This window comes from Triticum aestivum, chromosome 6B (genome assembly GCF_018294505.1).
Source record: "Triticum aestivum cultivar Chinese Spring chromosome 6B, IWGSC CS RefSeq v2.1, whole genome shotgun sequence".
NCBI lineage: Eukaryota > Viridiplantae > Streptophyta > Magnoliopsida > Poales > Poaceae > Triticum > Triticum aestivum.
In genome coordinates this window covers 429330180-429474358 of record NC_057810.1, presented here as the reverse complement: position 1 = coordinate 429474358, position 144179 = coordinate 429330180, and the positions used below count along the sequence as shown (strand labels likewise).

General features: G+C 45.0%; 1 protein-coding gene across 1 annotated transcript; it reads left to right on the top strand.

The window, feature by feature from the left end:
* The first annotated feature begins 38746 nt into the window (after nucleotides 1-38746).
* On the top strand, nucleotides 38747-121202 carry LOC123139244 (uncharacterized). The gene is made up of 10 exons (XM_044559040.1): nucleotides 38747-39122; nucleotides 88837-89051; nucleotides 89388-89513; nucleotides 116272-116307; nucleotides 116362-117133; nucleotides 117560-117803; nucleotides 118223-118371; nucleotides 119024-119088; nucleotides 119598-119702; nucleotides 120660-121202. Exons 1-7 carry the CDS (start codon nucleotides 38747-38749, stop codon nucleotides 118257-118259), a joined length of 1806 nt encoding a protein of 601 aa, XP_044414975.1. The 3' UTR covers nucleotides 118260-118371; nucleotides 119024-119088; nucleotides 119598-119702; nucleotides 120660-121202.
* The last annotated feature ends 22977 nt before the right edge of the window (nucleotides 121203-144179 follow it).

Genomic DNA, 144179 nt, shown 5'->3' with positions numbered 1-144179 from the left:
AGCGTGAGTTTCGCAACTTTGGCCAAGGAGGGCGCACAGTTGGCCAGTATGTGGATGATTTTAGTAAGCTAGCACGTTATGCCCCAGATGACGTTACTACGGATGCTGCTAAGTGAGACGTCTCCAATGTATCTACTTTTCCAAACACTTTTGCCCTTGTTTTGGACTCTAATTTGCATGATTTGAACGAAACTAACCCGGACTGATGTTGTTTTATGTGTAGAAAAGAAAAGTTCTCGGAATGACCTGAAAATCCACGAATTAATAAGAATTTCTGGGCGAAAGAAATACACCAGGGGGGCCAGGGCCTGTCCACAAGACAGGGGGCACGCCCCCCCCCCCCCCCCCATAGGGCGCACCCCCCTATCTCGTGGGCCCCCTGGACCTCCACCGACCTCAACTCAAACTCCATATATTCACGTTCGGGGAGAAAAAAATCAAAGAGAAAGTTTCATCGCGTTTTACTACACAGAGCCGCCGCCAAGCCCTAATCTCTCTCGGGAGGGCTGATCTGGAGTCCGTTCGGGGTTCCGGAGAGGGGGATTCGTCGCCGTCGTCATCATCAACCATCATCCATCACCAATTTCATGATGCTCACCGCCGTGCGTGAGTAATTCCATCGTAGGCTTGCTGGACGGTGATGGGTTGGATGAGATTTACCATGTAATCAAGTTAGTTTTGTTAGGGTTTGATCCCTAGTATCCACTATGTTCTGAGATTGATGTTGCTATGACTTTGCTATGCTTAATGCTTGTCACTAGGGCCCGAGTGCCATGATTTCAGATCTGAACCTATTATGTTTTCAGGAATATATATGTGTTCTTGATCCTATCTTGCAAGTCTATAGTCACCTATTATGTGTTATGATCCGACAACCCCGAAGTGACAATAATCGGGATACTTCTCGGTGATGACCGTAGTTTGAGGAGTTCATGTATTCACTATGTGCTAATGCTTTGTTCCGGTTCTCTATTAAAAGGAGGCCTTAATATCCCTTAGTTTCCACTAGGACCCCGCTTGCATGGGAGGGTAGGACAAAAGATGTCATGCAAGTTCTTTTCCATAAGCACGTATGACTATTTACGGAATACAGGCCTACATTACATTGATGAATTGGAGCTAGTTCTATATCACCCTATGTTATAACTATTACATGAGGAATTGCATCCGGCATAATTATCCATCACTGATCCATTGCCTACGAGCTTTTCACATATTGTTCTTCGCTTAATTACTTTTCCTTTGCTACTGTTACAACTACTACAAAAACCCAAAAACAATTATCTTTATGTTTGCTACCGTTACCTTTATTATCATACCACTTTTGCTACTAAATACTTTGATGTAGATACTAAGTTATCCAGGTGTGGTTGAATTGACAACTCAACTGCTAATACTCAAGAATATTATTTGGCTCCCCTTGTGTCGAATCAATAAATTTGGGTTGAATACTTTACCCTTGAAAGCTGTTGCGATCCCCTACACTTGTGGGTTATCAAGACTAATATCTGGCGCTGTTGCCGGGGAGCATAGCTCTATTCTCTAAGTCACTTGGGATTTATATCTGTTGATCACTATGAAGAACTTGAAAGACAATCGAACTACTATTTTTCCCTCAACTATGAGGGGAGGTAAGGAACTGCCATCTAGCTCTACACTAGATTCTCCTTCTGTTATTAGTAATCTTGCGACACCTAAACCTGCTACTGCTATGAATTCTGATATGTCACATGTTATTGATGATGCCACTTCTGCTATGCATGATGAAACTACTTTTGTGCTTGATACTACTTTGCCATTAGGTGAATTTCTTGATGAACAACTTGCTAGAGTTAGGGGAATGAAAATACTGAAGAACCTATTATTGATGATAGTGATGATGAAGGTTCTCCCAATGATTATGTATTACCTGTTGTTCCTAAGGGTTATGTTATGAATGAAGAAGCTGCTAGGAAAATCTTTGCTTGCAATGATAGATATGATCTTAAGAAATTATTAGCTAAATGGAAGCAGCAGTCTCTTAATGCTAGAATGAAACCTGACCCTGCTTTTGCTACTTCACCTATCTATGTTACTGATAAGGATTATGAATTCTCTGTTGATCCTGAGATTATTACTTTAGTTGAATCTGATCCTTTTTATGGCCTTGAATCTGAAACTGTTGTGGCACATCTTACCAAGTTGAATGATATAGCTACCCTGTTTACTAATGATGAGAAGTCTCGCTATTATTATATCCTTAAGATATTTCCGTTCTCATTAAAGGGTGATGCTAAGACTTGGTATAATTCTCTTACTCCTGGTTGAGTGCATAGTCCCCAGGATATGATTTATTACTTCTCTGCTAAATATTTCCCTGCTCATAAGAAACAAGCTGCCTTGCGGGAAATATATAATTTTGTGCAAATCAAAGAAGAGAGTCTCCCACAAGCTTGGGGGAGGCTTCTCCGGTTACTTAATGCTTTGCCTGATCATCCTCTTAAGAAAAATGAAATACTTGATATCTTTTATAATGGACTAACCGATGCTTCCAAGGACTACTTGGATAGTTGTGCTGGTTGTGTTTTCAGGGAAAGAACAGTCGACGAAGCTGAAATACTATTGAATAATATGTTGACTAATGAAAATAATTGGACTCTTCCCGAGCCAATTCCTGAAGTAATTCCTGAACCAATTGAGCCAACTCCTGAGCCTATTCCTAAACCCACTCCGAAGAAGAGAGGTGTTTTATTTCTCAGTCCTAAAGATATGCAAGAGGCAAAGAAACCAATGAAAGAAAAAGGTATGAAAGCTGAAGATGTTAAGAATTTACCTCCTATTGAAGAAATACATGGTCTTAATATACCGCTTGAAGAACCACATTGTCCTGATAACCCGACACAGGTAGTAAAGGTAAATTCTCTCTATAGATATGATAAAGTTGAAATTCCCTCTACTAAATTTCATAGCCCATGCTTAGATGAATTTGATGACTTTATGGCTAGAAAAGAAAGTTTTAATGCTTATGTTGGTAGAGAGTTAAAGAATAATGCTTTCAAGATAGGACGTGAAAGTGATAATCTGGCTAGAGTTAAAGATGAACTTCACCTTGTTAGCAAATATGCTTCTATGGTTGCTACTCAAGCTGAGCAAGTACTCAAAGCTCAAAATGATTTGCTTGATGAATTAAATAATAAAAATGACTTTGCTGTTAGAGTGGCTACTAGAACTGGTAGAATGACTTAGGAACCTTTGTATCCTGAAGGCCACCCTAAGAGAATCAAGCAGGATTCTCAGAGAAATAATTTAGAGGCACCTAGTTCTTCTAAAAAGAAGAAAAAGAAAGACGATGGGACTTTGCATGCTTCTAGTGAATCTGTTGTAGACACACCTAAGAATCCCAATGATATTTCCATCTCTGATGTTGAAACTCAATCAGGTGATGAACATGAACCTAGTGATAATGTTCATGTTGATGCTCAACCTAACAAAAACAATGAAGTAGAGATTGAACCTGCTGTTGATCTTGATAACCCACAATCAAAGAATCAACGTTATGATAAGAGAGATTTTGTTGCTAGGAAGGACGGTAGAGAAAGAGAACCATGGGTTCAGAAACCCATGCCCTTTCCTCCTAAACCATCCACGTCAAAGGATGATGAGGATTCTGAGCGCTTTGCTGAAATGATTAGACCTATTTTCTTACGTATGCGCTTAACTGATATGCTCAAAGTAAATCCTTATGCTAAGTATATGAAGGATATCACCACAAATAAAGAAAGATACCGGAATCTGAAATTTCCACCATGCTTGCTAATTACACTTTTAAGGGTGGAATACCAAAGAAACTTGGAGATCCGGGTGTGCCAACTATACCATGCTCCATTAACAGAAATTATGTTAGAACTGCTTTATGTGATCTTGGAGCCGGTGTTAGTGTTATACCTCTCTCTTTATATCATAGACTTGAATTGAATAAGTTAACACCTATTGAAATTTCTTTGCAAATGGCTGATAAATCAACTGCTATACCAGTCGGTATTTGTGAGGACGTGCCTGTTGTGGTGGCAAATGTCACTATCTTAACGGACTTTGTTATTCTTGATATTCCCGAGGACGATAGTATGTCTATTATCCTTGGTAGACCTTCTCTTAATACTGCAGGAGATGCTATTGATTGCAACAAAGGCAATATCACTTTTGATGTTAATGGTAATGAGCATACGGTACACTTTCCGAGGAAACAATCTCAAGTTCATAGCATCAATTCTATTGGACAAGTTCCAACTATTATTATTGGAGGTTTTGAATTTCCTCTCCCTACTGTCAAGAAAAAGTATGATATTATTATTGTTGGGGATTTTCATATCCCCGTTGAGGTAACTTAGTGTTATTCGAAATTTCTCCGGTTTCGTGTTATTCGGAATGAGTTTAGTAACAAGACTTGATCAACCTTGTTACTGGATTCATTTTGATGATCACGAGATGGATGAACTAGAAGGCACAACCTTCTGTACCCACTTTTTATTTTCTGTTATTTAGAATAAATAAAGCAAAAATAGTATTATCCGTCTGTTTTCTGAATTATCCGTGCAATAAAAAAATAGTCCGAAAATAAATGTGCTCCAAATGCCCTGCAAATTTAGTATGATTTTTTCTGGAATATTTGAGGATTTTAGGCACTGAAAACAATGCAGGAGGGGCAAGCACCAGGCCACGAGAGTTGAGGGCGCCCCCCCCCCATAGGGCGCGCCCCCCTGTCTCGTGGGCCCCTGGTGCCCCCCCTCCACTTATGCCAGCACCCACACACTTCATCTTCTATCCAAAAAAAGTCCCCATCTAGCTCAAGCACGAGTTCTAGCTCGTTTTGCTGCGATTTTCGATCTCCTTGCTCAAAGCTCCATTCACAAAACTGCTTTGGGAGATTGTTGCTTGGTATGTGACTCCTCCATTGGTCCAATTAGTTTTTGTTCTAGTTCTTTATTCATTGCAAATTTTTGCTGCATAGGTGACCATGTTCTTGAGCTTGCATGTTAAATTTCTGAGGTCCCAAGCAATTCCAATGCATGATATAGGCTCTAGGCACTTGTAGGAGTAGTCGCTACCAATCTTGTTTAGTTTTATTCACTTTTATTTTGAAGTTACTAAAATTCCAGAAGTTTTCAGAAAATGTTGAGGAAACTTTTGAGAGGCTCTTCTAGCCAAAGCTCTCAGGAAAAACAAGCCAAAGAGAAGGAAAAAGCCAAGTATAATCTCCCTCGCTTAGCGGAAGTACGGTCGTGTGAATGGCCGTGCGAGGATTTCTTGAAAGAAGCTGGAATTCATGAAGACTTTTATGCTTTAATCGGGACTGCAGGCCTCACCGTCATCAACGACCGAATCGATCAGTATCTCTTACTTACCAATACTTTCGTGCAAAACTTTTATTATTATCCTAAGAAGTCACCGCCTGCAGTATCATTTCATTTATATGATGAATTCAAAGAAATGTCTTTACGTCATTTTTGCACGGTATGTAGGATACCTTATGAGGGAGAATTAGAGGAACCCCATCGTGAAGATGTGGGTGGCTTCGTTAATACTATTGCTGTAGAGGAGCCAAAGAAGGGCTCTGAGGCAAAAGTCTCTAGCATACACTTTCCTGTTTTACGCTACTTTGCCATATTTGCTAGTAGATGCTTGATTGGTCGTGGAAATAGTGGAAACCTTAGTGTTCCTGATATTATCATTCTTCAACATGCCTTGCTTGGAGACAATACTTTTAGTATGGGTGCCGTTGTTGCTAAGCGGCTAGCCCTGAATCGTACAAAAGGTCCCATATTTGGAGGTATCTATGTTGCACGTCTTGCTAAATATTTTCAGATACCCATTAGGCATCATGAGAAGGAGGAGATAAAATTGCCTCCTCATATTTTAGATTACAAGAGCATGGTAGCTAATAACCCACAAGTATAGGGGATCGCAACAGTTTTCGAGGGTAGAGTATTCAACCCAAATTTATTGATTCGACACAAGGGGAGCCAAAGAATATTCTCAAGTATTAGCAGCTGAGTTGTCAATTCAACCACACCTAGAAACTTAGTATCTGCAGCAAAGTGTTTAGTAGCAAAGTAATATGATAGTGGTGGTAACAGTAACAAAAGTAAAGACAGGAAAAATAATGTTTTTGGTATTTTGTAGTGATTGTAACAGTAGCAACGGAAAAGTAAATAAGCGTAAACCAGTATATGGAAAACTCGTAGGCACCAGATTAGCGATGGATAATTATGTCGAATGTGGTTCATCATGTAACAGTCATAACATAGGGTGACACAGAACTAGCTCCATTTCATCAATGTAATGTAGGCATGTATTCCGTATATAGTCATACATACTTATGGAAAAGAACTTGCATGACATCTTTTGTCCTACCCTCCCGTGGCAGCGAGGTCCTATTGGAAACTAAGGGATATTAAGGCCTCCTTTTAATAGAGAACCGGAACAAAGCATTAGCACATAGTGAATACATGAACTCCTCAAACTATTGTCATCACCGGGAGTGGTCCCGATTATTGTCACTTCGGGGTTGCCGGATCATAACACATAGTAGGTGACTATAGACTTGCAAGATAGGATCTAGAACACACATATATTCATGAAAACATAATAGGTTCAGATCTAAAATCATGGCACTCGGGCCCTAGTGACAAGCATTAAGCATAACAAAGTCATAGCAACATCAATCTTAGAACATAATGGATACTAGGGATCAAACCCTAACAAAACTAACTCGATTACATGATAAATCTCATCCAACCCATCACCGTCCAGCAAGCCTACGTGCAATTACTCATGCACGGCGGTGAGCATCATGAAATTGGTGATGGAGGATGGTTGATGATTACGACGGCGACGAATCCCCCTCTCCAGAGCCCCAAACGGACTCTAGATCAGCCCTCCCGAGAGGGATTAGGGCTTGGCGGCGGCTCCGTATCGTAAAACGCGATGAAACTTTCTCTCTGATTTTTTTATCCCCGAAATCAAATATATGGACTTGGAGTTGGCGTCGGAGGGCCACCAGGGGGCCCACGAGGTAGGGGGCGCGCCCAGGGGGGAGGGGCGCGCCCCCCACCCTCGTGAACAGGGTGTGGGCCCCCTGGCCTTCATCTTTGGCGAGGATTTTTTATTAATTATTCTAAGATATTCCGTGGAGTTTCACGTCATTCCGAGAACTTTTGTTTTCTGCACATAAAACAACACCATGGCAGTTCTGCTGAAAACAGCGTCAGTCCGGGTTAGTTCCATTCAAATCATACAAGTTAGAGTCCAAAACAAGGGCAAAAGTGTTTGGAAAAGTAGATACGACGGAGACGTATCAACTCCCCCAAGCTTAAACCCTTGCTTGTCGTCAAGCAATTCAGTTGACAAACTGAAAGAGAAAAAGAAAAACTTTTACAAACTTTGTTTGCTCTTGTTGTTGTAAACATGAAAAGCCAGCATTAAAGTTTCAGCAATTATTATGAACTAACCATACTCACAATAACAAGTAGGTCTCACAATTACTCATATCAATAGCATAATCAGCTAGCGAGCCATAATAATAAAACTCGGATGACAACACTTTCTCAAAATAATCATAACATGATATAACAAAATGGTATCTCGCTAGCCCTTTCTGAGACCGCAAAACATAAATGCAGAGCACCTTTAAAGATCAAGGACTGACTAAACATTGTAATTCATGGTAAAAGAGATCCAGTCAAGTCATACCCAATATAAACCAATGATAATGAATGCAAACGACAGTGTGCTCTCCAGCGGGTGCATTTTAATAAGAAGGGTGATGACTCAACATAAAAGTAAATAGATAGGCCCTTCGTAGAGGGAAGCAGGGATTTGTAGAGGTGCCAGAGCTCGGTTTTGAAATAGTGATAAATTATATTTTGAGCGGCATACTTTCATTGTCAACATAACAACTAAAAGACGACGATATCTTCCATGCTAAACAGATTATAGGCGGTTCCCAAACAGAATGGTAAAGTTTATACTCCCCCTCCTCCACAAGCATCAATCCATGGCTTGCTCGAAACAACGAGTGCCTCCAACATTCAACTGGTCCCAAGGGGAGTTTTGTTTGCAGTTATTTTGATTTAGTTTGCACGAAGCATGGGACTGGGCATCCCGAATACCAGCCATTTTCTCGTGAATGAGGAGCGGAGTCCACTCCTCTTGAGAATAACCCGCCTAACACGAAAGATAAGGGCAGCTCTAGTTGACATATGAGCTATTCGAGCATGCAAAACAGAATGTTTATTTGAAGGTTTAGAGTTTGGCACATACAAATTTACTTGGAACGGCAGGTAAATACCGCATATAGGAAGGTATAGTGGACTCATATGGAACAACTTTGGGGTTTAAGGAGTTTGGATGCACAAGCAGTATTCCCGCTTAGTACAGGTGAAGGCTAGCAAAAGACTGGGAAGCGACCAACTGAGAGAGCGACAACAGTCGTAAACATGCATTAAAATTAATTTACACCGAATATAATCATGAGTAGGATATAATCCACCATGAACATAAATATCATGAAGGCTATGTTGATTTGATTCAACTACATGCGTGAACATGTGCCAAGTCGAGTCACTCAATTCATTTAAAGGAGGATACCACCCCATTATACCACACCATAATCATTCTAATAGCATGTTGGCACGCAAGGTAAACCATTATAACTCATAGCTAATCAAGCATGGCACAAGCAACTATAATCTCTAAATGTCATTGCAAATATGTTTACTTCATAATAGCTGAATCAGGAACGATGAATCATCATATTTACAAAAACAAGAGAGGTCGAGTTCATACCAGCTTTTCTCTTCCCAATAAGTCCATCATATATCATCATTATTGCCTTTCACTTGCACGACCGAACGGTGTGTATAATAATAAGAGTGCATGTGCATTGGACTAAGCTGGAATCTGCAAGCATTCAACTCAAGAGAGAAGACAAGTAATATGGGCTCTAGGTATAAATAATCAATCATGCATAAAAGAGCCACTAAGCATTTTCAATATGGTCTTCTCAACCCCCAAAGAAAGAAAAAGAAATAAAAACTATTTACACGGGAAAGCTCCCAACAAGCAAAAGAAGAACGGGAAATATTTTTGGGTTTTCTTTTTAATTTCCACTACAAGCAAAGAAATAAACTACTGCTAATTTTTTGGTTTTTCTTAAAGTTTATCAAACACACAAGAAGAAAGCTAGAAAAAGAAATTTAAACTAGCATGGATATTATAGTGAAAAAGTATGAGCACCGACATCTAGCAATGAGTGTGTGTGAACATAAATGTAATGTCGATGGGAATACGTACTCCCCCAAGCTTAGGCTTTTGGCCTAAGTTGGTCTATTGCCAGGGATGACCCGGCGGATATCCTTCGGTGAAGCTGGGGTCGTATCGTGACGCAGCGGCTATCGCCGCTTGAGCTGTAGCGTGGAGTCGAGCAGCCTCCACTCCCCTTTCGTACTCATCTGCCTCCTCTCTGGTAATAATATATCTTCCTCTCACTTGAAAATCAAAGAAGGTAGGAGCAGGAAGAGCAACACGGACCACATGCCGTCTGTTAAAGATTAGTCGATACTGGTAAGGTGGTCCAGTCCTCTCAATGAACTGGTGGGAAAACATAGAATCAAGATCTAAATAAGAAGAGGGTAACTCCATATCACCCTCACGAATGTCTACATCAAGAAAATTAGCTAAGCGGGTTGCATAAATTCCTCCAAAGAAATCTCCGCTATGCCTATTCTGATGCAACCTACGAGCTACAATGGCGCCCATGTGATAAGATTGGTCTCCTAACACAGCACTTCTAAGAATGCTGAGATCATGGGCACACATGTGACATGCTTCATCCTTAGCAGTTATACATCTACCAATGAAGAGAGCAAAATAATGTATAGCAGGAAATTGAATGCTCCCTATAGTGGCATGCGCTATATCTCTAGATTCCCCCACAGTTATTCTAGCAAGAAAGTCTCTATATTCAGATTTAGGGGGATCCCTGATACTACCCCAAGATGGAAGTTTGCATGCAAGAGTAAAATCCTCTAAGTCCATGGTATAAGATTTGTCATAAAGGTCAAACATGACTGAAGGAGAATTACGCGAAGTTGTAAAATCAAACCTCCCCACAAATGAACTTGTGAGGTAACGATACTGTGGGCATTTATCAGCTTTAAAGTCCTCAAGACCGGCATTACACACATATGCGTAGAATTCTTCTTTAATTCCCACTTGATTCATAAAATTTTCTGAGGGCCATTGACAGGGCCTCGCGAGTGCGTCTCTTGGTGGTTCCTCGTCAGCATCACGTATTGCAAGCCTGGGACCTTGCTTCCTTGAAGGACCACCTTGGAACATCCTCCTAAGCATATTCTTTCCTCTGAAAAATTTCTGAAATTTTTAGTAACTTCAAATAAAAGTGAACCAACTTCAATAAAATTGATAGCAACAACTCCCACAAGTGCCTAGGGCATATATCAAGCATTGGAACTACTTGGAACCATATAAATGTGACATGCAAGCTCAAGAACATGGTCACCTATGCAGCACAAATTTGCAATGAATAAAGCACTAGAACAAAAACTAATTGGACCAATGGAGGAGTCACATACCAAGGAACAATCTCCCCAAGCAGTTTTGCGAGAGGTGCTTTGAGCAAGGAGATCGAAAATCACAGCAACGGGGGCTGGAACTCGTGCTTGAGTTGGTTTTTCATGTTTGTGTGAGACAGAGGAAGAAGATGGGTGCAAGAATAAGTGGAGGAGGGCCACCGTGGGCCCACGAGGCAGGGGGCGCGCCCTCCACCCTCGTGGCCAGGTGGCAGCTCCCCCCGTGGTAATTTTTGCACAGTAAATTCTCAAATATTCCCGAAAAAATCATATTAAATTGGCATGGCATTCTGAGGACTTTTATTTTCGGGATATTTTTGTATTGCACGGATAAGTCAGGAAATAGACAGAAAAATATTATTTTACTTTATTTGTACTAAATAACAGAAAATATAAAGAGGGTACAAAAGGTTGTGCTTCTAGTTTCATCCATCTCGTGATCATCAAAATGAACCCACTAACAAGGTTGATCAAGTCTTGTTAACAAACTCATTCCGAATAATCCCGGAACCGGAGAAATTTCGAATGACACTAAGTTACCTCAACGGGGATATGAAAATCCCCAACAACAAGAATTTCATACTTTTTCTTGACAGTAGGGAGAGGAAATTCAAAACCTCCAAATATAATCGATGGAACTTTTCCAATAGAGTTGATACTATAAACTTGAGGTTGTTTCCTCGAAAAATGCACCGTATGCTTATTACCATTAACATGAAAAGTGACATTGCCTTTGTTGCAATCAATAACGGCCCCTGCAGTGTTAAGGAAAGGTCTTCCAAGAATAATAGACATACTATCATCCTCGGGGATATCAAGAATAACAAAGTCCGTTAAAATAGTAACGTTCGCAACCACGACAGGCACATCCTCACAAATACCGACAGGTATAGCAGTTGATTTATCAGCCATTTGCAAAGATATTTCAGTAGGTGTCAACTTATTCAAGTCAAGTCTACGATATAAAGAGAGAGGCATAACACTGACACCGGCTCCAAGATCACATAAAGCAGTTTTAACATAATTTCTTTTAATGGAGCATGGTATAGGTGGTACTCCTGGATCTCCAAGTTTCTTTGGTATTCCACCCTTAAAGGTATAATTAGCAAGCATGGTGGAAATTTCAGCTTCAGGTATCTTTCTTTTATTAGTAATAATATCCTTCATATACTTATCATAAGGATTTGTTTTGAGCACATCAGTCAATCGCATACGCAAAAAGATGGGTCTAGTCATTTCAGCAAAGCGCTCAAAATCCTCATCATCCTTTTTCTTGGATGGTTTGGGAGGAAAAGGCATGGGTTTCTGAACCCATGGTTCTCTTTCTTTACCATGTTTCCTAGCAACAAAGTCTCTTTTATCATAACATTGATCCTTTGATTGTGGGTTATCAAGATCAACAGCAGGTTCAACTTCTACATCATTATCATTACTAGGTTGAGCATCAACATGAACATTATCATTAACATTATCACTAGGTTCATGTTCATCACCTGATTGTGTTTCAGCATCAGACATAGAGATATCATTTGGATTATCAGGTGGTTCAGCAATAGGTTCACTAGAAGTTTGCACAGTCCTATCATTTTTCTTTTTTTCCTCTTAGAAGAACTAGGCATATCAATATTATTTCTCTAAGAATCCTGCTCAATTCTCTTAGGGTGGCCTTCAGGATACAAAGGTTCCTGAGTCATTCTACCAGTTCTAGTAGCCACTCTAACAGCATAATCATTTTTCTTACTATTCATTTCATCAAGCACTTCTTTATGAGCTTTAAGTACTTGTTCTACTTGAGTGGTAACCATAGAAGCATGTTTGCTAATATGTTTAAGTTCACCTCTAATATCAGCCATATAATCACTCAAGCGTTTAATCATAAAGGTATTCTGTTTTAATTGTCTACCAAAATAAGCATTAAAGTCATCTTGCTTAAACATAAAGTCATCAAACTCATCCAAGCATTGACTAGCAATTTTAGTAGGAGGAACTTCAGCTTTATCATATCTATAGAGAGAATTTACCTTTTACTACCTGTGTCGGGATATTGGGAGGTTCTTCAGTAAATAAGTAATTGAGATCATATACTTCTTCAACAGGCGGTAAATTAAGACCATGTATTTCTTCAATAGGAGGTAAATTCTTAACATCTTCAGCTTTAATACCTTTTTCTTTCATAGATTTCTTTGCCTCTTGCATATCTTCGGGACTGAGAAATAGAACACCTCTCTTCTTCGGAGTTGGTTTAGGAATAGGTTCAGTAATAGGCTCAGGAGCTGGCTCAGGAGTTGGCTCACGAGTTGGCTCGGGAGGTGCCCAATTATTTTCATTAGCCAACATATTATTCAATAGAAGTTCAGCGTCATCTAGTGTTCTTTCCCTGAAAAGAGAACCAGCACAACTATCCAGGTAATCTCTAGAAGCATCAGTTAGTCCATTATAAAAGATATCAAATATTTCAGGTTTCTTAAGAGGATGATCAGGCAAAGCATTAAGTAACTTGAGAAGCCTCCCCCAAGCTTGTGGGAGACTCTCTTCTTCAATTTGCACAAAATTGTATATTTCCCTCAAAGCAGCTTGTTTCTTATGAGCAGGAAAATATTTAGCAGAGAAGTAATAAACCATATCTTGAGGACTTTGCACACAAGCAGGATCAAGAGAATTAAACCATTTCTTAGCATCACCCTTTAATGAGAACGGAAATATTTTGAGTATATAAAAGTAGCGCGATCTCAGGTTATTAGTAAACAGGGCAGCTATATCATTTAACTTAGCAAGATGTGCCACAACAGTTTCAGATTCATAGCCATAAAAAGGATCAGATTCGACCAAAGTAATTATATCTGGATCGACAAGAATATCATAATAATCATAATCAGGAACACAGATAGGTGAAGTAGCAAAAGCAGGGTCGGGTCTCATCCTACCTCTAAAAGATTCTTTACTCCACTTAGTTAGCAACCTCTTACGTTCAAGACTATCCTGGAAAGCAACAATAGCTTCAAAAGATTTAGCACTAAAAAGATAACCCTCAGGAATAGAAGGCATAGGCCCATCATCACTAACATCATCATGTTCAGGTTCATTAATTTTTCTTTCTCTAGACCTAGCAATTTGCTCATCAAGAAATTCACCGAGTGGCACAATAGTATCAAGCATAGAAGTAGTTTCATCATAAGTATCATGCATAGCAGAAGTGGCATCATCAATAACTTGCGACAAATCAGAATCAATAGGAGTAGTAGGTTTAGGTGTCGCAAATTATTCATAACAGAAGGAGAATCTAGTGCCGAGCTAGATGGCAGTTCCTTACCTCCCCTCGTAGTTGAGGGATAAATTTTTGTCTTAGCGTCTTTCAAGTTCTTCATAGTGTCCAGCAGATATAAATCCCAAGTGACTCAAAGAATAGAGCTATGCTCCCCAGCAACGGCGCCAGAAAAAGGTCTTGATAACCCACAAGTATAGGGGATCGCAACAGTTTTCGAGGGTAGAGTATTCAACACAAATTTATTGATTCGACACAAGGGGAGCCAAAGAATATTCTCAAGTATTAGCAGCTGAGTTGTCAATTCAACCACACCTGGAAACTTAGTATCTACGGCAAAGTGTTTAGTAGCAAAGTAATATGATAGTGGTGGTAACAGTAACAAAAGTAAAGACAGCAAAAGTAATGTTTTTGGTATTTTGTAGTGATTGTAACAGTAGCAACGGAAAAGTAAATAAGCGTAAACCAGTATATGGAAAACTCGTAGGCACCAGATTAGCGATGGATAATTATGCCGGATGTGGTTCATCATGTAACCGTCATAACATAGGGTGACACAGAACTAGCTCCAGTTCATCAATGTAATGTAGGCATGTATTCCGTATATAGTCATATGTGCTTATGGAAAAGAACTTGCATGACATCTTTTGTCCTACCCTCCCGTGGCAGCGGGGTCCTATTGGAAACTAATGGATATTAAGGCCTCCTTTTAATAGAGAACCGGAACAAAGCATTAGCACATAGTGAATACATGAACTCCTCAAACTATGGTCATCACCGGGAGTGGTCCCGATTATTGTCACTTCGGGGTTGCCGGATCATAACACATAGTAGGTGACTATAGACTTGCAAGATAGGATCTAGAACACACATATATTCATGAAAACATAATAGGTTCAGATCTAAAATCATGGCACTTGGGCCCTAGTGACAAGCATTAAGCATAGCAAAGTCATAGCAACATCAATCTCAAAACATAATGGATACTAGGGATCAAACCCTAACAAAACTAACTCGATTACATGATAAATCTCATCCAACCCATCACCGTCCAGCAAGCCTACGATGCAATTACTCACGCACGGCGGTGAGCATCATGAAATTGGTGGTGGAGGATGGTTGATCATGACGACGGCGACGAATCCCCCTCTCCGGAGCCCCGAACGGACTCCAGATCAGCCCTCCCGGGAGGGATTAGGGCTTGGCGGCGGCTTCGTATCGTAAAACGCGATGAAACTTTCTCTCTGATTTTTTTCTCCCCGAAAGCCAATATATGGAGTTGGAGTTGGCGTCGGAGGGCCACCAGGGGGCCCACGAGGTAGGGGGCATGCCCAGGGGGGAGGGGCGCGCCCCCACCCTCGTGAACAGGGTGTGGGTCCCCTGGCCTTCATCTTTGGTGAGGATTTTTTATTAATTATTCTAAGATATTCTGTGGAGTTTCAGGTCATTCCGAGAACTTTTGTTTTCTGCACATAAAACAACACCATGGCAGTTCTGCTGAAAACAGCGACAGTCCGGGTTAGTTCCATTCAAATCATACAAGTTAGAGTCCAAAACAAGGGCAAAAGTGTTTGGAAAAGTATATACGACGGAGATGTATCAGTAGCACACAAGTTTATTGTTGACAACGAAGAGAAGATGCTTTTGTATAAACTTAGATTTAATAAGAAACACTTTGAGATTATTATTTTGCCTGCGCCTCTGTTGTTTGATTTGCTTGCAGAAAAGTTTCTTGTTACGCCGGAAGCGGCAAACAACCATCGAGCCCAAGCTTTTACTCCAGAACCTGAACCCGAACCGGAACCTGAACTGGACCCTTATCGTGCATCATCTGTCCAGTGGGATCCGGAGATGACCAGCTAGTGGTATCCTCATTACACCTCCCGTTACACCGGGGAGAGTAGCGGTAGTCCTTGGTACTAGACCAACTTAGGCCAAAAGCCTAAGCTTGGGGGAGTACGTATTTCTCACCGACTTTACATTCATGTTCACACACTAGTCGTCGGTTCTCATACTCTTTCATTGTATTATCCATGCTAGTTTAAATTTCTTTTTCTAGTTTTCTTCTTGTGTGCTTGTTAAACCTTAAGAAAAAACCAAAAACAAATTAGTTAATTTAATTTCCATGCTTGTAGTAGAAATTAAAATGAAAACCCAAAAAGATTTCTAGTTCTTCTTCTTACTTGTTGGGAGCTTTCCCGTGTAAATAGTTCTATTTTCTTTTCTTTCCTTTGGGGGTCGAGAAGACTATATTGAAAATGCTTAGTGGCTCTTATATGCATGATTGTTTATTTAACTTAGATCCCATATTACTTGTCTTCTCTTTTGAGTTGAATGGTTGTAGATTCCAGCTTAGTCCAGTGCACGTGCACTCTTATTATTATACACATCATTCGGTCATGCAAGTGAAAGGCAATAATGACAATATATGATGGACTTATTGGGATGAGAAAAGCTAGTATGAACTCGACCTCTCTTGTTTTTGTAAATATGATGAGTTCATCGTTTCTGAGTCAGCTTATTATGAAGTAAACATATTTGCAATGACATTTAGAGATTATAGTTGCTTGTGCCATGCTTGATTAGCTATGAGTTATAATGGTTTACCTTGCGTGCCAACATGCTATTAGAATGATTATGATGTGGTCTAATGGGATGGTATCCTCCTTTAAATGAATTGAGTGACTCGACTTGGCACATGTTCACGCATGTAGTTGAATCAAATCAACATAGCCTTCATGATATTTATGTTCATGGTGGATTATATCCTACTCATGCTTGTATTCGGTGTGAATTAATTTTAATGCATGTTTATGACTGTTGTCACTCTCTCAGTTGGTCGCTTCCCAATCTTTTGCTAGCCTTCACCTGTACTAAGCGGGAATGCTGCTTGTGCATCCAAACTCCTTAAACCCCAAAGTTGTTCCATATGAGTACACTATACCTTCCTATATGCGGTATTTACCTGCCGTTCCAAGTAAATTTGTATGTGCCAAACTCTAAACCTTCAAATGAAATTCTGTTTTGTATGCTCGAGGAGCTCATGTTACAACTAGGGCTGCCTATATCTTCCATGCTAGGTGGGTTATTCTCACGAGGAGTGGACTCCGCTCCTCGTTCACGAGAAAGGGCCCGTAACTGGGATGCCCAGTCCCATGATCCAAAAAGACCAAAGCAAATCAAAATAATTAAACAAAACTCCCCCAGGGCTGTTGTATGTTGGAGGCACTCGTTGTTTCTAACAAGCCATGGATTGATGCTCGTTGTTTCTAACAAGCCATTCTGTTTGGGAACTGCCTATAATGCATGTAGTATGGAAGATACAGCCATCTCATAGTTGTTGCGTTGACAATGAAAGTATGCCGCTCAAAATGTTATTCAATCTCTATTTTAAAATTGAGCTCTGGCACCTCTACAAATCCCTGTGTCGGTGTCAAAACCGGCTGATCTCGGGTAGGGGGTCCGGAACTGTGCGTCTAGGCGGATGGTAACAGGAGACAAGGGACACGATGTTTTTACCCAGGTTTGGGCCCTCTCGATGGAGGTAAAACCCTACTCCTGCTTGATTGATATTGATGATATGGGTAGTACAAGAGTAGATCTACCACGAGATCAAGGAGGCTAAACCCTAGAAGCTAGCCTATGGTATGATTGTTGTTCGTCCTATGGACTAAAAACCCTCCGGTTTATATAGACACCGGAGAGGGCTAGGGTTACACAGAGTCGGTTACAATGGTAGGAGATCCACATATCCGTATTGCCAAGCTTGCCTTCCACGCCAAGGAAAGTCCCATCCGGACACGGGACGAAGTCTTCAATCTTGTATCTTCATAGTCTTGGAGTCCGGCCAACGATGATAGTTCGGCTATCCGGACACTCCCTAGTCCAGGACTCCCTCAGTAGCCCCTGAACCAGGCTTCAATGATGACGAGTCTGGCGCGCATATTGTCTTCGGCATTGCAAGGCGGGTTCCTCCTCCGAATAATTCATAGAAGATTGTGAACACCAGGATAGTGTCCGGCTCTGCAAAATAAATTCCACATTCCACCGCAGAGAGAATAATATTCACACAAGTTTGATCTGCTGACGTATTTCATGATATGATGTCACACCACGGCCAAGCCTTTACTTGAATTGTTTTTATTGTTCCACTTCAGCGCGTTTAGCGAAGCGGTTTCCTTGGCACGTCTTATCAAAGCAGAGATCGTGTCCTCTTATTCCGGGATTCTCATCAATACGGACGTGGGTAACCCAACCGCGCCATTGATTACGGCGCTTGGGAGATAAGCGAGTTTTACTGGGCTGGTGGGGACACATAGTTTCGTCCGCCCATATATAAGGGGATAAGATCCACCTCTTTACCTACGCCTTCTTCCTCCTTTGCTTATCCATCTCTGCGTACTCGAGCTCCAGCGCCCAAGTCCGCACATCTCACCTCAACCTTCTCCAACCATGTCCGGAGTGGGAGGCAAGTGGATGGCCTCCTCCGTCACGGAGGGGCACATCAAGAAGCTGCGCAAGGCCGGATATTTGTCCAACGATATCGCGCACTGGCTCCCCGATGAGGGGCAGCTCATCCCCACCCCCGGGCCCCATGAGAGGGTGGTATTCCTTCCCCATTTCCTCCACGGACTGGGCTTCCCACTCCACCCCTTTGTCCGGGGGCTCATGTTCTACTATGGCCTGGACTTCCATGATCTGGCCTTGAATTTTATCCTCAACATCTCGGCGTTTATCGTCGTGTGTGAGGCCTTCCTCTGCATCCAGCCCCACTTCGGCTTATGGCTAAAGACTTTTAATGTCAAGCCGAAGGTAGTGGGCGGCAGCCAAGCGGAGTGCGGAGGCGCCATGGTGGGCAAGATGCCCAACGTCACCTGGCTCGAGGGCTCCTTCGTGGAAACCATCAAAGGGTGGCAATCGGGGTGGTTCTACATCACCGAGCCGCGTGACCCCGAATGGGCAGCGGCCCCCAAATTCAGATCTGGCATCCCCACGCGGCTCACCTCTTGGAAAGAGAAGGGCCTGTTGTGGGGCGATTCGGAAGACCTGACCGGACTCCAATCCTGTCTCCAAACCCTGGTGAACAAGAAGCTCAAGCTTGTCAACGTAATCCAGGTCATGCTCATCCGCCGGATTCTCCCTGCCAGCAGCGGGACTTCAACTTGTGGGAGTTCGATCCGGCACAGCACCAGACTTTGAGCGGGCTCTTCGACACTACGTACGAAGAGGCCTGGAGGGTGCTGTTCAAGGGCGCCGAGGCTCCCGCATCCACTACCGAAGATCGCGGATTCAGCTCGCAGTGTCCGGCTGGCAAGGTAAGCTATATTATCCTTTATGGGATACTTGCTTTTCATAGTTTGACTCTATGTGGGATCTAAACTCCCCATACCTTTAACAGGCTTGGCAGAAGACGTCCGGACAGGTTAACTGTCCGGCTCCCCTTCCAGAAGACCCAACGGATGCCCGTTTGACAGGGCTACTGGTCCCGGCGCCTTACGTGGTGCCGGAGAAGAAGGCCAAGAAGAAGGCCACGGGAACCCGGAGGAGTTCCCGGCGCCAGGTGTTATCGGATTCATCATCCGATGACTCCGAGGTGGACTCCTCCCACGAAGATGAGGAGGAGAAGAAAGAAGCCTCTCCCCCAGCGGGGGGAGAGACGAAGAGGAAGGCTTCCCCAACAGGGGAGGCCGAAGGATCCAAGAAAGGGAGGACCCTTCCCCCGGACTGTTCCACCAACGCCGACGACGGCGACGAGGAGTGGCCCTCGAGGGCCAAGCCCCTGGCGAGATTGTAAGTGTCCGGACTCCTGAATAACTCATAATTTTTCTTTTTGTCGCATAGTGTCTTCTAACGCCGCATACAACCCTGTAGTACGCCCAAGGACGATCTTCCCGCTTCATCGAGCGGGTCATTGGGTTCGTCGGATGTGAACAGCGCTTCACTTTCGACCGCCTCCTCCCCCCGTGACGCCAATGACGCCGAGGTGGGATCTCAGAAGGGGACCCACCAGGAGGAGGAGGCTCCGAAGCTGCCGCAGGGCGACCTCCCGGACTTTGGACCGGACTCCGCACCGGAACCTTTGGTGGTTCCGGAGTCCAGCGGGCGGCCCCTTCGTAAGAAGGGCAAGACTGTGACGCCAGTGGCCTCCGTCCAACTGGAGGCGCCGGATAACTTGTTGGAGGCGCTCAATAGCGCTTCCATCGACGAGGAACACCGCACTGTCATGAGTGCGGTGATTCAGAAGGTTCAGCTCGCCAAAAGCGGGCTGACCGAAGCCTGCAGCAGCCTTCTAACAGGCTTTGAGGTAAGAATTTTTAAGATATGTAAAATAGTACCGCATAGACAGTAGCCCCTGATGCTCAGTTCGGTGTTCGGAAAGAAAAGCCGGACTGAGGATCTAAAAAGATATACGCAGGAGTCTAACAAAAATATGTCAATGTGGGAACGCAGGCTGCGTTGCTGACCTCTGCCGCACTGACTACGGATGTCAATTCCGTGAAGCAGAGCCTCGAGCGGTCCGAGATCGAGCTCGGCCGTGCCAAGAAGCAGCTCGAGGACAAGGAAGGTGAGTAACCCCTTATTAAAATTGTACCTTATATAAAAGGATTTGGTTGCAAGAAAAAATGATAAGAATAACGTGGGTACTCCAGGGGCTAGGAACGAGGTAGCGACCCTGAAGGAGGCGGTGTCTGCGGCCGAACGCAATGCAGCCACGGAACGCATCGAGCGAGAGAGGCAGGAGGCGCGGGTGGCGGAGGTGCGGCAAGAGCTCCAGGCTCTCGTGGAAAAACACGAGAGTTTGGAGCGTGACTCAAAGACTCGAGAGTCCGAGCTTGCGTCGGCTCTTGAGAGTGCCAAAGCCGCTAAGGCCGAAGCCCAAAAGGCCCTCCAGGAGATCGAGGCAGTAAAGAAGATAGCGGCGGGTAAGGCATTCTTCATGCAAAACAATCCTGTAAAAGTGAATTACCTGTTACTTACCCGAATTTGGAGCTCTCCAGGAGCGTTCGCAGATCTGTCCCGCAGCGTGTCCGATGCTGCTGCTTTCTACAGAGCCGAGGAGGGGAGCTCGACGGAGAAGGTGTTCTGGTCTCAGTATGCTGAGGCCGGACATCCGGTGCCCCTGAGCGACCAGCTGAAGCAGCTGGTCGAGCTCCACAAGGTGGCCGAACAGGCCATGAAGGGCCTCATAGTTCGGTTGTGGCCCAAAGAGGCCATGCCTGGGAGCTACTTCGGTCTGGTGCGGCGGCTGGTGGACGCCTGTCCATGGGTTAACGTCATCAAGCACTCCGCCTGCATTGAAGGTGCCCGTCGGGCCCTTACCCGCGCTAAGGTGCACTGGGGCAGGATGGACACCGAGAAGCTTGTGACGGACGCGCCACTACCGGTGCAAGGAGTATCGCACGCCCGAGATGTATTATAAGGGTGTCCTGAAGGGTGCCCGCATTATTGCGGGTGAATGCTCCAAAGATGTAATTTTTGAGTAGAATCGCATTTTGTTATCTTGTGCGCTAAGCAACGCTTGTTAATTTAAAATATTACCTTCTGTGCGGCCGTTTATCAAATCTGAGAGATGGCAAGTCGTTGGCTTCAGCCCCCATGCCACGAGTGCTGGGGTGTTCGGGATAAACTTGAGCGCTCTTGTTCCCATTTTTGGGTCCTTCTAGGGAGGCGCTCAACACAGCGAACGAGGCAACCGGACTTATAATGCTTGAACACTCTCACTTAGCCATAGAATTCTATAATTTTAAATTTCGGCGAAGCCCCTAGTGTTCGGAAGGCCGAATTCAGGGCGCTATCCATGCCTGGGCCAGACAAAGCCGGTTCTTCGCTCTAAGCGGCATAAGTCTTTAGGGACTCGAAAAAAACCTCTCGAACAGCGACCGACTCTCGCCTTATCATGACGGTCAGTTTTAGCTTTCTCCACTGAGGTGCTCACCCAGCTCAACTGGGGCACAATCGCAGTGGTTCTCCCAGCGCTACCTTAGCCGATATAACGGAACGTAAGGTACCAAAACATGGGAGCCGGGCAAACCCAACTATTGACCCAAGACATGATTTGGAGTCGATGCATATAATGCTATAAGTTTGGGGTGCCGCACTTGTGAAAGTGTTCGGACTTATCACACCATAATATGGGGAACTTAAGCCCCTGGTATATTTAGCCGTACCAAAGTGTACGGATGCAACATGTTATAGGTGAACATATGTGTAAAAAAGGAATGCAATGGTAGGCAAAAAGCGATGCATTGTTTATTCAAAAAATACTGCCATGAATGCAGAACGATAAAAATAGTGCGATAAGCAAGGGGTGGGACTATGTAACATGTCCCCCTTCAGGGGTAGGCTACGGAATGGTGTATAAAACAGGTATAATGCTCGTAATGGAGACCACCTGGATACTCGTCGTAGCTTTTCTGTGTCCCTGGCTGTTGTATCGTGAGTTCGGCGGGTCTACTGCCGGACAGGGCTTCTGGTAAACGGAGTCCTGAGGATAAGAGAGAAAAAAAGAAGAGAAAAGAAAATGATGACCCATTTGGGAGCCCCCGGTGTGGTTGAGCCGCACTCTGGGCCTGCTGTGGTCGTGCCCCTCCCCCTTTGCCCATGGTATTTCCAGAGCGTAGTGATGTACGCGGAGTACTGGTTTTGCAATTTTGCAAGGGCTGGGGTTTGGGCCGCATTGCTACGCATGCTCGGAACATGCCAGGTGGTCTTGTTGTAGGTTACTCCGGGCGCGCTTGACTGTGTCCGGTCGCTTAGCGGCCGGACTCGAGAATTGCCTTAAGAGGCTGCTCTGCACTTCTGCCACGAGAGCCGTTGTATGCTCCTCCATTTGAAGAGAGCGTTCAGTGTTTTCATTGACCGTGATGACTCCTCGAGGGCCTGGCATCTTGAGCTTGAGGTATGCATAGTGCGGCACCGCATTGAACTTTGCAAACGCGGTTCGTCCGAGCAGTGCATGATAGCCGCTATGGAACGGGACTATGTCGAAGATTAACTCCTCCCTTCGGAAGTTATCCGGGGATCCGAATGTAACATCCCCAGCATCACACTACAGTAATCTCTCATTAATGAAGGTCATGTCATCATGATCATCATGCCAAAATGCCCCTTGTCCAAAATCTGCTTCAAATTCAAATTCAAATTGCATGTCGAATATTTGCTTCTTCTTTCATGCAAATAAAATGTTCATCTTTTAGCAAATAATCCAAAACTTTTTACTGTTAAGGAACACAACATCAGCATCAACTCTAAAAGGGCCTAATGCTTTTTAATAGAGCAAAAACAGCCTTTATAATGCCCTTTTCATTATTGAGTAAATTCAAATGAACTCCGGAAATGCCCAAACTTTTTGTGGCAGTGCTGCATATTGCAAAGTAATTATGTGACCAAGTTTCACATTTTTGCAAAATCTTATGGAAGCTCAAAATATTACTAAACCCCCCCTTTCTGTAAAAAGAAAATAGAAAAGGCCACTGTGCACTGGCCCAAGTGCACAGTGCCTAGAGCCCAGCCCACCACGGCCTCCTCCTTCTCCCCCGTTCTCTGTTCAAGCGACCGAGGCGCACCACCGTCGCCGCCGAGCCAGCTCGCCGACAGTGTTACTGGGTGGATAAGGCCTCCACCGAGGCCTCCCCCCCCCCAAGATATTTCCCCCCTCTCTCGCTCCGCCTCTCCCTATCCCCGCCAGATTCTCCCTCATGCGCTCGCCGCTCTTCCCTCTCCTTGCCCGAGCACTTCGCCGTCGCCCTCCGTCGATCTCGCGGTCCCCGGCTCCCCCCTCGATCATGCTGGTGGCTGGAAGGAGCGCCGTCCTCCGCTCCGTCGTCCTCGACCCTCAGCGGGAGCTGGGAGGCCCTGTAGTGGCCGCTCTCCTCCACCCCCTTCCGCCTCTATCGCCGGCAATCTTCGTCGTCTCCGGTGAACCCTGCGCTCCTAAGCTGTCGCAGGCTTTTCGTAGCCGCTCGGTGAGCTCCTCCCTCCCTCCATTCTTCTCCTCGCACCGCGTGTCTCTCCCTAGCTAGCTCATCGCCGTTGCCGTGAGCTCACCGCCGCAGATCACCTCACCGTCGTGGCCACCGTGGCCCGAGCTCACGCCCGAGCTCGTAACCGGGCTCCTGGAGCTCGTAGGAACACAACGCCGCTCCCCGCATCGCCTGACTTGCCCTGCGTCACCGTAGACACCAACGGCCGAACTCTGGCGTCCGCTCCGCCGCTAGCCATCGCCGTCTCCGGCCGTTTTCGGCCAAACCGCCGCGACAGATCGATGCGCGGGCGAGAGCCCGTTTGAAAGAACCTAACCGCGTGCCAAGTGATGCGCTGTAGCGCGATTCCGGCCATCTCCGGCGTTCGGCCGCCGCGGATGGCCTCGCCGGCGTTGCTCCGGCGTGGGCGCTGACCTGGCACCGGCAGGGCCTGCCTCTGGGTCGCTGCCTGTGGGCCTCTGGACCCAGTTGACCACGTTGACCGTGGTCAACTATGCTGACTGGGCGCTCAGTGCCACTGACGTGCGGGTCCCACTTCTTAATCCTCTAATTAAAACATTTTAATAATTAAAACTAATTAGTTTAGTTAACTAGACACTGACAGGTGGGCCCAGTAGTTTTACTAACTAAATTTAGATTAGTTTGAGCTCTGTTTAACCCACTGTCTATGACAGGGGGGTCCCCATGTCAGTTTGACCAGTCAACCGGACAGTTGACTGCTGAAGTCACTCATACGTCATGCTGACATCATATTTCTTTTCTATTATTTTAAATAATTCCAGAAAATGCTTTAATCTTTGAATAATCATAGAAAATAAACCGTAACTCGGATGAAAATGTTTTCTATATGAAAGTTGCTCAGAAAAATCCAACGAATCCGAATATGCGGTCCGTTCATCTGTCACATGCCCCTAGCATGCTGAACATGAAACTTTCCCCCTCCGGTCGTCTGTCTGACACAGGTCCGGAACCGGGAACACCTTCCCGGTTGAATTCCCCCTTCACCTATAACGTCTAGGACCGCGTTAGAGCATGCTTAGCGCTACGTATCGTCATGTCATGCTTAGTGTTACCTCTATTTGCTATGTATTTACTGTTTCTTCCCCCTCTTCTCTCCGGTAGACCCCGAGGCCGCTGATGCCCCGGTGATCGACTATGTCGTCGACAACGACCCCTCCTTGCCAGATCAACCAGGCAAGCCCCCCCCCTTTGATCATCCCGATATCGCCCATTCCTTTCTCTCATGCTTGCATTAGATTTTGCTACTGTTATTGTATGCTCCTATTCTGATGCATAGCCTGCTTTTGTACCTGTTATTGCACCTTACCTGCTTATCCTAAACTGCTTAGTATAGGCTGGTTAGTGATCCATCAGTGACCCCCACCTTGTCCTTGTTGCCCCTGCTTCATCATTGAAGACCCGATCAACGGGATTGAAGACCAGGCCCCGGCACCGCACATCACTTTCCCCTTAGTTGCTCGACACTGCTGGGTTACTATCGAGTGCCGAGGGTGAGACCTCTACAGCACTTCTGATGTTAACCTGTAGTGTAGCTATTCGGTCGTGGTCATCGAGGGTGATTTCCTCCTTAACCACTTCCGATATGGCTCTGTCATGCAACCCCTCAAGTGTGAACCTCGAGGGTGATTCCTCTACGTTCACCTTGATGATTACATTGAGTGGAACCCACCGGGGGTGATTCCTTGGGTTTTCCTCTTGATGTTTGGACACACGGATACTTGGACTTTACAACTGTTACTTGGAAAGTGATGTGGAGACGGGTTGACCTGGAAGGTGCCCGTGAGATAATTACGAGGCGTGGCCGGGCATTCTTAGCCCTTGCCGCAAGCCCTCGAGACGGGGCAACGGGGTCACATCTTTCGTGAGTCTCTGCTTGTTACCGCGCGTTCCTAATCCACTACGATTTGGATATTTGATCCGAGGGGCCTCTGGCCTGATAGCACTAACCATCACATGGGCATAGTATGGGCGTTCTGCGTCGTATACATCAGCCAAAGCTTAATAGACGTCAGCGACTGAGTGGCGCGCGCCGGGTTGGACTGCGCAAGCGCCTGCCTTGTTGAAGGAGGTAGCTAGGTCTGCTCACCGGCCGCGTACACAACGTGCAGGAGTTTCCGGGGAGATGGCCCATGACCCCTGGGGGCATAGGTTTAGTCCGGCGTGCTGGCCTCTCTATTAAGCCTAGGTCGGGTTGCGGCGTATTGTTTGGCCGAGGCCGGGCATGACCCAGGAAAGTGTGTCCGGCCGGAGTTAAGCGAGCGTGGTGGGTAAGTTGGTGCACCCCTGCAGGGAAGAAAACATCTATCGATAGCCTGTCCTACGGTAACGGACACTTGGAGTTGTATCCCGATCGATACAACTAGAACTGGATACTCATGATGAGAAATGGATGGTGATGATAACTGGATAGTATGGCTCTGGGATTTCTTTCTCGCAGGGAGTCAAGAAAGGATCTCTGGCCGAGGTTGATAACACCACTACTACTTTACCTTATGCTACTCTACTCCCTCCTCTTTGCTGCAAGATGGTGGTTTCCAGAAGATGCTAGTCTTCGATAGGACTAGGCCTTCTCTCTATTCTGGCATTTCTGCAGCCCAGTCCACATATACAGCCTGCCTTTGATAATGTTGCATCTGTAGTGTAGATCCTTGCTTGCGAGTACTTTGGATGAGTACTCACGGTTGCTTTGCTCCCTCTTTTTCCCCTTTTCCATTCTTCTCGGATGACGCAACCAGATGACGGAGTCCAGGAGCCAGTTGACACATTTGACGACGACTACTACTACCCCGAGGGTGCCTACTACTACGTGGAGGACGCCGACGACCAGGAGTAGTTAGGAGGCTCCCAGGCAGGAGGCCTTGCCTTTTCGATCGTAGATGCTTTTGTGCTAGCCTTCTTAAGGCAAACTTGTCTAACTTATGTCTGTACTCAGATATTGTTGCTTCCGCTGACTCTTGTGTTTTCGAGCTTATGTATTCGAGCCCTCGAGGCCCCTGGCTTGTAATATAAAGCTTGTATTATTTTAACTTGTGTCTAGAGTTGTGTTGTGATATCTTCCCATGAGTCCTTGATCTTGATCGTACACATTTGCGTGTATGATTAGTGTACGATTGAATCGAGGGCGTCACACCGAAGACCACTTCAAGTGTAACTGAGCCTGTGCAATTGGCCTCTACACCTGGTATGACGCCTTTGAAGGTCATCTTTGTGGGTTTAATCCTTGAGGGGTCTATGCCCATCTTGCGCACTGTATCCTGATAAAGCAGGTTCAGGCTGTTGCCGCCGTCCATCAGGACTCTAGTGAGGTGAAACCCATCGACGATTGGGTCTAAAACCAATGCGGCGAATCCGCCATGGCGGATGCTGGTGGGATGGTCCCTTCGATCAAAAGTGATCGGGCAGGAGGACCATGGATTGAACTTTGGGGCGACTGACTCCATCACGTATACGTCCCTGAGCGCACGCTTCCGCTCCCTTTTGGGTATGTGGGTTGCGTATATCATGTTCACCGTCCGTACTTGTGGGGGGAAACCCTTCTGTCCTCTATTGTTCGGCGGCCGGGTCTCTTCCTTGTCATCGCTATGCAGCCCCTTATCATTGTTTTTGGCAATTAACTTGCCTGCCTGCTTGAATACCCAACAATCCCTGTTGGTGTGATTAGCTGGCTTTTCGGGGGTGCCGTGTATTTGGCACGAGCGATCGAGTATCTGGTCCAAATTGGACGGGCCCGGAGTAGTTCTTTTGAATGGCTTTTTCCGCTGACCGGGTTTAGAGCCTCTGAATCCAGCGTTGACAGCCATATCTTCAGTATTATCGCTGTTAATGTTGCGTTTGTGCTTATTGCGACGCGACCTGCCATTGCTGTCCTTGGTATTCGGACGACCAGAATTTTTGGTGAGCTTGTTACTGCGGGCTAGCCAGCTGTCCTCTCCCGCACAGAAGCGGGTCATGAGTGATGTGAGGGCTACCATGGATTTCGGCTTTTCCTGTCCTAGGTGTCGGGCAAGCCACTCGTCGCGGATGTTATGTTTGAAGGCTGCAAGGGCCTCTGCATCCGGACAGTCGGCGATTTGATTTTTCTTGGTTAAGAATCGAGTCCAGAATTGTCTAGCCGACTCGTCTGGCTGCTGAATTATGTGGCTTAGGTCATCAGCGTCTGGTGGTCGCACATATGTGCCCTGGAAGTTATTAAGGAATGTGGCTTCCAGGTCTTCCCAACACCCATTTGATTCTGCTGGCAAGCTGTTAAGCCAATGCCGAGCTGGGCCTTTAAGCTTGAGTGGGAGGTATTTGATGGCGTGAAGATCATCCCCGCGGGCCATGTGGATATGAAGGAGATAGTCTTTGATCCAAACCACGGGGTCTGTTGTGCCATCGTAGGATTAAATGTTCACGGGTTTGAACCCTTCGGGGATTTGATGATCCATTACTTCATCTGTGAAGCATAGTGGGTGTGCGGCGCCTCTGTATTGGGCTATATCACGACGTAGCTCAAGCGAGCTTTGTCTACTGTGTTCGGCCCGGCCGGAATTGCTGTATCCGGCGCGACAGTTGTCGTCGCGTATCATGGGGCGCCCACGCGATCCTTAGATCGATCTTGATTGTCTTGCCTTATCCTCCAATATGTCTCGCAAGTCCGGCACATTCCCCCGTGGCTTTGTACTTTTTGAGCGACGCCGGGGTACGGCTTTAGTGGAGGGCCTAGAGGCCTCTCTGTCACGGCCACGAGGTGGCCGGTCGGCCATATTGTGCGCTGGTGATGTAGGTTTATATGCTTCCTCCTCTAATCGGGGCAGCGGCTTGCGTTTGGGGTAGCTTTTCGAGGGGCGTTCGAGTTCGTACTCTTCGGCCGCAAGGACTTTGGTCCATCTGTCGGCTAGCAAATCTTAATCAGCTCTAAGCTGTTGCTGCTTTTTCTTGAGGCTGCTTGCCGTGGCCATGAGCCTGCGTTTAAAACGCTCTTGTTCGACGGGATCCTCAGGCACGACGAATTCGTCGTCGTCGAGGCTTGCCTCGTCTCCGGAGGGAGGCATATAATTGTCGTCCTCTACCTCTTTGTCTGCCGCTCTCTCATGAGGGCTGGCTTCTCCATCCTCCTGTGCTGAATCTTGCTGGAGGGGGTTGTCTTCGGCACTGTCCGGGGTGTTATTGTCTCCGGTGCCGGAATCTCCATTCTTGTTGTGCCGGGATTTAGAGCGGCGACGCTGACGCTGGCGCTTAGGCTGTTTCTTGGAGGGGTCTTCCTCCACTGTTCCATCGCCATTCCCATCCTTCGGATGTCCACCATGTATATGTCGTATGACGAGGTGGCTTTCCAGTGCCCCGTAGGCGCTGGTTCTTGGTCGTCTCCGGCATCATCGTCCATACCGTCGATGTCTTCAGAGTTGAAGTCTAGCATGTCGGTTAGGTCGTCGACAGTGGCTACAAAGTGGGTGGTGGGTGGGCTTTGAATTTCTTCGTCATCCGCATCCCAACCGTCCTGACCGTGATCCCGCCAGGGCTCTCCTGATAAAGAGAGATACTTTAGCGAATTCAGGATGTCGCCAAAAGGCGAGTGCTGAAAGATGTCTGCAGCGGTGAACTCCATGATTGCCGCCCAATCAGATTCGGTTGGTAGGGGCGCGGGAGGTTCAGAGTCCGGCGAGGAGTCCGGCACCTCGGAGTCACGAGCTTTGCAAGGGACAGGGTCGGTATTCGGCTCCATCGCCATAGAGGTAGCAGCCCCCGAGGCGGTGTCTAGCCACCCATCCTCGATCGGCGCAGTCGGCTCCGAGTTAAGGGTCGGAGCGGACTCTCGTGCGGCCTCCAGGGCACTGTCCGGCAGTAGAGCTAAATCATGCCCATCGTGACAATGCGGCGCGCTCGGCTGTGGCTCGAATCCGTCGAAGATCAAGTCTCCGCGGATGTCGGCCATATAATTCAAACTTCCAAATCTGACCTGATGGCCAGGGGCGTAGATTTTGATCTGCTCCAGATGGCCAAGCGAATTGGCCCGCAGTGCAAAGCCGCCGAATACGAAGATCTGTACGGGGAGAAAAGTCTCCCCCTGGACTGCGTCGTTGTTGATGATCGAAGAAGCCATCGGGCCTATGAGCGACGACACAGAGGAACTCTCAATGAAAGCACCAATGTCGGTGTCAAAACCGGTGGATCTTGGGTAGGGGGTCCCGAACTGTGCGTCTAGGTGGATGGTAACAGGAGACAAGGGACACGATGTTTTTACCCAGGTTTGGGCCCTCTCAATGGAGGTAAAACCCTACTCCTGCTTGATTGATATTGATGATATGGGTAGTACAAGAGTAGATCTACCACAAGATCAAGGAGGCTAAACCCTAGAAGCTAGCCTATGGTATGATTGTTGTTCGTCCTATGGACTAAAAACCCTGCGGTTTATATAGACATCGGAGAGGGCTAGGGTTACACAGAGTCGGTTACAATGGTAGGAGATCCACATATCCGTATTGCCAAGCTTGCCTTCCACGCCAAGGAAAGTCCCATCCGGACACGGGACGAAGTCTTCAATCTTGTATCTTCATAGTCTTGGAGTCCGGCCAACGATGATAGTTCGGCTATCCGGACACTCCCTAGTCCAGGACTCCCTCACCCTGCTTCCTTCTGCGAAGGGCCTATCTATTTACTTTTATGTTGAGTCATCACCCTTCTTGTTAAAAGCACCCGCTGGAGAGCACACTGTCATTTGCATTCATTACTATTGGTTTATATTGGGTATGACTTGACTAGATCTCTTTTACCATGAATTACAATGTTTAGTCAGTCCTTGATCTTTAAAGGTGCTCTGCATTTATGTTTTGTGGTCTCAGAAAGGGCTAGCGAGATACCATTTTGTTATATCATGTTATGATTATTTTTAGAAAGTGGTGTCATCCGAGTTTTATTATTATGGCTCGCTAGCTGATTATGTTATTGATATGAGTAATTGTGAGACCTAAGTGTTATTGTGAGTATGGTGAGTTCATAATATTTGCTGAAACTTGAATGCTGGCTTTTCATGTTACAACAACAAGAGCAAACAGAGTTTGTAAAAGTTTTTCTTTATCACTTTCAATTTATCAACTGAATTGCTTGAGGAAAAGCAAAGGTTTAAGCTTGGGGGAGTTAATACGTCTCCAACGTATCTACTTTTCCAAACACTTTTGCCCTTGTTTTGGACTCTAATTTGCATGATTTGAATGAAACTAACCCGGACTGACGCTGTTTTCAGCAGAACTACCATGATGTTGTTTTATGTGTAGAAAAGAAAAGTTCTCGGAATGACCAGAAAATCCACGGAGGCAATTTTTGGAATTAATAAGAATTTCTTGGAGAAAGAAATACACCAGGGGGCCCAGGGCCTGTCCACGAGACAGGGGGCGCCCCCCTGTAGGGCGCGCCCCCTATCTTGTGGGCCCCCTAGACCTCCACCGACCTCAACTCCAACTCCATATATTCACGTTCGGGGAGAAAAAATCAGAGAGAAAGTTTCATCGCGTTTTACGACACGGAGCCGCCACCAAGCCCTAATCTCTCTCGGGAGGGCTGATCTGGAGTCCGTTCGGGGCTCCGGAGAGGGGGATTCATCGCCGTCGTCATCATCAACCATCCTCCATCACCAATTTCATGATGCTCACCGACGTGCGTGAGTAATTCCATCATAGGCTTGCTGGACGGTGATGGGTTGGATGAGATTTACCATGTAATCAAGTTAGTTTTGTTAGGTTTGATCCCTAGTATCCACTATGTTCTGAGATTGATGTTGCTATGACTTTGCTATGCTTAATGCTTGTCACTAGGGCCCGAGTGCCATGATTTCAGATCTGAACCTATTATGTTTTCATGAATATATGTGTGCTCTTGATCCTATCTTGCAAGTCTATAGTCACCTATTATGTGTTATGATCCAAGAACCCCGAAGTGACAATAATCAGGATACTTCTCGGTGATGACCGTAGTTTGAGGAGTTCATGTATTCACTATGTGCTAATGCTTTGTTTCGGTTCTCTATTAAAAGGAGGCCTTAATATCCCTTAGTTTCCACTAGGACCCCGCTTCCACGAGAGGGTAGGACAAAAGATTTCATGCAAGTTCTTTTCCTTAAGAACGTATGACTATTTACGGAATACATGCCTACATTACAATTATGAATTGGAGCTAGTTCTATATCACCCTATGTTATAACTATTACATGACGAATCACATCCGGCATAATTATCCATCACTGATCCATTGCCTACGAGCTTTTCACATATTGTTCTTCGCTTATTTACTTTTCCGTTGCTACTGTTACAACTACTACAAAAACCCAAAAACAATTATCTTTACTGTTGCTACCGTTACCTTTATTATCATACCACTTTTGCTACTAAATACTTTGCTGCAGATACTAAGTTATCCGGGTGTGGTTGAATTGACAACTCAACTGCTAATACTCAAGAATATTCTTTGGCTCCCCTTGTGTCGAATCAATAAATTTGGGTTGAATACTTTACCCTCGAAAGTTGTTGCGATCCCCTACACTTGTGGGTTATCACTAAGCAGGAGAAGTTTCTGGAAGGACTGAATGATGAGCTGAGCATGCAGTTGATGGTGGCAACCTTCAACAACTACCAGGAGTTGGTAGACCGAGCTCTCATGATTGAAGGGAAGCAGCAGCAGATTGACAACCGCAAGAGGAAGTATGGACAAGGGAAATACAATTTTGGAGCTTAGTAGAAGCCTCGTTTTACCCCGAACTCAGGAGGACCTTTTCAGCATACCCATGGAGGTCACAACCATAATGGAGGGAGTTCGCATAACCATAGTGGCCCCAAGAATGGTAACGGGAATGGAGGAAGCAACGGACAGAACCGTACCAACCCATCATCACCAGCCAAGAGGGATCTAAGCCACATTACCTGTTTCAAGTGCCAGAAGATTGGACATTATGCCACTGAATGTCCTGAAGCTAAGAATGGAAATGGCAATGGAAGCTCTGGGAAGAAGCCGGATCCTTTCAACAGGGGACAGGTGAACCACATTAGCGTGGAGGAGGTTGAAGCCCAGCCAGATGCAGTAATAGGAAATTTTTGGTTAAGTCATTTACTGCAATCTTTCTTTTTGATACTGGTGCATCGCATTCATACATATCAAGCGGATTTGTTGATAAGTATAAACTTCCAACCCAAGCCCTTAGGTCACCCATGTTAGTAACCTCGCCAGGACCAGAGTATATGGCTAGCCTATGGTGTGATCGGTTACCATTAAGGATTGGTAACTATGTGTTCCCCTCAGACCTAATAGTATTGGAGTCGTAAGGACTGGATGTGATATTAGGCATGGATTGGTTATCGAAGTATGGAGGGAACATTGAATGCGCCAGTAAGTCGATTTTGCTTACCACCTCAGAAGGAAGAAGGATCAAGTATGTATCCCGGCATGTGCCGAAGAGGACTCAAGTGAATTCCTTATCAGGAGTTGTACAGGAGGAAGTACCGGTGGTGAAGGATTTCCCTAACGTATTTCCAGAGGAGTTGCCAGGCATGCCACCGGATAGAGACATTGAGTTTTTGATTGAGCTTTTTCCAGGCACAGGGCCAATATCTAAGAGACCGTACAGGATGCCCGCAAAAGATTTGGAGTAAATTAAGAAGCAGATTAAGGAGTTACTGGATAAAGGCTATATTCGCCCAAGTTCGTCACCTTGGGGATCACCAGTGCTTCTAGTGGAGAAGAAGGATGGATCATTAAGGATGGTTGTTGATTATCAAGGATTGAATGAAGTGACAATCAAGAACAAGTACCCACTGCTGATGATTAATGATCTGTTTGACCAATTGCAAGGAGCTAAGGTATTTTCCAAGATCGATCTGCGATCAGGATACCACCAGTTGAAGATTCGAGAGCAGGATATACCTAAGACAGCTTTTACCACGAGGTACGGGCTATATGAGTACACTGTTATGTCATTTGGTCTGACTAACGCACCTGCCTATTTCATGAACAAGATAAACAAGGTGTTTATGGAGTTTCCGGATAAGTTCGTCATGGTGTTCATTGATGATATTTTGGTCTACTCGAAGAATGAAGAGGAGCATAAAGAGCATTTGCGTTTGGTACTTGGGAAGCTCAGAGAACATCAGTTATATGCCAAGTTCAGCAAGTGTGAGTTTTGGTTGAAGGAAGTAGGATTCCTCGGACATGTTATATCTGGAGAAGGAATAGCAGTAGACCCCACCAAAGTTGTCAGTGTGACAAGTTGGGAAGCACCCACGTTAATTGGAGAGATCCGGAGTTTCCTTGGACTCGCAGGATACTGCCGGAGGTTCATTGAGAATTTCTCGAAGATCGCAAAACCCATGACGGAATTGTTGAAGAAGGACACCAAGTTTAAATGGACTGAGGAATGTGAGGCCAGTTTCCAGGAGTTGAAGAAATGTTTGGTTACATCACCAATGTTGATTCTGCCAGATCAGCGCAAGGATTATGAACTATATTGCGACGCTTCTCATCGAGGACTTGGAGCAGTGCTTATGCATAAGGGAAGAGTTGTTTTGTATGCCTCACGATAGCTTAATCCCCATGAGTTGAATTATGCCACCCATGACTTGGAGTTAGCAGCCGTAGTGCATGCATTGAAGACATGGAGACATTTTCTCATCGGAAACCATTGTGAGGTGTACACAGATCACAAGAGTTTGAAGTACATCTTCACACGGAAGGAGTTAAATCTCAGGCAAATGAGATGGTTGGAGCTCATTAAGGATTATGATATGAGATTGCATTATCACCCCGGAAAGGCTAACGTTGTAGCCGATGCGTTGAGCCACAAGAGCCATGTCAACACACTCATGACCGGAGAGTTACCAAAGGAACTAGCCGAGGATCTTCGCGAGCTATGTTTGGAGATAGTTCTGAGAGGCTATGTAGCAGCATTGGAGATTCGGTCTACTTTGATGGATAAGATCAGAGAAGCTTAGAAGACAGACAAGGAGGTTGCCGAAATAAAGGAAAAGATGAGCAAAGGAAAGGCTAAAGGATTTCGTGAGGATGATGTGACGCCCGGATAATTAAGCTACAGTAAATCTCTATTAATGATGACACGTCACCTCAGTTACAGTTGCTAATCTCACGTTAGTTCGAAATTCGATTCAAATTCAAATTTAAATTATAGTCAAACAGTAAAGGTTTTCAAATATTGAAACTAAAATGTTTGGGTTGTGCCAAATAATGCATAGGTAATTATGGTGGAGAAACCACACTTTTATAAAATGATTAAATACTCTAAAATGAATAAAATAGTAGCAAGAACAATTATTTAAAGGCTTTTAAAAATAAACGATTACAAACTATTTTATTTTAAGTGCCAAGTTAATTCTGGTAGTGGCATTATTACTAATACTATTTTAGGTGCAACTTATGCATTTTATAAAAGCTAAAATTTAATATAAAAGTATTAAAGAAATAAAAGAATACTGAAAAGGGAAGATAAAAATAAAGCAAAACTAACAAAAGGAAACCACCCCCTGGCCGTTCGGCCCAACTGGGTAACCAAGCCACCCGACCGGCCCAACCGACCCCCGCTTAACCCCCCACTCCCACCGAACCCTAACCCATGTTCCCCACTCCCCCCCTCTCAGTCCACTCCCCCTCGATCCGATCTGGACCGGGATCCCGTCGACGCCCTCGAGAACCATCGTGGCATCGTCGTGCCGGACCGCCTCGCCTCCTCCCCGACGTGCTCTACCGACCTCGACACCGCTGGACCATGTCGTCGTCGCCCGGATCGCCAAGGCCTCCTTGTCTCCTCCTCAAGCCGCTCGCCGGACTCCATCGTCGTTGTCGTCTCTGTCAACGCGGCCGTCCTCGTCTTCCTCCCCAAGCACCGCTGCCCCCGAACCCTACAACTACCCCGTGAGCTCCCCCTCGCCTCACCAGGTCACCGCGCTGCCCGTCGCCTGCTCGCCTACACCGCGCACTCGCCATGGCCACCCCCCCCCCTCCCGCTGCTGGCCTACGCACCATGCGCCTCGCCTTGGCACTCCCGTGCAGCCGCAACCGTCGCCGCCGCCGCCGCTCCATCTCTACTGCGCTGCCGCCACCGACTGCTCCACCACGCCGCTGTGGTCTCCCCACGCGACTGCCTCCACTCCCCTTGCCGCCTGCTACCTCCCCCAGCTGCGCCTGGTGCTCCCTGCCTGCCCTGGCCGGTGCTCTCCTCTGCCCTGACCAGTGCCCGGGGCCAACCGGGGGATAACCCGCACCCATTAGCCCGTTACGGGGCGCCCAGCAGTGGCGTGTGTCACTGACCACTGGGGCCCGGCCCTTTTTATTGAACGAAAAAGAAAAGAAGAAAAGGAATAAAAAATAAATAATAATAATAATAATAATAATAATTAATCGGGTAATTAACTTCATTAATCCTGCTTAATTAAACCCTAATTAACATGTTAGTCTATGACAGGTGGGTCCCACTGGACCCACAGGCCAGGTTTGACTCTAGTCAGCTGGGTTTGACCTGCTGATGTCATGGTGATGTCATGCTGACATCACCTTTCACTGTTCTAGATAATGTTTGAGTTAATTAATTAAATAAATTTCAAAAATGCATAAAACTTTGATAAATCATAGAAAATAAACCGTAACTCGGATGCAAATACTTTGTACATGAAAGTCGCACAAAACGACGAGACGAATCTGGATACATAGCCCGTTCATCCGCCGCACGTCTCTAGCATAGTGAACATGCAACAATCCCCCTCTAGTTTATCCGTCCAAGAACGCGAAACATCAGGAATACTTTCCCGGATGTTTCCCCCTTCGCCGGTATCATCTACTAATGTATTAGGTCACCTCTAGCACCACGTATTGCCATGCTACACTTTGTGTTGCTTTGATTGCTCTGTTATTTATTGTGTTCCCCCTCCGTTACTTCTTTCTGGTAGACCCCGAGACTGCCGGCGACCCCCCGGTTCGACTACGGAGTTGACGACCCCTCCTTCTTGCCAGAGCAACCAGGCAAGCCCCCCCCCCCCTTGATCACCAGATATCGCCTATTCTTCTCTCTACTGCTTGCATTAGAGTAGTGTAGCATGTTACTGTTCGATTACTCCTATTCTGTTGCATAGCCTCTCATTGTTGCTACAGTCATTGATACCTCACCCGCAATCCTAAATGCCTAGTATAGGATGCTAGTTTATCATCATTTGCCCTACATTCTTGTCAGTCTGCCTTGCTATACTATCGGGCCGTGATCACTCGGGAGGTGATCACGAGTATATACTATACATATATACATACTATATAGTTGGTGACTAAAGTCGGGTTGGCTCGTTGAGTACCCGCAAGTGATTCGGATATGGGGGCTAAAAGGACAGGTGGCTCCATTCCGGTAGAGGTGGGCCTGGGTTCCCGACGGCCCCTGACTGTTACTTTGTGGCGGAGTGACAGGGTAGGTTGAGACCACCTAGGCGAGAGGTGGTCCTGGCCCTGGTCGGCGTCCGTGGTTACTTCATAATAATGCTCTTAACGAGATCTTGGTATTTGATCTGAGTCTGGCCACTGGCCTATATGCACTAACCAACTACGCGGGAACAGGTATGGGCACTTGACGTCATGGTATCAGTCAAAGCCTTCTTGACGTCAGCGCCTGAGCAGCGCGCGCCGGATTAGACTGGAACGCCTGCTCTTGTATTAGGGAGGCTAGGTCTGCTTCCGAACGTCCTCGCAATGTGCAGGTGTGCAATGGTCGATGGGCCCAGACCCCTGCGCCATAGGAGTTAGATCGGCGTGCTGACCTCTCTGTTGTGCCTAGGTAGGGCTGCAACGTGTTGATCTTCCAAGGCCGGGCATGACCCAGGAAAGTGTGTCCGGCCAGAGGGATCGAGCGTGTTGGGTTATGTGGTGCACCCCTGCAGGGAAGTTGATCTATTCGAATAGTCGTGTCCCTCGGTAAAAGGACGACCCGGAGTTGTACCTTGACCTTATGACAACTAGAACCGGATACTTAATAAAACACACCCAGACAAGTTCCACAGACAACCTGGTGATCCCTTTTCCATAGGGCGACGAGAGGAGGATCGCCGGGTAGGATTATGCTATGCGATGCTACTTGGAGGACTTCATTCTACTTTCTTCTCCCAGCCCTAGATTAGCCTTGTTTGTCTTTGCATCTCATCATGTCCTCATCATAGTTATGTTTATGAAATTTGAATTGAGATTAGTTGAAACCCTCATAAATCATTTCAGAAATAATCAACATTAAAATCTCTTCAAAGAAGACCAAGAAAATGTTCCTCTTAGTCTCTAAAAATATTGGCAAGAGGTAAAATTCAAACCAATATTTTTGGTATCTTGGAAACATTTATTTTGGGCCTTTGAATTAATTCAATAACTATTTGCATTGGGTATATATATATATTATATAATTAATATATGTCCAATAATTCTGGAACATTTTATGTGGTTTGGTATATTTTAGTTCTAGCCACATAATTATTTTCATGATTTTATAAAATGGTTTGGTGTTAAAACTAAACCCAAAACAAATTGCAGAAAAGAAAATAGAAAACAGAGAAGAGAGAGAGATTTACCTGGGCTTACCTGGCCGGCCCAGTGGATAGCCAACCCACGAGGCCCAGGCGCCAGTCACCCCTAACCTCCTACCAGTAGGCAGGAGGGCGTGTGGCCGTGGCACACGCGCACGCGCTCGCCAGCTCCTGCTTGCCGCTGCTGCTGGAGATGGCCCCAAGCGCCACGACACGCCCCCTTACCGCCCCTCTCTCTCTGGACCCCCTCCTCCTCCGCTGCTCTCTCTCCCGTCCTCTGTTTCTCTCGCGCACAGCCACCGAGCGCGACCATCATCGCCGCTCGCCGTTGCCATGACCATCGCCGTCCCTACGACGCCCCGAGCTGCCCAAGAGCTCCGTCTCATTTCCCTCTTCGTCATCTCTGGCCCGTGCAGCGCTGTAAGCCCTCGAACGCCGTCCATGCCGCCTTCTTCAACCTCGGGCCGCCGGAGATCCGCTTCGCCGCCCTGCTCAGCTCCGGCCTTCCCCGAGCTTGCTGACCTGCTCTTCATCTCCGCCGTGAGCTCCTCCCCCGAACCCTCCTCTTTCCCGTCTCGTTTGCACGCCATAGTCGCCGTCTTGCCTGAGACCGAACTGCGCCGCCGCCCGAGCTTCTCGCTGTCGTGCGCACAGCCACCGCAACTCCCAACCGAGCACACCTATGTGCTCACCATGCTGCGCAGGTGCCGTAGGAGCCAAAGCACGCCACCCCACGGCCACCACAGCCTCGTTTCTAAGTGCGCCCGAACTCTGGCCGCCGCCGAAGTCGACACCGCGCTCAACTCCGGCCGCTGGAGCCCCTCCCACTCGCACAGGGAGATGCGGAGCACTCCCAGCAGCACGCAGCGTCCCTCCGCCTTCCTTTTGGTCGCCGGAGGGCGAAACCCGAGCCCCCGTCGCGCCTGCTGTCGCCGGCGACGAGCCACCGGCGTTTTAGGCCCGGTTGACCAGGGGTTTGACCTCCCCTGGGTCTATGACATGCGGGCCCCGCCCCGCTAATTAACTTAGTTTAGGTTTATACTTAATTAGTTTAACCGAGTTCAGCGCTAATTAAACTAGATTAGTTTAGTTAGCCACTGACACGCGGGCCCCCACCAGTCAGTTTGACCTGGGCTGACCCGTTGACTCAATGACGTCATGGTGACGCGATGCTGACGCAATAAAGTATTTTCTGGATTTAATCTTATTCAGGAAATTCAGAAAATGTCCAAAACTTCTAAAAATCATAGAAACTCAACCGTAACTCCAAATGAAATAAATTATATATGAAAATGATCAAAAAAAATCCAAAGAATCTGTTTATGTCATTATCATGCATGTTTGAACAACTTAAAGCTGATGTATACAACAATTTGAACTAATGGCATTTGAAATGTCATATATGGAGTTTGAATTTGAATCTTAGATTCAAACCAACTCCATTTAACTTGCTGATAGTTGCATTAGCTCGAATCACAACATACTGCCATGTCACATTCATGGCTAATTTTTTTTAAATAATACATTTTTTTATTAATTTTCATAAATATACGCTGGGTAAAAAAATTTCAAAAATAATACACCGTCGGCCCGCTGCAGGCCGACTGGGCCTAGTCGGCCCACAGCAGGCCGATTGGATTCCAATCGGCCTACAGCTAGCCGACTGGCCCCTGTCGGCCCACTGTGGGCTGATTGGGTCCTGTCGGCCCACTGTGGGCCGACTGGAGCTAATTGGCTCGCTGTGATCTAATTGTTTTTGCAAAAAAAGTAGGCATAAAAAATATATGTTTAAAAAATGTTAATCATGTAATTAAAAAATGCTAAACATGTAAAAAAAATGTTCCTGATATGTACAAAAAATGTACAATATATATGCAAAAAAGTTGACTAAAAATATGTTTTAAAAAGTGTTAATCATGTATTTAAAAATTGTTAAATGTGTGTATAAAAATGTTCCTTATCTATACAAAAAATATAGAATGTGTATGAAAAAAAGTTGACACCACAAAAATATGTTTGAAAAAAATGTTAATCATGTATTTGAAAAAATGTTCAACGAGTACACAAAAATGTTTCATGTATTGGAATGAAAGGTTAAACGTGTATAAAAAAATGTTCTAGCTCCGGATCTGGTATGGGGGCATCACGGACCTAAGTATGATTGGTAGCTCTTTTTGTATGGAACTAGAACATTTTTTCAAACATATTTTTTTTGGTGTCAACTTTTTTCATACACATTCTATATTTTTTGTATAGATAAGGAACATTTTTAATACATATATTTAACAATTTTTAATCATGTATTTGAAAAAATGTCAACTTTTCAAACATATTTTTTTGGTGTCAACTTTTTTTCATACACATTCTACATATTTTGTATAGATAAGGAACATTTTTATACACACATTTAACAATTTTTAAATACATGCCTAACACTTTTTAAAACATATTTTTATGTCAACCTTTTTGCATATATATTGTACATTTTTTGTATACATCAGGAACATTTTCTTAAACACATTTAACATTTTTTAATTACATGATTAACATGTTTTTAAACATATATTTTTTATGCCTACTTTTTTTGCAAAAACAATTAGCCCACAGCGAGCCAATTAGCTCCAGTCGGCCCACAGTGGGCCGACAGGACGCAATCAGCCCACAGTGGGCCAACACGGGCCAGTTGGCCAGCTGTAGGCTGACTCGAATCCAATCGGCCTGCTGTGGGCCGACTAGGCCCAGTCGGCTTACAGCGGGCCGACGGTGTATTATTTTTGAATTTTTTTTATCTAGTGTAATATTTATGAAAATTAATAAAAAATTTATTATTTTAAAAAAATATCTCATTCATGCATCATATTGTTGCATTGGATTGATTGTGTTTCTTCTTTGTTTGTCGGTGCTTGTTCCCTCTCGTTAGACGTGTTCCGACATGAGTTCGATGACATCGATGAAGAGTTATATCATCTTCAGAAGTGCCAGGCAAACAAAACCCCCTTGTTCATTCCGATACAATCATACTCTCTCGCTCCTGCTCTCTTTTACTGCATTAGGACAACAACGATTCATCTGTTACTTGCTACGGTAGCTGAACCCCCTTATCCTGTGCATGACCTGTCATTGCCACAGTAAATAGATGAAACCCACTAGCATGAGTAGGAGTTGTTTGAGCCCTGTTGTGCCTACTCATTCATGCTTGTTTGTCATGCCTGCTATGCTTAGAGTTGTGTCAGGTCTGATTCATCAGTAATGAATTGCAATAGTGATGAACATGTCCTACTATGTGTGAGCTAAGTGTGTGAACACGATTTGGTAAACGTAGCGGTGAGAGGCCATGTAGGACTACATGGTGGGTTGTCTCATTGAAGCCGTCCTGAGGAACTGAGTTCTGTGTTTGTGATCCATGAAACAACTACTACCATGCATTGGGCCCGAAACCAATGGACCCTCTCGGCTTCTTAATCACCCTTCTCCTCTGGCTAGGAGTTAGAAGTAGTTTCTAGTGTTTGTAGTATGCTGGAGGCCGTGCACAGCGCTGACCCGAGGGATGGGCTGTGATGCGGTAGGCATGTGGCATGGTGTACCGGGCGCCCGTTTGGTGTCTCGGGAACCCTGCACACATCTTTTGGGGCTGTACGTGGAAACTTCGGCCGGACTCCCTGCGGATGGAACCTGAATAGGCGATAAACCTGGACTAGAGACTTGAGTGTTTAGGTAGGTCATGGCCGACACCCTCGCTGGGCTTCCGCTTGAAGGCTGCCGAGTACATGTCATGTAAACGGCGGTAAGTGGTGAGAGCGTGTGTGAAGAAGTACACCCCTGCAGGGTTAACATCATCTATTCGAATAGCCCTGTCCGCAGTAAAGGACTTCTGGGTTGCCTGTACAGTTCATAGACAAGTGAAAGTGGATACTCTAAAATACGCAAGATAAGCGTGAGTGCTATGGATGGCGTTCTCATAGGGAGACGGGAGCGGATCCACAGTGGTGTATTGATATGGTGAATATGTGGACTCGTGTGCACCACCTCAAAAGAGTTACTTGCAGTCGTAGTTCAGGATAGCCACCGAGTCAAAGCTGGCTTGATGTAGTTAAACCCCACCATCCCCTTTGTTGATAATGATGCATATGTAGATAGTTCTGATGTAAGTCTTGCTGGGTACATTTGTACTCATGTTTGCCTATTTTATGTTTTTGCAGAGAGACTTTAGTCTCGCTAGTAGTTCCGCTTGGACTTCGACTTTTGTTTGCTACCTCAGCTACGATCTTGTGCCCTCGGCAGGATCAGGTAGATAGTCAAGCTTCTCAGCCTTTTTCATTTGTAGATGTCTGTACTCAAACATGTTAAGCTTCCGCTTGTGCTTTGACTTGTATGCTCTGGTTGTTGGGTCATGAGACCCATGTTTGTAATATCTCGCTCCTCGGAGCCTATTGAATAAATACTTGAGTTGTAGAGTCATGTTGTGATGCCATGTTGTATTTGCACATATCAAGCATATTGTGTGTATGTTATTGAAATGCTTGGTATGTGTGGGATCTGACTATCTAGTTGTTTATCCTTGGTAGCCTCTCTTACCGGGAAATGTCTCCTAGTGCTTCCACTGAGCCCTGGTAGCTTGCTACTGCTCCAGAACACTTAGGCTGGCCGGCATGTGTCCTTCTTCGTTCATGTGTCTGTCCCTTCGGGGAAATGTCACGCGGTGTCTACCGGAGTCCTGTTAGCCTACTATAGCCCAGTTTACCGGAGTCCTGCTAGCCCATTTGATATAGCCCGGATTCACTCGCTGATGACCGACACGTTCGTTGTTGGGTCATGTATGCCTGTCCCTGCAAGTTAGTGCCACTTTGGGTTTAGGACTAGCCATGTCAGCCCGGGTTCTTTGTCATATGGATGCTAGCAACACTATCATATACGTGAGCCAAAAGGCGCAAACGGTCCTGGGCCTGGTAAGGAGACACCCGTGGGAATACCGTGCGTGAGGCTGCAAAGTGATATGAGGTGTTACATGCTAGATCGGTGTGGCATAGGATCGGGATCCTGACAGCGTTGGTATTAGAGCCTGACTGCCTGTAGGATTACCAAGCCAAACTGGTTAAAGTTGAGTCTAGAAATTCTTTAGTTATATAAGGGAATTGATTGTGGGATGGAACATAAGGCTCTTTTTACCCCTTTATCTTATGCCCTTCTGATCCGAGTCATCATATCTTTCCTACGGGGTTAAGGAACTAGGCTATCTCTTCTTTCTATCAGGATCACGTGTTACTAGACCGTAGACTTATAGGATTGATTGTTCCAAGCTTCAGTTCAGTTCCTACTACTTCCGTGTATTCAAAGCTGGCCACCGAACCTTGATATTGTGATGATTGAGTGGTTATGCCACTAATTTGTAGGATGCCTCAAATCTTTTCGAGCATTTACAGTCGTTATGTTGTCTGAGTCGTCCCAGGTTTCTAAACAGTCTGATGCATTTGCAAATTCCTTCTTATCGTTCTGAAGTTCCTTTGTGCTAGATCAACCACACTAACTAGTGTGTTGAGGTACTTCATTGCCCCAACATTTTTGTTGGAGCTATTATTATGACCCTAGGTGTCTAGAGTATCACCTAGTAATTTAGCCATGATTTGTGTTCCCAGTGTGATGATTCTGGCCATCATTCTCGAAAGCATCCCGTGATGCCACTTAGTATGTAGGTATTCCACTTCTGGGTTTTGAACCCGAAATTCACCCTACTTACTTCATGTTGATAGTAATTGCTAGCTCCCTTAGGTTATTAGTAACCTTTGCGTTAGTCCTCGAGGTCCGTGGTATTCCCTTCTTACAAATACTATGAACCGTTTATGGCGAACCGAAAGATCACAACCAGAGTGCTCTTGACGGGTTCTCGATTCTACGTTGTTTATCTGCCAGTTCCACCCTTCTGCATGGGTTATCCAGAAGAAATGTTGAACTTGGTTCCACATACTAATCTATGCATCCACAACTCAGAAAGTTATATGTTCCTTGAGTTGTTCCTCTTTAGTTGTCTTCTGACCCTCGTCTATCTATTAATAGTCAAGAGTATGCGTGCATTCGTTCATCGATGCCTATTACTCTTGTGGTCCGTCAAGCCATTCTATTCCGGAATGACTAGGAGAAACAAACTCCAGTACCTCATCCATATCCAGGATTGGGTCAAAGTAGTTGTATCTCGCAGATCAAAATGCCAACCAGCTTTTGATTTTGTTCTACCTTGGAGTATTACCATCTTTATATCAAGGATGTCATGGGAATTGCACACCATCCTATGAACTCTTAATACAGTGATACTTCCTGCCCTCATTATTCATTTCTCGGTCTCTGTGTTATCTTAACCAGTACGCCGACAAGTGAATCGTGATGTGTGAAATCTATACTCCTAGCAACTCCGTTGCTTGGTATTTAAATGGACAATAACCTCATCCTTAGTGTGTTGATTATTGAATCATCACCCTAAGGTTGATCGTGCTGCCTAGTCCTTATTTTTGGTGCACTCTCCGATCAATGAGTTAGGATTGTATCAATCCCTCGCTCTATTGATCATATTGTCTTGCCCTAAAAAGCAAGATTGTTCTTGAGCTTAGTAACATATCGATGGTTCGTGATTTTCCGAATATCTTCTCGGAAGTATCACCAGTTCGTCACCTGACCGCTATGTTGAGCTCGTGATCAAGTTGGTTTCTCTATGAACCACCCTTTCTCCAAGAATCCGTGTGGGATACCCTGATCTAGTTGGTTAAGGTAAACAACAACTTGGAGAGTTGGAAGATAAAAGCTTGCCGACTTAGTTCATTTTAAGGGATATCTTTGTATGTGTATGTTGAAGAAAGATGATATCTTCATCGATTGGTTCCTGTGATCAGTTGTTGGATCTATTATCTTAACCAATCTTTGATTTGAGCATGGGCTATCGTCAAGTCAAATCAGAACCAACGATATTCGTAATGTTGTCTTACTCGTGGTTGATCCCTCGAGCATACACCATTATACTCTTTGGGTCTAACCAATGCTATCAGCTTGTTCACATAATTGTGGAACTCCAATTATATGTAAACCTGGATGGATTGTTGTTGAGCCCATCGACAATATCCTTATCTCCTCCATGATTCGTGTCGAACATTAACCTAGTGTTGGAAACTTTATACGCAATGTCTTCATGTTTCGTTCATGAAGCATATGTTTGGATGAAAGAAGTGACTCCCTTAAATTCATGTGCATTTGATGCAAGTTGCCACCGTGAATTCGAGAAAGTCAATGTTGCTTCCTTGGAATCATTCCAAATCAGTCATGCAAACGTGCGAAGTATTCTGTGGTCTGATAGACTGATCATCTTCATTCTATATGTATTCCTAGCACACCAAGCCACTGATTGATTTGTTCAAGGAGAAGAAGTTCCTTCTTAAGAGTATACCTTATGCAAGGACTTCGATATCCTCGATGATGGTTCCCCACCTGAACTCGGTAGTGTTTAATTTTAAGACTACTACGTGGCCATGCTTGTCTGGGACAACGTGTTCACATGTTTGTAGCAGAACGAGCTCATTTTTTGGAGCTTACTACCATAGTTCATTTCCCGAGAATCTCGTAACATCATCTCGTTGATTTGTGTTGCAAACTTTCATTTTTCTTCTAGACTTGACGAGTCTGGAAATTCTAACACCAACCAGATCTGAATCTCAGGCAGTTATGATGGTTAGAACTTTTCTGAAGAACTATAATATTGGCCTCTCTTTAACCTGGTAAAGTGGATGCCATGGCCAACACACCCAGCCGGAAGACCTGTTATTGTAGTATCTTGATTGAGGAAGTTGGCCACCTCCCCATAAGGACCTCGCAAGATTTACTTCTGTAGCTATTCCTTATGGATTCTTGAGCTCCCGAAGTCCGACCTGTTACTTGATGTTCTAGATATCAAACCATTTTATTAAATGGGTTATGCTAGCACATCAAGGAGAACATTAGAAGCGGAGTGCTAAATGTCTCTCGGTCGGTCATCCGGATTTTGATTCCTTGGCCTCACTAAGGTGAAATCTGAGAAGGTGTTATCTTCCTTTGCATCTGCATCATCCATCGCTATTCATCATGGTAGTATGTTGTGTTGCCAGGATCCCTATCACGGATATTGGTAAAACCTTGATGAATATGGTAATGCTCAAGTTCTTGGGAGCACGCTCAAGCACTAGGTGCTATCATAGGCATTATCCGGGATTGCTCTCAGTTTTCTCGGTTATGCTATAAAATTTTCAATAGTGGATTCACTCTCTATTGATGGGGTTCCTCCCTAGTTACCAGAATCATTCCTTGCATTGTCTTCAACAAGGTAATCCACATCATCCATTCTAGTCTGGCATGTCATTCCTTCGCACTCCGCCAAGCGATTGTTGTGATTTGCCTTAGGTTGGTACAAAGAGTTTCAATGATTTCTGAATCAAAAGTAATTCTTTTTGCCGCTTAAGGTAACAATTCTATGAGTCACCTCCTCTAAGATGTCTCGCTACGGTGTCATGGAAACTCAACCCCTCGCTACGTTGACAACCGTTCAACACCTTCTTAAGTGTGGATTTGTTGACTACCTAGCGATCCCTCGTCATCTGTTTCACTCCATCCCTCTGGACGTATGCTTCGTGTCCCAGCTCGAGAGTTGTTTCAGCGTCTCGCTCGATGAGTTGATCCTGAGTTGTTCGATCTTCGATAAGATCGATCCTTCTAGAGTTTTCTCTTTCCTCTCTTTGTCATGTTAGTTGCAGTTCTCGGGGCAAGACATCGAGACAATGATTGCGATCAAATCAACGTTATTATGAAGTGCCACCTGGATCATGAAGTTTGTTTTAGTTTGCGTTCCCCTTCCATCTTACCCTACGCTTGAATCTCGGGACGAGATTCTTGCTTAGTGGGGGTCAGTTGTCACAGCCCTAGATTAGCCTTGTTTGTCTTTGCATCTCATCATGTCCTCATCATAGTTATGTTTATGAAATTTGAATTGAGGTTAGTTGAAACCCTCGTAAATCATTTCAGAAATAATCAACATTAAAATCTCTTCAAAGAAGTCCAAGAAAATGTTCCTCTTAGTCTCTGAAAATATTGGCAAGAGGTAAAATTCAAACCAATATTTCTGGTATCTCGGAAACATTTATTTTGGGTCTTTGAACTAATTCAATAACTATTTGCATTGGACATATATATTTTATATAATTAATATATGTCCAATAATTCTGGAACATTTTATGTGGTTTGGTATATTTTAGTTCTAGCCACATAAATATTTTCAGGATTTTATAAAATGGTTTGGTGTTAAAACTAAACCCAAAACAAATTGCAAAAAAGAAAATAGAAAACAGAGAAGAGAGAGAGATTTACCTGGGCTTACCTAGCCGGCCCAGTGGACAGCAAACCCACGAGGCCCAGGCGCCAGTCACCCCTAACCTTCTGCCAGTAGGCAGGAGGGCGTGTGGCCGCGGCGCGCGCACACGCGCTCGCCAGCTCCTGCTTGTCGCTGCTGCTGGAGACGGCCCCGAGCGCCACAACACCCCCCTGACCGCCCCTCTCTCTCTGGACCCCCTCCTCCTCTGCTGCTCTCTCTCCCTTCTCTGTTTCTCTCACGCACAGCCACCGAGCGCGACCATCACTGCCGCTCGCCGTTGCCGCGACCATCGCCGTCCCTACGACGCCCCGAGCTGCCCAAGAGCTCCGTCTCGTTTCCCTCTTTGTCATCACCGGCCCGTGCAGCGCTGGACGCCCTCGAACACCATCCATGTCGCCTTCTTCAACCTTGGGTCGCCGGAGATCCGCTTCGCCGCCCTACTCAGCTCCGGCCTCCCCCGAGCTGGCTGACCTGCTCTTCATCTCCGCCGTGAGCTCCTCCCGCGAACCCTCCTCTTCCCTGTCTCGTTTGCACGCTGTAGTCGCCATCTTGCGTGAGACCGAACCGTGTCACCGCCGTGCGCACGGCCACCGCAACTCCTAACCGAGCACACCTATGTGCTCACCGCGCCGCGTAGGTGCCGTAGGAGCCAAGCACGCCACCCCACGGCCGCAGCCTCGTTTCTAAGTGCGTCCGAACTCCGGTCACCGCCAAAGTCGACGTCGTGCTCAACTCCGGCCGTCGGAGCCCCTCCCGCTTGCACAGGGAGATGCGGAGCACTCCCAGCAGCATGCAACGTCCCTCCGCCCTCCTTTTGGTCGCCGGAGGGCGAAACCCGAGCCCCCGCCGCGCCTGCTGTCACCGGCGATGAGCCACCGGCGTTTTAAGCCCGGTTGACCAGGGGTTTGATCTCCCCTGGGTCTATGACATGCAGGCCCCGCCCGGCTAATTAACCTAGTTTAGGTTTAAACCTAATTAGTTTAACCTAGATTAGCGCTAATTAAACTAGGTTAGTTTAGTTAGCCACTGAAACGCGGGCCCCCACCGGTCAGTTTGACCTGGGTTGACCCGTTGACTCAATGACGTCACAGTGACGCGATGCTAACACAATAAAGTATTTTCTGGATTTAATCTTATTCAGGAAATTTCAAAAAATGTCCAAAACTTCTAAAAATCATAGAAATTCTACCGTAACTCCAAATGAAATAAATTATATATGAAAAATGATCAGAAAAATCCAAACAATCTGTTTATGTCATTATCATGCATGTTTGAACAACTTAAAGTTTTTGTATACAACCAGTTGAATTAATGGCATTTGAAATGTCATATATGGAGTTTGAATTTGAATCTTAGATTCAAACCAACTCGATTTAACTTGTTGATAGTTGCATTAGCTCGAATCACAGCATATTGCCATGTCACATTCATGCATCATATTGTTGCATTGCATTGATTGTGTTTCTTCATTGTTTGTCGGTGCTTGTTCCCTCTCGTTAGACGTGTTCCGACGATGAGTTCGATGACACCGATGAAGAGTTATATCATCTTCAGAAGTGCCAGGCAAGCAAAACCCCCTTGTTCATTCCGATACAATCCTGCTCTCTTGCTCCTGCTCTCTTTTACTGCATTAGGACAACAACGATTCATCTGTTACTTGCTGCGGTAGCTGAACCCCCTTATCCTCTGCATGACCTGTCATTGCCACAGTAAATAGATGAAACCCACTAGCATGAGTAGGAGTTGTTTGAGCCCTGTTGTGCCTACTCATTCATGCTTGTCTATCATGCCTGCTATGCTTAGAGTTGTGTCAGGTCTGATTCATCGGGAATGAATTGGAATAGTGATGAACATGTCCTACTATGTGTGAGCTAAGTGTGTGAACATGATTTGGTAAACGTAGCGGTGAGAGGCCATGTAGGAGTACATGGTGGGTTGTCTCATTGAAGCCGTCCTGAGGAACTGACTTCTGTGTTTGTGATCCATGAAACAGCTACTACCACGCATTGGGCCCGAAACCAATGGACCCTCTCGGCTTCTTAATCACCCTTCTCCTCTGGCCAGGAGTTCGAAGTAGTTTCTGGTGTTTGTAGTATGCTGGAGGCCGTGCACAGCGCTGACCCGAGGGGTGGGCTGTGATGCGGTAGGCATGTGGCATGGTGTACCGGGCGCCCGTTTGGTGTCTCGGGAACCCTGCACACATCTTTCGGGGCTGTACGTGGAAACTTCGGCCGGACTCCCTGTGGATGGAACCTGAATAGGCGATAAACCTGGACTAGAGACTTGAGTGTTTAGGTAGGTCATGGCCGACACCCTTGCTGGGCTTCCGCTTGAAGGTTGCCGAGTACATGTCATGTAAACGGCGATAAGTGGTGAGAGCGTGTGTGAAGAAGTACACCCCTGCAGGGTTAACATCATCTATTCGAATAGCCCTGTCCGCGGTAAAGGACTTCTGGGTTGCCTGTACAGTTCATAGACAAGTGAAAGTGGATACTCTAAAATACGCAAGATAAGCGTGAGTGCTATGGATGGCATTCTCATAGGGAGACGGGAGCGGATCCACAGTGGTGTATTGATATGGTGAATATGTGGACTCGTGTGCGCCACCTCAAAAGAGTTACTTGCAGTCATAGTTCAGGATAGCCACCGAGTCAAAGCTGGCTTGTTGTAGTTAAACCCCACCATCCCCTTTGTTGATAATGATGCACATGTAGATAGTTCTGATGTTAGTCTTGTTGGGTACATTTGTACTCACGTTTGCCTATTTTATGTTTTTGTAGAGAGACTTTAGTCTCGCTAGTAGTTCTGCTTGGACTTCGACGTTTAGCTTGCTACCTCATCTACGATCTTGTGCCCTCGGCAGGATCGGGTAGATAGTCAGGCTTCTCAGCCTTTTTCATTTGTAGATGTCTGTACTCAAACATGTTATGCTGCCGCTTGTGCTTTGACTTGTATGCTATGATTGTTGGGTCATGAGACCCATGTTTGTAATATCTCGCTCCTCGGAGCCTGTTGAATAAATACTTGAGTTGTAGAGACATGTTGTGATGCCATGTTGTATTTGCACATATCGAGCATATTGTGTGTATGTTACTGAAATGCTTGGTATGTGCGGGATCTGACTATCTAGTTGTTTATCCTTGGTAGTCTCTCTTACCTGGAAATGTCTCCTAGTGCTTCCACTGAGCCCTGGTAGCTTGCTACTGCTCCGGAACACTTAGGCTTGCCAGCATGTGTCCCTCTTCGTTCCTGTGTCTGTCCCTTCGGGGAAATGTCACATGGTGTCTACCGAAGTCCTGTTAGCCTGATATAGCCCGGTTTACCGGAGTCCTGCTAGCCCAGTTGCTACAGCCCGGATTCACTCACTAATGACCGACACGTGCGTTGTTGGGTCATGTATGCCTGTCCCTGTAAGTTAGTGCCACTTTGGGTTTACGACTAGCCATGTCAGCTCAGGTTCTTTGTCATATGGATGCTAGCAACACTATCATATATGTGAGCCAAAAGGCGCAAACGGTCCCGGGCCTGGTAAGGCAACACCCATGGGAATACCATGCGTGAGGCCGCAAAGTGATATGAGGTGTTACATGCTAGATCGGTGTGGCATAGGACCGGGGTCCTGACATCTCTTCTACATGATGCAAGACGGAGGCTGCCAGAAGCGTAATCTTCGATAAGACTAGCTATCCCCCTCTTATTCTGGCATTCTGCAGTTCAGTCCATCGATATTGCCTTTTTTACACATATACCCATGCATATGTAGTGTAGATCCTTGCTTGCGAGTACTTTGGATGAGTACTCACAATTGCTTTTCTCCCTCATTTCCCCCTTTCCATTCTACCTGGTTGTTGCAACCAGATGCTGGAGCCCAGGAGCCAGACGCCACCTTCGATGATGACTCCTACTACACTGGAGGTGCCTACTACTACGTGCAGGCCGCTGACGACGACCAGGAGTAGTTCACGAGGATCCCAGGCAGGAGGCTTGCGCCTCTTTCGATCTGCATCCCAGTTTGTGCTAGCCTTCTTAAGGCAAACTTGTTTAACTTATGTCTATACTCAGATATTGTTGCTTCTGCTGACTCGTTTATGTTCGAGCACTTGTATTCGAGCCCTCGAGGCCCCTGGCTTGTAATATGATGCTTGTATGACTTATTTTATTTTTAGAGTTGTGTTGTGATATCTTCCCGTGAGTCCTTGATCTTCATCGTACACATTTGCATGCATGGTTAGTGTACGATTGAATCGGGGGTGTCACAAGTTGGTATCAGAGTCGACTGCCTGTAGGAATCCCCCTTCCACACTCCTTGGCCGAAGTTGAGTCTAGTCAATGAAAACTGTTTTGCTAACATGGCTGTGCGGCCCATGGGACCACGTCGCCATTGGGTGGTATTAGGATCTTTTATTCCTCGACCTATACTCTGGGAGCTCTGAATCTCTCTTATATTCGAGTTTAAATGAGTTTACTAACTCTGACTGTAGGTTCTCGTAACTACTTCCTCCCGGAGAGCCCCTTATCACAGATGATCGTCTGCTGTGCCAGAAGATTTCGAAAATACTCTACGATGTTCTTCTGAGGCACTTGAGCCCACCGCCTTTGCAAATTCCCTGCCACTTTTATATCCTTATGGATAACTGCATACACCTGCCATTCTTACAAGATGCCCCTAAATTCTCTCTAATGTTCCGAGAATACTTTGTGCCTACTGCCTTGCAGTTCTTTGCCACCTGAATATCCCTACGGATAATTCTCACACTTACCGAGTATCCGCTCATCCCCAGTTGATTCACGTATTTCACACAAGTCTTCAAAATGCCATTCGATCTTCCGAAAACCCTCAGCATCCTATTGCTCTTGAAATTCTTGCCTGCTTGCCTTATGGTTAATCCCATAAGTATAGTAATCTTATTGGCAGCCTTTGTCACTATCATTTTGAGTCTATTGATTCAATATGTTACGAATGCTCGCAATCCTCAATCAGATGCTAGAATTCATCCTTTCGGCTCAGATGTCATTTTAAGCATGAGCTGGATCTCGACTAATCAAATTGTTGTTGATTTTACCCCTAAGGTTACTCAACTTATCCATCCCTAATCAGAGTGTTTGCTTCTGATCCTTTGATTGGGAAATCATAATTCCTTTACATGTGAGCTTTGAATTAGTCAGTTGCTTCTATAACCAATGACTTCGCATTGTTTCTTCCTCTATTTGTGTGCTGATACTCACATCAGCTCCGCTATGGATCGTCAGATCCTTTGTCGAAATATCATTTGACAGTGTCCTTCGTATACAAAAACCTCGAGAAGTTCTTTCCCTGATACATAATGCCTTCGGTAATTGTACCCTCTCCTTTTGTCACCCATGCTCTACTATTGAGCTTGTGTTATTTACTATTGAAGCTTGTGGTATATTTTCCCAAGATACCCCTAAGGGTTGAACCTATGCCTTCCCAGATCTGGGTAAACCTGAGAGCTATCATGATTCATACTCTTCTGGTGTTTTGCTAGATAAAATTTAAACATTACAACTTCTTCAAAAAATGAGAAGTGAATGGAAGGTTATGCGTTGAGGAGGTGGGAGTTGACCTTGAACCATTGTGTTCATGCCCATGGACACGATGTAGATCCTATACTGGAAGCTTCTTGTAATAATAACTATTTCCTTGATATAATATCATCTAGAATCTGTGAATTGATCCTTTGCAATCGTGGTTCCGACCATATTTTCCACTTGATTCCATTTCTCAAGCAAGTGAAAAACACTTGTCTTCTTCAGATCATACATCCCCGCCACCCCTATGTCGATCTTCCTTCGAGTAATACCCTCCAGTATCTCGAGAATATCAAAGAACTGTGTTGCTTCCTATGAGTCTTCATCTAGTATTGCTTCTCACCATTTGAGATTTCCCCCTGGTTCTGAGTTATTTCACTTGAGAACACTGATAAGTGAATCGATTCCGCACTCCGATTCAATAACTCTAAGTAATTTTCATTGCTTAAGAGTTTAATAATTCTTCAAGTCATTCCTAGCATGATCGGCTATATCTTAATTGTGCTAAATTTTGTTGTGCTACCTGGTCCTTCTTTCCGGAGCACAAATTTCGACGATGAACTAACCTTGCGTCGATCTTCCTCGTCATACCACTTCTCCTTGAACAGCAAACTTGATTACGAGTTTGTGTCCTACCCGTGGTTCCAAAGACCTTTCGCTTTCATCATTTCTTTGACTTGATGTCCTCGTCGATCGATTACATCTTCTTGAAACCTCTCGACAAATTTGTCGTGATCATTGTCAACAATTTGACTTCTTCCAAGTTGTTGTCGAATTCAGGATGAGAAATACCATCATTGCCCCTCGATGATTTCTGTTATCATCGACCACATTCTTGCCTTTCCCAACACAAACGTGTTCATGTTTTTTTGTTGTATCTTGATTTCCTTGCTATCTAGCTTATGATATGTTCTACCTTGGAGTATTACCATCTGATTATGTTGAGGATGTTGAGAGAATTGCTCCACCTCATAATATTCTTTGTATTGTGATCCTTCTCATCATCACCATCCTTCTCTTGGTCCCTGTGTTCCAACTGGAATACCAATAAGTGAACTCTATTGTGAGAATTTAATATTCCTAGAAACCCTATTGCTTCTGAGATAATGGACAACTATTCCAATTTAGTGTGCTAGTTGCTAAATCGCCATCCCAACGTTGGTCATGCAACCCAGCCCATATTTCGAGTGCACCGTTCAACCAATGTTTAACTCTGGATGTTTTCCTCGAACATACATCATTATATTGTACTGTTCGATCTGACAAATGTTTTCTCCTTGTTCACATAATTGTGGAAATATGTCTTTTTGGAAACCTTGATGAATTGTCGCTGATTCCATCAGCCACCTCCTCATCCTATTGTTGGTTTACTGATGAACTCTTGTTTTGGAACTTGCTTCCATAGTTCATTTCCCGAGAATCTTATCATGTCATCTCGTCAATTTGCGTTGCACCTTTTCTTCTCAGGAATCTTGAGTATGAGGTATCCTAACGCCAATCAGATCTGAATCTCAGTCAGATATGATGGTTGGAACATATTTCCAAGAGTTATAACATTGGTCTTTACGTGACCCTGTAAGGTGATGTCGTGCCTAGCACACATGGCCGGAGACCCTATTGATATAGATTCCTTCAGCAAGATTATCCATTCTTCCATGAGGAAATCATAGGACTTATTTTATAAGTTGTTCCTGGTGGATCCTTTGTGTATCCAAAGTCCGATCTTTGCCATAAGACCATGTCAATGCTATCTCGAAGCATGTATGTAGTAATCATGTCATCAATAAGAACATTTGAAGAACAATGCTAATTTCCTTATCAATTATTCAAACACTGTTGTTTGGGTAATGTCATGAAATTCCTCTCCCCTTACCTAAATGGTTTTCTACTTCTATCCTGTCATGGATATCATGCTCTGTTTGTCCTTGGGAAGGATATACCCCTGAAATATGTGTTTAAACACATTTTCCTTTCCATTGTTCTATTTAATTTGATAAACACATTATCCTTTAGATTGTTTGGTTTAACCTTTCTTGAGGTCTATATGATCTAAGCAGTAATATTCTCCTGCTTATGTAAACACATAGGTGTACAATCGTGTCAGTAAGACCCTGTTACTATTGTTGATGACATTCTGGTAACCACTGATGGACGAGAACTTTGCATATTGGTCCGCCTCGTTCAACGAGCAGGAGAATGGTTCTCTTCGTCCCTCGCCCTTGGTACCGATGTTGTTGCCGGCATAACTGACCGGCTACCTTCTGACATGCCTTGCATACATGATCATGCAAGATGTCACCGCCCTTCCTACTTTAACACACATGGTGGGCCCATAACCCACAGTTCCATAGGATCAAAACCTGACTCTCCTATACACCCCATGTTCCCAAGGTTGTTCCTCGCGCGTGGCCTCGTATGTAATTCATGAGCCACCTTCCGAGAGATCATCAATTCTGGTATCAGACACAATGCTTATCCCTGTTGCTCTGAACCCCTTTCATGCCCTGTAGCAGGCATCGAACGATTGCCTACCCGCTCGAAACTTCTCATGGAACCTACTTACTTTGCTCTCGATATTGTCTTAAGTTTCCATTCAGGAGTTACTTTCCGCCACCATCCCCGATGTTATCAACCAGATAGTTAGCCTTTCGGAGGTCCGTTTTTCCGAAGTTACCCCTTGTCCTTCATATGTACAATGAAAACTCCGAAGAAAGGATCACGACTTCATCATGATGACCTAAAACAGAGAAATGAAGACATCAACGTAATGGATCGACCTCTTCAAGGAGGACAATGAAGACCGAGAAGACCTGTTAGAATTTCGTAACCAAATCCCGTCCCCTTACTCCCCTCCTAAATCTTGGGACGAGATTTCTCGTAGTGGAGGAGAATTGTGACGCCCGGATAATTAAGCTATAGTAAACCTCTATTAATGATGCCACGTCACCTCGGTTATAGTTGCTAATCTCACGTTAGTTCGAAATTCGATTCAAATTCAAATTTAAATTATAGTCAAACAGTAAAGGTTTTCAAATATTAAAACTAAAATGTTCGGGTTGTGCCAAATAATGCATAGGTAATTATGGTGGAGAAACCACACTTTTATAAAATGTTTAAATACTCTAAAATGAATAAAACAGTAGCAAGAACAATTATTTAAAGGCTTTTAAAAATAAACGATTACAAACTATTTTATTTTAAGTGCCAAGTTAATTCTGGTAGTGGCATTATTACTAATACTATTTTAGGTGCAACCTACACATTTTATAAAAGCTAAAATTTAATATGAAAGTATTAAAGAAATAAAAGAAAACAGAAAAAGGAAGATAAAAATAAAGCAAGACTAACAAAAGGAGACCACCCCCTGGCCGTTCGGCCCAACTGGGCAACCAGGCCACCCGACAGGCCCAACCGACCCCTACTTAACCCCCCACTCCCACCGAACCCTAACCCATGTTCCCCACTCCCCCCCCCCCCTCTCAGTCCACTCCCCCTCGATCTGATCTGGATCGGGATCCCGTTGACGCCCTCGAGAACCGTGTCGCCTCGTCGTGCCGGACTGCCTCGCCTCCTCCCCGACGTGCTCCACCGACCTCGACACCGCTGGACCATGTCGCCCTGATCCCCGAGGCCTCCTCGTCTCCTTCTTAAGCCGCTCGCCGGACTCCATCGTCGTTGTCGTCTCTGTCAACGCGGCCATCCTCGTCTTCCTCCCCAAGCACCGCTACCCCCGAACCCTACAACTACCCCATGAGCTCCCCCTCGCCTCACCCGGTCACCGCGCTGCCCGTCGCCTGCTCGCCTGCACCGCGCACTCGCCATGGCCACCCCCCCCCCCCACTACTGGCCTGCGTGCCATGCGCCTTGCCTTGGTGCTCCCGTGCTGCCGCAACCGTCGCCGCCGCCGCTGTTTCATCTCTGCTGCGCTGCCGTCGCCGACTACTCCATCGCACCGCTCTGGTCTTCCCACACGGCTGCCTCCACTCCTCCTGCCGCCCGCTACCTCCCCCAGCTGCGCCCAGCACTCCCTGGCCACCCTGGACGGCGCTCTCCTCCGCCCCGACCGGTGCCCGGGGCCAACCGGGGGATAACCCGCACCCATTAGCCCGTTACGGGGTGCCCAGCAGTGGCGTGTGTCACTCACCACTGGGGCCCGACCCTTTTTTTGAACGAAAAAGAGAAGAAGAAAAGGAAGGGAAAATAAATAATAATAAGATAATAATAATTAATTACTTAATAATTAACTTAATTAATCTAATTTAATTAATCCTGCTTAATTAAACCCTAATTACATGTTAGTCTATGACAGGTGGGTCCCACTGGACCCACGGGCCATGTTTGACTCTAGTTAGCTGGGTTTGACCTACTGATGTCATGGTGATGTCATGATGACATCACCTTTCACTGTTCTGGATAATGTTTGAGTTAATTAATTAAATAAATTGCAAAAATGCAAAAAACTTTAATAAATCATAGAAAATAAACCGTAACTCGGATGCAAATACTTTGTGCATGAAAGTCGCTCAGAATGACGAGACGAATCCGGATACATAGCCCGTTCGTCCGCCACACGTCTCTAGCATAGTGAACATGCAACAATCCCCCTCTAGTTTATCCGTCCGAGAATGTGAAACATCGAGAATACTTTCCCGGATGTTTCCCCCCTTCGCTGGTATCATCTACTAATGTGTTAGGTCACCTCTAGCATCATGTATTGCCATGCTATGCTTTGTGATGCTTTGATTGCTCTGTTATTTATTGTGTTCCCCTTTCGTTACTTCTTTCTGGTAGACCCCGAGACTGTCGTCGACCCCCCCCCCCGGTTCGGCTACGGAGTTGATGACCCCTCCTTGCCAGAGCAACTAGGCAAGCCCCCCTTTGATCACCAGATATCGTCTATTCTTCTCTCTACTGCTTGCATTAGAGTAGTGTAGCATGTTACTGTTCGATTACTCCTATTCTGTTGCATAGCCTGTCATTGTTGCTATAGTCATTGATACCTTACCCGCAATCCTAAATGCCTAGTATAGGATGCTAGTTTATCATCATTGGCCCTACATTCTTGTAAGTCTGCCTTGCTATACTATCGGGTCGTGATCACTCGGGAGGTGATCACGGGTATATACTATACATATATACATACTATACAGTTGGTGACTAAAGTCGGGTTGGCTCGTTGAGTACCCGCAAGTGATTTAGATATGGGGGCTGAAAGGACAGGTGGCTCCATCCCGGTAGAGGTGGGCCTAGGTTCCCGACGGCCCCTGACTGTTACATTGTGGCGGAGCGACAGGGCAGGTTGAGACCACCTAGGAGAGAGTTGGGCCTGGCCCTGGTCGGCGTCCGTGGTTACTTCATAATAACACGCTTGAGATCTTGGTATATGATCTGAGTCTGGCCATTGGCCTATATGCACTAACCAACTACGCAGGAACAGTTGTGGGCACTTGACGTCGTGGTATCAGCCGAAGCCTTCTTGACGTCAGCGACTGAGCGGCGCGCGCCGGATTGGACTGGAACGCATGCTCTTGTATTAGGGAGGCTAGGTCTGCTTCCGGTCGCCCTCACAACGTGCAGGTGTGTAATGGGCGGTGGGCCCAGACCCCTGCGCCATAGGAGTTAGACCGGCGTGCTGACCTCTTTGTTATGCCTAGGTAGGGCTGTGACGTGTTGATCTTCCGAGGCCGGGCATGACCCAGGAAAGTGTGTCCGGCCAGAGGGATCGAGCATGTTCGGTTATGTGGTGCACCCCTGCAGGGAAGTTGATCTATTCGAATAGCCGTGTCCCTCGGTAAAAGGACGACCCGGGGTTGTACCTTGACCTTATGACAACTAGAACTGGATACTTAATAAAACACACCCAGACAAGTTCCACAGACAACCCGGTGATCGCTTTTCCACAGGGCGACGAGGGGAGGATCGCCGGGTAGGATTATGCTATGCGATGCTACTTGGAGGACTTTATTCTACTCTCTTCTACATGCTGCAAGACGGAGGCTGCCAGAAGCGTAGTCTTCGATAGGACTAGCTATCCCCCTCTTATTCTAGCATTCTGCAGTTTAGTCCACCGATATTTCCTTTTTACACATATACCCATGCATATGTAGTGTAGATCCTTGCTTACGAGTACTTTGGATGAGTACTCACGGTTGCTTTTCTCCCACTTTTCCCCCTTTCCATTCTACCTGGTTGTCGCAACCAGATGCTGGAGCCCAGGAGCCAGACGCCACCATCGACAACGACTCCTACTACACTGGAGGTGCCTACTACTACGTGCAGGCCGCTGACGACGACCAGGAGTAGTTCAGGAGGATCCCAGGCAGGAGGCCTGCGCCTCTTTCGATCTGTATCCCAGCTTGTGCTAGCCTTCTTAAGGCAAACTTGTTTAACTTATGTCCGTACTCAGATATTGTTGCTTCCGCTGACTCGTTTATGTTCAAGCACTTGTATTCGAGCCCTCGAGGCCCCTGGCTTGTAATATGATGCTTGTATGACTTATTTTATTTTTAGAGTTGTGTTGTGATATCTTCCCATGAGTCCCTGATCTTGATCGTACACATTTGCGTGCATGGTTAGTGTACGATTGAATCGGGGGCGTGACAGATGAGCATGATACCTTATGGTTTGAGGACTGCGTTTATGTGCCTAATGTCCCGGAGATTAGGAAGTTGATTTTACAAGAGGCCCATGATTTGCCTTATTCGATTCACCTAGGAAGTACCAAGATGTATTTGGATTTGAAGGACATTTTTTGGTGGACCGGAATGAAGAAGGATATTGTGGAGTATGTAGCAGTTTGTGATGTATGTCAGAGAGTGAAGGCAGAGCATCAGAAGCCAGTAGGGTTGCTACAGCCATTGCCGATACCCTAATGGAAGTGGGATAATCTAGGCATGGATTTTATCACGGGATTCCCCAGGACTCGTTCAGGCTATGACTCAATATGGGTTTTAGTCGATCGTTTGACGAAGGTAGCTCTTTTCATCCCAGTGAACACCACTTATACAAGTGCTAAGTTGGCAAAGATATACATGACCAGGATCGTATGTCTGCATGGAGTTCCGAGGACCATTGTTTCTGATAGAGGAATCCAGTTTACCTCAAAGTTCTGGAATCAGTTGCACGAAACTTTGGGTACCATGCTAGAGTTCAGCACAGCCTTTCATCCACTGACAGATGGACAGACCGAGAGAGTCAATCAGATTCTGGAGGACATGCTGAGAGCTTGTGCGCTAGATTATGGATCTAGTTGGGACGACAACTTGCCATATGCAGAGTTCTCTTATAACAACAGTTATCAATCTAGTCTGAAGATGACCCCTTTCGAAGCTTTGTACGGAAGGAGGTGCAGGATACCATTGTTGTGGGATGAAGTTGGAGACCGTCAGTTGTTTGGACCAGATTTGATTAAAGAGTCGGAAGAGAAGGTTAAGCTAATTCGCGATAGGCTCAAGGTAGCCCAGTCTAGGCAAAACAGCTATGCGGATTCTAAACGCAAGGAGACAGTTTACGAAGTCAGAGATAGGGTTTATCTTCGAGTGTCCCCACTTCGCGGAGTTAAGCGTTTTGGAGTTAAGGGAAAGTTAGCGCCATGTTTTGTGGGACCATACAAAGTTATGGAGTGTATGGGAGAAGTTGCTTACAAGCTAGAATTGCCCGAAGGTTTGTCAGGAGTTCATGATGTGTTCCACGTTTCCCAGTTGAAGAAGTGCCACACAGAGATGGCCGATATACCTCTAAGAGATATAGTGCCACTGGAAGCGATTCAGTTGGATAGTGATTTTACCTATGAGGAGAAACCAAAGATTCTCGAGTTTGCCAGCCGAGCCACGCGCAGCAAGGTTATCAAGTTTTGCAAAGTTCAGTGGAGCCACCATACCGAAGATGAAGCCACCTGGGAACGAGAGGAAGACATATTGAAGGACCACCCTCACCTATTTTCTAGCCAACCCGAATCTCGAGGGCGAGATTCATCTTAAGGGGGGTAGGTTTGTAACATCCCAAATTTTCAATTTGGAATGTTATACATTAGATCATCATTGCATATCATATTTTATTGCATTTTGGCTTGATCCTAGAAATTTCAGGCAACTGAAGGACCCACGGAGAGAGTTGGGGATTTCGTTATTTTCATATTTGAGTTTTCTCAAATTTTGAAAATAGGATCATTTGATTTTAATTATTTTATCTTTGAATATTTCTATAATAAAAATAAGAGAGGGGGAATAAAATGACTTCCCCAAAATAAAGAAATATTGGAGATTTAATAATAATATCAAATAAGATTTTATTTCGGAGTTTTATTGCTATTTTATTTGAATTAGGAATAATATGTGTTTTTCAACATTGCATTTTAGGCCCAAATAAATGTTCATCTTGTCCGGCTTATTTTTATAGGACGGAGAAAATTTATTTCAGGATTTTTGGAGTCCGTTTAGTATTTTTTTTTCTTCTTTATTTTTCTGTAGGTTAGATTTTTTTAAAAAAAAGAGAAACCGACGACGGGCCGTACCCGAGCAGGACTCTGCCCCGAGGGCCTTTATAAGCCGCGCCGCCCCGCCGCCTGAACCCCACATCGCCAGCCCAGCCTACCACCGCCGAAACCCTAGCCGCCGCCGCCGCCGCGCCCCGTGTCGCCGGTTGCCACCGCCGCCGCCTCCTCGCCAGAGACCTTGTCGGACCTGAGGTAGCCGCAACCGTTTTTTTTATAAAACCCGATTGGTTTTTTAAAGAACCCTAGATCCGTTTTTTTAGATCGGTTCGTCGGTTTTCTCGGTTTAGTTATTTAATGGATGTTCGTCCGTACGTTCATTTTAACAAACGGCTTTCGTCGTTTAGCCGAAGACAGCGAACATTCGTTCGTTAGCCTGTTCGTTCGTTTTTGTTTTTCTCGATCGCGATTTCTGATCCGATTTTTTTAGTATAACTTTTCGCTCGTTTATTGGAATCAGGCGATTCAAGCGCTAGAGTTTCGTCTCGAAACCATCTTTCCGTTTAACCAACTCAAACAATTTTTCGCTACTATAAAATTTGACTTAGGTCTAGATTAGTAATCGAAGCTTGTTTCTTTGGTCGTTTGACTTTCGTTGCTTCGTTTGATTTGATTCTTTTTGCAAACCGGAGTTCTTAAGTTGAACTATCTGGTTAGATCTCTTATTTGAGTTTTACCCGTGCATTAGATGAGTGCTTATTGTATGTTTGTTTGTTTGCGATAGAGTACCCGGAGTGCACCGCTTGCTACTACAAGTCTCTAGGTTTCACAAATCATTAGCAAAGCAAGTAACACTTTGATCATACCTCTTTACTATCCATTTTTATTGCATTAGATCTATCCTCAAACAATTGCATGATTAGGATCTGATTTAATATGTGGGTTTTGGGAAGTAGATGAGGTAATACCTATTACCTGTTTATTATCAAACCTTTGGGAGTTACTTCTATGTTTGCTTATATCGCCGTGCTATGCTAGTAGACGTGGATTGGGTGAGTGTATCCATGACAGATGTGAGATTGTTAATTTATGGTTTACTTAAGGTGGCAACTTAAATTCACATCTGGGTGGATTGAGGCACCTGGGGAACCCAGTGTTGCCTGTATTTTTGGAAATCCTGGGGTACCGTGTGATTCTCCTATGGACCGCCACCCAGGCTCAAAGGGATCATGAGATTATTCATGCTAGAAACTTCCGTGTGCAGCCGCAAGCTATTATGGGCTCTAGCATAGTTGATTATGTTGTGTGACCTCTTTCAGTGGTAGACTAGCAGATGTAGGGGATGTAGGTTGGTACTGTCTACCCAGAGTAAAGAGTTAATGCTTCTGAAAGACTGTGTCTCGGTCATCCGTTTCTCAAACACCATGTAGTGCCAGAATTCCAACGGAGGAGATCGAGTCTTGCGGGAAAAAGTGTGCAAACCTCTGCAGAGTGTACAAACTAATCATGGTTAGCCGTGTCCCCGGTTATGGACGTTTTGAGTATCTAGTATCTGGATTATCATGTGAATCTCATCATGTTACTTAATTTGAATTTTATTGCGTTAATGATGATGCTTAATTGGGATTGAGTTGGAGGAACTTTCTCAAGTTTAACAACCACCATGATAGTTAAATAAAATTTATTCCTTTGTTGTAGGGAAAAAAATGGCTTTATGCAAAACTGTAACCATAGAGCTTTCCACCAGCCATATATGCATGTAGTGATAGCATTATTCTGTTCATTATTCTCTATGTGTTACATTGCCAGCATATTCCATGTGCTGACCCGTTTTCGGCTGCAACGTTCATGTTGCAGACTTTTCAGACGACGAGTAAGGTGCCTTAGCTCGTGATCTTATACTCAGTGATGCCGCTGGAGTTGATGGACTCACTTTATCTTCCAAGCCTTCCGTTGTTATCGTGTTTAGATGGCCTTAAGCCATATTTATTGTAGTAAGTTCTCTTTTGAGACATTCGATGTTATAAGTGTGTGATTGCTACTCTGTTATAAATCCTTCAAGTACTGTGCGTGTCAGCATTACCGATCCAGGGATGACACTGATGCACGGAGATCAGACTGTTTGAGGTCTGGTCGCTACATTAGCGGTAATTAATGCTTCTCGTACTTCTCCATGGTATGCTGATTATGCTAATTACATTGTTGCTAAATTTATACCAACTAGTTTCACATACCAGCAAAAGAAAAAGTGCTTTTATGACATTCCTTCTGGGATGACCCACACCTTTATAAAGAAGGAGTAGATGGTGTTATTAGACATTGTGTACCTAAGCATGAACAGGAACAGATCCTACGCAAGTGCCACTCCGAACCATATGGAGGACACCACGCTAGAGATATAACTGCACATAAGGTATTGCAATCCGGTTTTTATTGGCCTACTCTCTTCAAAGATGCTCGTAAGTTTGTTTTGTCTTGTGATGAATGTCAAAGAATAGGTAATATTAGTAGACGTCAAGAAATGCCTATGAATTATTCTCTTGTTATTGAACCATTTGATGTTTGGGGCTTTGATTATATGGGACCTTTTCCTGCCTCTAATGGATATACACATATTTTAGTTGCCGTTGATTATGTTACTAAGTGGGTAGAAGCTATTCCAACTAGTAGTGCTGATCATAACACCTCTATTAAGATGCTTAAAGAAGTTATTTTTTCGAGGTTTGGAGTCCCTAGATACTTAATGACTGATGGTGGTTCACATTTTATTCATGGTGATTTTCTTAAAATGCTTGCTAAGTATGATGTTAATCATAGAATTGCATCTCCTTATCACCCGCAGTCTAGTGGTAAAGTAGAATTGAGCAATAGAGAGCTCAGATTAATTTTGCAAAAGACTGTTAACAGATCTAGAAAGAATTGGCCCAAGAAACTTGATGAGGCATTATGGGCCTATAGAACTGCATATAAAAATCCTATGGGTATGTCTTCGTATAAGATGGTTTATGGAAAAGCATGTCACTTACCTCTCGAACTTGAGCATAAAGCATATTGGGCTATTAAAGAGCTCAACTATGATTTCAAAGTTGCCGGTGAGAAGAGGTTATTTGATATTAGCTCACTTGATGAATGGAGAACCCAGGCCTATGAGAATGCCAAGTTGTTCAAAGAAAAAGTTAAAAGATGGCATGACAAAAGGATACAAAAGCGTGAGTTTAACGTAGGTGATTATGTGTTGCTATTCAACTCTCGTTTAAGATTTTTTGCATGAAAGCTTCTCTCTAAATGGGAAGGCCCTTATGTTATCATGGAGGTCTATCGTTCTGGTGCCATAAAAATCAACAACTTCGAAGGCACAAGTCCGAGGGTGGTGAACGGTCAAAGAATCAAACATTATATCTCAGGTAATCCTATAAACGTTGAAACTAATATTATTAAAACCATAACCCCTGAGGAATATATAAGGGACACCTTCCAGAATGTTTCAGACTCCAAAAAGGAATAGGTATGTGGTACGGTAAGTAAACCGACTCCAAAACAATTCTAATGGCATTTTTTCTCTATTTTGGAATATTTAAGAATTTTGGAAAGCAAGAAGTAATCCGAGAAGGACACAAGGCCTCCACAAGGGTGGAGGGCGCGCCCACCCTTACTGGGCGCGCCCCCCTGTCTCGTGGGAACCTCATGTGCCTCCCGGACTCTGTTTTCTTGCACGTTACTTCTTGCGGTTGGTAAAAATTCATTATATAATCTCCCAAAGGTTTTGACCACCGTATCACGCAAAAATCTTATGTCTTTGTTTTGAGTTGTTTCTGTTACAAATCTAGAGCAATATGTCGTCCCAGGATTCAGAGTGAGAAAGCTATATGGTTGATTACCTTGTGGACCCTAAGGTCTACATGGACTTGGAGCATTGTGGCTGGACCACGGAGGAAGAAGAAGACTATGAGCCTAAGAGAAAGGAGGAGACGAGCTCAGATGAAGATGAAGTCCCGTTACCTCAACCTGGGGACATGCATGTGGAGTTTAAAAAGTCAAGCCTCCTTAATAGGGCAAAGAAACCCAAGATCGAGTTTATCCCTTTTCATCTCTTGCAGGAAAACAAACAGGAACTATGCAAAAGGATATTAAGCCTTGAGCGAGAGATCGATGATCTAAGGGAGCAAAATTCCATTCTCAAGCGCAAATTAAGGAAGAAACCTACATCATCAACTCCTTCATCACCTCCGAGGACATAATCACTTGGGTATGGGCACTCCCCTTGGCAACTGCCAAGATTGGGGGAGGTGCCCCGGTATCGTATCACCATCACTCCTACCTTTACCATTTTACTTAGTTCGATCCTTTTGGTAATATCTAGATCTAGTAGACTAAAGTTTTGGTATGAATTAGTTCTGAGTTTTGCTTTATGATCCCTCTATGTAATCGAGTCCGTGAGCTATCTATAATAAATATTAGTGTTGGGTCAAGGGCTTTATTGTCTTGGTATGATCTTGAGAAAATAGAAAGAATAAAAAAGAATAAAAGAGTTCGTATTGACCTTATGGATAGTAATGACTTCACACATAAAGAGTATGAGACTTAAAAGTTGTTGAGAGTTGGCAAACATAGTTTTGGTCATCCTTGCAATTAATAGGAAGTAATAAAGATAGAGAGGTTCTCACATATGAATATACTATCTTGGACATCTTTTATAATTGTGAGCCCTCATTAAAGTATGACATGCTAAAGAGTTGATGTTGGACAAGGAAGACAACATAATGGTTTATGTTTTCTCACATCTCAGTTAAAGTATATTGTCATGGATCGTCCAACATGTTGAGCTTGCCTTTCCCCCTCATGCTAGCCAAATTCCTTGCACCAAGTAGAGATACTACTTGTGCTTCCAAATATCCTTAAACCCAGTTTTGCCATGAGAGTACACCATACCTGCCTAAGGATTGAGTAAGATCCTTCAAGTAAGTTTTCATGTTGCAAGCAATAAAAATTGCTCTCTAAATATGTATGACTTATTAGTGCGGAGAAAATAAGCTTTATACGATCGTGTGATATGGAAGTAATAAAACCGACGGACTGCGTAATAAAGGTTCATATCACAAGTGGAAATATAAAGTGACGTTCTTTTGCATTAAGATTTTGTGCATCCAACCCTAAAAGCACATGACAACCTCTGCTTCCCTCTGCCAAGGGCCTATCTTTTACTTTATGCAAGATTCAAGGTGATCTCCACCTTTCCCTTTTTCATTTTATCCTTTGGCAAGCACGTCATGTTGTAAAGTTCCTAATACATATATCCAATTGGATGTAAGTTAGCATAAACTATTATCATTGACATCACCCAAAGGTGAATACGTTGGGAGGCGAAATTATAAGCCCCTATCTTTCTCAGTGTCCGATTGAAACTTCATAACCATAAGTATTGCGTGAGTGTTGGAAATTGTAGAAGACTATATGATAGTTGAGTATGTGGACTTGCTGAAAAGCTCTATTCTTGACTCTTTCTGATGTTATGATAAATTGCAATTGCTTCAATGACTGAGATTATAGTTTGTTAGTTCTCAATGAAGTTTATGATCCATACTTGACATTGTGAATAGATTGTTACTTGAGCATAAGAAATCATATGACAAAATCTATATATGTTGCTGTTATAAGACTGATCATGATGCCCTCACGTCCGTATTTTATTTTTATCGACACCTCTATCTCTAAACATGTGGACATATTTTTCGATTTCGGCCGCTTGAGGACAAGCGAGGTCTAAGCTTGGGGGAGTTGATACGTACATTTTGCATCATGCTTTTATATCAATATTTATTGCATTATGGGTTGTTATTACACGTTATGTCACAATACTTATGGCTATTCTCTCTTATTTTACAAGGTTTATTATGAAGAGGGAGAATGCCGGCAGCTGGGATACTGGCTGGAAAAGGAGCAAATATTGGAAACCTATTCTGCACAGCTCCAAAAGTCCTGAAACTCCACGAAAGTCATTTTTGGAATTAATAAGAATTATTGAGCAAATAAAGTACCAGAGGGGGCCCACACCTTCGCCATGAGGGTGGGGGGCGCCCCCCCTACTGGACGCGCCCCCTGTCCCGTGGGCCCCCTGTTGGCCCTCTGATGCCCATCTTCTGCTATATGAAGGCATGTATGGGATGAAACTCCGCCGCCACGAGGCGGAACCTTGGCGGAACCAATCTAGGGCTCCGGCGGAGTTGTTTTGCCGGGGAAACTTCCCTCCGGGAGGGAGAAATCATCACCATCGTCATCACCAACGATCCTCTCATCGGGAGGGGGTCAATTTCCATCAACATCTTCATCAGCACCATCTCCTCTCAAAAACCTAGTTCATCTCTTGTATCCAATCTTGTATCAAAACCACAAATTGGTACCTGTGGGTTGCTAGTAGTGTTGATTACTCCTTGTAGTTGATGCTAATTGGTTTATCTGGTGGAAGATCATATGTTCAAATCCTTAATGCATATTAATACTCCTCTGATCATGAATATGAATATGCTTTGTGAGTAGTTACCTTTGTTCCTGAGGACATGGGTGAAGTCTTGCTATTAGTAGTCGTGTGAATTTGGTATTCATTCGATATTTTGATGAGATGTATGTTGTCTCTCCTCTAGTGGTGTTATGTGAACGTCGACTACATGACACTTCACCATTATTTGGGCCTAGAGGAAGGCATTGGGAAGTAATAAGTAGATGATGGGTTGCTAGAGTGACAGAAGCTTAAACCCTAGTTTATGTGTTGCTTCGTAAGGGGCTGATTTGGATCCACTAGTTTCATGCTATGGTTAGGTTTACCTTAATACTTCTTTTGTAGTTGCGGATTCTTGCAATAGGGGTTAATCATAAGTGGGATGCTTGTCCAAGAAAGGGCTGTAACCAAGCACCGGTCCACCCACATATCAAATTATCAAAGTACCGAACGCGAATCATATGAGCATGATGAAAACTAGCTTGGCGATAATTCCCATGTGTCCTCGGGTGCGCTTTTCTCATTATAAGAAATTGTCCAGGCTTGCCCGTTGCTACAAAAAGGATTGGGCCACCTTGCTGCACTTTATTTACTTTCCTTGCTTGTTACCCGTTACAAATTATCTTATCACAAAACTATATGTCACCTACAATTTCAGTGCTTGCAGAGAATACCTTACTGAAAACTGCTTGTCATTTCCTTCTGCTCCTCGTTGGGTTCGACACTCTTACTTATCGAAAGGACTACGATAGATCCCCTATACTTGTGGGTCATCAGATGGCCGCGACAACGTGGGGCGCCTATGCTGCGAAGCGCATGATGAATAGATCGCACAGCTCCTCCAGGAGGCCACCGAATATTCTGGCAGGTTGAGCAGCTAGGAGCACGACACACCCATGAGGGCCATAGGGAGCCAGTTCACCATAACCTTGTCGCCACCGCCCGACGCCCAGATGGCCTCCGCGTACACCTGCCATGGGACGCGCTGTCGTATCGTGGCGGTAACTCTGGCCTGAATTTCAGCAGCCACTGCACCTGTCGCGAGGCGGGGGAGAAAGCTCGAAGGCCCGCGATGCCTCCGAACGCGCCTGGCAGCCCGGCAGGTGGAGCGACGCCTGCCATGGGACGATGCAGCGCAGGTGGAGCAGGGTTGATGAAGAGGCAGACCTTCGACACACCCCTACCTGGCACGTCAAATGTTGGATTCAGGGCTCTGCAGATCCAAGAAAGGTTCAAACTCCGGGGCGTGTGCGAAGAACTCAACCTCTTCAGCCAACCAGTCCCTAGCCTCCACAGCCTAGCTCAATGAACAAGTAAGAAGATGGAAACTGCAGTTTACCCAGGTTCGGGCCACCTTGCGGTGTAAGACCCTACTCCTACTTTGTGGTGGATTTGCCTCATGAGGGGCTGAGGATGAACTAGTACATAGAAAGAATAGTCTCGCGAGGTCTGCTCTTGTGTGCGTGTGAATTGATGGGGTGTGGATCGGATCCTCTGCTACGGTGGTGGCTAGCCTATATTTATAGTGGCCTCGGTCCTCTTCCCCCAAAAGGAAGGCGGGAAGGGATCCCACAGTGGCCAATTTGAAAGGGGAAAAGTAGTACATCTTATCCTAACAAAAGGTGGTCTTCGCCTGCAAAGACTCTGGTTGTGACGCTGCGATGGGCTCGATGATGACATTTGTCCTGCCGTCCTGGCGGTCTTGGTCTCATTGCAAGGGAGTGGAAACCTTTGGCTGATTCCTCGGGACCCCGCGCCTGCGCTTGCCTCCTTAGCACCAAAGAGGAAATCTACTCCTTTGCGCTCGTTGGCGCCCGCCTGGCCTTGGTCGTCATGGCTTGTGTCACCCCAACCTTGTGAGGTTGGGCATCTTCATAGAAATCTCCGCTCCTGAGGAGGCAGCCAGGGGAGGCCGCTCCCTCCGGAGGTCTTGATGTCGCCCACCTCGCGAGGGTCTTGTCTTGGTGATGCCGTAGATGGGCCGTAGTAGGCCATCGATGGATCCACGCCATGGACCGACGGTAGGCAAGTCTGGGTACCTTGGTTCTCAGAACGCCGACATGTACATTTGAGTATTATTTTGAGCCTTTTTGCATCTTGTTTGTATCTTAGTTGGCTCATGTGAGAGATTAATGGAACATCCCATTTTGGGGGAGTGATGTGCTTTGTGCACTTCACAATCCTATAAATGTGTGTACATGAGGAATACCACCTTGTGTTGATATTACAAGATTATATAGTCTCTATGTGGTATGTCTTCTCATGAGAAATTCAAATTCTAAATAGTCCATTAATTTTCTCTTGTTGGATTCCTATTGCCTCTTGTGAAGTTTTCTTTAGTATCACATTATGGGGGAGTAATGTGCTATGTGCAAATTACAAGCCTAGGAAATGTGTATATTTGAGATATTGGCACCTAGAATTGATATTGTAAATTATCTTGTTCCTAGGTGGCATGTTAGCTCTACAAGTTGCAGTTTGCTTTTGTGTTTGGTGTGAAGATGATGATGGATATCTTTGAAATCTACCACCGGGAATTATTTCCAAATACTTCTTGTCTCTTGACAATTGGTAATAATTTATGTGGTAGAAATTGTTGGTCATCTTTACATTGGCCTTTGCTTTTATTTGCCTTATCTCCTGCCTAGGATTGTGTCAACTCCCATTTGTATTCCATACCCTTGAGCTTGTCGAGTGTTTTATAGATATAGTGAAAGTGGTGATCCCATCTTGTGCATTTTGTATTCAAATGCAAATTCTCTATAATGCACAATGCTTGGGGGAGCTATCCTATTTTTCTTAAAACACTCACCTTATGATCCTTATCAAGTGTGTGTTGGTGGAACACAAACCGTTTCTTTTTGGTACTTTGTGCCATCATGAAACTTTGTAGAGCGTTTGGTTAGTTTGGAACCATTCTCTCTTTTGGAAGTTCAACATCTTTCTTTTTGATTGTATCAATGGATATCTCATTCCTTGATGTATCTTTTAATTGATATCTTCCAAGTGATGATTCCTTAATTTGGTATCCTTTTCACTTGGTATTACTTTTTCATTTGGTGTTGGTTCTTGAAAGTCTTTGGCATGCTTATTTACGTCATGTATTTTCTTTGGCATGCTTTTTTTCTTTGACCCAATATATAGGAGAAACTCCACCAAGTCTCAAATTGGATGAGATGTGCATGATATTTATTTTCATATCTATGTGCACATATTTATGTGGAGTTTGTCCTATGTATTGGTGTTTCTAACTCTCTGGTCACAATGAGTTTGTGTACCATTTTGTTTGTGTTGTTGTTCTAGGAACAATTGGAGATGCATTGTATGCTCGGCTCACTCACAAGGAAGGTGGTGTCACCATGTGCTTATTGGAGTCAAGCTAGGATGTTCAATGAACTACTATCTAATACCTTCAATTGGTATCTTCTATATCCTTCCAATGTGATGAGGACATCAATACCATTGTTACACCCACAGCCCCTACTGCTACATATACGGGACCAATTACTAGAGCTCGCGCACGCCAATTAAATTATCAGGTACTTTCGTTTCTTGGTAATGATTCTAATGTTCATGAGAATATGATGCTGCCTAAATTGGATACATTTGTTTTGCTTACAAATGAAGGGCCTAGCTTGGAGAAGGATGAACATTGGAGCAAGAACAAGCATGGAGATGATGCCATGCGCAAGGGGAACAAGAACGGAGTTACAAGTGATGATTTCAGGACTTTGAAGCCACCATAATGGGTGCATGAAGCCTTGGACGAAATATACAAGATGCCACTTCATAAATTTCGTCTCGAGGCTATTATAGGTGCTGCGTCACCTTTTTATTGGGCCAGGCCCATGTAATTTCGGAATACATAGGTATAGGCTATTTTTAGAGTCCGTATGTGTGGGGAAACAAGAGATAGGGTTGATTTCGGACCCCTCCACCAAGGGCCACGAAATTCCCCCTCTCTTCCTCCATATATACAGCCCTTAGGGCACCGTTTAGACTTTGGGTTTTGTTTAGATTAAAAGTTCGCCATAGCTGCAACTTCGCGTACTTCGTTTGTGTTCAACGACCAGACAAAGGCGTCACAGAACCCCACCTTGATCAATAAAGCTTTCATCTTATATTTGCAATATTCAGATTGCAATCTTAGTTTATTGCTTGTTCTTCGTTTGCTCGCAGGAAACAGACCCTCGTGGTCAGGTTGATCGTGCTCCGGCGTGGTCAATAACCTCTCGGAGTTGGTTTAGCGATTGCTAAGGCGCGACGTCCTCGCACGTTCGTAGTCGGATCGTCAAACTCGACTTCCACCAAAGCGATATCCATCATCTCATCGAAAGACGGGACACCTTTGCCTCTATCAAGTGGTATCAGATTTCCAGGTTGCTCGGTGAGATGAGATTTTACAGTTTTTCGTAGTTTAGATCGAGTCTGTTCTTCATACCTATAGTCCACGAAAAAGCCAAAAAAAAATTAGGGTTAGTTCATCCCATCCGAACCAATCTGAGCCTTGCATAATCTTTTCTGTATTTGCTTTGTTGAATTTGCGGTTGCATCGTCGTGTCCAGTTGCTGGTCTTAGCGTCTAGTCTTTTAGAGTTTCGAGTTCTGTTCATAGGTTGTCACGTCGCCGCTGCCATATATCACCACCACATATTCACTGCCAATCCGAATCCATATACGCCACCACATATCCGCCGCCATCACGCCAATCCGAGTTCACCTGCAACATATATCCGCCACCTGTCCGTGTTCCACCAGATTCATCTCCGCCACCAGTCCGAGTTCCACCAGATTCATCTCCGCCACCAGTCCTAGTCCGAGTCCAGTAATTGTTGCATTGTTCTCGATTTCTAGATCACGCGACACTCCGAGTCGTGACAGAGAAGGACTCCCCAACTTCCGAGCCATCCGCAGAAGAAAAATAGTTCCAATTTCAAAAAAAACTAAGTCTGGAAAATTCTGGCTAGGCAGTTTTTAGACCATTTGTAGACTTTTTCGAAAAAAATTTGTTGCGGAGCAAAAAAAAAGAGGAAAAAAAGTGCAAAAAAAAGAGAAAAAAGAGAAAAAGGAGAAAAAAAATTCAGAGTGTGCTCCTCCCTTGTTTACGTGCCGCGCCGTGATTTTGTTGGTGTTCTAGGCTCGCGTCTCTAGCACAGTCTAGCCTAGGACCAGCACAGTACCATCATTGAGCGTTTATTCAACTTTGCATCTCTGAATTGATTATTGCTGACCCTTTTTGCTACCATATTATAAGCCTTCCCAGCTCCACATACATCTACGTCGTGCGTTTGACTCTCCCTGGTAATCGCTCTATCCAAGCTTTGAGAGTTTTGACTACAACGGTTGCCGATCACCGCCTGTTGCTGGGTAAGAACTGGTAAGAATTTGAGTTTTGCTTGATGGGTTTGTGACACCCACCACCACCACTTGTTCATAGTCTGTAGGATCATATTCTTGTGTGTTTCTATTGCTGCTAACCATGCCAGGATCACAAGCCGACGAGATTGACTGGGAGAATTTATCGAACAAGGAGCTTCATGATAAGTTTCAACAAATGATGACTGAACAGGTGCAAGATGTGCTGAACAATTTTGAAGAGGCCATGGAGAAGATCACTGGCCTTGAGAAGACGTTCGAAACAAAGCTCGATAACAAGTTTAATGAATTGCTCGCGCGTTTTCCACCACCACCACCCGCTGCACCTAACGCACCTCTCCAACAACAACAACAACGACTACCTCCACGTCGCGAAACAGACCTCCGCCGAGCAAGCCGTGTTCCTCTTGCGTTTGGCCAAACTATTGGTGCTGCTGTTGATACTTCTGTGGCTCCTGCTGCTGATGCGGAGGAGGATGATTATGTGGGAGATTATGAGGATGAGGTAGATCAAAATCAGCACTACGTGCAGCCACCTGTACCACCACCAGTAGGTCGACCTCAGGTATATATTCGTAATGGTAGGCCTGCACCACCACCTCAGGTACGAGATGATGTCCATATTCCTAAACTGAAATTGAATATTCCACCATTTGAGGGTAGATATGTTCCTGATATATATCTTACTTGGGAGTCAGAAACTGAACAACGATTTACATGTTTACAATATCCTGAGGAGAGACGAGTTGCTGCTGCTGTTTGTGCTTTCACTAGTTTTGCATGTGTATGGTGGTCTGAACATTGTAGATTATATCCTATTCCAACTACTTGGGCTGCTTTGAAAACTGCTATGCGTACGCGTTGGGTTCCACCATATTATCAACGTGAATTGCTTCAAAAATTGCAGCGTTTAAGACAAGGGAAAATTCTGTAGAAGAATATTATCAGGAATTACAAACTGGCATGATTAGATGTGGTATTGTTGAGGAGAATGAAGCTATGCTTGCACGTTTTCTGGGTGGATTAAATAGAGAGATTCAGACCATTCTAGACTATAAGGAGTATACTAATATCACTCATTTATTCCATCTTGCTTGTAAAGCTGAACGTGAAGTGCAGGATCGACAAGCATTGGGGCGAACTAACTTTTCTGCAGGCCGACCTTCATCATGGACACCACGTGCATCTTCTACTTCAACTGCACCAGCACCTCCATCCGGTGCCACCTCCAGCCGTGATACAAGAAAACAGGCACAACCACCATTATCTGCCAAGAGCGCACCTGCGGGGCCTGCACAGCGTTCTTCTTCTTCCATGGCATCAACAGGGCACACAAGTGATATTATTTGTCGTCGTTTTAAGGGAGGAGGTCATTATGCGAGAGAATGCAAATCTCCGCGTGTGATGATTGCTACCGCGGATGGTGGATATGAGTCTGCTAGTGACTATGATGAGGAGACTTTGGCTCTTATTACACGTGAAGAACATGGTGGAGATGATTCTGATCATGAGACGCAATACATGGCTCCTGAAGACGCTGACAGGTATGAATGTTTAGTTGCTCAACGTGTTTTGAGTGTGCAGATCACACAAGCTGAGCAAAATCAGAGGCACAATTTGTTCCATACCAAGGGAGTTGTGAAGGAACGTTCTGTGCGCGTCATCATAGACGGAGGGAGCTGCAACAACTTGGCTAGCATGGAAGCTGGTGGAGAAGCTTTCTCTCACCACAAGACCACATCCACATCCTTACTACATCCAATGGTTCAACAACAGCGGCAAGGTTAAGGTAACACGTACTGTTCGTGTGCATTTTAGTATCTCTACATATGCTGATTATGTTGATTGTGATGTGGTACCTATGCAAGCATGTTCCTTATTACTTGGTAGACCATGGCAATTTGATAAAAATTCTGTACACCATGGTAGAAACAATCACTATACTCTTGTTCATAAGGATAAAAATATTACTTTGCTTCCTATGACTCCTGATTCCATTTTGAAAGATGATATTAATAGAGCTAATAAAGCAAAACAGGAGACGAATAAGAGTGAAAATCAGATTGTGGCAAAAGAATTTGAGCAACAAATGAAGCCTAATAATAAACCATCTAGTGTTGCTTCTGAAATTAAATTGAAAAGTGCATGTTTATTTGCCACCAAATCTGATATTGATGAGCTAGATTTCAGCAAATTTGTTTGCTATACTTTTGTGTGCAAAGAGGCATTATTTTCATTCGAGGACGTGCCTTCCTCTTTGCCTCCTGCTGTCACTAACATTTTGCAGGAGTTCGCTGACGTCTTTCCACAAGACGTGCCACCGGGATTACCGCCTATTCGAGGGATTGAGCATCAGATTGACTTAATTCCTGGTGCTTCACTGCCAAACCGTGCACCATACCGTACCAATCCAGAGGAGACGAAGGAGATTATGCGTCAAGTACAAGAGCTTCTCGACAAAGGTTATATACGCGAATCCCTTAGTCCTTGTGTTGTTCCTATTATTCTAGTGCCGAAAAAGGATGGTACATCACGTATGTGTGTTGATTGTAGAGGCATTAATAATATTACTATTCATTATTGTCATCCTATTCCTAGGCTAGATGATATGCTTGATGAATTGAGTGGCTCTACAATATTCTCCAAAGTTGATTTGCGTAGTGGATACCATCAAATTCGTATGAAATTGGGAGATGAATGGAAAACAGCATTCAAAACTAAGTTTGGATTATATGAGTGGTTAGTCATGCCTTTTGGGTTAACTAATGCACCTAGTACTTTCATGAGATTAATGAACGAAGTTTTACGTGCTTTCATTGGACGATTTGTGGTAGTTTACTTTGATGACATATTGATTTATAGCAGATCTTTGGAAGAACATTTGGAACATTTACGTGCTGTTTTTATTGCTCTACGTGATGCACGTTTGTTTGGTAACCTTGGGAAGTGCACCTTTTGCACCGACCGAGTATCTTTTCTTGGCTATGTTGTTACTCCACAGGGAATTGAAGTTGATAAAGCCAAGATTGAAGCTATTGAGAGTTGGCCGCAACCCAAAACGGTCACACAAGTGAGGAGTTTTCTTGGCCTCGCTGGATTCTATAGGCGTTTTGTGAGAGATTTCAGCACCATTGCTGCACCTCTCAATGAGCTTACAAAGAAAGATGTGCCTTTTCTTTGGGGTACCGCACAGGAAGAAGCCTTCTCGGTATTGAAAGATAAGTTGACACATGCTCCTTTACTCCAACTTCCTGATTTTAATAAGACTTTTGAGCTTGAATGTGATGCTAGTGGAATTGGATTAGGCGGTGTGTTATTACAAGATGGCAAACCTGTTGCATACTTTTCTGAAAAATTGAGTGGGCCTAGTCTGAATTATTCTACTTATGATAAAGAATTATATGCTCTTGTTCGGACTTTAGAAACATGGCAACATTATTTATGGCCCAAAGAATTTGTTATACATTCTGATCATGAATCTTTGAAACATATTAAAGTCAAGCTAAACTGAATCGTAGACATGCTAAATGGGTTGAATTCATTGAGACTTTTCCTTATGTCATTAAACACAAGAAGGGAAAAGAAAATGTTATTGCTGATGCATTGTCTCGCCGCTATACTATGCTTTCACAACTTGACTTCAAAATATTTGGTTTGGAGACCATCAAAGATCAATATGTGCATGATGCTGATTTTAAAGATGTAATGCAGAATTGTAAAGAAGGAAGAACGTGGAACAAGTTCGTCGTTAACGATGGATTTGTGTTTCGTGCTAGCAAGCTATGCATTCCAGCTAGCTCCGTTCGTCTTTTGTTGTTGCAGGAGGCGCATGGAGGAGGATTAATGGGACACTTTGGCGTGAAGAAGACGGAGGACGTACTTGCTACACATTTCTTTTGGCCAAAGATGAGACGGGATGTTGAGCGTTTTATTGCTCGATGCACTACATGTCAAAAAGCTAAGTCACGACTCAATCCTCATGGTTTATATATGCCTTTGCTTGTACCTAGTGTTCCTTGGGAGGATATATCTATGGACTTTGTTTTAGGTTTACCTCGAACAAAGAAGGGGAGGGATAGCATATTTGTTGTCGTGGATAGATTCTCGAAAATGGCACACTTTATACCATGTCATAAAAGCGATGATGCTGTTAATGTTGCTGATTTGTTCTTTCGTGAAATTATTCGCTTGCATGGTGTGCCAAATACTATTGTTTCAGATCATGATACTAAATTTCTTAGCCACTTTTGGAGATGTTTATGGGCTAAGTTGGGGACTAAACTGCTTTTTAGTACTACTTGTCACCCCCAAACTGATGGACAAACTGAAGTAGTCAATAGAACGTTGTCTACTATGCTTAGGGCTGTTTTGAAGAATAATAAGAAAATGTGGGAGGAATGCTTGCCTCATATTGAATTTGCTTATAATCGTTCATTGCATTCTACTACTAAGATGTGCCCTTTTGAAGTTGTGTATGGTTTCCTACCTCGTGCACCTATTGATTTGTTGCCTCTTCCATCTTGGAGAAGGTTAATTTTGATGCTAAACAACGTGCTGAATTGATTTTAAAAATGCATGAGTTAACTAAGGAAAACATTGAGCGTATGAATGCTAAATATAAACTTGCTGGAGATAAGGGTAGAAAACATGTTGTGTTTGCACCTGGAGATCTTGTTTGGTTACATTTGCGTAAGGATAGATTTCCTGATTTGCGCAAATCAAAGCTAATGCCACGTGCTGATGGTCCCTTTAAGGTGTTAGAGAAAATAAATGATAATGCATATAAACTTGAGCTGCTTGCAGATTTTGGGGTTAGTCCCACTTTTAACATTGCAGATTTGAAGCCTTATTTGGGTGAGGAAGATGAGTTTCCGTCGAGGACGACTTCATTTCAAGAAGGGGAGGATGATGAGGACATCAATACCATTGTTACACCCACAGCCCCTACTGCTACATATACGGGACCAATTACTAGAGCTCGCGCACGCCAATTAAATTATCAGGTACTTTCGTTTCTTGGTAATGATTCTAATGTTCATGAGAATATGATGCTGCCTAAATTGGATACATTTGTTTTGCTTACAAATGAAGGGCCTAGCTTGGAGAAGGATGAACATTGGAGCAAGAACAAGCATGGAGATGATGCCATGCGCAAGGGGAACAAGAACGGAGTTACAAGTGATGATTTCAGGACTTTGAAGCCACCATAATGGGTGCATGAAGCCTTGGACGAAATATACAAGATGCCACTTCATAAATTTCGTCCCGAGGCTATTATAGGTGCTGCGTCACCTTTTTATTGGGCCAGGCCCATGTAATTTCGAAATACATAGGTATAGGCTATTTTTAGAGTCCGTATGTGTGGGGAAACAAGAGATAGGGTTGATTTCGGACCCCTCCACCAAGGGCCACGAAATTCCCCCTCTCTTCCTCCATATATACAGCCCTTAGGGCAGCGTTTAGACTTTGGGTTTTGTTTAGATTAAAAGTTCGCCATAGCTGCAACTTCGCGTACTTCGTTTGTGTTCAACGACCAGACAAAGGCGTCACAGAACCCCACCTTGATCAATAAAGCTTTCATCTTATATTCGCAATATCCAGATTGCAATCTTAGTTTCTTGCTTGTTCTTCGTTTGCTCGCAGGAAACAGACCCTCGTGGTCAGGTTGATCATGCTCCGGCGTGGTCAATAACCTCTCGGAGTTGGTTTAGCGATTGCTAAGGCGCGACGTCCTCGCACGTTCGTAGTCGGATCGTCAAAGTCGACTTCCACCAAAGCGATATCCATCATCTCATCGAAAGACGGGACACCTTTGCCTCTATCACAATGCTATCTTGGTAACAAGTACCTATTCATGCATTCCTCTCTTGCATTCAACCTTGCGTAGGTTGCATCTTGGCATGATATTCATTTCATCTTGTGATACTTGTTTCCTTTCTCAAAGCATCCCAACGATGATCTCTTGTTGCTAGTTGTGATGTCTTTGATGGAGGTGTGGTAGGAGTTCATTTATATACCATAATACCATATCTAGCCATGTGCTATGCTTTCAAGCAAACATCTTATTAGTATATTTATGACTTCCTTGTGGATATCTTGTTCTTTCCTTTGTGTAACTATTTCGTTTGTTCATATACTCTTGAGAGAAGTTACATCTCTAGTTGATATCCTCATTCTTTTATGTCCACCTTTTTCCTTGGTGGTTTCATGAAAGGATTTATCTTGAGTGTGGGTCTTATATCGTTGTAAGGGCATATTTATCCCTTAAGTGTTTTGGTGATTGATGACAATGCTTTTGCGGACTAATCGTGTGCCTTGAGTCTCTCAGATACTTCATCACTAGGCACAAGACGATTCGGTGCCCCTCGGAGACTATTGAAGTCGGCGTTGTTCTACGTTTCTCTTTGGTGGAGTTGAGTCGTAGGAGAGCCGTACTATTAAGAGGGGGTCCGCGTCGGAAAGGTTTGGGTGGAATCAACACGTACACTTGTCCCTCCTTTCCCTGCACTTTGGAGTTGCCCTTCGTTATCTTGGTTATGCGGAAACTTGGCGACTGCTTCTGTACTTGCGGTAGTACCGTAGGTACAAGCGGTAGTACCGCTGGGTGTCACGGTAGTACCGCCCCTCTGGAGCGGTAGTACCACGGCACCCAGGCCTTGTGCCGCTCTGGTGCGGTAGTAGGGACGGATGTAATTTTTTACATCCGCGCCCACCACGGTAGTACCGCTCGTCCAGCGCGGTAGTACCGCGGGGGCTCACGGTAGTACCGCTCCCTAGGAGTCGTAGTACCGTGGCCCTCCGACCTAGTACCGCAGTGTCACGGTAGTAGGCGCGGATGTAATTTTTTACATCCGTGCCGGCCATGGTAGTACCGCGCCTCGCGAGCGGTAGTACCGCGTCGGGTTTTTGCACCACCCCAGTTTCAGCGGAAGTAGGCACGGATGTAATTTATTTCATCCACGCCCTTCCCAGGCCGTGACTCTCCTGCCTTGTGGTAGTACCGCAAGGGGGAGCGGTAGTACCGCGCCAGCGGTAGTACTGCCCCTTAGTCGGGCTAGTTCCGGCCTGTGCTGTTGCCGCGGTAGTACCGTGGTCGTCCACGGTAGTACCGGGCTGCCTCGCGGTAGTACCGCGCCCCAGGAGCGGTAGTACCGTGTGTCGCGGGCTGAACCTGTTGGATAATGGTTGGATTTTCCCATGACTATATAAGGGGTGTCTTCTACCTCTAGTTCATTACCTCTTCCACCTCTAAGCTCCATTGTTGCTCCAAGCTCCATTTTCGCCCGATCTCTCTCCCTAGCCAATCAAACTTGTTGATTTGCTCGGGATTGGGTGACAAGGGCCCGATCAACACTTCCACCACAGGATATTTGATTCCCCCCACTTATCCCTTGCGGATCTTGTTACTCTTGGGTGTTGAGCACCCTAGACGGTTGAGGTCACCTCGAAGCCATACTCCATTGTGGTGAAGCTTCGTGTTGTTGTTGTTGTTGGGAGCCTCCGATTGTTGTGGAGATTGCCCCAACCTTGCTTGTAAAGGTTCGGTCGCCGCCTTCAAGGGCACCAATAGTGGAATCACGGCATCTCGCATCGTGTGAGGGCGTGAGGAGAATACGGTGGCCCTAGTGGCTTCTTGGGGAGCATTGTGCCTCCACACCGCTCTAACGGAGACGTACTTCCCCTTAAAAGGAAGGAACTCCGGTAACACATCCTCGTCTGCACCGGCTCCACTCTTGGTTATTTCGTGCCTTTACTTTTGCAAGCCTACTTGTTTTACATCCTTTGCTTGCTTGTGTGCTAGTTGTTATTGCATCATATAGGTTGCTCACCTAGTTGCACATCTAGACAACCTATTTTGTTGCAAAGTTTAATTTGGTAAAGAAAAGCTTAAAAATTGTTAGTTGCCTATTCACCCCCCCCCTCTAGTCAACCATATCGATCCTTTCAATTGGTATCAGAGCCTCGTCTCTTTATTAAGGACTTTGCCGTCCGAAGAGTATGGTTGACACCTACGATGGTGCGGAGGAACACTCCGGTGTGAATCCCATCTCGTCTTCGGCTGAAGGGGGAACCTCGGTCTCACGTGTGGAATTCAATGTGGCTTTAGACACATTGAAAACCTCCATGACGGTCGAGGTTAAAAGCATGTTTAATGAATTTCTAGAGGGACTTAAACTATCTACCGTTCCAATGAAAGTGGGTGATCCCACTAACAAGGTGACGGATGCTAACTCCGACAAGGGGGAAGCTAACAATGAAAAGAGTCCTTCTACTAGTGGTAGAAATGGCACCGGCATCTTTGCCCATGTGGAACCTCCTATCTATAGAGGACCTATTCCCTCCACTCATTTAAATCATGCTGGTCCTCCTCCTAAATATGTGAAAATGAAGATTTTGATTCTTGGGTTTATCGCTTCAAGCGACATTTAAAACATGTGAACACTAACCTTTGGAGAATCATTGAAGAAGGTTTCTATCCTCATGACCCAAGCAACTTCACCCCTCGAGAAGAAGTGGACAATCAATTCAATGAGAGTGCTCTCTTCATCATCCAAGATGCTATCCTTCCCGAAGACCTTCCTCATCTTCGACCTCATGTCATGGCTAAAGAAGCATGGAAATGTGTCGAGCGTCTCTATCGAGGAAGTGCTAGCATTCAACGCTCCAACTATGAAGTGGTGCAAGATGAAGCCGATGAGTTTGCAATGAAAGAAGATGAAGAACCTCGTGAGCTCTTTCGAAGAGTGACCAAACTCGCGGTTGCACTCCGAGATCATGGAAGCAAGGACACGGATGACAATTGGATCAAGCGAAAGTTCCTCAAGGCCATGATGCCCTACAACAAAGCCATGTCCTCTGTCATTCGTCAAAGACCGGACTTTCACTCCATGACCTCTAGTGAAGTGTTGGATGAGTTCGTTGCAATGAGCATTTTGGACAAGACCGCCGACAATGCGGTGCTCCGTTCTCAAAGGGCAAAGAAGCCCAATCTTGCTTTGAAGGCCAAGGTTATTATGGAAGAAGAGGAAGAAGTGGAAGATGAGGAAAGCAACCCCGAAGACACCAAATTTGACTATCACGAGCACATGGCCCTTGCTTCAAGACAATTTTGGAACAAGAAGAGTTCAAGACCCAACTTCAACAAGAACAACTCAAGTGGCGTCAAGGGCAAGCAACGAGTTAGAACTTGCTTCAACTGTGGCAATGTGAGCCATTTCGTTGCGGATTATCCTTACGAGAAGCGGGAAGACAATGGTGGCAAGTTCATCCGAAAATACAAAGCCAAGTCCTTCCCCAACAAGAACAACTTCGCCAAAAGACTCCCACTCGTGGGTTGGTGGTTCAAGAAGAATACCAAGAGGATGACGATGATGATGAGAATGAAGAAGCAATGGCCATGGCATCCGTTGCCATTGCTACTACTCCCCGGGTGTCTCTCTTTGATTCACCCAACGAAAACATCACCGCCAAATGCCTCATGGCTAAAGCTTCAAACAAGGTAACCCCCAACATTAAAACCACCATCATTCCTAATCCCTCCGTGGAGGATTGCATTGATGAACATGATGAGTCTAATGAGGAAGTAAATGAGTTTGAGTCTTTTATGAGTAAGCTCAAGGGCAAGTCCAAGAAGCATTTTGTTGCTCTCTTGGAACAACTTGGTGAGGCCAATGACATGATCGAGGCTCACGAAGAAACCATCTCTAAGATGGAAGGTAATAGTCGTGACTATGCCGATGAGATATCGGATCTCTCTAATGCTCTTGAGGAAGAGCGTGTGCATCATTTGACTTTTGAGGAGTCACACAACGATAGCCATGCTAAGTTAAAGAAAGATCTTGATCATGCTCTTGTCATGTCTCGTGTGCTAACCTCCGAGAAGGCTAAACTTGGGGTTGATCATGCTAGACTCAAAGAGGAGTTTGAGTTACTTGACAAGGCCCACAAGGTCTTGAAGGGTACTCATGCTAATCTCAAAGAGTCTCATGCTCAACTCCAAGTTAAGCTAATCAAGGAAAAGGCCACTTTTCCTCATATGGTATTAATTGATAATGCATGTGCTACTAACCCGTGTTGTGAGCATGAGCATCTTGTGGAGGAGAATGCCAAGTTGAAGGATCAACTTGAGAAAGGCCTTGTGACTTGCATTCAAGGTGAGAAGAACCTCAACGACCTTTTGAGCAATCAAAAGGAAGTTGTGGCCAAAGAAGGAATTGGGTTTGCACCCAAGTCCAAGAGCAAGAAGAAGAAGAACAACAAGACCAAACGTCCTCCTCCTCTCAAACAAACGTTTGTGAAAGAGGGAGAGGGTGCTCCTAAGAAGAAGAAGGAGAAAGTGAAGGGAGTTGATGTCCAAAAGGGCAAAAGCATTTCCTCAAACAAAGCCGGCGACTTTAACCCGTCATATGTGTTGTGTCGTGCTAGTGATGGACATGTTTATGCTAAATTTGTTGGTTCTTCTTATGAGTACATTGAATGGTCTATTTGGGTTCCCAAGACCCTTGTTACTAACATCAAAGGACCCATTACTAAATGGGTACCTAAAACCAAGCATTGATCTCGTGTAGGTGTTTGCTTCCGGTGGGGGATCATGGTTGCTCGATAGTGGAGCAACAAATCATATGACCGGGAGCAAGGACTTGGTGGTGGACGTGCAAGAGATTCCATCTATGCCCACCAATGTCGAGTGGGGTGATGCATCACATTCTAAGGTATTGGGTCTCGGCAAGGTTGTCATTTCTCATGATCTAACGATCGAGAAAGTCATGCTTGTTGAGTCCCTTGCATTCAATTTACTTTCCGTTCGTCAACTTGCACTCATGGGCTTTGCTACATTCTTTGACATTGATACCGTGGCCCTCTTGTGGAGCAAGACTCTTAAAGTAGCCTTTGTTGGGCATGTCGAGAACGGTCTCTATGTGATTAACTTTTCGGAGCGACCCACTAAGACCGCGACATGCCTAATGGCTAAAGTTGACGTGGGATGGCTTTGGCATCGCCGTTTAGCCCACGTCAATATGAGATCTTTGCAAAGTCTTCTCAAGGGGGACCATGTCCGTGGACTAACAAATGTTAGTTTTGCCAAAGATCGTGCTTGCAGTGCTTGTATCGAAGGAAAGCTTCATGAAAAGGCTCACCCTCCATCAACCATCATCTACTCGAAGAGACCCTTGGAGCTCCTTCACATGGATCTCTTCGGGCCTCCATCTTTTGATAGTCTTGGAGGAAGAAAGTATTGCTTGGTGATTGTGGATGATTATTCAAGATATACTTGGGTATACTTCTTCAAGAGGAAGAGTGAGACTCAACAAACCGTCATCGACTTTGCAAATGAAGCTCAACGTCAACATGATGCAAAGATCTTGACAATAAGAAGTGACAACGGCACCGAGTTCAAGAACTACACCTTGGATGAGTTTCTTAGTGATGAGGGGATCAAGCATCAATATTCTGCACCATATACCCCTCAACAAAATGGTGTTGCGGAGAGGAAGAACCGGACGTTGATGGATGCGGCAAGGACCATGATGGCGGAGTTCAAGTCTCCATACAACTTTTGGGCCGAAGCCATCAACACCGCATGTCATGCATCCAATCGGCTCTATCTTCCGCAAAGGCTTGAACAAGACTCCTTATGAGATACTCACCGGCAACAAGCCCAACCTCAAGTACTTCCGGGTGTTCGGTTGTAAGTGTTTCATTCTCAAGAAAGGTGTTCGTTTGTCTAAATTTGAGGCTAGAGCTCATGAGGGCATATTTGTTGGTTATGCTACAAACTCTCATGCTTACCGTGTCCTCAACAAGTCCACCGGACTCATTGAGGAGACGTGTAACGTGGAGTTTGACGAAAATAACGGCTCCCAAGTGGAGCAAAGTGGTACTTGTGATGTAGGTGATGAAATTCCTCCCCAAGCCATAAGAAGAATGGGTATTGGTCAAATCCTACCCATTGAGGAACCCCTTGTGGCCGAAGGAGAAGGACAATGCTCTACTCAAGTAGAGCCATCACCTCATCAAGACCCACACGCTTCCGAAGAACAAAGTGAAGGCCCTCAACCTCGTGAACAAGACCAAGGGCAAGATCAACCTCAAGACGGTGGTGAACCTCTAAATGATGCCCAAGGTCAAGTTCTCCCCCTCGAGCAAGTTCAAGATCAAGAGCAACCTCAAGATCAAGAACAAGCTCAAGACGGCGCTCAAGATGATCAAGTCAACCCTCCTCCTTCCACATCCGAGGAGGAATTAGAGCGTCGTGCCGCGAAGATTGCTTCCAAGCTCACCACCCAAGGCCATCTCATGGAAAATGTGGTTGGAAGCCTAAGAAAGGGGGTAAGCACTCGTAGACAATTGGCAAACTATTGTGAACATCACGCGTTTGTCTCTTGTGTTGAACCCCAAAAGGTCTATGAGGCGCTCGAAGACTCGGATTGGCTCAATGCCATGCATGAAGAACTCAACAACTTCGAGTACAACAAGGTGTGGAGATTGGTGCCAAGACCATCGGGGAACCACAACGTCATTGGAACCAAGTGGATCTTCAAGAACAAGCAAGATGCTCATGGGAACATCATTCGCAACAAGGCGAGATTGGTAGCACAAGGCTACTCCCAAGTCGAGGGTATCGACTACGGTGAAACCTTTGCTCCCGTTGCTCGTCTTGAATCCATTCGTTTGTTGATTGCTTATGCTTCCCATCACAACTTTAAGTTGCAACAAATGGATGTGAAAAGTGCTTTTCTTAATGGTCCTATTAATGAGTTGGTCTATGTCAAGCAACCCCCCGGGTTCGAGGATCCCTACTTTCCGGATCATGTGTATCAACTCGATAAGGCACTCTATGGCCTTAAACAAGCCCCACGTGCGTGGTATGACCACCTTACCGAGTTGTTACAAGATCGTGGATTTGAGGTGGGGCTAATCGACCCCACTCTTTTTACTAAGAAGGTCAACGGGGAGTTGTTTGTATGCCAACTATATGTTGATGATATTATCTTTGGTTCTCCTAACAAAGCTTTCAATGAAGAATTTGCCGCTCTCATGACCTCCAAGTTTAAGATGTCCTCGATGGGAGAGTTGAAGTTCTTCCTTGGTTTCGACATCAAACAAAGAAGAGAAGGAACCTTCATCAACCAAGCCAAATACACTCAAGACATGCTTAAAAGATTCAAGCTAAGTGATGTCAAGCCGGCTACTACACCAATGCCTACCAAGTGCCAACTTGACATCGATCCCAATGGTAAAGCGGTGGATCAAAAGGTATATCGCTCCATGATTGGCTCCTTGCTTTACCTTTGTGCATCTAGACCGGATATCATGTTGAGTGTGGGGATGTGTGCACGTTTTCAAGCCGCACCAAAGGAAAGTCACTTTGTGGCGGTCAAGCGAATCTTTCGATATTTGGCTCATACCCCAAACTTTGGCTTATGGTACCCAAGAGGAGCAAACTTCAAGCTTGAAGGTTTCACGGATTCCGATTGGGCGGGAGACAAAGTGGATAGGAAGTCCACTTCCGGAGGGTGCCAATTTCTTGGTTGCTCTTTGGTAAGTTGGTCTTCCAAGAAGCAAAGTTGTGTGTCTCTCTCGTCCACCGAAGCGGAGTATGTGGCGGCCGGTAGTTGTTGTGCTCAACTCCTATGGATGAGGCAAACTTTAAAGGAGTACGGTGTCATTTGTGACAAAGTGCCTCTTTGGTGTGACAATGAAAGTGCCATCAAGATTTCTCTCAACCCGGTGCAATACTTCAAGACGAAGCACATTGAGATTCGGTATCACTTTATCCGGGATCACATTAGGCGAGGGGAGATCGAGCTCAAGTATGTCAACACTCATGATAACCTTGCAGATATTTTCACGAAGCCCTTGGATGAAGCAAGATTTCGCGAGTTAAGGCATGAGCTAAATATCATTGATTTGAGCAATGTGACTTGAAACCGTGCACCCCCCACCACACTCAACTTGTTGTCTAGTTTAGGTGTAGGCATGGACATAGGGGGAGTGTTGTTCTCTCAATGAACTCTCCCTCACCCCATTATGCATAAATAGATCACCTCTTTCACATTAGCCATTTTTGATGGTACTTGTTCTTCAAAGACGAGTTTTGGTCATGGGCCCAAGGATAATTCTTCGCGGTGCCATATCATCCAACTCAAACATAGGTGGCTTCGGCCACCGCCCTCTCTCCTCGAGAGGCCTTGTCGCTTGGGGGTTTCCTGCTATCCTCTTACCTCTGGTATGTGCGTGTTCGTGTGGTTTCTTGTGTGTGAAAAGTTCCCGTGCAAAGGCGTTTTTCTCTCGTGTTTTGAAACCTGAGGTGTCTTGAGCTCACGGTACTACCGCGGCTGGCTACGGTACTACCGCGGCCTGCCACGGTACTACCGCTGGTGGGAGCACGGTACTACCGTCCCCACACGGTAGTATTTTTTTACTGCCGCCTGGTTGAGCGGTACTACCGCGATGAACCGCGGTACTACCGTGCCGGTTCGAGCGCGTGGGGATAAGGACGGGCAGGGGGAGTTCTAACTCCCCATACCCATTCGTGTCCTCTCTCTCCACGTCGTCTCCTCCTCCCCCGTGCTCAAGAACAGAGCCGGTGTTCGTCGCCGGATCTCCTCCACCGGCTGCCCTCCCGTGATTCTGACCGGTGGGATCGTTCCCCACCACGTGCTCTTGCTATGGACCAAGGTTTTTCCCCAACTCCCTCTCCTTTTGATTATGTTTGGTGCTAGTAGGTTTTGGGGGAGGCTTGTGTGTTCTTGAGATTCATAGGCTTAATCTCTGCAAGAGTAGGATGAAGGAGTGTGGTATTGCATAGGATTTATACTTGTATTGTTGTCTTGCGCTAGATCTGATCACCGTAGCACCGCCATTGTTTCGCGGTTCTTTTCAGATTCAAATCACGTGTTAGATCTGACGCGACGCGGTACTACCGCCCCTCGGGAGCGGTACTACCGCGCCCTGTGCGGTACTAAGAGCTTACTAGCGCTCCAGCCACGATACTACCGTGACCTCGCACGATACTACCGCGTCTGGAGCAGTACTAATCTTTTAGTACCAAAGACAGTGGCTGTTCTACCGTGGCTCACATCTATCGCATGCCAACTTTCTCGTATGCCTTCTATGAGTTTCCTGTGCTTTTTCATGGGCTTTGCATTGATCTTCTTCGCATTTTTGTTTTGGTGCTTTGCGTGTGTGTCTCAGGTGGTGGCTCTCGCCGGTCCAATCCCAGTCATGACACTAACTCCAAGCGTCTGCGCAACCCAGGAGAAGTTCCAGAGGGATCATCTGCGTCCAAGCGCAATGTCAAGACCACAGCTAGCAAGCACAAGGAGCCTGCCAGGGGTATGGATGAGATAGCCCCTACTGAGTATGTCCGTCTCAGGCAGCTTCACCCTTATGTGAACCCGCGCTCCACTGTCAGAGGCTGTGAGCTGTTCTGGAACAAGACCCAAACCCAAATCTATTTGGATGTCATCAAGAACAAGCAGAATACCTATGTGGAGGTGAAGTGGATTGATATGCACCACATGAGGAAGGACAAGTTCCGTGACTACTTTGGAGAGGCTCTGGACTTGGTGGAGCAGTTTGGCATTGAGCATGTGATCTCTTTCCACCTGGACTATGACCCTGAGATTATCTGTCAGTTCTTTGCCTCCGTGTACTTTCACCCTAATGAAGAAAGGAGGATGACCTGGATGTCCAATGGCCGCCAACTGTCTGCTACCTGGAAGGAATTCATGGATCTGCTTCAGGTTCCTGATGATGGGCTTAACACTCCAGTGGGTGTTCGCCCCCATGGCAATGCTGATTCTGCCAACAAGGACAAGCTTACCCCGTTCATGGTTGAGAAGGCGCTCGCCAATGGCAAGACAACTTTGGTACTCAACCCCTTTCTGGATATCATGTACCGCATCTTCCGCAACTCCTTGTTCCCACGCATCGGTGACAAAGACAAGGTTCATGCCTATATGGTGGACATGATGCTTCTTTGCCAGGAGGCTCGCTCGTCTCAGACTCAGCCACTTGATGTCTCTCACATCATGTGGTGTGAGCTTCGGTTTGCTGTGTTCAACCGCAAGGTGCCTATTTATGGGCCCTACCTGTTTCTGCTGATCTCGAAGACTTGGGAGAAGATGTTCCCTGGTGAGGAGTTCCTGGCTCCAGACTGGATTCGCCATGAGCCCATTTGTCTGCGTATCAAATCTAACTGGGCCAACACCGCTACTCGTGCTGAGGCGACTGCTGCTAGGGCGGCTGTTGATGAGGATGATGCTGGCGCCGAGGATGTTGCTGAGGGTCGTACTGCTAGGCCCTCTCAGAGTGTCTCTAGGCCATCATGGGCCAAGAAGTTGAAGGATAAGATGAAGTCTCTTTTGTGCATGCAAGCCAAGGGGTAGTACAGGGCTCACGTGGAGTCCAAGGAGAGTCGTCGCCGGCACAACAAGATCTTGCAGCTCTATGGTGAGGAAGTGTCTGGCGGGTCCGAGGAGCGCATCACTCCTGAGACCGAGTGGATGGAGAAGCAAGGATACATGTGGATTGATTCTGAGGAGGATGTCGAGGAGTCCATTCCAGCTACAGAGGCGTCTGACGAAGAGGCTTGGGACGAATTCTCTGCTTGAGCCACCTCTTGTGTGTGTAGGTGTCCTCTCTGCCTTTTTGGCGTCTCAATGCCAAAGGGGGGGAGAGTGTAGGGATTTGCGAGTTTTCGAGTCGTGTGTGTCGTGTGTTTGTTGCTTTCTCAGTCGAACTATTTGTCGCTTTCTCGTTTGGACCTTGGTTACTTTACCTCGCACTCTATCTATCCTAGCAAGCATGTGTTATATTGTGCTATCTTTATGTTATGTTATGCTTATTATCATGCCTTGGTCTCTAAAATATAGGGGGAGTGTTGATCCTAGTCTGTGTGCTATGCAGTCCAAAGCATTCTTCTAAAGTGCACACATCTAGGGGAGCCCGTCTATATCTTAGAGAGGTGGGGTTTGCCCCTGCTCTCAAATTATCTTATCTATGTGCAAATCCCGTGTTGTCATCAATCCACCAAAAAGGGGGAGATTTTAAGGGCATATTTATCCCTTAAGTGTTTTGGTGATTGATGACAATGCTTTTGCGGACTAATCGTGTGCCTTGAGTATCTCAGATACTTCATCACTAGGCACAAGACGATTCGGTGCCCCTCGGAGACTATTGAAGTCGGCGTTGTTCTACGTTTCTCTTTGGTGGAGTTGAGTCATAGGAGAGCCGTACTATTAAGAGGGGGTCCGCGTCGGAAAGGTTTGGGTGGAATCAACACGTACACTTGTCCCTCCTTTCCCTGCACTTTGGAGCTGCCCTTCGTTATCTTGGTTGTGCGGAAACTTGGCGACTGCTGCTGTACTTGCGGTAGTACTGTAGGTACAAGCGGTAGTACCGCTGGGTGTCACGGTAGTACCGCTCCTCCGAAGCGGTAGTACCGCGGCACCCAGGCCTTGTGCCGCTCCGGTGCGGTAGTAGGGGCGGATGTAATTTTTTACATCCGCGCCCACCATGGTAGTACCGCTCGTCCAGCGCGGTAGTACCGCGGGGGCTCACGGTAGTACCGCTCCCTAGGAGTCATAGTACCGTGGCCCTCCGACCTAGTACCGCAGTGTCACGGTAGTAGGCGCGGATGTAATTTTTTACATCCGCGCCGGCCACGGTAGTACCATGCCTCGCTAGCAGTAGTACCGCGTCGAGTTTTTGCACCACCCCAGTTTCAGCGGAAGTAGGCACGAATGTAATTTATTTCATCCGCGCCCTTCCCAGGCCGTGACTCTCCTGCCTTGCGGTAGTACCGCAAGGGGGAGCGGTAGTACCGTGCCAGCGGTAGTACTACCCCTTAGTCAGGCTAGTTCCGGCCTGTGCTGCTGCCGCGGTAGTACCGTCGTCGTCCACGGTAGTACCGGGCTGCCTCGCGGTAGTACCGCGCCCCAGGAGTGGTGGTACCGTGTGTCGCGGGCTGAACTTGTTGGATAACGGTTGGATTTTTTCACGACTATATAAGGGGTGTCTTCTACCTCTAGTTCATTACCTCTTCCACCTCTAAGCCCCGTTGTTGCTCCAGGCTCCATTTTCGCCCGATCTCTCTCCCTAGCCAATCAAACTTGTTGATTTGCTCGGGATTGGGTGACAAGGGCCCGATCTACACTTCCACCACAGGATATTTGATTCCCCCCACTTATCCCTTGCGGATCTTGTTACTCTTGGGTGTTGAGCACCCTAGACGGTTGAGGTCACCTCGAAGCCATACTCCATTGTGGTGAAGCTTCGTGTTGTTGTTGTTGTTGGGAGCCTCCGATTGTTGTGGAGATTGCCCCAACATTGCTTGTAAAGGTTCGGTCACCGCCTTCAAGGGCACCAATAGTGGAATCACGGCATCTCGCATCGTGTGAGGGCGTGAGGAGAATATGGTGGCCCTAGTGGCTTCTTGGGGAGCATTGTGCCTCCACACCGCTCTAACGGAGACGTACTTCCCCTTAAAAGGAAGGAACTCCGGTAACACATCCTCGTCTCCACCGGCTCCACTCTTGGTTATTTCGTGCCTTTACTTTTGCAAGCCTACTTGTTTTACATCCTTTGCTTGCTTGTGTGCTAGTTGTTATTGCATCATATAGGTTGCTCACCTAGTTGCACATCTAGACAACCTATTTTGTTGCAAAGTTTAATTTGGTAAAGAAAAGCTTAAAAATTGTTAGTTGCCTATTCACCCCCCCCCCCCTCTAGTCAACCATATCGATCCTTTCAATCATTGCACCTTGATGCACTCTTTTGTGGTGAAGATTCTTTTTCTCTTGCTTGTCTTGAGGAGGCTTTCCATTTTTGCTATCCCTCCTCTTGACAAAGCCATCATTGTCTATCTTCACCATGGGTCGTCACAAGTTTTGGTTTTTAAGTTGCTTTTGAAGAGCTTGTGAACCCATTTGCTAGTTGAGTGTGTGTGTGTGTGGGAAGGACATGTCTTCCACCTTGTATCTCATTATTTAAAACTATGTTGATGCTTAATGCTCATCCATATATTAGTCTTATCAAGTGCTTTTCCATGACTCACACATATCCTTTTTGTTGAGCCCATTCGTAAGTTGCCTCTTTTACATGTTGCTCAACCATGTGCTTGTTGCAAGAGCTATGACGTGTCTCTTATCTTAGCCCACTTGCACTTGTTGTGAGTTTCTATTGATCTTGGGGGAGTGATGATCATATTTTGTGCACTTGGTATCATAATGCAAATATTCTAAGTAGTGCACAAATCATGGGAAGCTTCACTAGTGTCTTTAGAACACTTCGTTGCCCTCTTCCAAGTGTTAGCTGAAATTTTATATTTGCTCTGTTGCACTTGTCATGGGGTTCTAGTGATTTTGGGGTAGTGACAATCCTATTTTGTGCTCGTTGTATCCAAATACAAAACTAAATAATGCACAAAACATGGGGAGCTTCTCTAGTTTCTATAGAACACTTCTATGCTCCTATCATAATATCTTTTTTGTCATGTGGCTCATAGGATCATTGGTTTAGTTGGTTCAATTGGCATCTTTTGATTGCTTGTTTCAATTGGTGTCTTTTGATTGCTTGATTGCTTGTTTCTCTCTTTTTATGTATTTGTGGCATATCATCCTTTTGCAATCTTTGGATCCTCAATATAGTTCATCTTCCTCCAAGTATTTATATTTGGGTATGTGTATTGCATTGCTCTCTTCTTGAGAAATACACAGTTTATGGAGGAACACTTTTTATATTGGCCTTCTAAGATTTTCGCCCATTTTGGCAATCGATGCCAATGGGGGAGAAGTTTTAGAGAGTTTTGTGGAGAAGTTTATAGAGTTATTTCTTCTTGCTTTGGTTTTTGTTCCTTAGCATTTGCATATCATACGCATGCATCACTGGTCATTGCATTGCATGGTTGGTGATGCATAATTCCTTGTATAAACTCTCTTGAAAGTGATTGTCATCAATTACCAAAATGGGGGAGATTGAAAGAACATGCGGTGCCCCCATGTTTGGTTTCGGTAATTGATGAAAATCTTTATGGACTAATGGTTGTCTTGAGTTATATTTGAAGGATTTGTCCATAGGAATTTCTTGAAGTCCATTTGTTGGTTTCAAGGAGTTTATAGGTTGACCAGTGCGTTATTCAAGGAATTATCCAAAGAGTGGTCATGTAGAAGACAAGATACAAGGTTGATCAAGACTAAGTCAAGAGTGAATCAAGTTGATCAACACACAAAGCGTACAAGATGTACCGAGAGGGATCAAGTGATCCCATGGCATGGTAAGCATTGTCCATTATGCTTTTGTGTACTAACCCATGATCTACGTGTGAGTTCTATGTGGGGTTAGGTTTGTTTCCATGGGTTTGCATCAAGAGGAAGATCTCATACAACCCATGGAGGATGACATCAAGTGGTGATCGTCATCAAGATTGCGGTGTGCAAGTTCAAGTGGAGCATCACGAAGAGAACATCCTTGAAGCTTGCCGTCCATTGTGGTGTCAATGGACTTGTGAAGATGTGCCAAAGAGTGGCTCACCCATAGTGGAGTATGGGGGAGCAATCAACTACTCTTGATCAAGCCAACACAATCAAGAAAGGTGGTCCAACTTGAGGGAGTCAAGATCGTCATCATCTAGCTCAAGTGGACTATGTGCAAGGCAAAGGTTTGCCCTTGATAGGTTTTCTATTTTACTGGTCTCATGGTGGTAGTTTGGAGACCGAATTATAGGATCGATTGTCGTACTATCAAGGGGGGCTCTCGATGAGTAGCTTGATCGTGTCTTTCATAGAGAGGTAAAACCATTGCATCCTTGCATCATCTTTATTGGTTCTTGTTTGGTTCTTCTCCTTGTGAGATTTGGAGCTTATGGTCATTTTCATGAAAATATCAAGTTCATCGAAAACAGAGTTCACATGCATCTTCTATGATGTTTCCGATGTTGGGGTTTTTGCCGGTTCTCTTTGTGAGTCTTAGAGCTTATGGTCATCTTGATGACAAGCTCGAGTTCATCGAAAACGGAGTTCACATGCATCTTCTATGATGTTTTCAATGTTGGAGGTTATGCAGGTTCCTCTCTTTCAGAGGTTTCACTCCTCGATATTGGATGCTACTCGTCATCTTCTATCCAACAAGCTTAAGTTTGCTCAATTTCGAGCTCTTATGCAGAAGTTGTGGCAGTTTAGTCTTTGTTGCATCCTTTGTTTTCTCTGTTGTGTTTTTGAAAGCCTCAAGCGGTAGTACTACTCTCTAGAGCGGTAGTACCGCTTGTAAGCGGCAGTACCGCGGCCCTATGCCGCGTGTAGAACCGCTGCTTTTGGGGATGCGTATTTTCGTGTTGGGTTTCGCGGTAGTAGAGTGGTAGTACCTATTATAAGCGGTAAGCGGTACTACCTCTCCATCCGAGCGGTAGTACCTCTTATAAGCGGTAAGCGATAATACCCCTCCACCTGAGCGGTAGTACCTCTTATATGCGGTAAGTGGTACTACCTCTCCCCAGAGCGGTACTACCTTCTGGCAGAACTACAACTCTTGTTTTTCTCTCTCGTTGGGCTGTTTTGACCATGCTAAGCGGTAGTACCGCTCCTCCAAGCAGTAGTACCGCTCCTCCAAGCGGTAGTACCGCTTGTGCATGACCTGAGCACATAATAGTTGGATTCGAGAGGTCCTATAAAAGGGGGTCTTCTTCCCACTGAACCTTATCTCTTGAGCTCATGTTCTTCCCCCATTGTTTACCTTCTTTGAGCTTGCTTTCTCTCAATCCCTCCATGGATTCTTGCTAGTTTTGGGGGGAAAAGAGAGAGGGGATCTAGATCCACATTTCCACCAATCAGTTTCTCCTCTATGTGAGGGGAACCCCTTGGATCTAGATCTTGAAGTTCTTTGTGTTCTCTTCTTTGTTCTTCCTCTCATTTTTCCTCCCTAGCATTAGTTGCTTTGGTGGGATTTGGGAGAGAAGGACTTGGGCACTCTGTGTGCCCTTGCCATTGCATTTGGTGCATCGGTTTGAGTTCTCCATGGTGATACGTAGAAATTTCAAGTTGAGAAGCTTATTAATCTTGGGTGCTTGGTACCCTTGAGCTTGTTCCTCTTGGGTGCCTTGGTGCCCTAGACGGTTGGTGGTGTTCGGAGCTCAACATTGTGGTGTAAAGCTCCGGGGAAGCATCGTGATCTCCAATTAGGTTGTGGAGATCATCCGGAGCAATTTGATGGGTTTCAGTGACCGCCCCCAAGGGTTGCCAAAGTGTACGGGTTCGGTGAATGCCCCCAAGGGTTGCCATTTGTACGGGTTCGGTGACCGCCCTCAAGGGTCCCTTGGTGGAATCACGACATCTGGCATTGTGCAAGGCGTAAGGAGATTACGGTGGCCCTAGTGGCTTCTTGGGGAGCATTGTGCCTCCACACAACTCCAAATGGCGATTAGCGTTTACAAGGGTGTGAACTTCTGGATACATTGTCGTCTCTGCGTGCCTTGGTTATCTCTTACCCCGAGCCCTTTACTTATGCACTTTACTTTGAGATAGCCATAGTATGGCATGTTATATATCTTGCTATCACTTAGTTGTTTATCTTGCTTAGCATAAGTTATTGGTGCACATAGGTGAGCCTAGTTGATTTAGGTTTTGTGCTTGACAAATTAAACGCTAGTTTTATTCCACATTTGTTCAAGCCTAAACCATAGTTATTTTAAAGCGCCTATTCACCCCCCCCCCCCTCTAGGCGACATCCACGATCTTTCAGCCCTCATTAAAACAATGTGGAATTGTTTCACAACTCACGCCACCTGGAACACCATAGCGTAATGGAGTTTCCGAACGTCGTAATCATACTTTATTAGATATGGTGTGTTCTATGATGTCTCTTACCAATTTGCCTCTATCATTTTGGGGTTATGCATTAGAGACAACCACATTCACGTTAAATAGGGCACCGTCTGAATCCATTGAGACGACATCGTATGAACTGTGGTTTAGAAAGAAACCTAACCTGTCGTTTCTTAAAGTTTGGGGATGCGACACTTATGTCATAAGGCTTCAGCCTGATAAGCTCGAACCCAAATCAGAGAAGTGCGTCTTCATAGGATACCCTAAGGAAACTATTGGGTACACCTTCTACCACATATCCGAAGGCAAGATCTTTGTTGCTAAGAATGGATCCTTTCTAGAGGAGTTTCTCTCAAAAGAAGTGAGTGGGAGGAAAGTAGAACTTGATGAGGTAATTGTACCTTCTCTCGAATTGGAAAGTAGCACATCACAGAAAACCGTTCCCGTGATGCATACACCAACTAGAGAGGAAAGCAAATGATGATGATCATGAAACTTCAGATCAAGTTACTATTGAACCTCGTAGGTCAGCCAGAGCACGATCCGCACCAGAGTGGTATGGTAATCCTGTTCTAGAAGTTATGTTATCAGACCATGGCAAACCTACGAACTACGAAGAAGCTATGATGAGCCCAGATTCCGATAAATGGCTTGAGGCCATGAAATCTGAGATAGGATCCATGTATGAGAACAAAGTATGGACTTTGGTGGACTTGCCCGATGATCGGCAAGCCATTGAAAATAAATGGATCTTCAAGAAGAAGACTGACCCTGATGGTAATGTTAATGTCTGCAAAGCTTGACTTGTTGTGAAAGGTTTTTGACAAGTTCAAGGAGTTGACTATGATGAGACTTTCTCACCCGTAGCGATGCTTAAGTCTGTCCAAATCATGTTGGCAATTGCCGCATTCTGTAATTATGAAATCTGGCAAATGGACGTCAAAATTGCATTCCTTAATGGATTTCTTAAATAAGAGTTGTATATGATACAACCAGAAGGTTTTGTCGATCCTAAAGGTGCTGACAAAGTGTGCAAGCTCCAGTGATCCATCTATGGACTGGTGCAAGTATCTCGGAGTTGGAATATATGCTTCGATGAGGTGATCAAAGCATATGGTTTTATACAGACTTACGATGAAGCCTGTATTTACAAGAAAGTGAGTGGGAGCTCTTTAGCATTTCTGATATTATATGTGCATGGCATATTGTTGATTGGAAATGATATAGAATTTCTGGATAGCATAAAACGATACTTGATTAAGAATTTTCAATGAAAGACCTCTGTGAAGCTGCTTATATATTGGGCATCAAGACCTATAGGGGTAGATTGAGACGCTTAATAGGACTTTCACAAAGCACATACCTTGACAATCTTTTGAAGAAGTTCAAAATGGATCAGTCAAAGAAAGGGTTCTTGTGTGTGTTACAAGGTTTGAAATTGAGTCAGACTCAAAGCCCGACCACTGCAGATGATAGAGAGAAAATGAAAGTCTTTCCCTATGCCTCTGCCATAGGTTCTATCATGTATGCTATGTTGTGTACCAGACCTGATGTGTGCATTGCCATAAGTTTGGCAGGGAGGTACCAAAGTAATCCAGGAGTGGATCGCTGGACAACGGTCAAAAACATCCTGAAGTACCAAAAAAGGACCAAGGTGTCAGGATCCCGACTCAATGCCACATCGATCTAGCATGTAACACCTCATATCACTTTGCGGCCTCACGCACGGTATTCCCACGGGTGTCGCCTTACCTTTGCCCGGGACCGTTTGCGCCTTTTGGCACACGTATATGACAGTGTCGCTAGCATCCATATGATAAGGAGCCCGGGCTGACATGGCTAGTCGTAAACCCAAAGTGGCACAGACTTACAGGGACAGGCATCCATGACCCAGCATCGAACGTGTCGGTCATCAGCGAGTGAATCCAGGCTGTAGCACTGGGCTAGCAGGACTCCGGTGAACCGGGCTGTAGCGGGCTAACAGGACTCCGGTATTCATCGCGTGACATTTCCCCGAAGGGACAGACACAGGAACGAGGAAGGACACATGCCGGCCAGCCTAAGTGTTCCGGAGCAGTAGCAAGCTACCATGGCTCGGTGGAAACACTAGGAGACATTTCCCCGTAAGAGAGGCTACTAAAGATAAACAACTAGATGGTCAGATCCCACACATACCAAGCATTTCAATAACATACACACAATATGCTCGATATGTGCAAATACAACATGGCATCACAACATGACTCTACGACTTAAGTAATTTATTCAATAGGCTCCGAGGAGCGAGATATTACAAACATGGGTCTCATGACCCAACAATCAGAGCATACAAATCAAAGCACAAGCGGAAGCTATCATGTCTGGGTACAGACATCTATAAATGTAAAAGGCTGAGAAGCCTGACTATCTATCAGATCCTGCCGAGGCACAAGATCGTAGCTGAGGTAACAAGCTAAACGTCGAAGTCCACGTGGAACTACTAGTGAGACTGAAGTCTCTCTGCAAAAACATAAAATAGGCAAACGTGAGTACAAATGTACCCAGCAAGACTTACATCAGAACTAACTACATATGCATCATTTTCAACAAGGGGATGGTGGGGTTTAACTGCAGCAATCCAGCTTTGACTCGGTGGCTATCCTAAACTACGACTGCAAGCGACTCTTTTGAGGTGGCGCACACGAGTCCACATATTCACCATATCAATACACCACTATGGATCCGCTCCCGTCTCCCTACGAGAACGCCATCCATAGCACTCACGCTTATCTTGCGTATTTTAGAGTATCCACTTTCACTTGTCTATGAACTGATATAAGCAACCCAAAAGTCCTTTTCCGCGGACACGGCTATTCGAATAGATGATGTTAACCCTGCAGGGGTGTACTTCTTCATACATGTTTCCACCACTTAGCGTCTGCACACGACATGTGCTCGGCAGACTTCAAGCGAAAGCCGACGTGGGTGTAGACCACGACCTACCTAAACACCTAAGTCTCTAGTCCAGGTTTATCGCCTATTCGGGTTCCATCCATGAGGAGATCCGGCCGGAGTTTCGCTCACAGCCCCAAACGATGTGAACAGGGTTCCGTGACACCAAACGGGTGCCCGGTTTACCCGGCCACGTGCCTACCGCATCACAGCCCACCCCTACGGTCAGCGCTGTCCATGGCCTCCAGCATACTACAAACACCAGAAACTACTTGCAACTCCTGGACAGAGGACTAGGGTGAATAAGAAGTCGAGCAGGGTCATATTTCAGGGCCCAATGTATGGTAGTAGCTGAATCATGGATCACAAACACAGAACTCAGTTCCTGAGGACGGCTTCAATGAGACAACCCACCATGTACTCCTACATGGCCTCTCACCGCTACCTTTACCAAATCGTGTTCACACGCTTAGCTCACACACAGTAGGACATGTTCACACGCCTCTGATTCATCCCCGATGAATCAGACCTGACTCAACTCTAAGCAGTAGCAGGCATGACAAACAAGCATGAAAGAGTAGGCACATCAGGGCTCAAACAACTCCTACTCATGCTAGTGGGTTTCATCTATTTACTGTGGCAATGACAGGTCATGCAAAGGATAAAGGGGTTCAGCTACCGCAGCAAGTAACAGATGAATCGGTGTTGTCCTAATGCAGTAAAAGAGAGCAGGAGCGAGAGAGTAGGATTGTATCGGAATGAACAAGGGGGTTTTGCTTGCCTGGCACTTCTGAAGATAACATTGAGTCTTCATCAGTGTCAACGATCACATCATCGGTATCACGTCTATCGAGAGGGGACAAATACCGGCAACACAGAAGGGAACACAATCAATGCAATGCACAATATGATGCATGGTCATGACATGGCAAAATGAATGTGTTATGAGCTAATGCAACTAGCAATAGATTAAATGAAGTTGGTTTGAATACAAGATTCAAATTCAAACTCCATATGTGATTATTCAAATGCCATTCACTTCATTTGTCCTAAACAGTAGTGATAAGTTGTTCTAACATGCATGAAAATGGTACAGATGGATTCCTTGAATTTTTCTGATAATTTTTCATATATAATTTATTTAATTTGGAGTTACGGTTAATTTTCTATGATTTATTGAAGTTTTAGCTATTTTCTGGAAATAATAAATCATTTTTGATTTATTTTAATTCCAGAAACAAATACTGCGTCAGCATGACGTATTAGTGACGTCAGCAGGTCAACGTGGCTGGTCCAGGTCAAACCTGACGGCTGGGACCCGCACGTCAGTGTAACAGGCAGGGACAGAGGCTGACTGGTGGGTCCGGTCAATGCTGACATGGCAAAGTCAACGGTGACAGGCGGGGCCCTCTGAGATTAGTGCTAATTTAACAGAGAGGTTAAATTAATTAATTAGGCACGGGGGCCCACTTGGCAGTGGCTCTAGTGGGTGATTAGCGGGGTGTTTACGTCCTAATTAAGTGGCCACGTCGGCGAGTGACGCCGGCGACCACGGCGACGGCGAGACCTCGCCGGAGTTGCTCGGGACGGCGCTACGGCCCGCGGCTGGTCGCGCTGAGGGCACCAAGAGTGAGCCCGTGCTCCCGCGCATCTAGGGGGACCCACGAGAGGGCGTGGGGTGGCCGGAGTTGAGCGCGGCATCGACCCCGGCGGCGGCCGGAGCTCGGGGGTTCGCGGGACCGGCGCTGCGGTGTGCAAACAAGACGGTTGTCGCGCTAGTTTTACTCTACGGGACGCAACGAGTGCAACGGACGCATGCGTGGGACCAAAAGGTCACCGGAGCTTCACCGGCGACGAGCCCGTGCGGCGGAGCGTCTCGGCTCCGGTGGAGGGAGCGGCTAGGGGGCGAATTAGGCAACGAGGCATGGGGGAAACGATGCAGCGGCTCACCGCGGTTCTTCTGGTGCTGCTGGCGAGGCAGGGGAGGCACGGGGTCCGGCGAATCGACGGCGGCGGTCCTCGGTGGCCGAGGAGGGGAAAAGCGTCGGGACGGCGCTTCGGGGCTTCTCCGGTCGCGTGAGTCGACGGGAAGGTCGAGGGAGGCACTGCGGAGCTCAGGAGCACGTCGGGGAGGAGAGGGGGTGGCGGTGGCCATGGGTACGGCGACGATGACGGCGAGCTCCGCTCGGTGGTGTGCGCGAGAGGGAAGCAGAGGAGGGAATGGGGTCCAGGGGGAGAGAGGAGAGGTGCAGGGGGCGAGGGGGAGTGCGTGGCGTCTCCGGGCGTCGAGGAGGGAGGCAACCAGGCAGGAGGTGGCCAGGGGGGGAAGCAGGAGGTGGCCGAGGCCTCTCGGGCGCGCGCCACGCCTCGCCTCTGTTCGTCCTCCTGGCAGAGGAGGAAGAGGACAAGGGGGAGGAGGTGGGCTGGGCCGGCTGGGCCGGCCAGATGGAGCTGGGCCAGGCTCTGGTGGGCTGCACGGTAAGGCCAGGTAACCTTTGCTCTTTTTATTTTTTTCTGTTTGTTTTATTTAATTTATTTTGCCACTGTTTTGAATTTTAAACAAATTCAAACAATGCCAAAAACTCCTCTGAATAATTTTATTTGGCTAGATGGACTTTTCCAAAAGCTCATAAAATATTTCAGGGGTATTTGAAATTATATTCTAATTATATGAATATAATTCAAATTCAAATAGCTAATGATTTAAATTCAAAGTCCCAAAAATAAATCCTTAAAAATGTTCAATATTTTGGTTGGGACCAGAACCCTTACCAAAAATTATCAAACATTTAAGAAGAGCCTTTTGGAGCAATGAATAAGATTTCTAGGGTTTTTGCCCCTCTTTTATTTAGGGTTTTGAGGCTTCCAATATTCCTCAATTCAAGTTTCAAAATATAGACATGATGCACACATGAAGCTAACCTAGAGCAATGCCTGAAGCTAGGGATGTGACAACTCACCCCCACTAAGCAAGAATCTCGTCTCGAGATTCAAGCGTAGGGTAGGATGAAGGGGAAACGCAAACTAGTATAATCTTCACGATCCAGGTTGCACTTCAAATGAACGTTGATTTGAACACCATCTTTGTCTTGTCGTCTTGCTCTGAGAACTCCAGCTAATCATGACAAGAAGAGGAAAGGAAAACTCTGGAAGGATCGGTCTTCTCGAAGATCGAACAACTCAGGATTAACTCCCGGAATGAGACACAACAGCATCTCTCGAGCTGAGAGACGAAGTACACATCCATAGGAATTGGAGTGAAGCAGATGACGAGGTTCGCTAGGTAGACAACAATTCCACACCTAAGAAGGTGGTAAACGATTGTCAACGTAGCGAGGAGTTGAGTTGCCATGATACCATAACGATGCACCTTAGGGAAGGTGACTTGTGGATATATCCCCTTAAGTGGCAAAAAGAATTACTTTTGATTCAGAGATCATTGAAACTCTTCATACCAGCCTAAGGCAATTCACAACGATCGTTTGGAAGGGGTCGGTAGAATGGCATACTCGGACTTGGATGATGTGGATTACCTTGTTGAAGACAACGTAATGGATGAATTTCCTTGCCACCGGAAATGGAAGAGACCCATGGTAGGATGGCACATTGGCGGTGCAAGCTAGGAACAAAATGCAAATGCTAGGAATGATTCTGGTAACTGGGGAAGAACCCAACAATAAAGAGTGAATTCACTGTTTGAATAGGTCATAGCATTGCCGAGGAAACTGAGAGCAAACCCAGTTAGTGCCGATGATAACACGTAGCGCTTGTGCGTGCTCTCAAGAACTTGAGCATTTCCACATTCATCAAGGTTTTACTAATATCCGTGTCAAGGATCCGGTAACACAACTTACTACCATGATGAATGGTGATGGAGGATGCAGATGCAAAGGAAGATAACACCTTCTCAAATTTCACCCTTGGCGGGGCCAAGGAAATAAAATCTGGATGATCGACCGAGAGACATTTAGCACTCCGCTTCTAATGTTCTCCTTGATGTGCTAGCGTAATCCACCCATAGATATGGTTTGATATCTAGAACATCAAGTAAAAGGTCGGACTTCGGAACACAGAAATCCATAGGGGCAACTAGGGAGTAAACCCTACGAAATCCCTATGGGGAGGTGGCCAACTTCTCCAATCAAGATATTATAATAACAGGTCTTCCGGCTGGGTGTGTTGGCCACGACATCCACTTTACCGGTTATCGCGCGACCAATATTATAATTCTTGGGAAATATTCCAACCATCATATCTGCCTGAGATTCAGATCTGGTTGGTGTCAGGATATTCCAGACTCATCGAGTCTAGGAAGAAAAATGAAAGTTTGCAACACAAATCGACGAGATGACGTTGCGAGATTCTCGGGAAATGAACTGCGATAGTAAGCTCCAAAACATGAGCTGGTTCTGCTACAAACATGTGAACACATTGTCCCAGACAAGCATGACCACAAAGTAGTCTTATAATACAACACTACCGAGTTCAGGAGGGGGAACCATCAACGAGGGTATCGAAGTCTTGTGCATTACCATGGATTAACACTTAACTCCTTTTCTCGAACAAATCAGTCAGTGGCTTGGGGTGCTACGGAACACATATGGAATGGAGGTTGCAAGTCTCCGAACCACAGAATACTTTCGCACGTATGCATGACTGATTTGGGATGATTCCAAAGGAAACAACATTGACTTTCTCGAATCCACGGCGGCAACTTGCATCAGATGCACATGAATTAAAGGAAGTCACTACCTTCATCCAAACATAAGCTTCATGAGCTAGCATGAACAAATGCCTTCAAAAGTTTCCAACACTAACTTAATGTTCAACAAAATCATGGAGGAGATAAGGATGTTGTCAATGGGCTCAATAACAATTCATCTAGGTTTCCTTTTAAAAGGAATTCCATAGTTAAGTGAACACGGTGATAGCATTGGTCAGACCAAAGATGTAATGGTGTATGCTCGAGGGATCAACCACGAATAAGACAACATTACGAGCATCGTTGGTACTGATTTGATTTGACGATAGCCCACACTCAAATCAAAGGATTGATAAGACAATAGGTCCCGCAACTGATCACAAGGACCAATCGATGAAGATATCATCTTTCTTCAACACACACTACACAAGAATATCCCTTTGGAACGAACTAAGTCAGGCAAGCTTTTATCTTCCAACTCTCCAAGTTGTTGTCTAGCTTAACCAACTAGCTCAGGGATATCTAACACCGATTCTTGGAGAGAAGGTGGTTCACAAGAAACCAACTTGATTACGAGCTCAACATAACAGTCAGGTGACAGCCTGGTGATACTTTCGAGAAGATATTCGAAAAATCACGAACCACCGATATGTTACTAAGCTCGAGAACAATCTCGCTTTTGAGGGCAAGACGATATGATCAAATGAGTGAGGACTTGACAAGATCCTAACTCATCAATCGAAGGGTGCACCGAAATAAGGACTAGGTAGCACGATCAGTCTTAGAAGGATGATTCAAAAACCAACACGCTAAGAATGAAATTATTGTCCCTTAACTACCAAGCAATGAGGTTGCTGGGAGTATTGATTTCACACATCACAATTCATTTGTCGGTACTCCGGTTGCATCAACACGATGGCCGAGGAATGACTAATGATGGTGAGAAGTATTACTACGTCAAAATTCATGAAAGTTGGTGCAGTTCTCATGACAATTCTGACATGAAGGGGGTAATACTCCAAGGTAGAACAGAACCAAAAGCTGGATTGGCATTTGATCTGCGGAATACAACTACTTTGACCCAATCCTAGATATGGATGAGGTACTGGAGTTTGTTTCTCCTATTCATTCTAAAATAGAATGGCTTGGCGGACCACAAGGGTAATAGGCATCGACGAACGAATGCACGCATACTCTTGACTATCAATTGATAGGCGAGGGTCAGAAACAACTAAGATGGGACAACTCAAAAGAACATATGATTTTCTGAGTTGTGGATGCATGGATTAGCATGTCGAACGAAGTTCAACATATTTCTTCCGGATAACCCATGCAGAAAGGTAGAACTGGCAGAGTCACGATTTATGAATGGAGAACTCATCGAGAGCACTCTTGTTGTGATATTTCAGTTCAACGAGGAACTTCTGCCATAAGTAGTTCATGGTATTTGGAAGAAGAAGATACCACGGACTTCAAGGACTAACGCAAAGGTTACTAATATCCTAAAGGCACTAGCAATTACTATCAACATTAAGTAGGTAGAGTGAATCTCGGGTTCAAGAACCCAGGAACAGAATACCTATTACTAAGTAGCATCACGGGATGCTTTCGAGAATGATGGCCAGAATCATCACACTGGGAACACAAATCATGGCTAAATTACTAGATGATCCCCTAAGACACCTAGGGTCATAATAGTAACTCCAACATAATGTCAAGGTAATAGAATACCTCAACTCACTGATTAGTGTGGTTAATCTGGCCCATGGGAACATTGAAACGGGAAGAAAGGATTTGCAAATGCATCAGACTACTTAGAAACCTGGGATGACTCGGACAACATAACGGCTGTAAATGCTCAGAAAAGATTTGAGACATTCACAAAAATGGTGGCATAACCACTCAGAAGCACAATATCAAGGTTTTGAGATCAACAATTAACATACGGAAGTAGTAGGAACTGAACTCAAGCTTAATCCAACAATCTTATAAGTCTACTGATTAGTAACACGTGATCCTGATAGAAAGAAGAAATAGCCTAGTTCTTAATCCCCGCAGGAAAGATAAGATGACTTAGATCAGAAGGCATAAGGTATAAGGAGTAAAAAGAGCCTTACGTTCCATCCCACAATCAATTCCCTTATATAACTAAAGAATTTCTAGACTCAACTTCGACCAGTTTGGCTTGGTAATCCTACAGGCAGTCAAGCTCTGATACCAACGCTGTCAGGACCCCGACTCAATGCCACATCGATCTAGCATGTAACACCTCATATCACTTTGCGGCCTCACGCACGGTATTCCCACGGGTGTCGCCTTACCTTTGCCCGGGACCGTTTGCGCCTTTTGGCACACGTATATGACAGTGTCGCTAGCATCCATATGATAAGGAGCCCGGGCTGACATGGCTAGTCGTAAACCCAAAGTGGCACAGACTTACAGGGACAGCATCCATGACCCAGCATCGAACGTGTCGGTCATCAGCGAGTGAATCCAGGCTGTAGCACTGGGCTAGCAGGACTCCGGTGAACCGGGCTGTAGCGGGCTAACAGGACTCCGGTATTCATCGCGTGACATTTCCCCGAAGGGACAGACACAGGAACGAGGAAGGACACATGCCGGCCAGCCTAAGTGTTCCGGAGCAGTAGCAAGCTACCATGGCTCGGTGGAAACACTAGGAGACATTTCCCCGTAAGAGAGGCTACTAAAGATAAACAACTAGATGGTCAGATCCCACACATACCAAGCATTTCAATAACATACACACAATATGCTCGATATGTGCAAATACAACATGGCATCACAACATGACTCTACGACTTAAGTAATTTATTCAATAGGCTCCGAGGAGCGAGATATTACAAACATGGGTCTCATGACCCAACAATCAGAGCATACAAATCAAAGCACAAGCGGAAGCTATCATGTCTGGGTACAGACATCTATAAATGTAAAAGGCTGAGAAGCCTGACTATCTATCAGATCCTGCCGAGGCACAAGATCGTAGCTGAGGTAACAAGCTAAACGTCGAAGTCCACGTGGAACTACTAGTGAGACTGAAGTCTCTCTGCAAAAACATAAAATAGGCAAACGTGAGTACAAATGTACCCAGCAAGACTTACATCAGAACTAACTACATATGCATCATTTTCAACAAGGGGATGGTGGGGTTTAACTGCAGCAAGCCAGCTTTGACTCGGTGGCTATCCTAAACTACGACTGCAAGCGACTCTTTTGAGGTGGCGCACACGAGTCCACATATTCACCATATCAATACACCACTATGGATCCGCTCCCGTCTCCCTACGAGAACGCCATCCATAGCACTCACGCTTATCTTGCGTATTTTAGAGTATCCACTTTCACTTGTCTATGAACTGATATAAGCAACCCAGAAGTCCTTTTCCGCGGACACGGCTATTCGAATAGATGATGTTAACCCTGCAGGGGTGTACTTCTTCATACATGTTTCCACCACTTAGCGTCTGCACACGACATGTGCTCGGCAGACTTCAAGCGAAAGCCGACGTGGGTGTAGACCACGACCTACCTAAACACCTAAGTCTCTAGTCCAGGTTTATCGCCTATTCGGGTTCCATCCATGAGGAGATCCGGCCGGAGTTTCGCTCACAGCCCCAAACGATGTGAACAGGGTTCCGTGACACCAAACGGGTGCCCGGTTTACCCGGCCACGTGCCTACCGCATCACAGCCCACCCCTACGGTCAGCGCTGTCCACGGCCTCCAGCATACTACAAACACCAGAAACTACTTGCAACTCCTGGACAGAGGACTAGGGTGAATAAGAAGTCGAGCGGGGTCATATTTCAGGGCCCAATGTATGGTAGTAGCTGAATCATGGATCACAAACACAGAACTCAGTTCCTGAGGACGGCTTCAATGAGACAACCCACCATGTACTCCTACATGGCCTCTCACCGCTACCTTTACCAAATCGTGTTCACACGCTTAGCTCACACACAGTAGGACATGTTCACACGCCTCTGATTCATCCCCGATGAATCAGACCTGACTCAACTCTAAGCAGTAGCAGGCATGACAAACAAGCATGAAAGAGTAGGCACATCAGGGCTCAAACAACTCCTACTCATGCTAGTGGGTTTCATCTATTTACTGTGGCAATGACAGGTCATGCAAAGGATAAAGGGGTTCAGCTACCGCAGCAAGTAACAGATGAATCGGTGTTGTCCTAATGCAGTAAAAGAGAGCAGGAGCGAGAGAGTAGGATTGTATCGGAATGAACAAGGGGGTTTTGCTTGCCTGGCACTTCTGAAGATAACATTGAGTCTTCATCAGTGTCAACGATCACATCATCGGTATCACGTCTATCGAGAGGGGACAAATACCGGCAACACAGAAGGGAACACAATCAATGCAATGCACAATATGATGCATGGTCATGACATGGCAAAATGAATGTGTTATGAGCTAATGCAACTAGCAATAGATTAAATGAAGTTGGTTTGAATACAAGATTCAAATTCAAACTCCATATGTGATTATTCAAATGCCATTCACTTCATTTGTCCTAAACAGTAGTGATAAGTTGTTCTAACATGCATGAAAATGGTACAGATGGATTCCTTGAATTTTTCTGATAATTTTTCATATATAATTTATTTAATTTGGAGTTACGGTTAATTTTCTATGATTTATTGAAGTTTTAGCTATTTTCTGGAAATAATAAATCATTTTTGATTTATTTTAATTCCAGAAACAAATACTGCGTCAGCATGACGTATTAGTGACGTCAGCAGGTCAACGTGGCTGGTCCAGGTCAAACCTGACGGCTGGGACCCGCACGTCAGTGTAACAGGCAGGGACAGAGGCTGACTGGTGGGTCCGGTCAATGCTGACATGGCAAAGTCAACGGTGACAGGCGGGGCCCTCTGAGATTAGTGCTAATTTAACAGAGAGGTTAAATTAATTAATTAGGCACGGGGGCCCACTTGGCAGTGGCTCTAGTGGGTGATTAGCGGGGTGTTTACGTCCTAATTAAGTGGCCACGTCGGCGAGTGACGCCGGCGACCACGGCGACGGCGAGACCTCGCCGGAGTTGCTCGGGACGGCGCTACGGCCCGCGGCTGGTCGCGCTGAGGGCACCAAGAGTGAGCCCGTGCTCCCGCGCATCTAGGGGGACCCACGAGAGGGCGTGGGGTGGCCGGAGTTGAGCGCGGCATCGACCCCGGCGGCGGCCGGAGCTCGGGGGTTCGCGGGACCGGCGCTGCGGTGTGCAAACAAGACGGTTGTCGCGCTAGTTTTACTCTACGGGACGCAACGAGTGCAACGGACGCATGCGTGGGACCAAAAGGTCACCGGAGCTTCACCGGCGACGAGCCCGTGCGGCGGAGCGTCTCGGCTCCGGTGGAGGGAGCGGCTAGGGGGCGAATTAGGCAACGAGGCATGGGGGAAACGATGCAGCGGCTCACCGCGGTTCTTCTGGTGCTGCTGGCGAGGCAGGGGAGGCACGGGGTCCGGCGAATCGACGGCGGCGGTCCTCGGTGGCCGAGGAGGGGAAAAGCGTCGGGACGGCGCTTCGGGGCTTCTCCGGTCGCGTGAGTCGACGGGAAGGTCGAGGGAGGCACTGCGGAGCTCAGGAGCACGTCGGGGAGGAGAGGGGGTGGCGGTGGCCATGGGTACGGCGACGATGACGGCGAGCTCCGCTCGGTGGTGTGCGCGAGAGGGAAGCAGAGGAGGGAATGGGGTCCAGGGGGAGAGAGGAGAGGTGCAGGGGGCGAGGGGGAGTGCGTGGCGTCTCCGGGCGTCGAGGAGGGAGGCAACCAGGCAGGAGGTGGCCAGGGGGGAAGCAGGAGGTGGCCGAGGCCTCTCGGGCGCGCGCCACGCCTCGCCTCTGTTCGTCCTCCTGGCAGAGGAGGAAGAGGACAAGGGGGAGGAGGTGGGCTGGGCCGGCTGGGCCGGCCAGATGGAGCTGGGCCAGGCTCTGGTGGGCTGCACGGTAAGGCCAGGTAACCTTTGCTCTTTTTATTTTTTTCTGTTTGTTTTATTTAATTTATTTTGCCACTGTTTTGAATTTTAAACAAATTCAAACAATGCCAAAAACTCCTCTGAATAATTTTATTTGGCTAGATGGACTTTTCCAAAAGCTCATAAAATATTTCAGGGGTATTTGAAATTATATTCTAATTATATGAATATAATTCAAATTCAAATAGCTAATGATTTAAATTCAAAGTCCCAAAGATAAATCCTTAAAAATGTTCAATATTTTGGTTGGGACCAGAACCCTTACCAAAAATTATCAAACATTTAAGAAGAGCCTTTTGGAGCAATGAATAAGATTTCTAGGGTTTTTGCCCCTCTTTTATTTAGGGTTTTGAGGCTTCCAATATTCCTCAATTCAAGTTTCAAAATATAGACATGATGCACACATGAAGCTAACCTAGAGCAATGCCTGAAGCTAGGGATGTGACACAAGGATATGTTTCTCATTTATGGAGGTGACCAAGAGCTCGTCGTAAATGGTTACATCGATGCTAGCTTCGACACTGATCCGGATGAATCTAAGTCACAAACCAGATATGTATTTATATTGAATGGTGGTGCTGTCAGTTGGTGCGGTTCCAAGCAGAGTGTCGTGGCGGGATCTACGTGTGAAGCAGAGTACATAGCTTCTTCGGAAGCAGCACATGAAGGAGTCTGGATGAAGGAGTTCATATCTGATCTGGGTGTAATACCCAATGCATCGAGTCCAATGAAAATCTTTTGTGACAACACTGGAGCAATTGCCTTGGCGAAGGAATCCAGGATTCACAAGAGAACCAAACACATCAAGATACGCTTCAACTCCATTCGTGAAAAGGTCAAGGATGGAGACATAGAGATTTGCAAAATACATACGGATCTGAATGTGGCAGACCCATTGACTAAGCCTCTTCCGCGAGCAAAACATGATCAACACCAAGACTCCATGGGTGTTAGAATCATTACAATCTAATCTAGATTATTGACTCTAGTGCAAGTGAGACTGAAGGATATATGCCCTAGAGGCAATAATAAAGTTGTTATTTTATATTTCCTTATTCATGATAAAGGTTTATTATTCATGCTAGAATTGTATTGATCGGAAACTTAAATACATGTGTGAATACATAAACAAATATCGTGTCCCTAGTAAGCCTCTACTAGACTAGATCGTTGATCAAAGATGGTTAAGGTTTACTAACCATAGACATGTGTTGTCATTTGATAACGGGATCACATCATTAGGAGAATGATGTGATGGACAAGACCCATCTGTTAGCTTAGCATATGATCATTCAGTTTATTGCTTTTGATTTTTTAATGTCAAATACATATTCCTTCAACTATGAGATTATGCAACTCCCGCATACCGGAGGAATACCTTGTGTGCTATCAAACGTCACAACATAACTGGGTGATCATAAATATGCTCTATAGGTATCTCCGAAGGTGTTTGTTGAGTTGGCATAGATCGAGATTAGGATTTGTCACTCCGAGTATCGGAGAGGTATCTCTGGGCCCTCTCGGTAATACACATCATAATAAGCCTTGCAAGCAAATGACTATGGAGTTAGTTACAAGATGATGTATTATGGAACGAGTAAAGAGACTTGCCGATAATGAGATTGAACTAGGTATGAAGATACCTACGATTGAATCTCGGGCAAGTAATTAACATACCGATGGACAAAGGGAATTACGTATGTTGTCATAAGGTTCAACCGATAAAGATCTTCGTAGAATATGTAGGAGCCAAAATGGGCATCCAGGTTCCGCTATTGGTTATTGACTGGAGAGGTGTCTCGGTCATGTCTACATAGTTCTTGAACCCGCAGGGTCCGCACGCTTAACGTTCGTTGATGATATAATGTTATATGAGTTATATGATTTGGTGAACGAATGTTATTCGGAGTCCCAGATGAGATCACGGACATGACGAGGAGCTCCGGAATGGTCCGGAGGTAAACATTGTTATATAGGACGATGATATTCGGACACCGAAGAGTTTCGGAGTGCACCGGTGATACGTCTCCAACGTATCTATAATTTTTGATTGTTCCATGTTGTAATATTATGATTCTTGGATGTTTTACAATCATTTTATAGCAACTTTATATCATTTTTTGGGACTAACCTATCGACATAGTGCCCAGCGCCAGTTATTGTTTTCTGCTTGTTTTTTACTTCGCAGAAAATCAATACCAAACGGAGTCCAAACGCAGCAAAACATTTTGGAGAACTTTTCTAGGCCAGAAGACACAGGATGGGCCAAAGAAGTACCAAGGGGGTGCCTCGAGGGGAGCACAACAAACCTGGGCGTGCCTGGGGGCCAAGGTGCGCCCTGGTGGGTTGTGCCCACCTCGGTGGCCTCCCACACCGCCTCTTTGCTCTATAAATACCCCAATATTCCAAAAACCCTAGGGGAGTCGATGAAACACAATTCCAGCCGCCGCAAGTTCCAGAAACCACAGATCCAATCTAGACACCATCGCGGAGGAGTTCATCATCCTCATTGGTGCCTCTCCGATGATGCATGAGTAGTTCATTGTAGACCTACGGGTCCGTAGTTATTAGCTAGATGGCTTCCTCTCTCTCTCTCTCTCTCTCTCTCTCTCTCTCTTGATTCTCTATACAATGGTCTCTTGGAGATCTATTTGATGTAACTCTTTTTGCGGTATGTTTGTTGGGATCCGATGAACTTCGATTTTATGATCAGATCTATGTTTTTATCCATGAAAGTTATTTGAGTCTTTTGATCTCTTATATGCATGATTACTTATAGCCTTGTATTTCTTCTTTGAATCTTTGGTTTAGTTAGGCCGACTAGATCGATTTTTCTTGCCACGGGAAGAGGTGATTTGTGATGGGTTCGATCTTTCGGTGCTCAATCCCAGTGACAGAAGGGGAAATGACACATATGTATCATTACTATTAAGGATAACATGAATAGATCTTGTCTACATCATGTCAATGCTCTTATTGCATTACTCCATTCCTCCATGAACTTAATACACTAGATGCATGCTGGATAGGGGTCGATGTGTGGAGTAATAGTGGTATTTGGTGTACTAATCTTGGACGTGATGCCTATATAATGATCATTGCCTGGATATCGTCATGATTATTTGAAGTTCTATCAATTGCCCAACAGTAATTTGTTTACCCACTGTATGCTATTTTTCTCGAGAGAAGCCACTAGTGAAATCTACGGCCCCGGGGTCTCTTCTTTATCATATTTGCCTTCGAGATCTATTTTTTATTTGCTTTTATTTTCAGATCTATTAATACGAAAACCCAAAAATACCTTGCTGCAATTTTTCATTATTTACTTTGTCTCGCGTACCCGCGAGATTTATTTGTCCAATCTACTATAATTTTATCTATCTTTTTACCCGGGAGGGATTGACAACCCCTCTTTTACGTCGGGTTGCAATAGTATTTGTTCTTTGTGTGCAGGTACCATTTATGTAGTGTTGCGTTGTTCTCCTACTGGTTCGATAACCTTGGTCTCATCACTGAGGGAAATACCTACCGTAGTTGTGCTGCATCATCCCTTCCTCTTTCGGGAAATACCGGCGTAGTTCAAGCCGCATCAGAAGGAATTTCTGGTGCCGTTGCCGGGGAAGCATCATCAACATCTACTAGGTTCCTAATCACAAATCTCATCTCCTTGCAATTTACATTATTTGCTATTTCCCACTCGTTTTCATCTCCCCCACTTCACAAAAATTTGTCGTTTTATTCGCCCGCTTTTTGTTCTCCTTTTTCTCGTCAGATCTATTTATTAGTGCAATCTTTTTTGCATAGTCATGGTGCCTCAAATAAAATGTTATGATGTTCCTTACCCTAATATTTTGCTTTAAATTGAGAAAAGTACTAAGAAATATATGACTATACAATTTGAGCACAATAGATATTTTACCAAAGAACTTAAGGAGCACTCCGTTGTGCTAGATGCTACTCCCTCCGTCTGGAAATACTCGTCGGAGAAATGCACAAAAATGGATGTATCTAGAACTAAAATACGTCTAGATACATCCATTCCTCCGACAAGTATTTCGGGACGGAGGGAGTATAACAAAACAACTTGATAATATTAGTAGAGAAGTTTGTAATCTCCAATCTAAGTATGCTTTTGCTGAAAGTTTGCTAGGCAAAATATCTGAAGCACAAGCTACCCTAGTAAACCAAATGGCCGCTAAACCAATCTCGTTAGAAGATAAAAACGAAGATCTTAAAATGATTGGTGTTTCTTCTATTGATTCCTTGTTTAGTAAATTAAGATTGATGAAAAAGGGATTGAACAAGAGTCAACTTTAGTTAGAAGGCATCCCGAGAATTTGGAGGGTCAAAATCTTGTTGAAATAATTATAAAAGTGGGTTTGGAGAGGTCAAAACTTTAACTAGTGATGTGCCCACTCTTTTGGATTACAAAGGCTTTAATTATGATAATTGTTCTTTGATTGATTGTATTTCTTTGTTGCAATCCATGATAAATTCACCCCATGCTTATGAACAAAATAAAGCTTTTACTAAACTTATCTTTGATGCTATGATGAAAGCTTTGGAAGAAAAGTTGTAATTAGAGATTTCAATTAATAGAAAATTACATAATGAATGGGAACCTACTATCAAAGTCAAGATTAAAAATTATGAGTGTTTTGCTTTATGTGACTTGGGTGCTAGTGTTTCTACAATTCTGAAATCTTTATGTGATGTGCCTGGTCTTACCGATATCAAAGAATGTTCTTTAAATTTGCACTTGGCAGATTCTACTATTAAAAAGCGTATGGGAAGAATTAGTGATGTTCTTATCCTTGCCAATAGGAATTATGTTCCCATTGATTATTGTTCTTGATATTGATTGCAACCGTCTTGTCCAATTATACTTGGTAGACCATTTTTACGTACTATTGGTGTCATGATTGATATGAAAGAAGGCAATATTAAATTTCAATTTCTGCTAAGGAAGGGTATGGAACACTTCCCTGGAACAACAATTAAGCCACCATATGAATCAATCCTGAGGGCATCTTATGGATTTAGAAATAAAGATGACAACACTTAGATCTTTGCATTATGCCTAGCTAGGGGCATGAAACGATATCGCTTGTTGGGAGGCAACCCAATAAATAAAATTTATTTTTGTCTTTCTCTTTCTGTTCTTGAGTATTTGAACAACTATGATAGTGCTATGATTGTGTTTTTTTATGTTCTAGTTAGTGTTTTTGCCAAGTAAAGCCTTTGGGATACCTTCCGTGATAGTTGATTTGATCTTGTTGAAAAATAGAAACTTATGCATCCAGTAAAATAATTTTCAAAAATCACATAAGTGACGAAAAGTTTAGAATTTTTTACACAAGATTGATATAAAAATTGCCTATGTTGTCCTAATTTTTAAGAATGTTTGGAGCTACATAAATATGAGAACAATTCGCGTCTTTACAGATTGTTGTGTTTTTGACAGATTCTGTTTTCTTCGCATTGTGTGTTTATTTTGATGAATCTATGATTTGTATTGGAGGGTATAAGCCATGGTAAATTTATAATACAGTAGATATAATGCAATAACAAAAATTGAATGGGTTTTCTACAGTACTTAAAGTAAAGATTGGTTTTCTTATACTAACGGATTTCACGAAGGTTTTGTTGAGTTTTGTGTGATTGAAGTTTTCAAGTTTTGGGTGAGATCATGATGGATAAAGGAATAAGGAGTAAGAAAAGCCGAAGCTTGGGATGCCTCATGGCATACCAAGCCATTGTCTTAAAAAGAAGCAAGCAACTGAGCTTGGGGATGCCCGAGTGGCATCCCCTCTTTCTTCTAACAACCATCGATATTCTACTTAAAGCTATATTTTTATTCATCACATATCATGTGTTTTGCTTGGAGCATCTTGTATGATATGAGTCTTTGCTTGTTTTATTTTTTATTTTAAGTCAAGTATTTTTGCTGGACACACATATTTGAGAGAGCCAAAATTATGCTATGATTTGCTAGAATTGCTCTCTATGCTTCACTTAAATCTTTTCGAGCTATGAAATTGCTCTAGTGCTTCACTTATTTAAAACAATAATGAGGCTAGCCAACTCGCATGGAGAAGGCTCCCCCGATCGCTTCCTTCGATGGTCGTTCGATCGTGGTCAAACTGGTCTTTGACTTTGTTTTGACCGTTAGATGCTCGTTGCTCTCGCTGCTGGTTTTGACCGTGTGGTAAGTTTGCATGGCAAATGACCGGTGGGCTCTTGTGCCTATTGGCTGGGTAAGCCGTTTCGAGGTGCGAGTGCACCCTCTCCCCGCACGTCGCGTGCACGTCGCGCCATTTGCGGGGGCGTGGGTAACCCTGCCGTCGAAAGCCCCTCGGCCCAATCCAATCGCCCGCACTCTGCAACCCTCCCTCCCTCCTCGATCTCTCTCCCTCAGCCGCCACAAACCCTAGGTCCCTTTCCTACGATCCCGTGGTCGCTGCTCCTGCTCCATCCGACCTTCGTGGAGGGCCCGATCCGCGCCGACGCCGTGCCGGCGGCGGCCGGGGCGGGCGTGGAGAGGGCCGATGCGGCGGCCGCGGGCGGGGCGGCGGCAGCCAACGCCAGGGAGGACGGGGTCAGGGAGTACAAGAGTGACGTGCGGAACCCCTCCGCAGAGGAGTTCGTGCCGCTCTCCCGCCGCCAGGGGGACGGCGCATGCCGCCTGTCGGCCGACGCGCCCGTCTTCATCTCGCCCGCGATCGACTACTATGTTCCTCCGTCCACTGACTTTGTCCATGCAGGTGGCCAGTTTCCTTCCGTTCCAACCTTCTCCACGGTCTCCCCAATTCATCCTTCGTCCCTTGCTGCTCGAGATTCTCATCTGCTCAGGCCGCGAGGAAGCCACATGAGGAGGAGACACCTCGCCCCGAGAATCCCGAGAGGAGGGGCTCAACCAGAGAGGAGCAGATGCCAGCCAGGTAGTCGGCTCGGCACGACATCATCCTTCGTGTCTGGCCCGCAGCAGACCCTAGCGCTGTCCTTTAGGTGTCTTCACGGCTGCAGGAGTGTATGTGAGCCCCCAACCATCTCCCTCCCTCTCCCGCACTCATTTTCTCTCTCTCTCACGTTTTGCCTTTGTGGTTCTCTGGTCAACTGAAGATGGCTTCAGATAGGACTAACGTTGGAATATTCATGTGTTATCGGCCAATATAGATTTTCATTTAACTTCTGGATTGGTGCAGGTTCGAGGATGTAAATCTATCTGATATGTTGTTGATGGGGATTAAGATTATTGTACTGACATATCTGAAAGTATTGTACTGACATATCTGAGAATTTAGTGATCTATCAGCAACTACGTAGATGTACTAACCTCAAACTATTATTTTTGTGTGCTTAAGCTCATTTAACTACATGTTAATTTAGTCATAAACCTCTTGCTGCAGCTACAGGTTTCTTTGTAAAAATTATTGATTATTCTGAAATCTTATTATTAGGTGTTAAGCTTCAGGCTAATGTATTGGTTGAGATCGAGGAGAGAGCGAGCCGTTGCAGAGGAGAGGGAAGGGTGGGCGGAGGTCAGGCATTGCTAACAGATTTGAGGAGGAGTGGGAAAGGTGAAGGTGATGCCGGCCGGCTGGCGCCTCACCACTGGCTCCTGTTTTGCAGCAGCAAAGAGAAAGGTGCCGAGGATGTGTTGCTCTATGCACGGCTGTCAGAAGTACATCCTTGCTATGATGTGTATGGTTTCTCTACTTTCCTCCTATTGCTCTATTCCCAATTTTACAAAGTGCTAAGTTGGTGGTTGACTTCGTTTCTATCAGATTTTTCTATGGCTTTCTCCATTAGAATATTTCTCCTCAACGACCATATCAACCTGTCTGGTGTTTGCACATGTCATTTTGCTTGAGGTGTGTGCAAGATCATCCCTCTCTAAACTGTAAATTTGTCCGTATGTTTTGGTAGATTTGATTTATCGGCGGTGAAGGCAGGTTGGCTGTACTATAAGACGGGGATCCATTGTTATTTTGGTTTTGGCTCATGAAGTACAAATCAGTTTTCCTATGAAAGAAAATCAATCTGTGTATGCATGATACTTGTTAATACTTTAACTGCAGTTTAGGAAACAAATGTGATTACATTAATCATTTGTTAAACAGGTTACCGCCATTCCACCTCTTCCTCGTGATGGTATAGGAGTACATACTAATTTGATAAACAAGAGGCGAAGTTGCCAACGCCTGAGATAGTGGTTCCTACCTATGGCCTTCGCACCTTTAGTTCCGCAAGTAGTTCAGCAACTCAAATGGTAAGAACTTCAGGGTTCTTTTTTCTCTTTCTTTCTTTTCTCTTGGGACTGTTTATTCTCTGTTTGTATATATTTCCTTTGATTGAAATAAAGGACTGTGTGGCCTTTGCTCCACATAAGGTAGTCAAAAGAAAGTACTCCCTCTAATCCATATTAGTTGTCGCTGATTTAGTAGTGTACTAAATCAATGAAAATTAATATGGATCAGAGGAGGTAACATGTATTTTGTTAAAACTACTTGAAGTAACTAGGGCCAAGTAACATACTATGTGATTGTTGTGTGTGGTCGTGGCATGTGAATCTGATTAGACCATCGTAGTTGGATAATAGCAGCCTTGGGGAGGAATACGATGTGTGTTTCAGATATTTAAGAGCGGTTTGATTATGTTTCAATTTCGAAGACATGGTTTCATGTTATGCCTTATAAGGTTGAGGCATGTGCTATAGAGGCAAGGAAGATTACTTTGATTTTGTTGATTATTAGGGTTTTTGATAATGCAACTTCTTTTGGATTCTATTATTAGTATTTCATATATTGTTCCCCCAAACGTCATTTTTTGTTTAGTTATGTATTGGCAACCGTTTCCTTCTTCCATTGTAGTAAGTAGAAGTTATATATTTTCCTGACCATGCCCTTCTTTTCCTAGTCCAGCGATTTGCTTTCTCCTTGGTTTACACTGGCTGCAGCCTCCTATTTGTGACGTCGTAGCCCCAAAGGTATCCTTCTCTCTATACTGAATCTGATTCTTTGCATTTTGGGTTTGGATATGTTTGCTATTGCTAGCTCTATTTGCACTCAATCAATATATGTGCGTGCGCTGGTAGAAGTGAAAGAGAAATTTAGAGGGCGATAAAGGAATATACAGAAGGTCCTGAGGAAAATGATACCTGTACATGGTTTGGATTACTCGTGTTTTTTTTATTTTGACTGCAAAATAAGTTCTCTTTTCAACACACTTAGTACTTTATCTAGCAATCACATTATAATAGAGTAAGTGAGAAAAGGCTCTTTATTTGAATGACCAAGAATCCGTGGTGTGCTCCTGAACTGCAAGGAACACTCCACTACGAAACTCACTTAAGCAGGCTGATAGATGATACCTTGTCTTGAGCCTATTTTCCCAAAATAATGAGAGGCTGAATGATTCAGACACATGCTGAACCATCTTTCTCACCTCATCATTTCGTTAAATTTTGATTTCATTGTGTCGTGTGCTTCGATCTAGGTGAGTTGAGTTGCTACTTGGTTGGAGATGTTGATGTCGTTTGAGATGCCCGCTGGATTCACCCTTTTCAAGGTTCTGAATAAGGGCAAGCTCGACAAGGTCGAGGTGAGTGTTCGTCACCACCTCAGCTCTTGGTTTGGTTTGGATTACTCGTGTTTTTTATTTTGACTGCAAAATAACTTCTCTTTTCAACACACTTAGTACGTGATCTAGCAATCACATTATAATAGAGTAAGTGAGAAAGGGCTCTTTATTTGAATGACCAAGAATCCATGGTGTGCTCCTGAACTGCAAGGAACACTCCACTACGAAACTCACTTAAGCAGGCTGATAGATGATACCTTGTCTTGAGCCTAAGCAGGCTGATAGATGATACCTTGTCTTGAGCCTATTTTCTCAAAATAATGAGAGGCTGAATGATTCAGACACAGGCTGAACCAACTTTTTCACCTCATCATTCCGTTACATTTGATTACTGATTCGTCAAGGAGTTGTTGCTCTGTGTTCACCTATTTCCCCAAACTGTATGTACGCATCGCTTGCAAAAGAAATCGATTTAAACCCTCTTTGAAAAAAATTGGACTGTTGTAGGGTTGAAAAAAATGCATGTGTTGTTCTGTAAGCACTTGAATTGAAGGGCAAAATGAAAAGTAACTCAGCAGTGGATAATCTTACCTCATTAGCCTAGACAATACTACATGTAGTATGTTGTTGCTGGCCCATATATCCCAAGACAGGGTATACAGATAGCTCTTGACCTTGCCAGAGCGTAAGTAGTTCATTTGGTTAATCTGTTTTGCGTTTGACATGCATCATTTGTTGCAGACTGCTAGATCGATGCTACTTCCGTTATTATTATTTTTTATTGCCTAAGCGCCGAACAAGCACTCTTGCATTGGATATGCCCTGATTAGCTTCTTCTACAAATTTGTCCCAATGCAATTAGCAGGCTAGCATATTTGAAAAATGAAATTTTGAGTGACATATAGCAGGATATGCATGTATTCCTACTCCTATCTTATATGGACAAATAGATCTAACAGCTGGCTTGCTTGCTTGCAGTGGTACAGGTGTGATCTTCATGGAGCTAGCGATCATTGGATTTGGTAATACATATTCACTTATTCAGAGAGCCCAAGGTGAGAAGGGACGAGCATCTAGAACATCACCACCTACTTATCAGTGAGCTACTATCTGTCTTTGAATAAGTTACTTAACAAGAGAAGGCAGGTAGCAATAGAACACGTGCAATCTCAATGTTTACTAATTATCTATTTCTGAATTTATTCGTTCCCAGCTGCTCTGAATCTAGGTGTTTTGCTTACTGCTTTGTAGGAGTTTCCTACCTTTCTTCTGCAAATCTGGAATGCCTTTATGGCATGATCATGTGAAAAAAGTACCTTCATGCAGTAATGGATTTGATTATCACTAGTTACTCTGTTTTCACGAATTATACCCTAAGGCCCATGTAAATCTGATAGAAGATTAAGCTATTTAATTTTAACTAAAAAGGATAATATTCTTTCAGTCGCTTGACTCTGTCCAGACCTGAAAAATACTTATACTTTGAAAGCTTGATATATGAGTATGTAATTTTACAGGTATTTAGATAGCCGACAATGTTATTGTTCAAATGTACTCGAGCCAGGTTTTCGGTGTTTCATTGCAACCAAAAGAATTGGTAATATTGTTTTGATGAAAACATGGTCGCACTTGTCGGTGTTGTAGTGGCATAGGAAATTTTTCCCTAAGATCCACTATGAAGTTGATTGAAAGTCCATTTTCCCTAAGATCCACTATGATAATGAAAAAGATTTCTAAAAACTGTGTCACCATAAATGTTCCATCATTGTCCATAGCAGTCCCATGCCATATTAATTTCAGAAGAATAAATTCTTATTCAGATGTTCATTGTGTTTTTATGTACTGCTATATCTAAAAAAGCAAGTTTCAGCTAAAACCAGAGCCGTGGTTAAGATACTCTTCGCACCTATGCTCAGATTGCTAACTTTAAACTATAGTTTTAGAAAATGTGGTGCCCTCACTTATTTTTCTAATGCATGAACTTAGGGTAAATGTTTTATGTGTAATGCGTGCTTGATTTCTTTTTGATTCTGGTGGATTTTGATTTTCTCCACCATGCTTCTCTCCAATGGGATGAGTCTGTTTTCACAATGCATGTGCTTATTGTTGGCTGTTGCTATGTGGTATGCATTTTCTCATTGTTGGTTGTTTGTTGTTTGTTGTTTGCTATGATTAAGATACATTGGCATGTACATTTTATATCAGTTTTGTTTTCAACGCCACCTATCACTGTATTATTTGCCGTTAATAGAGTAGTTTCTCCTTTATTCCATTGCATAATGCTAGCAGAAAAATAATCCTCTTCCAAGGTTAAACCTGTTTTTTCCTTCTAGCAAAGATCTTCTCTGGAAAAGATCAATTATGTTAGCCTATAATATTGCAGTTCTTTCGTATCCTTCAAAGATTTATAAATATTTTCTGTTTCCACTCCCTTCGTTCTCATGGATTCTGAAAAAAATATTTTGTTTTTTGTTGATTAATAATATTGCTTTCCCTTTCAGTATTGTGGTGGTCGATGCATGTAGAATATACAAACTTTCCTAGAATGGCGCATTTTAGTTTTTCTGCCTGATGTTAGTTCACTGTTGAGAACACCTATGTACATGATTGCTGCATGCATGATATCCTACTATATACTGAGAAATATTTTTGTTTTCCGGACATTGTTTTCTAAATCCTATCACATATTACCTGATATGGTCTTTGAAGTTTCTATTTTATAGCGACTTTGCACTGGTCAACTTGAGTATGGTATGGTTATCTTTTCTTTTGTTTACAGGTGATGTGTGGTAGAAGCTGTTCTCACAGGAAGACTATTGTGCTGTGTATAGACCACGTTCTACGATTCACTTATGTTATGCATATTTACTTTTCAGTTTTAGGACTGAAATCCATCCATTGTAATGAATTTGGTTGTATGGGCATTACCTATTTGACTTAGGCTTGCTTCATCACATATAGACTGCTTTTCTTTTCCCCATTGCTTGTATGACCTAAAACTATCATGTATATGAGGCAAGTTATTGGCAATGTTTCACATTTTCTTACTTGCAATACTGTGCTTGCCTATTCAGATGTTCCAAGACCCAAATCATCAGAAAAACAACACATACAACACTTCTTTCTTTTGAACTTTGGTTGCCCTTATCCAAGTCCCTGTTCATTTTGTTTATATAGTGGTTAGAATAGTAACCATATGTGCTTGCTCAATACTGATAAATGGAATATTTTCAAAGCACGTATGGTGTGGGTCTGTTAGCAATTTGGCGCAACCGGAGATTACTGAAAAATACACATTTTTTCAACATGACATGGTCTTGAAATGAGACTACTACCAAATTAAAATGTGTAGGTATATTTCATTGTAGATGACAAGTCTCTATTTTTTATTAAAGAGGGTTAAATTTGTTATCATATATGCTTGCCCGCTACTAAAACAACTAAAACATGGAATTTCTTTTTATGCTGAACATGGATTCAATGGGTCTCTGCGCCATTTTGTTAACTGAGAAAGAGAGGAAGGGGATAGACAGTTTTCGCTGGCTCCGCCCCCTACTGCTTCATATTCAGCTCCTCACGGGCCATAGGCATCGCTCTACGTGGGTTGGGCTAAATAACATATGGGCTATCCTAATACCTCCTGATCCCTATATCTCCGTATATGCACAAAAAAGACATGTTTTTTTCTTAGGTCTCTTATCCTTTTTCCTTTTTTTTGCAGGAAAAATATGCATGGCTAGGTTTCTCATCATGATAACCATGTGTTCCAAACTTGCTAAAAAAATACAACCATGCCAACTTTACTCTCTCATCATAGTGCCCATATTTTCAAACTGAACATATGAATATTATGCAAAGTTTCCCTTTTTCCCAGACTATTATTTAACAACGTAATAAACATGTTTAAAAAATAATATGATTTAGTTCAAGGTTCTTGCAGCATGAAACTATTTTCATCGACAACATGTCTTCAGCAGGTCTCTACGCAATTTGGCGCAACGGGTCAACTAGTATCTTTTTAAGCATGGTGTGCTTTAGTATTTTTGAATAAATGCTCTCGTGCTTCACTTAGATTTATTTGAGAGTTAGTAAATTTTTTAAGAAATTATCTCATGCTTCATTTATATTATTTTGAGAGAAGAAAATTTTTAAGCTCATGTTCTTCAATTAGATTTGTTTGAGCTATCAAAATCAACATATGAAATTAGTCCCAAAGTGATAGATATTCAAGAGGGATATAATAAAAACTTTCATGAAGATCATTGGACAAAATAAACTTGATTCTTGGTAATAGTTTTGCGATAAGGTGATATAATATGTGAGTCATGTTGATGAGTAATTATGCTTTAGTAGAAATATTGATGTTAAGGTTTGTGATTCCCTATGCAAGCACGAAAGTCAATAGTTATGCAATGAAATTACATCCTACTTATGATGCATTACTCGGTGTTAGTTATGCTTAATGCTCGCTTATGAGATTTTTCCGTTTCTTGGTTGGATGCTTCTAAATCTTTTGCTAGCCTTCATTTGCACTAAGTATGATCACTACTTGTGCATCCAAAATCCTAAAACTCAGTTTTGCCATATGAGTCCACTATACCTACCTATTTGTGGTATTCTTTTGCCGTTCTAAGCAAATTCGTATGTGCCATCCCTAATTTTCAAAATATTTTTTCCCTTTTGTGTGCTCGTACCACTCATGAAATGGTAGGGGTGGCTGGTATGTTTTCATGCTAGATGTGTTATCTCAAGATGAGTGTTTATTCAGTTGTCATTGCACGAGAGTACCGCAAAGTTATTAAGGATGCCCAGTCCCAAAATAAAAAAAATGAATTTACTTTATGTTGTTAAATAATAAATTCCTTGAAAAGTGTTGGTATGGACAGCACCCGTGGATTCGGTTAGCCGTGGAATGTGAAAGTATGGTGGGAAAAGGAGTAAACTTTATTTTCTATTTGGGAACCACCTATAATATATCTAGCATGGAAAGTATTGGGAACTACTCGATCGTTTACGTTGACAGGAAAAGCATGCCACCCAAAATGTTTTATCTCTATATTTTTCGCTTTGAGCTCTGGCACCTCTACAAATCCCTACTTCCCTCTGCGAAGGACCTTTCTATTTATTTATGCAATTTTTATATTTATTTGAGTCTCCATCTTCTCTTATAAAGCACCAACTAAGGGGCACTATGATCGTACTTGAGCATTGGGTGTAACTAATATGCGAGTGTGTTGATATTTGAGCATAATGGGCTAGGGATAACTTGCTTTAGTGTTGACATTTTGAAAGACATGGTTACTTGTTGATATGCTTGAGTATTGAAATCTTCATGTCAAAACTAGACTATTGCTTTGACTCATATAAAAGTCCAAATGTCCATGCTACAAAGAAAATAATATGTGATGAACATGTTAGGCAGCATTCCACATCAAAAATTCTGTTTTTATCATTTACCTACTCGAGGACGAGTAGGAATTAAGCTTTGGGATGCTGATATGTCTCCAATGTATCTATAATTTTTTATTGTTCCATGTTGTTATATTATCATTCTTGGATGTCTTACAATCATTTTATAGCAAATTTATACCATTTTTTGGGACTAACCTATTGACATAGTGCCAGTGTTAGTTGCTGTTTTTTGCTTGTTTTTTACTTCGCAGAAAATCAATACCAAACGGAGTCCAAACACAGCAAAACTTTTTGGAGAATTTTTTTGGGCCAGAAGACACAGGATGGACCAAAGAAGTACCAGAGGGGTGCCCCAAGGGGAGCACAACTCACCTGGGCGTGCTTGGGGGGCAAGCGTGCCCTGGTGGGTTGTGCCCACCTCGGTGGCCTCCCGCACCGCCTATTTGCTATATAAATACCCCAATATTCCAAAAACCCTAGGGGAGTCGACGAAACACAATTCCAGCCGCCGCAAGTTCCAAAAACCATAGATCCAGTCTACACACCATCATGGAGGGGTTCATCATCCTCATTGGTGCCTCTCCTATGATGCGTGACTAGTTCATTGTAGACCTACGGGTCCGTAGTTAGTAGCTAGATGGCTTCCTCTCTCTCTCTCTTTTGATTCTCAATACAATGGTCTCTTAGAGATCTATTTGATGTAACTCTTTTTGCTGTGTGTTTGTTGGGATCCGATGAACTTTGAGTTTATGACCAGATCTATGTTTTTATCCACGAAAGTTATTTGAGTCTTTTGATCTCTTATATGCATGATTACTTATAGCCTCGTATTTCTTCTTCGAATCTTTGGTTTAGTTAGGCCGACCAGATCGGTTTTCTTGCCATGGGAAGAGGTGATTTGTGATGGGTTCGATCTTATGGTGCTCAATCCCAGTGACAGAAGGGGAAACGACACGTATGTATCGTTGCTATTAAGGATAACATGAATAGATCTTGTCCACATCATGTCACCGTTCTTATCGCATTACTCTATTTCTCCATGAACTTAATACACTAGATGCATGCCGGATGGCGGTCGACGTGTTTAGTAATAGTAGTAGATGCAGACAGGAGTCGGTCTACTAATCTTGGACATGGTGCCTATGTAATGATCATTGCCTGGATATCGTCATGATTGTTTGCAGTTCTATCAATTGCCCAACAGTAATTTGTTGACCCACCATATGCTATTTTTCTCGAGAGAAGCAACTAATGAAATCTATGTGCCCCGGGTCTCTTCTTTATCATATTTGCCTTCGAGATCTATTTTTATATGCTTTTATTTTCAGATCTATTAATCCAAAAACCCATAAATACCTTGCTGCAATTTTTATTTATTTAGTTTATCTCGCGTTCCTGCGAGATCTATATCTATCTTTTTACCCGGGAGGGATTGACAACCGCTCTTTTACGTCGGGTTGCAAGTATTTGTTCTTCATGTGCAGGTACCATTTACGTAGTGTTGCATGGTTCGATAACATTGGTCTCATCACTAAGGGAAATAACTACCATAGCTATGTTGCGGCATCCCTTCCTCTTTAGGGAAATATCGATGTAGTTCAAGCCGCATCAACCGGGTAGTCATCGGATCACCGAAAGGGGTTCCGGGCACCCTGGGAGGTTAATGGGCCACTTGGGCCAAAAGAGGGGAGCACATTATCCCACAAGAGGCTAGCGCGCCCCCCTATGGCAGCCAACCTTGGGGAGAAAAGGAAAGGGGGGATTCGGCCCCCCTTGCCTTCCTCTCCTCCCCTTTCCCTTTCCCCCAGAGCAAATAAGGAAGGGGGCACGACCAGGGCAGGAGCCCAAGTAGGATTTAGCACTACTTGGGCCGCCTCCTGTCTGCTCCCCTCTATATATGTGGGAGGGGCACCACACATAACCATGACAATCTCTTAGCCGTGTGCGGCGCCCCCCTCCACAGTTTTGTCCCTCGGTCATATTTCCATAGTGCTTAGGCGAAGCCCTGCGGAGATACCATCACCACCACCGTCACCATGCCGTCGTGATGTTGGAACTCATCCACTACTTCTCCGTCTTGCTGGATCAAGAAGGCGAGGACGTCACCTAGCTGAACGTGTGCTGAATGCGGAGGTGCCGTATGTTTGGTACTCGATCGGTTGGATCGCAAAGAAGTTCGACTACATCAACCGCGTTACTAAATGCTTCCGCTTACAGTCTACAGGAGTACGTACACACAGTCTCCCCCTTGTTGCTATGCATCTCCATGGATACATCTTGTGTGTGCGTAGAAAAATTTTGTTTTCTGTGCAACGTTTCCCAACAGTCCTTTCATAGATTTCATCCAGAACTTATTATAGGTGTTGCGCCACCTTATTTTTGGGCCATATCCATGTAATTTCGATATACTACTTCATAGGCTGTTTTTATAGTCCGTGTTGTAGGGGAAACGACTCAGGAGGTGTTTTAGTCTCACCTTGCCTAGGGTTGTTAGGTTGATCGTGCTCCAGCGTGGTCAATAACCTCTTGGATTGGTTTAGCAATTGCTAAGGCGTGATGTCTTCGCACATTCATAGTCAGATCGTCAAAGTCTACTCCACCAAAATGATAGTTACCATCTCATTGTAGGACGGGACACCTTTGCCTCTATCACACATCCACAAATTACATCGAATTGATCCCGATCATGTCAGGCAGCTCACAGGAACTTTCTATTGAAGATAAAGCCATTTAGCTACTCATATGGACCCTATGGTCCTAAGCAAACTACTCACACATGGTCATGGAGGTAGCACGGTTAATGAAGAAGCCTCTGGAAATGGATTGCCCCTCTTGCAGAGTACCGGAACAAGCCTCGGGTTGGATCTCCTAAGAATAGAAGCTTGTGCACAGGAAAAAATCGGTAAAAAATTGGTGTCGAGGGTTTCGGGAACTATGGAATTTATTGGCAGGAGAATGGGCATAAGGCAGTGCTTGTGGGGACTAGGGGGCCATGTGGGCGCACCCTAGTGCCTAGGTGCTCCACCAGGCCTTGTGGAGGCCCTATGGGCCCTTTGCCCCGCCCCCTCAATTCGGTGCTTTCGGGAACCTTCATTCCCCAAAAAAACTATTATTAAATCCTCAAGTTTTTTCTCTCCGTAGATATCAACTTTCTAAAAAGTAAAAAAAAAACAATAACTGACACTAGGCACTAAATTAATATGTTAGTCCAGAAAAATAATATAAAATACTTGTATATAAAGTGATAATATAAAAGCATGAAACAATCAAGAATTATAGATACATTTGAGACGTATCACCACCCGAGCTTGGTAAGGTTTGCAATGTCTTGTAACAGTTTGGAGATTGACATTTTTATGACACTGTCGGTGTCAAAACGGTCGATCTCGGGTAGGGGGTCCCGAACTGTGCGTCTGAGGATCGAAGGTAACAGGAGACAAAGGGGGCACGATGTTTACCCAGGTTCGCGCCCTCTTAATGGAGGTAATACCCTACTTCCTGCTGATTGACTTTGATGAGTATAGGGGTTACAAGAGTCGATCTACCTCGAGATCGTAATAGCTAAACCCTAGCTGTCTAGCCAATGTAAATTCTGATAGCCTCTATGAACTAGACCCTCCGGTTTATATAGACATCAGAGGGGACTAGGGTTGTACAGAGTCGGTTTACACAGAAAGGAAATCATACATCCGGACGCCAAACTTGCCATCCATGCAAAGGAGAGTCCCATCTGTACACGGGGGAAGGCCTTCTATCTTGTATCTTCACGGCCCATCAGTCTGGCCCATGTTACATAGCCTGGATACCGTATGACCCCTTGATTCAGGACTCCCTTAGTAGCCCCTGAACCAGTCTTCAATGGCAATGTGTTCGGCGTGCAGATTGTCTTCGGCATTGCAAGGAGGGTTCCTCCTCCGAATACTTCAAAGAAATCTTCTAAATAAAAGAATTGTATCTGGATCTATATAACAGCCACAACCCTCAACCACGAAGGCAATATACTTAACCAAAATAAGGTTTGTCAATTGACAACTTTTTTTGGCGAAAATGCCACAGCTGGCCTCTTATTTCGAACCGTTTATTAGCCTCCTGCTTCGCATTTCGAGGCACAGCCTCGATTGACACATCTTGTCAAAGCAGAGATCGTGTCCCCTTATTGCGGATTCTCATCAATACGGGTTTGGGTAATCCAACTATGTCATTCGCACGACCCCTTGGGAACAGGCGAGTTTTAAGGCTTGTGGGGGGGGGGGGCTTGATATTCACTGCCTATATAAGCCGATAAAGATCCATCTTTTCACCCCCACGCCTTCTTCCTTCCTCCGCCCTCCCATCCTCTAGCTCCAGCGCCCAAGCTTCCATCTTTCCCACCGCCACCAACTTCTCCGGCCATGTCCGGATCTGGCTGACAGGGCAAGTGGGTGGCCTCTTCTATAACGGAGAAGGACGTCAAGGATCTCCAGGAGGTGGGATACCTGACTGCGAACATCGTGCATAGGCTCCCTACCAAGAAGCAGGTCATCCCCACTCTAAAGCCCGGCGAAAGAGTGGTGTTTATCCCCCACTTCCTCCATGGACTAGGGTCTCCCCTTCACCCCTTTGTCCGCGGCCTCATGTTCTATTACGGGCTGGATTTTCACGATCTAGCCCCAAAATCCTTCCTCCACATCTCGGCGTTCATCATCGTGTGCGAGGTGCTCCTCCGCATCCCTCCAGACTTTGGCCTATGGCTCATGGTCCTCAACATGCAGCCAAAGGTGGTCGACGGGCAACATGCAGACTGCGGCGGTGCCATGGTGAGCAAGCTCCCCAACACCACCTGGCCCAAAGGGGCCTTCGTGGAGACCGTCAAAGTATGTCAGCAGGAGTGGTTCTACATCACCGAACCTCGCGACGCCTCATGGGCGGCCATTCCGGAGTTTAGATCTGGACCCCCAATGCGGCTTGCGTTGTGGACCAACAAAGGTCTGGACTGGGGGTCGACCAACGAAGTGATGCTGCTGCAAAAGCGCATCAAAAATATGATAGAGAAGAACACCAGTCTCACTGATGTGATTCACATGATGCTTTTTTGCCGGATCCTCCCCTGCCAGCATCGGCCTCTCCATATGTGGGAGTCCAATCCGGAAGGGCCACAAACCCTGCAGCGATTCTTCGGCACAATGCACGAAGAGATCTGGAAGCTGTTCTTCAAGGCCCAGAAGACGTGGCTGGAGACGACCGATGACATCAACCTCAACATTGTGCATCCGGCCACCCTAGTAAGCATTTAGTTTCCGAACATAACTTTAGTTCATAAATCAAGGGGTATGCTGAGCCTTCCATCCTTCAATTAAGGCTGGACAAAGAAGGCAGAGCAGATCAAGTGGTCGGCTCCGCTACCCGAAGACCCAGCCATTCCTCTGCTAACGAGGATGCTGGTCTCGGCGCCGTATCACGCGCCGGAGAAGAAGACCAAGAAGAAGAGTAAGGAGGCCAAAGGTGGCCTCCGCCATAAAGGTACTTCGGACGCTGTGTCCGGAGAGACCAAAGCTCCCTCCTCCCACGATGGAGATGAAGACAAAGAGGAGGAGGAGGCCAAAAGTGATTCTCCCCTTAAGGGGAGGAAGAAGAAAAGGGCGGCCTCCGTAGACCCGGAGGCAGGAGCGTCAAAGAGAGGGAAGATATCCCTCTCGGACGGCTCGGATTCGGATGCCAAAGCCATCCCCGAGCGGCACCCCGGGGTGAAGCCCCAGGCCGCATCGTAAGTATCCAAGGATGTTTTACGTATACCCGGTCTTTTATGATTGTACGATAACATATTATATTGTGTGTTTCAGTCTGGCCCGCGACCTCTCCCAACTATCATCATCTGAGGGGAACTCTCTAACACTGGAGATGGTGGAGAGACGCCTCCGCGAGCCTCTCCGCCAAACGCCGCGGATGACGCTGAAGTGTTGTCCCAAAGGACCTCTTCGGGCCATGGAGAGGGGCGGGAGGCCGCCAAGACGGCGCCAGAGGGTAATGCCTCGGTTGCCGAGAACATGGGAGGTGCAACCCCCATGGAGACTGACGACGGTGGGCCTGACCAGTCCGGTCCCTAGCCAAACACCATTCCGGAGACCCACGTGGCTCCGGAATCGATTGGGCAACCCACTTCAAAGGAGGGGGGAGCGCCAATTCCGACGGTGACCTCCACTAATCCGGAGGCGGCGAACACCCTGATGGAAGCACTGCGACATGCTTCCATCGTGGAGGAGCACTATACCCTGATGGGTGCAGTGGTTGAGAAGGTTCAGTCCGCCAAGAGCGGGCTGAACGAAGCCTTCACCATCCTGCTAACAGGCTTCGAGGCATGTGATGCAATATTATTAGCCGCTTTTCATATGAAAAAGATGCATGTGTATAGATAGTAGCCCCTGAGACTCTTTGGTTTTGAAAAATGGCCGAACGGAGGATCAAATAATAATCGCAGGAGGTAATGTACTGGTCTATTGGTAAACATGCCTCCCTGTTAGCGGCGACCGCCCAGGACGCTGAAGTTTCCGAACTCAAGCGGGAGCTGAAGCTGGTCGATGATGATCTCGACCGCATTAACAAGCGGTACGATGAGGCACAAGGTATGTTTAAAAGTTTGTTTATACGCATGAAGTGATATGCAAATGCAGAGTTTTAAGCACAAGCGCTACCATGATCATGGTTGCAGGCAGCGTGGCCGAGGTCGAAACCCTCAAGAGTGCCCTAGCGCAGGCAAATGAGCAGGCACGGGAGAGCAAAGCGGCTGCTGACAAAGCGGCTGCTGATTTAAAGGTCGAGCAGGTCGCGCACCGCCAGTATGAGGAGTGGGTAACCGAAGTGGAGCAAGAGCTCAAGGACGCCGCCGGCAAGTGCGAGGCCTTGGAGGAGGAGAATAAGGCCCAAGCAATCCATCTCGTCAAGGCTCTCCAGGAGGCCAAGGAGGCGCTGATCGAGTCCCGGGCGGCTCACGAGGTGATCAAGCAGGCCGAACAGATAGCGGCTGGTAAGCCCTTTCTTTTGCAGAGTAAATTTGGCAGTCAGAAGTATGCTTGCTCACTCGACTATGGAGTTCTCCAGATGCCTTTATGGATCTTCCAAAGAGCGCTGCCAATGCCACACAGTATTTCCGGGCCCAAGAGGGGAACACGATGAAGAAGCTCTTCTGGTCACAGTACCTGGCGCCGGAGCGTCCAACGCCGTTGAACAACCAGATGATGCAGCTAGCAGAGCTGCATAGGATGTCCGGGTTGGACATCATAGTCCGGTTGTGGCCAGCCGAACCCATTCCTAGCAGCTACTTCGGCCTGGTCAAGCGCCTCACCGACGCCCTACCCCGAGTTGAAGCTATGAAGCGCTCGGCATGCATAGAGGGTGCACGGATGGCCTTTGCCCGTGTCAAGATGCACTGGGCGAAGATGAAGGCTGCTGTCGTAGCGACCGAGGGCCCGCCCGAAGGCAAGGACCACCGCAAGCCGGAGTGATATTTCGACGATGTCCTGGAGGGTGCCTAGATAGTAGAGGGCCAGTGCTCAAAGGATATTGTGTTCGAATGAATGTATCTGAGTTGTCTGGACCTTATTTTGTGAACTAAGGCTTTGTAATATATTTATTCCTTTATTCTGAAATTATTTGCCTCCTGTGCGGCTGTTTTTAATTCTGAGAGTTTACCAGTTGTCGGCTTCAGCCCCCACATAGATGCTACGGGGGTGTTCGGAATAGAACATGCTCACACTTGACCAACGTCTTTGTCCGTAAAGGATGTGTCTGCGCAGCGAACCAGGCAATCAGACTATGTGGCTTTATCACTCTCACTTAACCATAGGAGTTTGATGATGGGCCTAAGAACTAGCCCCTAGTGCGTAGGCGGCAATCCGAACTGGGATGCCATAGGCACGTGACTAGACAAAGGCCAGTCCTTCGAAGAAATCGCAAGAGATTTATAGTGAGTCACCGAATCACCGACCAGCTCTCGCCGTATCATGACAGTCAATTTTCGGCTTTCTCTACTGAGGTGTTTGACCGGACGAACCAGAAACACAATTGCAATAGTTCTCCCTTTACTACCCTAGCCGAATGAGCGGAACGTAAGGTAGTAATCACAGGAGCCGGGCAACCCAACTATTGACCAAAGACATGATTCGGAGCTGATGCATATAATACAATATTCGGGACGCCGAAGTATACTCTAGGAGTGTCTGGACTTTTTTGAATATATATATATGGCTGAATAGAGCCCCTGGCACGTAGGCCGTACCGAAGTATAATGGCAATATGACGTAAAAGGGGGATACAGATTTATGAAATAGACCAATACCGAACAATGGTTGGTAAAAAACTATGTCCCTTCTAATTTGATTGATACGTCAAATCGTGCTATTGCATATGATGCCATAACATCAAGGCTATTTTACATGCCAAGAATTTGTAAACAAGGGAAAGGTGTATATAGGGCCTAAAAAGAAAAGGTGGTCTTGAAGATCCTTTGGACACCCTGTCACACGTCTGCTTCGCTTTTCGCCTTGGTGGAGGATCCTTTGAGAGGATCGACAATCGTGTATATAAAAGGAGCCTGGGAAAGGCCCCTTGTACCACCGAAGAGTGGTTTAGGTTTTAAAGAACCTGAAATATGAGAGAAAAGAGAAAAAAACAGAAGAAAAAGAAGATTAGGGTCCGAATAGGGCCGAGCTGCATTATGGACCTTGTCCTCCGTGTGCCTCTGTCCTTGCCCAAGGTATTTTGAGTGCGTAGTTATGCACGCGTGGTACATATGCCGCGATTAGATGGGGGGATGATGGAGGTGGAATTACTAGTCCAGCTCTGGATGGACCGAGCTGTCGTTCTGCAGGGTAGACCGGACTCGTTTGACAGTGTCCGGGGGCTTGATGGCCGATGAAGTGTTCGACTTGATAGGGCCGATCTGTACCTCCGCTGCGAGGGCCGCGGTGTGCTCCTCGATACAGAGGGAGCGCTCCATGTTTCCATTGACTGTCATAACGCCGTGGGGTCCATGAATTTTGAGCTTTAAGTAAGCATAATGCGGGACCGCATTGAAGCGAGCGAAGGTGGTTCGTCCAAGCAGTGCGTGATAACCACTGCGAAAGGGGACAATGTCGAAGATCAAGTCTTCGCTTTGGAAGTTATCCAATGAACCTAAGACTACTTCCAATGTTATTGAGCCCGTGCAGTGGGCTTCTACACCGGGTATCACTCCTTTAAAGGTGGTGTTAGTAGGCTTGATTCTTGATGGGTCAATACCCATTTTGCGGACCGTGTCTTGATAAATCAAGTTAAGACTACTGCCGCCGTCCATGAGGACTCGGGTGAGATGGAATTCGTCGATGATTGGATCAAGGACCAAGGCTTCCGAACCTCCATGACGGATACTGGTCGGGTGGTCCTTACAATCGAAGGTGGTCGGGCAAGCCGACCAGGGGTTGAATTTTGGGGTGACCGGCTCTACGGCATAGACGTCCCTTAGTGCGCGCTTGCGCTCCCTCTTGAGGATATGAGTGGCATATATCATATTTACTATTTTACCTCAGGGGGAAATTTCTTCTGCCCCCCTGTGTTCGGTGGGCGGGGCTCATCATTGTCCTTGCTTGGCGGCCCTTTCCCCTTTTGTTTGGTATTTCACTTATCGGCATGTTTGAAGACCCAACAATTTGTGTTGGAGTGGTTTGCAGGCTTGTCGGGGGTACCATGAATCTAGCAAGGCCGATCAAGTATTTTGTGTAGATTGGATGGGCCGTCCCTGTTTCCTTTGAATGGCTTCTTCCGCTGACCCGGTTTAGAGCCACTGGATCCGTCATTGACCATCGTGTCTTCGGTATCTTCATTGTTGCTTCGACGCTTGTGTTTGTTGCGTCGTGGCCTACCGTTGCCATCTCTGGCTTCAGAGGTGACGGGATCACTGGTACTGTTGCTTCTATGAGCCAACCAGCTGTCTTCTCCCGCGCAAAAGTGGGTCATGAGTGCGGTAAGGGCTGCCATGGACTTCGGCTTTTCTTGGCTGAGGTGTCGGGTGAGCCATTCGTCATGGACGCTATGTTTAAAGGCTGTGAGGGTTTCAACATCCAGGCAATCGATGATTTGGTTCTTTTTAATTAAGAACCTAGTCCAGAGTTTGCAAGTTGACTCTCCGGGTTGCTGGACTATATGCCTAAGGTCATCGGCGTCCAGAGGCCGGACATAGGTACCTTGGAAGTTGTCTCGAAAGACATCCTCCAGATCTTCCCAGCTACTAATGGAGTTCTCTGGGAGGCTGTTTAACCAATGCCATGCTGGCCCTTTCAGTTTTATGGGAAGGTATTTGATGACATGGAGATCATCACCGCGAGCCATGTGAATATGGAGAAGGAAATCCTCAATCCATACTGCGGGATCTGTCGTTCCATCGTATGATTCAATGTTTACGGGTTTAAACCCTTCTGGAAACTGGTGCTGCATTGCCTCATCAGTAAAGCATAAGGGGTGTGCAACGCCTCTCTATCGGCCAACGTCACGAAGGAGTTCGAATGACATCTGTGTTCGGTTTTCAGCCCGGGTGAGGTTATGCCTATCTCGCCGAGCTTGATGGCCGTTGTCTCACGTTGGGGCACGCCCCCTTGATCCTTAGATTGATCTAGCCTGGCCGGCTCTATTGTCCAGGTCCTGGCATAAAAAGTAGGTGTATCCGGGAGTTGCCGCCTCTTTGCCTCTACGGCGAGGTGGCGCGGGTTGGTGTTCGGCGTGAGCAGCCGCTTTGTCCTGCCCCATGGTATTGGCTCGAGGGCCTTGTCGTCGAATTGTGGCAGTAGCCGACGCTTCGGATAACTCTTTGTTGGGCGCTCAAGGCCATATTCTTCGGCAGCTAGGACCTGGGTCCATCTGTCATTGAGGGTATCCTGTTCGGCTTGGAGTTGTTGTTGTTTCTTCTTTAGGCTCCGCGTGGTTGCGATTAGCTGATGCTTAAAGTGCTCTTGCTCGAGGGGTTCCTCTGGTACGATGAAGTCTTCGTTGCCGAGGCTGACATCATCCTCGGAGATCGGTAGATAGTTACTATCTTCTGAGTCCTCGTTCCCGGCCGGCTCGTCGGGGTTAACTTGTCCCTCCTCCCATTCATCCTGCTCGGACGCAGGCTCGATCGGGTCTTCAGGATCTTCGGCATTGTCCGGGGTGTTATTGTCTCTGGTGTCGGTGTTGCTTCTTTTCGTGACGCGATTTTGAGCGGCACCTCTAACGCCGACGCTTCGGTGGTGCCTTAGTGGGCTTGTCCTCGATCGGATCTTTCCTGCCTTCGTCGTCCTCCTCTTTAGGTGTATCCACCATATACACGCCATATGTGGAGGTAGCCGTCCAGCGCCCGGTGAATGACGGGTCTTGGCTTTGTTTGTATCCGGCATCATCATTCATACCGTCGATGTCTTCAGAGGTGTAATCTAGCATGCCGGTCAAATCCTCGATAGTGGCTATTAAGTGGGTGCTGGGTGGGACGTAAAATTCCCTGCTCTCAACCCCTAGTCCGGGTTGGGCGTAGTTGGAAGGTGATACTTCCGTAATGATGAGGGATTGCATTAAGTCCAAGGCCTCATTTAAGAGCGAAGGCCGGATGGGGAACCAAGGACCTGCAGGGCTAGGCACGGCAGATTCTGCCAGGCTATGCTTACCAGATGCAGACCTTGAGAGTTCGAAGTTTGCATCCTAAGGTGGGTTCGGCTCTCCGATGATGGGGAGAGTCCTACTTGATTCCAGGCTCGCCGAAGACATAGTTGCCTCCGGGTCTCCGAAGAAAAGTTCCATAGTAGGAGAGAGTCCGATAGGTTTCAGATACCCATCTTTGGATGAAGTAGTCTGCCCCGGATCTAAGGCCATGGCAGGGATGATAGTTGGTCCTTGAATGATGCCTGATGACAGATTCGACGGGCTTCCTTCGGTGGTCGAGGCCATGAACCCTTCGAAGACCAAGTCTCCTCATATGTCGGCGACGTAATTCAGGCTTCCGAGTCTGGTCTGTTGACCAGGGGTGTAGCTATCGATCTGTTCTAGGTGACCAATCGAATTGGCATGCAGAGCAAAACTGCCAAACACAAAAAGTTGACTGGGGAGGAAATTCTCCCTGGAAACAGCATCGTTGTTGGTGATCAAATGAGCCATCGAACCTTCTGTTGACGACATAGTGGAACTCTCAATGAAAGCACCAATGTCGGTGTCAAAACCGGCCGATCTCGGGTAGGGGTCCCGAACTGTGTGTCTGAGGATCGAAGGTAATAGGAGACAAAGGGGACACGATGTTTACCCAGGTTCAGGCCCTCTTAATGGAGGTAATACCCTACTTCCTGCTTGATTGACTTTGATGAGTATAGGGGTTACAAGAGTCGATCTACCTCGAGATCGTAATGGCTAAACCCTAGCTGTCTAGCCTATGTAAATTCTGATAGCCTCTATGGACTAAACCCTCCGGTTTATATAGACACTGGAGGGGCCTAGGGTTGTACAGAGTCGGTTTACAGAGAAAGGAAATCATAAATCCGGACGCCAAACTTGCCATCCACGCAAAGGAGAGTCCCATCCGGACACGGGGGAAGGCCTTCTATCTTGTATCTTCACGGCCCATCAGTCACGCCCATGTTACATAGCCCGGACACCCGAAGACCCCTTAATCCAGGACCCCCTCAGACACCACCACCATTTTGGTGGGTGACGGCCAGATGACTAAGTTTTTACATTCCTCGTGGATTCAAGGGGTCAAGCCAAAAGATATTGGACCCACCAGCTTCAAGATACCCGCCAGGAGAAACATTCTCATGAGAGATGTGCTTTAATACCCTAGTTGGCTCAAAAGTCCTATATATTTATGAGATAATATTCGCAAGATGTTATCCTACAACATGATCTTTGAAAGAACACATCTATATACACTACTAGGAAAAAGCCAAGCCGTAGCACCGATTTTAGGTATAGCAGTAGTGCAGGGCACCGCGCTACTGCTACGGCGCTACAGCTAAAGTGTAGCAGTAGCGTGTGTTTACCCGCGCTACTGCTATACCTGCTTAGCAGCAGCACTTTTGGTAGAAAGCGCTACTGGTAGTTACTAGCAGCGCGCCTCTCTACCCGCGCTACTACTATTATTACGTATTTCTTTTTTATGTCATATTCATACACCATTATACAAGTTTTCATACAATAGCAATTTAGAGATTGTTTTTACATCATAATAAGTTATTACATCATTGAGTGAAAGAACCATGGACTAGTTTCAAGTGGATGGATCCAAAGTAACCAATGGTCACTTTGGATCCATCCACTTGAAACTAATCCGCGGTTCTTTCACCCAATGACATAATAACTTATCATCATCAGCAGCATAATATGATTAACAACTTATCATCATAATATATCATTGTGTAGGATCGAAAGTATGTTTAGAGGGGAGTGATTAGACTACTTGACCAAATAAAAATCTAGCCTTTTCCCAATTTTAGTTCTTGGCGGATTTTAGCAACTTAGCATAAGTCAAGCAATCAACCTACACATGCAATTCTAAGAGTATAGCAGCGGAATGTAAATCATTGCATATGAAGATAAAGGGAAGGAGTTTGGAGGGAGCAAATGCAATGTTGACACGGAGATTTTTTGGCGTGGTTCCGATAGGTGGTGTTATCATACATCCACATTGATGGAGACTTCAACCCACGAAGGGTAACGGCTGCGCGAGTCCACGGAGGGCTCCACCTACGAAGAATCAACCTTGTCTATCCCACCATGGCCATCGCCCACGAAGGGCTTGCTAGGGTAGATCTTCACGAAGTAGGCGATCTCCTTGCCCGTACAAAATCCTTGGTTCAACTCCACAATCTTGACGGAGGCTCCCAAGTGACACCTAACCAATCTAGGAGACACCACTCTCCAAAAGGTAATAGATGGTGTGTTGATGATGAACTCCTTCCTCTTGTGCTTCAAATGATAGTCTCCCCAACACTCAACTCTCTCTCAAAGGATTGGATTTGGTGGAAAGATGATTTGAGTGGAAAGCAACTTGGGGAAGGCTAGAGATCAAGATTCATATGGTTGGATTGGAATATCTTGGCCTCAACACATGAGTAGGTGGTTCTCTCTCAGAAAATGAATGCTGGAAGTGTAAGCATGTTCTCATGGCTTCCCTCATGAATGAGGAGAGGGTGGAGGGGTATATATAGCCTCCAGACAAAATCTAAACGTTACACACATTTTACCAAACTCGGTGGGACCGAATCATAAAACTCGGTCGGACCGATTTAGTTCATAATGTGACCGTTAGGCATTTTGGTGGGACCGACACGTCAACTCGGTGGAACCGATTTTGTTAGGGTTAGGGCATAAGTAATCTCGGTGAGACCGATTACACAAACTTGGTGGGACCGACTTTGGTAATAAGCTAACCAGAGAGTTGGTCAGGCAAACTCAGTGGGACCGATTCGCTCATCTCGGTGGAACCAAAACGTTACGAAAGGGAAATAGGGAGTTTGCATTGCAAACTCGGTGGGACCTATCGCTCATCTCAGTTGGACCGAAACGTTACGAAGGGAAACAGAGAGTTTGCAATCCCTTCTCGGTGAGACCGAGATCCCTATTGGTGAGACCGAAAAGACTAGGGTTTCTGGCAGTGGCTATGTCAAATGAACTCGGTGGCGCCAGATGGATCAAATCGGTGGGGCCGAGTTTGACTTTTGGTTTGGGACATATGTGGATATGAGAAAGTGGTTGAGGGTTTTTGGAGCATATCACAAAGCATTTTGAGCAAGCAAGCCATAAAGCAACACCTCACCCCCTTTTAATAGTATTGGCTTTTCCTAAAGACTCAATGTGACCTTGGATCACTAAAAGTAAAATGTAGAGTCTTGAGCTTTAGAGCTTGAGCCAATCCTTTGTCCTTAGAATTTTGAGGGGTCCACATTCCTAATCCATGCCATGCCAATCATTGAACTTTCCTGAAATATTCATCTTGAAATAGCATTAGTTCAATGAGCTATATGTTGTTGATCATTACCAAAACCACCCAGGGATAGTTGCACTTTCAATCTCCCCCTTTTTGGTAATTGATGACAACATATAGATCAAAGCTTCGACAAATGATAATAAGATTGAAATACATCGTCTCTTTGAGAAGTATGTGATAAGCAAGAGCTCCCCCTAAATTTGTGGATTATTTAAAATTTGCATTTGAATGCAAATGCACAACCGATTAGTATCATTGGTTACTCTTCCATGTCACATACATCTTGGTGGAGCTCTCAAAATGATAACAATCAAAATGATAACAATTAAAAGCATGCACTCATCACCAAGCAAATTGAATGATCATATAGGAATATAGGAGATATGTAGCGACCAGACCTCAAATAGTCTGATCTCTGTGCTTTAGTGTCATCCCTGGATCAGTAATGCTAACACAGATAGTACTTGAAGGATTTATAACAGAGTAGCAATCACACACTTATTACATCGAATGTCTCAAAAGAGAACTAATTATAATAAATATGGCTTAAGGCCATCTAATAACGATAACAACGGAAGGCTTGGAAGATAAGTGAGTCCATCAACTCCAACGGCATCACTGAGTATAGAACCACGACCTAAAAGCACCTTACTCATCGTCTGAAAAGTCTGCAACATGAACGTTGCAGCCCGAAAACGGGTCAGCACATGGAATATGCTGTATACTACATGCATATGTGTCTGGTGGAAAAGCTCTATGGTTACAGTTTTGCATAAAGCCATTCCCTACTGCAAAGGAATAAATTTTATTTAACTATCATGGGGGTTGTTAAACATTGAGAAGATAGACATCCTCTCAATCCCAATTAAGCATCATCACTAAAACCCAACAACATTAATTAAAGTAACATGATGAGATTCACATGATAATCCAAGTACTAGATACTCAAAACGTCCATACCCGGGGACATGGCTAACCATGATTAGTTTGCACACTCTGTAGAGGTTTGCGCACTTTTCCCCACAAGACTCGATCTCCTCCGTTGGGATTCTCGCACTACATGATGTTTGAGAAACGGATGACCGAGACATAGTCTTTCAGAAGCGCTAGCACCTTACGATCGGGTAGATAGTACCAACCTACATCCCCTACATCTACTAGTCTACCACTGTAAGAGTTCGCATGACTTAATCAACTATGCTAGAGCCCATAGTAGCTTGTGGCTGCACACGGAAGTTTCTAGCATGAATAATCTCATGATCCCTTTGAGCCTGGGTGACGGTCCATAAAGAAAACAGGCAATCGCTGGAATACCCAAGTGCCTCAATCCACCCAGATGTGTGTTTAAGTTGCCACCTTAAATAAACCATTAAACTAACAATCTCACATCTGTCATGGATACACTCACCCAATCCACGTCTACTAGCATAGCATGGCATAATAAGCAAACGTAGAAGTAACTCCCAAGGGTTTGATAATAAAACAGGTAATAGGTACTACCTCATCTACTTCTCAAAACCCACATATTAATCAGATTCTAATCATGCAAATGTTTGAGGATTGATCTAATGCAATAAAACTAGGTTGTAAAGAGGTATGATCAAAGTGTTACTTGCCTTGCTGATGATCCGGGAAACCTAGAGATTCAAAGTAGCAAGCGGCGCACTCCGGGTACTCTATCGCAAACAAACAAGCATACAATAAGTACTCATATAATGCACGGGTAAAACTCAAATAAGAGATCTAACCAGAAAGTTCAACTTAAGAACTCTGGTTTGCAAAAACAATCAAATCAAACAAAGCAACAAAACTCAAACGGCGAAAGAAATAAGCTTCGTTTTACTAAGTCAAATTTTACAGTAGCAAAACTTGTTTGAGTGGGTTAAACAGAAAGAGGGTTTTGAGACGAAACTCTAGGCGCTTGAATCACCTGATTCCGATAAACTAGCGAAAAGTTATACTAAAACGAAAAACAGATCGGAAATCGCGATCAGAAATAATCGCGGAAAATTTGAGAAAAATAAAAACGTATGAACAGGCTAACGAACGAGCGTTCGCTGTCTGCGAAAAAACGAAAACTGTTCGTTAAAACGAACGTACAGACGAACGTCCGCTAAACAAACTAAACCGAAAAAATAGATTTAGGTTTTTTTTAACAAAACCGAACGAAAAAACGGCGGAAAACCGAACGGTTTTCAGAGGAAAACCGCCGGCGGCAGGGCGGCGGCTACCTCCGGCGAGGGGGCTGCAGGGTCTGGCGGGTGGGGCGGCAGCGGTCCGGCGACAAGGCGGCGGGGTTCGGCGGTCGGCGACGTCGGGCGGGGCGGTGGGGTTCGGCGGCGACGGCGGTCGGCGGCGGCGACGCGGGCGACAACGGCGGCGGGCTCGGCGGCGACGGCTGCTCGCTGCGGCGGCGGCGGCGGCTCGGGGCTAGGGTTTCGGCGCGGGGCTCGGCAAGGCTGACGGGCTCGGGGCGGCGCCTTATAAAGGCCCGGCCAGGCGAAGTCCTGGCCGAACACGGCCCAAAGTCGGTTCACATTTTTTTCTTTAAAAAAATATTACGCGCAAAAACAAATAAAAGAAATACTATACGGACTCCAAAAATCCCGAAATAAATTTTCCAAGATGAACATTTATTTGGGGCCTAAATGCAATTTTGAAAAACGTGCATTTTTCCTAAATTCGAATAAAATAGCGATAAACTCCATAATAAAAATCTTATTTGATTTTATTATCAAATCCTCAATATTTCTTTATTTTGGGAAAGTCATTTTATTCCCTCTCTCTTATTTTTATAATAGAAATAATTGCAGATAAAATAAATAAAATCAAATGGTCCCATTTTCCAAAATTTGAGAAAACTCAAATATGAAAATAACGAAATCCGCAACTCTCTCCGAGGGTCCTTGAGTTGCATAGAATTTCTAGGATCAAACCGAAAGCAAATAAAATATGATATGCATTGATGATCTAGTGTATAACATTCCAAATTGAAAATTTGGGATGTTACAAACCTACCCCCCTTAAGATGAATCTCGCCCTCAAGGTTCGGGTTGGCTAGAAAATAGGTGAGGGTGGTCCTTCAGCAAATATTCCTATCGCTCCCAGGTGGCTTCATCCTCGGTGTGGTGGCTCCACTGAACTTTGCTAAACTTGATAACCTTGCTGCAGGTGACTCGGCTGGCATACTCGAGAATCTTGACTGGTTTCTCCTCATAGGCCAAATCACTATCCAACTGAATCGCTTCCAGCGGCACTGTATCTCTCAGCGGTATATCAGCCATCTCCGCGTGGCACTTCTTCAACTGGGAAACGTGGAACATATCGTGAACTCCAGACAATCCTTCGGGTAATTCCAACTTGTAGGCAACTTCTCCCATACGCTCCAAAACTTTGTATGGTCCCACAAAACGTGGTGCTAACTTTCCCTTAACTCCAAAGCGCTTAACTCCCTGAAGTGGAGATACATGAAGATAAACTCTGTCTTCGACTTCGTAAATTGTCTCCTTGCGTTTTGAATCTGCATAGATCTTCTTCCTAGATTGGGCTACCTTGAGCCTATCGCGAATCAATTTCACCTTCTGTTCAGACTCCTTAATCAAATCCGGTCCAAACAACTGGCGGTCTCCAACTTCATCCCACGACAATGGTGTCCTGCACCTCCTTCCGTACAAGGCTTCGAAAGGGGCATCTTCAAACTGGATTGATAACTGTTGTTGTAAAGAACTCTGCATATGGCAAATTGTCGTCCCAACTTGATCCTTAATCTAGCGCATAAGCTCTCATCATATCCTCTAAAATTTGATTGACTCTCTCGGTCTGTCGATCTGTCTGCGGGTGAAAAGCTGTACTGAACTCTAGCCTGGTACCCAAAGTTTTGTGCAACTGATTCCAGAACTTTGAGGTAAACTGGGTTCCTCTATCTGATACAATGCTCCTCGTAACTCCATGCAGACATACGATCCTGGTCATGTATATCTTTGCCAACTTAGCACTGGTGTAAGTGGTCTTCACTGGGATGAAATGAGCTACCTTCATCAAACGATCGACTACAACCCAAATCGAGTCGTAGCCTGAATGATTTCTGGGCAATCCCATGATAAAATCCATGCCTAGCTTATCCCACTTCCATTCGG

What these genes read in the sequence shown, in the direction of transcription:
- LOC123139244 (XM_044559040.1), top strand. Translation starts at nt 38,747, where the DNA reads ATGACCATCGCCGTCCCTACGACGCCCCGAGCTGCCCAAGAGCTCCGT. An exon ending in CCAATGGCAAGACAACTTTG is followed by an intron (nt 89,514 to 116,271) that starts GTACTCAACCCC and finishes TTTGACCGTTAG; the next exon opens with ATGCTCGTTGCTCTCGCTGC. An exon ending in TCACGGCTGCAGGAGTGTAT is followed by an intron (nt 117,134 to 117,559) that starts GTGAGCCCCCAA and finishes TCTTATTATTAG; the next exon opens with GTGTTAAGCTTCAGGCTAAT.